The sequence below is a fragment of the Ammospiza caudacuta genome, chromosome 5, assembly GCF_027887145.1.
Source record: "Ammospiza caudacuta isolate bAmmCau1 chromosome 5, bAmmCau1.pri, whole genome shotgun sequence".
Taxonomy (NCBI): Eukaryota; Metazoa; Chordata; class Aves; order Passeriformes; family Passerellidae; genus Ammospiza; species Ammospiza caudacuta.
Genome location: NC_080597.1, coordinates 78,147,543 through 78,268,954, shown reverse-complemented (window position 1 = coordinate 78,268,954; position 121,412 = coordinate 78,147,543). Strand labels below are relative to the sequence as shown.

The 121,412-nt window shown below is 61.9% G+C and overlaps 9 protein-coding genes across 14 annotated transcripts; 3 read left to right on the top strand and 6 right to left on the bottom strand.

Annotated features, from left to right (window-relative positions):
* Positions 1-9,952: 9,952 nt before the first annotated feature.
* LOC131558013 (nucleoside diphosphate kinase 6-like) lies at positions 9,953-12,389 on the bottom strand. Of its 2 annotated transcripts, XM_058805560.1 has the most exons (6): positions 12,309-12,389; positions 12,126-12,228; positions 12,010-12,049; positions 11,580-11,740; positions 11,214-11,362; positions 9,953-10,161 (listed from the first exon to the last, which is right to left on the bottom strand). In XM_058805560.1, the coding sequence occupies exons 1-6, from the start codon at positions 12,387-12,389 to the stop codon at positions 10,036-10,038; spliced, it is 660 nt and encodes a 219-aa protein (XP_058661543.1). In that variant the 3' UTR covers positions 9,953-10,035. The 2 variants fall into 2 exon arrangements, with proteins under 2 accessions (XP_058661543.1, XP_058661542.1); XM_058805559.1 differs by having other exon boundaries at positions 9,983-11,362.
* Positions 12,390-12,539: 150 nt separating this feature from the next.
* LOC131558005 (rab-like protein 2A) lies at positions 12,540-16,707 on the top strand. Its single transcript, XM_058805549.1, has 8 exons — positions 12,540-12,697; positions 12,802-12,831; positions 12,919-12,998; positions 14,216-14,295; positions 14,963-15,074; positions 15,676-15,773; positions 16,024-16,107; positions 16,378-16,707. Exons 1-8 carry the CDS (start codon positions 12,540-12,542, stop codon positions 16,456-16,458), a joined length of 723 nt encoding a protein of 240 aa, XP_058661532.1. The 3' UTR covers positions 16,459-16,707.
* A 739-nt stretch (positions 16,708-17,446) lies between these two features.
* Positions 17,447-25,017, bottom strand: LOC131557885 (acrosin-like). The gene is made up of 5 exons (XM_058805362.1): positions 21,406-25,017; positions 20,203-20,442; positions 19,774-20,033; positions 18,352-18,497; positions 17,447-18,208 (listed from the first exon to the last, which is right to left on the bottom strand). The coding sequence occupies exons 1-5, from the start codon at positions 21,741-21,743 to the stop codon at positions 17,816-17,818; spliced, it is 1,377 nt and encodes a 458-aa protein (XP_058661345.1). The 5' UTR covers positions 21,744-25,017; the 3' UTR covers positions 17,447-17,815.
* A 277-nt stretch (positions 25,018-25,294) lies between these two features.
* ATP6V1F (ATPase H+ transporting V1 subunit F) lies at positions 25,295-27,058 on the bottom strand. Its single transcript, XM_058805436.1, has 2 exons — positions 26,732-27,058; positions 25,295-26,304 (listed from the first exon to the last, which is right to left on the bottom strand). The coding sequence occupies exons 1-2, from the start codon at positions 26,887-26,889 to the stop codon at positions 26,103-26,105; spliced, it is 360 nt and encodes a 119-aa protein (XP_058661419.1). The 5' UTR covers positions 26,890-27,058; the 3' UTR covers positions 25,295-26,102.
* A 939-nt stretch (positions 27,059-27,997) lies between these two features.
* Positions 27,998-57,166, bottom strand: FLNC (filamin C). Of its 2 annotated transcripts, XM_058805802.1 has the most exons (47): positions 56,166-57,166; positions 54,155-54,403; positions 53,391-53,488; positions 52,922-53,072; positions 52,292-52,410; positions 52,083-52,160; positions 51,837-51,999; positions 51,076-51,276; positions 50,540-50,677; positions 50,083-50,209; positions 49,583-49,719; positions 48,687-48,880; positions 48,425-48,538; positions 47,755-47,898; positions 47,242-47,365; positions 46,662-46,822; positions 46,441-46,531; positions 46,080-46,249; positions 45,412-45,529; positions 44,587-44,849; positions 43,486-44,083; positions 42,708-42,881; positions 42,057-42,219; positions 41,220-41,380; positions 40,617-40,784; positions 40,029-40,152; positions 39,781-39,937; positions 39,232-39,421; positions 38,661-38,684; positions 38,317-38,564; positions 37,521-37,608; positions 37,296-37,436; positions 36,974-37,102; positions 36,673-36,846; positions 35,922-36,083; positions 35,390-35,593; positions 34,560-34,712; positions 34,346-34,468; positions 33,301-33,561; positions 31,701-31,970; positions 31,175-31,312; positions 30,766-30,881; positions 30,208-30,337; positions 29,608-29,784; positions 29,193-29,411; positions 28,513-28,722; positions 27,998-28,232 (listed from the first exon to the last, which is right to left on the bottom strand). In XM_058805802.1, the coding sequence occupies exons 1-47, from the start codon at positions 56,500-56,502 to the stop codon at positions 28,045-28,047; spliced, it is 8,067 nt and encodes a 2,688-aa protein (XP_058661785.1). In that variant the 5' UTR covers positions 56,503-57,166; the 3' UTR covers positions 27,998-28,044. The 2 variants fall into 2 exon arrangements, with proteins under 2 accessions (XP_058661785.1, XP_058661786.1); XM_058805803.1 differs by lacking the exon at positions 38,661-38,684.
* A 4,139-nt stretch (positions 57,167-61,305) lies between these two features.
* Positions 61,306-63,895, top strand: OPN1SW (opsin 1, short wave sensitive). Its single transcript, XM_058806131.1, has 5 exons — positions 61,306-61,648; positions 62,211-62,379; positions 62,530-62,695; positions 63,061-63,300; positions 63,773-63,895. The coding sequence occupies exons 1-5, from the start codon at positions 61,306-61,308 to the stop codon at positions 63,893-63,895; spliced, it is 1,041 nt and encodes a 346-aa protein (XP_058662114.1).
* An 854-nt stretch (positions 63,896-64,749) lies between these two features.
* CALU (calumenin) lies at positions 64,750-79,998 on the bottom strand. Its single transcript, XM_058804754.1, has 7 exons — positions 79,930-79,998; positions 75,467-75,701; positions 70,543-70,736; positions 66,980-67,146; positions 66,833-66,893; positions 66,345-66,544; positions 64,750-66,085 (listed from the first exon to the last, which is right to left on the bottom strand). The coding sequence occupies exons 2-7, from the start codon at positions 75,685-75,687 to the stop codon at positions 65,981-65,983; spliced, it is 948 nt and encodes a 315-aa protein (XP_058660737.1). The 5' UTR covers positions 75,688-75,701; positions 79,930-79,998; the 3' UTR covers positions 64,750-65,980.
* Positions 79,999-91,111: 11,113 nt separating this feature from the next.
* On the top strand, positions 91,112-96,624 carry IRF5 (interferon regulatory factor 5). 4 transcript variants are annotated; one of them, XM_058806111.1, is made up of 10 exons: positions 91,112-91,258; positions 92,022-92,341; positions 93,145-93,331; positions 93,639-93,691; positions 93,795-93,825; positions 93,893-94,174; positions 94,612-95,001; positions 95,299-95,417; positions 95,641-95,908; positions 96,248-96,624. In XM_058806111.1, exons 2-9 carry the CDS (start codon positions 92,171-92,173, stop codon positions 95,872-95,874), a joined length of 1,467 nt encoding a protein of 488 aa, XP_058662094.1. In that variant the 5' UTR covers positions 91,112-91,258; positions 92,022-92,170; the 3' UTR covers positions 95,875-95,908; positions 96,248-96,624. The 4 variants fall into 4 exon arrangements, with proteins under 4 accessions (XP_058662094.1, XP_058662095.1, XP_058662093.1 ...); XM_058806112.1 differs by having other exon boundaries at positions 96,276-96,360; XM_058806110.1 differs by having other exon boundaries at positions 95,641-96,624.
* Positions 96,346-120,565, bottom strand: TNPO3 (transportin 3). Its single transcript, XM_058806109.1, has 23 exons — positions 120,400-120,565; positions 115,036-115,236; positions 114,365-114,438; positions 113,611-113,767; positions 111,836-111,979; positions 108,316-108,491; positions 107,498-107,636; positions 106,366-106,512; positions 105,338-105,445; positions 104,801-104,892; positions 102,762-102,901; positions 102,499-102,690; positions 101,319-101,410; positions 100,721-100,797; positions 100,455-100,515; positions 99,884-100,024; positions 99,260-99,376; positions 98,717-98,811; positions 98,430-98,586; positions 97,967-98,134; positions 97,685-97,797; positions 97,010-97,100; positions 96,346-96,935 (listed from the first exon to the last, which is right to left on the bottom strand). The coding sequence occupies exons 1-22, from the start codon at positions 120,523-120,525 to the stop codon at positions 97,040-97,042; spliced, it is 2,778 nt and encodes a 925-aa protein (XP_058662092.1). The 5' UTR covers positions 120,526-120,565; the 3' UTR covers positions 96,346-96,935; positions 97,010-97,039.
* Positions 120,566-121,412: the final 847 nt, after the last annotated feature.

The window sequence follows — 121,412 nt, the reverse complement described above, 5'->3', positions numbered from 1 at the left end:
GGAGGGGAGCGAGACTCGCGCCGAACTAACAACTGGAAAGGATCACCACACCCTAAAGGCTCTTGCGAGGACTGGGGTTCCCCCAGCCCTGCTCCTTGTGGTCAGAGCTGTGCACATTCTCGTCTGAGCCGCTCTGGCTGCCGACGGGACGCTGTGCACCCGTCGATCCGCCCAATCCTGAGCTGATCACTTTTAATAAAGGCATTAAAAAGGAGAAGTCTCCTGGCCTTGTTTATTTCAGCAGGGGTTGCACTTACGAAAGTACAGGTTCCAACAAAGAGCAACTCATCACATGGGGTTTGTTGAACCACAGGAAAATTGAAGCCAGCAGGGATCTCCTTGCCTGGAACTCCCCACCTTTTTTCCATCATCCTATTTCAATTTTCACCCTGGCACAAGGGGTTTGCCCACTGTCACATGGAGCTGTGATCACCATGTCCAAGAGATGGAGGAGGCCTGAGGAAGCATTTCTGGTTCAGAACTTCAGCCAGGGGCTGAAGGGGTGGTGTGCGCTGGGCACATCCAGCCAGGGCTGCTGCTGCCCACCCTGCCCCTGCCATGGACTCCATGGATGGGGCCAAGGTGCTTCTGGGGGCAAATGCAGTGAGCAAAGACCAAAAAAAGACAAGGCCAGAAAGGCTGGATGGGGAGCAGAGAGGGAACACGGGTGCCACCAGTACCAGGCAGGTTCCTGTCCTTCCCTCAGGAGATGGGAGAGACCTTTGTGACAGTGCCATGTGAGCCACCAGAGACCCAGCTCTGCTGGTGCAGCTCACCTGTGCTCCGTACCCACGCAGGGAAACTGCCCTGCAGGAGGATGTGGCCCTCCTCAGCAAGGCACTGCACCTGTCCTCACTCAGGTGAGCAGAGCAGGCAGCCTGGAGCACTCAGTCCTGGGAGGTGGGTCCTGAGCCTTGGGCACAGCCATGGCCCAGTGCAAGGGCACAGCTGAACTGAGGGAGCAGATAACGACACAGGGTTCATTTCTCTTGGAAAGGACTGGATGCCTCTGTTGGAGGCAGCAGCAGCAGGCACAGCCTGCCCAGACCACCCAGAGCCCTGGCGGCCAGCGCCAGGTGCCCCCCAGCAGTGCATGTCCTGGTGAAGCCCTGTCCTCTCACCCCTCCTCACCTCCCCAGCCAAGAGCAGAGCCTGGATGGCACCTAGTCCTTAGTAAGCTGTCCCCAGGTGCTGTCCTGTGCTCCATGTGGCAGCCATGGCCCGGGGGCTGGCTGGTTTGCCTTACCTGCGTGAGGAGAAGCCCGTGTGTGTGTCCTCAGGGCTGTAAGCGCAGCAGAAGCTTTTAACCCTGAGGGGGCCCTGGGGAGAGGCTTCCAGAGGTGGCTCCTGCTCAGGGACAGCAGGAGGAGCAGCACCCAGCAGCCTGCAGCAGTGGGACTGAGCCCATGGGACTCAGCACCCATGCTGACTCCAGCCCTGCCGGGCTGTGCCAGGTGCCGAGCAGTGCCGGACTCTGGCTCCAGCCTTGCAGCTCCTTGGCACCTGGGCATGGGAGGAGGCTGCTGGAGGAGCTGGGAGCTGCAGCTCCTGGGTGCCAAGTCCTTCCTACAGCCCCATCGTACCCGTGGCAGGGCTGTGAGGTGCCTGCACCTGCCCCTCTCAGCAGAGATGAGCAGTGATGGGGCTGCCCTTTGCCAGGCTGGCAGTACCACAGCTGTAGGGGCACAGCAGAGGTGACTGCAGGCACCCACGCTCCCTGTGCTCTCACTGCCTGTGCTAACCGTGCCCACCCAGCCCAAGGCAGAGCTCTCTGGGAGAGCTGATGTGGTCCAGAGGCCGGGAGAGGACTTGGACAGGAGGGACAGAGCCCTAGCAGTGGCACTGGCTGGGCACAGGAGGCACAAAGCAGTGCCCAGCATGTCTGAAGGGCTCAGCAGTGAGATGGCTCCAGCTCGGTGAGATGGCCGGTGAGCACTGCCAGCTCAGAGCCTGGAGCTGCTCCTGATAGAGGAGTGAGCTCAGCTGGAGCTCACCATGTAGTGCCAGGGAAATGCAAAGTGGGACCCCCAGGAAACGAGGGCTGCTGCAGGGAGTGAGGCTGGAGATGGAGAGAGGCCGAGATGTTTCTGCAGCAGGGAAGCACTGTGGTGTCCTTGCAGCTTCTGCTCCCGCTGGTGGGGCAGAGGAGATGGTCCAAGCATAAACTCTGGATCTGGAATGTCAGGAGATGAGAGGATGAGCAGTAACATCTTCTGGGAAATAGGCAAAGTGTAGGCTACAGCCCCAGATGGGGATGAACACCCTGTGTGGAAATCCAGCATAGATGCCAAGGGAGTGGCAGCCTCAGTGAGGGGAAATGCAGGTCAGAGAGTGTCTGGGGCTGGAAAAGATAAGCAGCAAGTGTAAGAAAAGAGCAGCTGTGGCTGTGGCCCTGTGTGTGTGTGTGGCTGTGAATCTGTGTCCTGTGTGCACATGGAACAGTGTGGGCTCTGCCTCTCTCGAGCAGCTCTCAGGCAGGGCAGCTGGGCTGCCAGGGCAGAGGGGCCACAGTAATGGGACTTTTTCACTCGTTTGCTTTACGTTTACAGAATTACGCCTTTTGCTTGTGGCAGTGACGAGCATTTCCTTGTTTCACACAGAAACTTGGTGCCATGGCATTCCAATACAGCCTGGTCACTTTCCCAAGGTTTTAGGGAAGGCACATGCTGGCAGCACTTGCAGAAACCCCCTCCCACTTTGAAAAGGGACTTTTCTGAGACCACCAATACTTGGCACAAATATTAAAATATACTGAAATCTCCCTGGATGCCAGAAACTTCAGTTCTGGTAGTCCACATCTTCAGAACAGCCTTTAGGATAATAAATGTCATGTTTGTGTCCCCTCTGGTCTCCTGATGGATAACAAACCTGGCCAGTGGTGTCCAGCAGTAAATCAAATCTCCATGAACTTGTGAAATGTTAAGGGAGATCTTTTTTTAAATCAAATACCTCAAATTGTGGGTGTAGCCTTCAGGATTGGGCCCAGAGCCTAAAAATACTTGTCACTTCTGAAAATCAGACTCTTACCTTACCTTACTTTCTCCAAGCATGTGTCGTATCTCCCAAAGCCAAGGGCACTGTTGTAGCCCCAGCAGCTTCTCCCAGTCCTGTTTCCTTGGCTGCTTTGAGGGATGCACCTTCCTGCTAGAGAATTCTTTCTCCAGCAGAAATCACCATCGCTTGTATCTCAGCTGGTTCTGGTCTCTACATGGGCACAAATGCTTCCTCTGACGATGGGGACAAGAAAGTGGTGGGTTTTGTCTGGATTTTGCCTGCTGCCCCTCCTCCTCCCTCCATGTCCCCCTGCAGTGAGCGTGGCACCAGTTTGGGGGCAACCTCCCAATAGGGACTGGCAGACAAATGGCTCCTTGGTGTCCCCAGAGCCATTCCTGCTGTGGGTAGAGTCCACTGTGACCTTGGAGATTCTCAGCACTCACCTGGCCAAGAAAGCACCAAGGAAACTCTCTTCTGTCATCTCTGATCAGCACTTTTGGTTGCTCGTGGTCCTTCCGGGCCGTGGTGGCACCTGCCGCATGTGCCCTTCTCCCCACTGCTCTGTCCCCGGCTGCCCCAGGCTCCTCATCCAGGTGTGGGCACCAGCTCTGAGGCCAATTAGTGCACTTCTACCAGGATAATGAAGTTGGAGAGAGAAGTTCCTGAGTTCCCAGTCTGCCTGCTTGGTCCCATTCCCCACAGCCTCCTGTGTGGGAGCGGGAGCTCCAGGGCCAATTACAAAAGCCCGGAGCACTGCACCTGCTCACCTGCATGTTTGTCAATGTGCAAACGAGGCCCACAGCGGGCTGTTAAAAGTTCTGGGCTGGTAAAGGTTCAAGGCAGCCACTTAATCCACAGCTGCTGGAATCAGTCACATCCCAGAGGCACTTGGAGCCAGAAGGCCCCAGGCAGCACAGACCTACCACCCTTGAAATGTCCAGGACACACATCTGGAACTGCTGAAGTAAAACAAAAAGGGAAAACAGTAAGTAATTGGCCAGTGCTTTGACAGGCTCTGGGAAATATTTGGGTGACAGGAAGCATTTTGAAAACATCTGTTTTTGCAACAAAAAATAAAATGTTAAGATTCCAGGGCTATTTGCAATCCTGATTGTACCTCCTGCCCAAATTCTTGCTCTGCTCCAGCCACAGCAGGTATATCCCACAGCAGGTAGGATCAGTTACTACAGCATTGCATACCTCATACATTACTTGCTCGAGTCATTCTGCTGCCTCTTGGTCCTATGCTGAGTCACCTCTGATTTTTAACTTCCAAAGGGTTTAATTTAACACAATTTATCTAATTTTTCTCTCCTTGCTGCCCCTTTCCCATCCCTAATCTGTGGGTACAGACCAAGCTGAAACCAGAGACCTGGGCCTTGCCTCAGGCTTGTAATTCTCTGTCACAAAGATTTTTGGTTGCTTTATCTGACCTCCAAACTTTGTGTCACAAAATAACAAAAACAATAACCTGAATTCTGGTTCAGTTTAGTTTTCTGATGGATGGTGCTGCCACAACGTCACATCTATAGTTTTTCTAGAGTTTTCCTTCTGTCCAATGTTTAAACTTCTCCTGCCTGTTGTCCCTGTGAAGGTACCCAGGGATGGGACTGGGAAATGCTGAACATGGCTGCACAGACATTCCAACAGTGCTGCCACCAAAACTCATCCCTCCCATTGCTTCCAGAACTCTCCTGTACTCAGGGCAGGGATGGATTTCTAAAGTGTTTCCATAAAACATCTGTTCTCCGGAAAGGATCAACACAGCCCCATGCTAAATTTAAATATTCAGCTCCAGCAGCAGCAGCAGCTGCTTTGCACAGCTGATGGCTTTTAACTTTCTCCGGGTGCTGTGGGAGATACAGAACTGTCTTTTGTTTATCAGGAATGTTTTGGAAGGCAGGGGAGCATTAATGAGGAAATCTGGCTAATACAAGTACTCAGTAGTAAGTGTGAATGGAGGGACCGATCAGGTCCTGGACACGTTGATAACTAGGATCAGGATCTGAAGAAGAGATGAAAACTGGTTCTTCCTGAAGCCTGCCAGGGCTTTGGGCAGGGTATCACAGAGATGTGGCTGTCTGCACGCAGGTGAGGAGGAGCCCAGGTGGATGGCTTGGCTGTGTACACAGGAGTCTGGTCTGTCCTGGGGTTTTCCTGCTCTGTGGCATCACATCAAGCTCAAAGTTAAATTTGGTCAGAGTCCAGATCCAGCCCATGCTTGGCCTGTCTGGGGCATGAGGTGGGAGAGTGTTGGGGAAGATGAAACAGGGAAGCCTTGTAAATATGATTGTCCAGCAAAAGATTTTGAGAATATGGAAACTATGAGTGAGATTGAAATGAAAGCAAGCTTTGTGATATCTCAGTTACTGAACAACTGAAAAACAATGGCATGGCTGGCTGAAGGTAATCCCCTTTTGATGGAACAACACCCTCTGCTTGCAGACAGGCCTAAGGGTCAGAACAGACCCTACAGCTTGGCAGAAGGGGCCCAAAGAGGAGATTTTAGGGTCTAAAATGTAACACAGTATGCTAATGTAATGATTCTTACAGGCTGTATGTAAATGCTGTAAGATTTTTATCTTCTACTAAACTAGTTAGTGAAAAATAGAATATTCAGCACAGAAGAAGATTCATTGTATTGTAACGGAAACTTCACTCTCTTCTGTCCTCTCTTTTCCTCTTGCTCTCTCTCTCTCTTTTGGGGCTCCTCTCTGGGGCCTGCTCCGAGCTGTGGCTGCAGCTCCAGCAGGGCCCTGCACCCAGGCCCTGTGCAATAAACCCCAAATCCCAGCAGGGCCCTGCACCCAGGCCCTGTGCAATAAACCCCAAATCCCAGCAGGGCCCTGCACCCAGGCCCTGTGCAATAAACCCCAAATCCCAGCAGGGTCCTGCACCCAGGCCCTGTGCAATAAACCCCAAATCCCAGCAGGGCCCTGCACCCAGGCCCTGTGCAATAAACCCCAAATCCCAGCAGGGCCCTGCACCCAGGCCCTCTGCAATAAACCCCAAATCCCAGCAGGGCCCTGCACCCAGGCCCTCTGCAATAAACCCCAAATCCCAGCAGGGCCCTGCACCCAGGCCCTCTGCAATAAACCCTAAGTTCCAAGCCTTGGCTTCAGAGATCTCTCGTCTCCGTCCGTCCTGACCGTCCTATCCCTGTCACTCCTACAAGAGAGTGTTTGTTTTCTGTGCTGGAAGAAAACAGCCCCAATCTATGAGGATTTTTTTCTGCAGTTTGGTGTTTCTCTCACTCCTTGTTCCTCCTGCTTTGTACAGCAGCTCTGTGGGAAAACTGTGGCCTACAGGGTTGTGCCCCCCAAATCTCAGATGACTGTTTGCTAATCCTCTGGAACTTTCAGTGTGGGGATGGATTGGACTGCTCTGGCTCAGCCTTTCCTGAACACCATTACTACTGTTTGCCTGGGATTTGATTCTGTGGCTGCTTTCCCAGGCTCCTTTTCTTTCGATGTGAGAACCCACAGCCTGATACAAGATCAAATCCACAAAATCTTTGGCCACCTACAGCACCCTTGTCTGCAGCTCTGCACAGTGAGATGCAGCTTTAGCAGAGACAAGTGCAGCCAGCACTGAAGCAGTAAATTTGTCTTTATTTCCATTGTATCCATTTTTCCTTGTCCCCGGACCTGGGAAAAGCAGGACACAGGCTGTTGTGAGAAGAGCAGATCTGCTGGTTCTTGGCTTCCTTTCTGCCTCTGTCAGGGTGGGGATTGAAGCACTCAAGACAGTGTTTTGTGTCTGGACTCAGGTGTTTATTATTTCTTATCTCTATTACAAGTGGTGAGTTCTACAGCATTCTACTAACAAGCTACAAAATGGCTAACAATCTTCTGTACATGGTCTTTTAAGGCTAAACTATCCAATTAAGAAATGGCACCTAAATTATTTTCATGTTTAACCCAATAACTAATCACTCAAAGTCTGCAATGCAGACTTTTCTGTCAAGTTACACAAAATCACCCAAACCCATTGGGATGACGAAGGAAGAAGGTGAAGAAGGACCACCTACCGTGCTAAACCCTCCATCTTGCTCTACATATATTACTATATTCTAAAACCTTAAACTCTAAGTTTTCCACCCTGTGCTATCACATACTTCTAACCAGCTACACACCCATAATCCCAGCGCTATCTGTCAATTTTTGAAGCCTTTTCCACAGCCTCAGGTCAAATGCTGTGTTCTCTTGGGGATCGGTGCATGTGAGACAGAGTAAAGATCCATTCTGAATTAGGTGAAGTGTCTAAGAAAGGTGAAAAGTCTGTGAGGCCAGAGCTGAAGGAAAAGCCGCATTCCAGAGACAACAAGGAGACAGAGAAAGAAAAACAGAAAAGACCACGAGGTCAATTTGCCCCCGACCTAGAAATTCCTTTGATAAAGAAGAACTGGTGCTAAATGTCACGCGGAATGAATATGTATGAACCTATTGTGAAACTGTATGCATATGCATTTGGAAGGGGGATAAAAGGAGACCTAAAGTCTTCAGGGGTAGGCATGCCTTGTTGGGGAGGCTTGCGTCCAGTCGCACGTCCTAATGGGCTTTACGACTTTTATAAAGTTGTGAGGTTTCTTCTTTTCTCCGCAAAACACATGTCAGCACAGAAAGTCTGGAATTCTCAGCATCCAGGGTTCCAACACAGATCAACTGCAGAGAGGGCAATACTGAACAGCAGCAGAGCCCGTGGTGGGGCTGGCAGGAATTATGGCCTTGCTGGGGGAAGGAGAGGCCTGACCTGCTGCCCAGGTGCCCAGCTGGCCCCGGGGCATCCCCTGCCACTGCAGCAACAGCCCGGGGCCCACACCTGCCAAGCAGCACAGAAAGAAACTCCAGAGGGTGTTGAGGCCAAAGCCCTGCCTTGGTATACGGGCTCCTGACCTTATTTTATCGCTCTTGGAGTATAAAAATAATAAAAGAGGGATTTTTATGTCTCAGCGAAATTGCCAGTTTTCAGGTCATTTCCATTGCCTTGTGTCCATTCCTGGGATACCTGAGGTTCCCTTCACTGCTCACACCTGGGATTTCTACCCATTGATAAACCCCACTGAGCTCCTGAGTCTGAGCAGCCCCAGCCCTCAGCCTCTCCTTACCCGTCAGATTCTCAGATGTCCTAATCAGTCCATGCTGGACCCCAGCTCTCAGCAGGCTGTCTGGCACTGGGGAGTCCAAAACTGGCACCAGTGCTCCAGATGTGGCCTTCCCTGTGCCCCAGGAGGGGATGGGGTAACCTGTGGGCGAGTGCCCTGGCTCCCACACCTGAGGATGCTGTCAGGCCACAGAGGTGCGTTGCTGACCCAGGGGTGGCTCACGGCCATCAGGACAGCCAGATGCTTCTCTGGTCCCTCACGTGAGTGTTGCAAATGGAAACATCCCTGCCCAGGTGCAGGACGCAGCGTTTTCCTCTAGAAACTTCATGACATTCCCACTGGCCCATTTCTCCCTGAAGAGACCAGCCCAGGGAGCAGGTGCACGCCTGAGGGACTGAAGGCTGTGGGTGTGCCAGGAGTGAGTAAACAAGAAGGAAAGAGGAAGAAACAAGTAGAAAAGCAAAGCCCAGCCCAACCCCAGCCCTCTGTGCTGTGTCACCTCCCCAGGGACTGGGAGAGAGGAGGCAGAACTTGCAGGAAAAGAGGGGAGAAAAGATGCTGGACTGAAGCTGAACCTGGGAAAGTACAGGAAAGGTGTTTCCCAGGGGTTTCTTTAGTCATTATCTTGGGTTTTCCTCGGTACCTGAATAGGTAACTAAAAGTTTGTGTTACAGCAATGAATCAAATTAAATTCCTCAAGCTGAGAGGGTTCTGCCCGTGGTGGCCGGGACTGAGGCCAGGCCTGGGCTGGGAGCAGCACTGATTTCCCTCTGAAGCCTCTCCTTCCCTTCTTCCCAGGCCAAACCGTGTTGTGCCCTCCAGTGCTGACACAAACCTGCTCAATTCTTGCAAGAGCAGATGGAGTTCAGGCCCAGACTCACAGGTATGTCCCTGTGAGATGCCCTGTCCCAGCTCCACACCCGAGGTGTCCCTGCAGGTGCCCGGGCTGGACCCTGTGCCCCAGGCTGTGCTTGGCAGCAGCCCCTGGGCAGAAGCTGCGACCAGCCCTGTGCACAGACCCCACAGCTGGGCCAGGGAAAACAGGGATCTCAAACCGCCCTTCAAACCTGTTCTGAGGTGCCACATTGTCTGGGTTTGAGACCAGCTGGGAGACTGATTTACTGCTGTAACACACACCCATCAGCACGGAATGCCTTGGGCTGGGAGGGACCACACAGCTCATGCAGCTCCGTGCCCCTGCCGTGAACAGGGATGTCACCCACTGCACCAGGCTGCTCCAGGCCCATCCAGCTCAGCCCAGGAAACTGCCAGCGATGGGGCAGGCACCACTGCAAAAGCCAAAAATCACTTACTGGGCATTTACAAGGAAAAGAAAAAGAAAATGGGAAAAAAAACCCCAAACAAACAAACCCACTTTGATTAAGAGCCCTCCAAGCAGAGTAACCTGTGACCTTTTGTAAGACTTCCTTGGAGAGAAAAAATCAGTTTTGACACTGTCTCCTGCATCAAATACCAAGTGCTTCAGCCTCAGGTCTCTGACAAAGTCTGCTGGACAGCTTTAGATTCACACAACAAACCCTCTGTCTGGGGCAATGGGCTGCCCAGGCTGAGCACCTGTGCTCAGGTACAGCCTCAGGGCCAGGCGCCACCAGCAGGTACCTGAATCTCGGTGGCTGCCAGGTGGTGTCACTGTGACAATCCTGCTGGCAGATCTGCACTGGCCATGTTCAAAAGGGCCCTTTTCCCAAGTGTAACCATTGCAAGTGAGTAGGAAAAAAGACCAAAACTTCAAAAGTGGCAAGTGTGAGCCAGGAATTATCAGTTAATGATATTACCAAGGAATATCCCAAAAGGAAAGCACAACATAAAAGAAGAAAGGTGAAAAATAGTAAAGTTTAATACTTAAAAGAAAAACATACAGATCTAAGCAAAACCTCTGGGAATCAATAAAAAACTGCCAAAATATCAATAAAGTATCAACAGCACTGGGGACAACAGCTCTCAGACCTGTGTGAAGACACACAGGATCCTGAGCAGATCCACTCTGGACACTGCTGAGGACAGGGGCAGCAGTGGTGTCCTGCAGATCCCTGGATCTGTACCTGGAACAGAACAACGACCATTTGATCCCAGACAGAAGGAGGAGGGAGCACAGACACGTGAGCTGGGCGAGTCTGGGCCGTGCTGTCCACCACACAGTCAGTCAGCCACTACCCAACAGCTTACGGGGTTCTGGAAGCACCTGGAGAGTCCCTGCCCTGGCTCTGTGATGTGCCAGGGCTCTGCTGGATCTCAGCGCAGCTCTCCTGCCCCAAGCACAGCACACCTTCCCCAGCCCGAGCATTTGGGACTGCCCAAAGGAAATTCCAACAGGGCACTGGAACTAAAATGGCAGCACTGCAAGGAGCCCATAGGGGGACAGCACAAATGGACGGAAACCCCATTGAGGAACACACCACACAGAGCATCACAGAGAGAAACACAAATCAGCCGCCAGGACCTGGCTCTGTGCCTGCCAGCTAAGCCCTCCTGCACCGCCCTGTCACAGTTCCACCACAATCTGGGTAACTCCATGGCCGTGTTCATCCCATCTCCCAAGGACGCGGAACTGCCCCGGCACCGTCGGGCCATGGACACTGAGGGCTCCAAGTGCTCTCGCATGCACAGCTATTGGCAAAGCTCCTCATTTCCCAGCCCAGTTGCGGGTGAGCAAGGACAGGACAGTTCATCTTGCCCTGCTGATGAACTTTCTTCATGTTCTTCTTCCTTCTTTTCTCCCTAAGGCGCTGTGGGAAGAGCCAGCTGGGAGAATCTGAGGCTTCCCATCAGCAAACCCAGGCCAATCCCATCTGGAACAAGTAACCTATCCTTCACCTGGCCCTTGACCAACTCACCTGTCCTGTTCATACCAAAAAAACTCAGGGAGCCAGTGAGCTGCATGGTCAGACTGTCAGCATGAGCATTGCTGGGGGAGCTCTTCCTACAGCCCCCAGCACCGGCCTGTTACAGCAATAATCTGCTCCCAGGCAGCACAAGGCTGCTTTCCCCCTCCACGCTCCCCGGCACGCAGCACAGCTCTGTGTCTGCTGCCCAGGAGAGTGCGCCCAGGGCTGCCAGGCCAGCACAGCCCCCCCTGCCCGCTCACTGGGGTCACCTGTGCGGGCTGAGCCCCGGGCAGGCGCTCCTGGGCGCCGTGGAACAGCTGCCCGCGCCGCAGCCGCGGCTCCTCCTGCTCGTACCAGCGCTGCTCGTCGAACTCGGGGAAGAAAAAGGCAATTTCTCTGCTGGCTGAGGCAGCTGAGTCTGTCAAAAAAAGAGCGAAAGGCAGTGAGATGCCAGTCTGCCACCACAAACACGTGCTGCACTCCAAAGGTGCCTGGCTAGGCTGCACCTGGCCAGGTGTGCGTGGGGTCTGCAGAAGGGAACACATGGCTCACTTGGAGCCCCAGAACTAAAGCAAAGGCAGACAAAGCACCATCCAAGATGCCTCCCCAAGAACCATCCAGGAATGCTAGCCTACCTGAGCCATGGGTCGTGTTCCTGGTGTCCGTAAGGCCGTAGGCACCTCGGATGGAGTCTGGGTCGCTGTGTCGGGCTCGGAACACTTTAGTGGGTCCCATCAGGGATCTCCAGAGAGGGATAGCGTTCTCATGGGCCAGGATGTAAGCCCACATGGGGCCACTGCAGCGAGGGCCCAGGAACAGCAGGAGAAAAGATCATGAAGAGCTCATTACAAACAGGTTATTCGTCCTTACAAACCTGCACAGTACAGCTGCCATGGGCTGCCACGCCGCGCCGTGGGGACGGGCACGGTCCCAGCGCGGCACCGCGGCCACGGCGCCGGCACTGCTGGCCTACTGCACATGATGACCTGCAGCACCTCCGGGGCGCCACCCGCCAGGTCCCGCTGCCAGAGCCTCCCAGCGCCGCACACGGGGCACGGCCCGTACCTGGCCATGAACTCCACCAGCCGCTGGTAGAAGAAACGCCCTGCGGACGGACACGGACCGGGTGGGCACCGGCCCGGGGCAGCACCCCGCTCCGGCCCCCCGAGCCCGGCTCGTACCTGCGTGCTCCCGGTAGAAGCGGCGGCTCTGCTCCGCGCCGCACCGCACCTCCCTGGCGCGGACGATGAGGAAGCGGTGACGGAGGATGGCGGCGTGCACGGCCTGCGGGAAGAGGCGGCGCTGGGGGGGGTCGTGGCGAGGCCTGCTGTGCTTTGCTGTGCCCGGCCCGGCCCGGCTCTCACCTCGCACACGAGCGGATGGGCCACGGCGTCCGGCTTGAGCAGCGCCAGCGTCAGCTGCAGCCGCCGCGCGGGGGCCGCCATGGCCGGGCCGGGCGGCATGGGGCGGGGCGGGGGCGTTGCCCGGGGCGGGGCGGGGCCCGGGGCGGGGCGCGGGGCGTTGCCCGGGGCGGGGCGGGATCGGGGGCGGGGCCTGGGCGCGTCGCGCGGCAGCGGGGACGCGCAGGCGCTGCCATGGCGACGGCGGCGGAGGAGCAGGGCCGGGCCGCGGCGCGGGAGGAGGCCCCGGACGGGAACGGGGCCCGGGACGGGGCCCGGGACGAGGTCGCGGCCGGCGCCGAGGAGACGGTGAAGATCATCTGCCTGGGCGACAGCGCCGTGGGCAAGTCCAAGTGTGTGGGGCGCGGGCGTGCCGCGGGTCGGGCGGGGGTCCCGCGGAGCCGGGCCGCAGCGCGGTGCCGCGGCTCACCGGGACACGCGCTCGCTCTCTCGGCAGGCTGCTGGAGCGGTTTCTGCTCGATGGCTTGTATCCTTGGCGGCGGGGAGCGGGGCGGGCACGGCGGGTCGCGGCGGAGGGCTCTGCCCCGCTCGGTGGGTCCTTAACGCGCCGCAGCCAGCCGCAGCAGCTCTCCACCTTCGCCCTGACGCTGTACCAGCACCGCGCCCGGGTCGGCGGGCAGGAGGTCCGCGTGGGTGAGTGGGGCCAGCCCGGGGACGTGGGGTGCCATGGCAGAGGGAACAGCTGGGAAGGCAGATCCCCTCGGTCTGGGTGTCGGTATCGTGTTTTGATAACCAACACCGCCGTGACAAAGCTGGTGCCCTTCTGGGACAGAGCTGCAGCATTGGTGGATGGGGCAAAGTGACTGCCATCATCCCCCTGGGCTTGGCAAAGTGTAGGGCACTGTCCCCACGATGTCCTGGACTCTGAGCTGGAGAGACAGGGGTTGGATGGATGGGTATGGATGGACTCCACGTGGAGCCACTGGTCATGGCTCAGTGGGGCTAGGGCTGACACTGCTCAACGTCTTCGTTGTGACACAGACAGTGAATGCAAATGTGGTCTGGTGGGGACCTGTCTGTATTTGGGCAGTTTAAGAAAGCCACTGTCCAGGAGGTCTGACACAGAGTCCAGTCACAGTATCAGTGCAAAGGAATCCCTAAGGAAACTGGCTCATTTGGCTTTGGGTACAGCACCATGCTTGGGTCCAGCTGACAAGAGGTGTGACTACACTGAGATTCTTAACTGAAGCTGTGCCAATTTATACAGCAAACCAGAGCCAGATGTGAACCTACAAACCCAGTGAGAGGTGGGGGATCTCCACCTGAGGTGCCCCAACAGCTAAAGGCACGGCCGTGTCCAGGTTTGCCCCATGATTTCTGGTGTACACAGAACTTCGTGGACTGGGACCTGTTTGCCTCTGGCTGACTTATCTTCAGCACCTCAGAATGATTCCTGCCCCTGGGAGAGCAGAGTCAGATGTCTGTGAGAGGTGCTGGAGCGTTTCCCATGGCACGGCCCCGACTGACCGACCCCGACTGCTGGGTCAGAATTCAGCAGTGCCCAGCAGTTCCTGGAGTTTTAGGTTGTTTCCCGTTGTCATCCCTAGTGACAGAGTGCCAGACATGGCTCTGTGCACTTCTGCCTGTCTTGGTCCTGCTGTCCCACACAACTGTGTCACTGGTGGCTTCTCCTTTGTTGTTGGCCAGTGCCAGCACTGCCCACAGCTGAGCCCAGTGAGGAAAGGTCCCAGTTTGGCACAACTTCTTAACCATGATGTGTTTCAGATTGGTGAGGTGAAGCTGAGTTTGTGTCTCTGAGCAGGTGGGCTGTGCTTTGCCTCCTGGGTGTAAGCTGTGAGAAGAGCAGAGCTCGGTGAGTTGTGTCATTGTGAGCTGGTTCTGTGTTACAGATTTCTGGGACACGGCGGGCCAGGAGCGGTTCCGGAGCATGCATGCCTCCTACTACCACCAGGCCCATGCCTGCATCATGGTGAGGGGGTCTCAGCTGCACCGTGGGAGCTGGGTGCACAATGGTCTCAGTGACACCTGGCCTTTGTGTTACTTTGATGGTTGCACTGCCATGTGTTCCTTGTCTCTTCCTGTGGTTTAAAAAACTTTCCTAGATCGTTCTTTCTTCTCTCACCAGATGACCCCCCTGTAGATGGACCTGGCTAGCTCTGGTCTGTCTCTCCCGGTAACCCTTTTCCTCTATCCCCTGGCCCTGCTGTCTTCTCAATGTCCTCATGTTTGCCCCTGTTGCCAGTTTTGTTGGCTCCTCTCCTGCTCAGATCTCCTGGTTTGTCCTGTCACTCTCACTTTCCACTGTTCCACCAGTGATTTTCATTGGTGGTTTAGTTGTCAGAACAGGAGGCCACATCTGATCCTGTTTGGCACAAGCTGTTCCCAGTGCCAGCTCCCTGTGTGGGTGGCAGGGACTTGCCCAGGACACAGGACAGTGTAAAGGACATCAAGGGGCTGTTTCCTGCTGGCTGGGCTTGGCAATACTGTCCCTTTCTCTCTCACCCTTTCTAATAACGCCCAGTTCCCTTGGTCTTGTGTTCCTGGGAACGTTCTGGATTGTGTCCTTGTGTTGGTTAGAGCTGTCCTGGGTCAGTCAGTGCTGGGCTGGCCTGGGATAGGTGGTTCTCTCTTGGAAGGTGTTTGATGTGCAGCGGAAGGTCACCTACAAGAACCTGAACAACTGGTACAAGGAGCTGAGGGAATTCCGCCCAGAAATTCCCTGCATTGTGGTGGCCAACAAGATTGATGGTGAGTGTGCCTTCTGCTCCCAGCTTGCCAGGGTCGTGCTGGGATTCGCTCCTGTCCTTACTGAGAATCAATGTCCCTTGTCTGTTGGGTCCAGAGGATTTCCTCAGTCCCCCAGGGGCTGGCTCCTGTGCTGACCTCAGCTGCTGTCTTACAGGTGCTTGTCCTGTGTCACCAGCAATTAAAAGTGCAAATTTCATCAATTTCAGTTTTATTGAAGCGTTTTTCTTCTAGTTATGTCCTTATCACACTGCCTATTCTATCCATCAAGAGCCCAAAAGTGATTGGAGTAGCACCTGGTCAAAAATGGCAGCAAAAGGAAGCCAAAGCTGTTCTGTGGCTTCCCTGGATCAGTCAGGGATGGCCTTGGTGCTCCTTCAGCCTGCACAGACTCCAGTGTGCTGAAGAGTCTCAATGTAGCTGCTGACAGAACTGTTCACCTGGCTCTGCAGGAGGCTGGAAGGTTCCTCCCATGGGGAATGCCAGGCAGCCCCTGATGATTGCTGTCACAGGGCTGTGGCTCGTCTGACGTGTCACACAGAAGACACCACCTTCTGCACCTCCTGCCATGTCTGACTGACCATGTCTTCTTTGTCTGCTTCAGCCGATATGAAGGTGACCCAGAAAAGCTTCAATTTTGCCCGGAAGTTCAGTTTGCCCTTTTACTTTGTGTCTGCTGCCGATGGCACCAACGTGGTGAAGGTGAGATGGGCGTTTGCCTGCTGGGTTTGGTGTCCACGAGGCCCCTTGGCAGCCCAGGGACATGGGGGCTGCTCTGGGCACAGAGAGCAGGAAATGGTCCATCATTTCAGCTCCATGTGAGTGGCTGGTGGCTATGGAGAGCTGCAGAGGGTTTTTTTCCCCTGGGATGTGGGAACAGTCTCCATGTGCTACAGAAACCCAATGCCCATGTGCCCCATCCTGTGAGTGACAGCCTTGTCCTTCCCACCAGCTCTTCAACGACGCCATCAGGCTGGCTGTGGCTTACAAACAGCAATCAGGAGACTTCATGGACGAGGTCCTGCGGGAGCTGGAGGTAGGGAAGGCTCTGTCCCTGCACTGTCCTGAGTCCTGTCGGATGAGCAGTTCTACTCTTTTTCCCCTATGGCAAAGGGGGGAAGCTGTGCAGCACGGGAAGCTTTGCCCTCTGCTGGGCTTTGTGTGCTGCTCAGTCTGGGCTGGGAGGGGGAAGTGGGAACCATCCCGAGAGGTCTCACTGCCCTAGACAGAGTCTAAAAGAGCCACAGCAGATACAGCTGTTGCAGTCTGTCTTTTCTCAGCAGTTCCTTGTCCTGCTCCTTTCCAGAGCTTTGACCTGCAGAACACGAGCAAGGATTTGCCAGACAAGGGGAAGAGCTGCACTGAAGAGGAGGCCTCATCTGCCTAGGCCTGGACCCTGAGCCTGTTTTCCCCTTGGCTCTGGACTTCGGGGGCCTGTGTGGAGGACAGTGATGCTTCTCATGCCCTAGAGCTGTGATGGTGGGCAGCCGGGCCTCTTCCCTTCTTGTGGGAGCTCACCTGGGCAGGATCTTCATTTGCTCGGCCCTCGCTGCTGTACATTTCGCTCAGGAGAGGGATGGGAGGACCCACATGATTCCACATGGATGGTGGCTCATTCCCACTGCTCTTTCAGGACAGAGCTGCCTAGCAGAAGTGAGCCATCCTGGACCTGCAGGAGGGACCCTGCCCAGGCACTGTAGTGGTACCTGCTGCAGAAAGCAAACACTAAAGGATATTTTTACAAAGCTATGATGGCATCCTTCCCGCGCTGCTGCTGTAAGGAGGCAGGTCCCAGGTTGTTTAAGGCCACAGACCAGCCCCAGCCTGCTTCCAGCTGAGCCAGTGCTGCCTCAGTCCACCCATGATCTCTGCTGCCATCCCTGGGCTGCTGTCCCCATTCTGCCCCAGAACAGGCAGATCCCAGGAGCTCTGAGCACAGGAGGCTTCTTCCCGTCCGTACAGCTGACACAGGTGGGCTCACACCTGGGGGCTGGTTCTGTCCCACCTTGTTGGATGTGGCCATGCTTCTTGTCTGTGTGTGCGTGTGTGCACAGGATGCTGCATTCCAGAGAGCTGGATACACACACACACTCTTAAAACAGTCATGGAATCTTGGAATGGTTTGGCTAGAAAGGGACCTTAAAGGTCACCTCATTAAGCCCCTGCCATGGACAGGGATGCCTTCCACTATTTCATGTTGCTCCAAGCCCTGTTCAACCTGGCCTTAGACACTTCCAGGGATCCAGGGGCAGCCACAGCTTCTCCAGGCACCCTGTGCCAGGGCCTCACCCCCCCCTGAGTAAAAACTCCTTCCCAGCACCTCATCCCAATCTCCCCTCCTCTAGATTTAATCCATTCCTCCTTGTCCTGTCATGGCCTGCCCATGCAAAAAGCCGCTCTCGCTCTCCCCCACTATTATAACCTGCTTCAATGCAAGGGGCACTGAGGTTTCCCTGGAGCCCTCTCCAGGCTGAAGAATGAATGTGAACAGCACAGCAGATGGACAGACAGAGCAGGGACTCTGCGAGCCTGCGGGTGCACTGAGCAGGGCTGAACACACGGGTAATGGTGAACACAGAAACTTTACTTCAACACCTCAGTCACGTCAGCATCGCTGTGGCTGCAGCGCAGCAGCGTGGGCAGGACAGAGAAGCCTCTGGCCCCGAGGCTGCCTTGGAGCTGCTGTGATCCACTGTAGCCCTGGATCCTGCTCATCCTGCTGCTGCTCAGGCTTTTTTGTCCTTCTAAAACTGCAGGAACTCCTGCACCAGATTCCAGAATTGCACCAGGATCTGGTGTGGGAATGCCATGGGCAGTGACGTGCCCGAGGATGTCACTGCTGGTTTCTCGTTGTACTCAGGGGTCAAGTTGATCTCTTCCTCTGGTTCCTCTGGTTCCTCTGGTTCCTCAGGCTCCTCCTCGGGGGCCGAGGTGACAGGTGGCTCCGGTGCTGGACCAGCTCTTTCTGCTGGGCTCAGGCCCGTCTGGAGCAGGATCCAGTTGTAGAAGTGCTGAGTGGAGGTGTAGATCCCGGGGTGCCTGGCTCTGTCACAGCCTCTTCCCCAGCTGTTCAATCCCACCAGCCAGTAGTAGTCAGCTGCATTGTCCTTGCAGACGAGGGGACCCCCGCTGTCCCCCTGTGCCGGGAGAGATGGTTCAGGGACTGTGGGGGGCTGCTGTGGGGAGGAGAGGGGCGGACAGGGGACAGGCTGGGCTGTGTGTGGGGGATGAGGGGGTCCCTGCGCTGCCGGGGCCTGAGGGACTCATCACACGCTCCTACCTGGCAGGTGTCGATGCCGCCCTGTGGGTACCCAGCACACAGGTTGTCAGCATGAACAGCCCCTGCATACCATGGGCTGCTGTTGCAGAGCTCAGTGTCCATGAGGTGAACCTTGGACTCCTGCAGCACCATGGCTGTTCCCTGAGCTGTGGGCACAGAGGGGAATGAGCCCCAGCAGCTCGGTACCCATCCCTTCCCCTGCCTGGGGTGAGCCCCCTTCCCAGGCCTGGCTCTGCCCCTTCCCCACGGGTGACATTGTCCAGCTGTGTCCCTGCCCCTTCCCCACGGGTGATGTTGTCCAGCTGTGTCCCTGCTGTTGGCCTGGGGAAGGGGCCAAACTCCCGAGGTTTCCCAGGGCCAGCAGGAATTGTTTGGGTGAGCAGGGACCTTACAGCTCATCCCGTTCCATGCTTGTCTTGGTGGAGGCTCCTTCCCCCAGCCCGGGCTGCTCCGAGCCCGGCCCCGCTGGCGCCGTGCGGCCGGACCCTGTGTGTGCCCTGTCTGTGTCCAGCCCGTGTCCCTGTGTGTGCCCAGTCCGTGTCTGTGCCCAGCCTGTCCCTGTGTGTGTCCAGCCCGTGTCCCTGTGTGTGCCCAGCCCGTGTCCCTGTGTGTGCCCAGCCCGTGTCTGTGCCCAGCCTGTGTCTGTGCCCAACCCGTGTCCCTGTGTGTGCCCAGGCCGTGTCTGTGCCCAGCCTGTCCCTGTGTGTGTCCAGCCCGTGTCCCGTGTCTGTGTCCAGTCCGTGTCTGTGTCCAGTCCGTGTCTGTGCCCAGCCTGTCCCTGTGTGTGCCCAGCCCGTGTCCCTGTCTGTGTCCAGCCCGTATCCCTGTGTGTGCCCAGCCCATGTCCCTGTGTGTGCCCAGCCCGTGTCCCTGTCTGTGTCCAGCCCGTGTCTGTGCCCAGCCCGTGTCCCTGTGTGTGCCCAGCCCGTGTCCCTGTCTGTGTCCAGCCCGTGTCCCTGTCTGTGCCCAGCCCGTGTCTGTGCCCAGCCTGTGTCTGTGCCAACCCGTGTCCCTGTGTGTGCCCAGCCCGTGTCTGTGCCCAGCCAGTGTCCCTGTGTGTGCCCAGCTCATGTCCCTGTCTGTGTTGAGCCCGTGTCTGTGCCCAGCCCGTGTCCCAGGTGCCCAGCTCATGTCCCTGTGTGTGCCCAGCCCGTGTCCCTGTCTGTGCCCAGGCCATGTCTGTGCCCAACCTGTGTTCCTGTCTGTGCCCAGTCCGTGTCCTTGTGTGTGCCCAGCCCGTGTCCCCGGGTGCCCAGCCCATGTTCCTGTCTGTGCCCAGCCCATGTCTGTGCCCAGCTCGTGTCCCTGTCTGTTCCCAGCCCGTGTCCCTGTCCATGCCCAGCCTGTATCCCTGTCTGTGCCCAGCCCGTGTCCCAGGGTGCCCAGCTCGCCCTGGGAGCACACATCCTGTTGGGAACTCACCTCTGGCAAAGTTCCAGCCGGCGATGTAGCAGGATTTCAGCTCCGAGACCCTGAGTGAGGGGTCGGGCACACAGCCCAGCTGGATGTAGTCGCTGCACTCCACAGGCTGGTCCAGCTCCACCAGGGCAATGTCGTTCCTGGCCGTGGCAGCCACGTAGTGCTGGTGCACCAGGAGCCTCTGGATGCGTCTCACCACAGCCCCAGGGCCCGGCTGAGTCAGATCTGTGGCCCCGATCACCACGTCCCACGTGGAGATGCCCCTGGGGAGCAGATGGACAGAGGGGTGACAGGGAGCAGAGCCACGGGCTGCAGCAGCCCAGCATTTCCCGGCCTTCTGCTTGCCCAGGTGGGCAGGGCAGCGGCCCGTGGTGCTGTGAGCTGGGCGCCTGCCCGTGCTCTGGGGACAGCTCTGTCCCTGCTGTCTCTTACCCGGCCCTGGCGAAGCAGTGTGCCACCGTGAGCACCCACTGGGAGCTGAGGAGGACACCCGTGCACATGTGCCACGTGCCGTTCTCCCAGGTGGCCTGGATGCTGACGATGCCGGGCCAGGCCCCAGGCTGGACACTGGTGCCACCCACATGGGACGTGCCAGCAGCAGAAACCACGGAGTTGTAGTCAAGAGCAGCAGAGCTGTGGTCAGAGGCCATGGGCCGGAGCCCGCACGTCCCTCTGGAAGCACAAAGCCATCAGTGCCCTGCTCGGTGGCTGCTGCTGCTCAGCCTGAAAGTCCCACCTGGTGCTGAGCGGCAGCAGGGCCAGACAACCCCGAGGGGCATCTTTCACCACTGTTCTGCCAGGGAAGTCCCCAAGTGTTCCTCCAGCTCCCTCCCAGAGCCCCCCGGGGCCACTGACCTGCAGGTGTCCCAGGTGCCCCCCACGGGCCCGGCCAGGGCCAGCAGCACGAGCAGCCCCAGCAAAGCCATCGGCGCCAGCGCAGGTGGCAGAGCCAGCGCAGAGCTGTCACCTCCAGTGCGGCCACTGCCACAGCACCCACAGCCTTCGTGGTGCTCACAGTGCCCGGGCCAGGGCCGCTGTCACAGAGGGGCTGGTTCTGAGTGCTGGCATGGCAGGGAGGGGCAGCACAGAGTCATAGAGACGTGGAATGCTCTGGGTAGAAGGGACTTTATGACCACCCAGTGCCACCCCTGCCGTGGGCAGGGCCACCTTCCACTATTCCAGGGTGCTCCAAGGCCTGAGGCCTGTCCAGCCTGGCCTTGGGCACTGCCAGGGATCCAGGGGCAGCCACAGCTGCTCTGTGCCAGGGCCTGCCCGCACCCACAGCCAGAAATTCCCTCCTAACACCTAATCTAAATCTACCCACCTTCAGCTTAAAGCCATTTTTCTTGTGTCCTATCACTACAGGCTCTTGTCCAAAGTACCCCTCCAGCCTTTTTCTAAGCCCCTTTTAAGTACTGGAAGAGGCACCAACGTCTCCCTGGAACCTTCTGTTCTCCAGGCTGACCAGCCATGACTCTCTCAGCCTGTCAACCCTTCTTCCCACCCTGAATGAATATTTTAAATGTGGTGATCCTTACTCTAAAACAGCACTGCTCTGCTAGTTTGCCTACATTCACCTTTTACAAATGTTTCTTTGCATCCATTTCAGAAAGGCATCTGACTTTGATTACATACCTTGAGAAATGAAGGTTTACATTTTTTCCTCCATAATTTCTTGGACACCTCCAGGGACTCGGACTCCACGGGGCAGCTCCTTCATATGCCTGACCACCTTTCCATGAAGAAATTTTTCTTGACGTCCACCCTGAACCTCTTCTGGCATAACTTGAGGCTGCTCCAGGGCTGAGCCTCCCCTGGCTCTGATCTCCTGTCAGGGAGTTCTGGAGAATGAGAAGGTTTCCCCTGAGCCTCCTTTTCTCCAGGCTGAGCCTCTCCAGCTCCTTCAGCTGCTCCTCAGAGGACTCACCCTCTAGGCCCTCCCTATTACGTTGCCTTCTCTGGACACACTCCATCCCCTCAATGTCCTTCTTGAACTGAGGGGCTGAGAACTGGACACAGGACTTGAGGTGTGGCCTCACCAATGCCAAGGTCAGGGGGACAATCCCTTCTTCCCCACCAGCTCATTTTTAGGCACACAGGGACAAGCTGCTCCATCACCTTAAAGCTTTCCTTCTCGATGTATGCCCAGCCTTCCTGGAACCCTTTGTTTTTAAGGGCTGCTTCCCAAGGGACTGTCCAAATCAGTGTCCCAAACTGGCTGACATTCACCCTCTGACAGTGTAGAGGTTTTGCTGACGCACCTTGTTCGCCAAGGACCGAAACTCCTTCATTTCAGGGTCACTGTGCCCAAGATGGCTCCAACCACCACATCTTCCAGCAGCCCCTCTCAGTCTGCAAACAGCAGGTCCAGCAGGGCCCCACCCTAGGTGGGCTGCTCAGCTACTGAGCCAGAAGTTCTCTTCCACACATTCCAGGAGCCTCTCAGACTGCCTTCTCTCCACTGGGTTTCTTCCAGCAGACATCCAGCAGGTTAAAGACCTCCACAAAAACAAGGACTGGCAACCACGAAACATCAGCCAGCACTTTATAAAATAATTCATCTGCCTCTTCATCCTGGTTGGGAGGTCTAGAACAGACCCCCACCAGGATATCTGCCTTGCCAGCCTTCCCCTTGATTTTCACCACAACCATTCATCCTTTTCATTACTAAGCTCCAGACAGCCAAAACCCTCCCTAAGGTACAGTCATCACACCACCTCTCCTGCCTCACCTGTCCCTTCTAATGAGCTTGGAGCCATCCATTGCAGCATTCCAGTCATGGAGTCATCACAGTTCCATGACAGCAACTAGATCAGAGCTTTGCTGCTGCACCACAGCCTCCAGCTCCTCCTGTGGTGCCCACACTGCTGCATTGGTGTAGATGCACTTTAGCTGTGCTATCAATTTCTGCCCTGCACTGGCCTGCTGCCCCCAGCTTCATCTCTAGTGACTGTGCTCTCATCCCCCTCTCCCCTCAGATCTAGTTTAAAGCCCTCTCAATCAGCCTGCCAATCCACAGGTTGGAACCCTTTTGCCTCTTCTCTTCTAGAGGTGAACCCATCTATCTCCAGCCTGGTGCTATACAAACTACCTCATGTTCAAAAAACCCAAAATTCCACCAATGGCACCAGTCTTTAAGCTACTTTTTGCTCCTGTTAGCTTTCTTGTTCATTTTGGCATTCATCCCGACTACCAAAGGAATCAAGACCACCATCTCTTGTACCTTGTGCCCCTGTCCCTTCAACCAGGCAACCCAGTGCACCAAAGTCCTTTTCTGTCACCCTGGTACTTCTCTCATCAGGACAATGAGCAGTGGGCAGCTGTCGCAGACATCTTTTCATTAAAATTCTATCTTAGGATTTTTCCTGTTAGAGCTGAGAAGTTTCAGCAACAAATGTAAACAATTGTTATCTGCTGCTGTGGAATGCAACAAGTCCACCTGTGACTGGCCCATCTTAGACGTTTACAATTAATGGTCAATCAAAAACTGAGCTATCTCGGACAGAGTCTGAGAGCTCCTTTGTTATCATTCTTATTCTTAGCTTAGCTAGCCTTCTGAGAACTTTTTCTTCTATTCCTTTTAGTATAGTCATAATGTTATATATATATCATAAAATAATAAATCAAGCCTTCTGATCACAGATTCAACATTTTCATCTCTCTCTCACCCTGAAAACCCCTGTGACCACAGTCACTGGTGGGCTGAATTAGTGCAGGGAGTCTCTCAGCAGTGTCCCCTGCCTGGGCCTCAGGGAGGCCTCGGACTTCCCTGTGGGATGGGTCTGATTGGAACACAGGCTCCTCAGCCCCCCTCAAAGTGAATCACACACTACAACTGCCCTTCCTTTTTTCCTGAATAACTGTAGCTGTGATCTGTCTGACTGACTGCACGGATCTGGGCCACCCACCAAGCAGACTTTCTGCTGCACTCTCAACTGTCTGACCCTCAAAATCCAGGACCTCATATGGGTTCTGTAAGGGCACCTGGGAAGGCGAGGGAAGCCGGGGGGGATTCTGCTGCCTCCCTAAGCAGGGACCTGTTTCCATTCCCCCCTTTTAGGTCTCCTCCTGCCTGAAGGCAAGAGGGTCAGGGCAACTCTGACTGTTGCTGAGCTTTCATGCATTGCATTTCTCTCCTGGTGGAAGGCGCAACTCCACCAGTCTGTTTCTCTTGACAATCCTTGAGGATCTTCAGCCTCCCCGCCTCCCCTGTGAGATGCCCCACCTGCTCACACCACACGCAGTGCTGTTTCACTGTGCTCCAGCAGTAACAGTAGGCTCAGACACCCCCTGCATCCCAGGCTTTCTTGGGGAGCTCTGTCTGCTTCTCCCCACTCCTGCCAGCAATGGCTTTTGTCAGTGTGTGAACTACTGCTGGGTCCAATCAAATTGGACAAGTGAAAAACATAATCCCCACCTGAGAGGAGCACACCTCAAGGGTCAGGAGGGTGGCTGTGCCCTCCTGCAAATCCTGCTGCTTGGGCCGCCACCACACCATGTCCTGCTGCTCCGCGTCCATTTGTGTGCCCCAGCCACCACGCTCTGGGGCACCTGCGCAGCTGGGAGCCATTTCCATCTCCCCCTGCTCCTGGCAATTCCCCCTCTGTGCCTGATGGGCTGCCAGGGCTCCCAAGTCCACGTGGAGCTTTGGACTGCTGCTCACATGTCCACACTAATCCCTCACGTGAGGGGATGGCACCAATCCATGCAAACATCTGAGGGGGGATCCCACCAAGCCCAGACCTCCCCAGGTGATGAGGATGGTGCCAGGCCCAGCCCCGTCCTGCCCAGCGAAGGATGAGGAGTCAGGCCCTGGGCTCCAACAGTCCCAGCTCAGCATGAGGCACAACCTCCCTCCATCATGGGAAGGCCAAGCCCTGGGACAGCCGCCCAGGAGGGTGAGGGGTGTCCCTCCACAGAGACATCCTAACCCACCTGGACAAGTGCCACCTGCTCCAGGTGACCCTGCCTGGGCAGGAGCTGAGCTGGGGCATCACCAGAGGGCCCTTCCCCCTCACACTGTCCTGGGATTCTGTGTGCCACAAACGTGTATTTGTGGTATGTGTGCGACACCTGTGTGTGGCACCTGTGTGTGTGTGGGACATCTGTGACAACTGTGTCCGTGCCCACCTGTGCCCAGCCCACTTCCCAGTGCGTGTCCCCAGCATGGCCACTGCCCAGGGCCCCAGAGATGTGGGTTCCCCTCAGTGCCCTGCAGGTGCCACCCCTGTCTGCAGGGCACAGCAGGGGCTGCTCGGGAGGTGGGAACACAAACACGGCAGCAGCCCTGGCTGGACGGGGCTCCCAGGCCCTCACACCAATGCCCTCAGGCCCTGTGGGGCGTGGGGGGCTCACCCCTGCCGTCCCCCCGAGGGTGGGGGTCATGGGGGGTCTCAGGGTGCTCCTGAGCCCTCCACGGCTCTGTCCCCGTGCCCCCCTGCATGTCCCTGTGCCATGCCCCCAGGTCCCCCCGTCCCCACCCCTCACAGCACCCCACAGAGCAGAGCAGACAGTGAGTGGTGTCAGCACATGTTGGGGACACTGTCAGGGAGACACACGGGGGACACAAATGACATTTGGGCACGGGGGAGGACAATAAATAACATTCCCCCCAGGTTCTGCTGAGGCTGAGGAGGCTGAGGAGGAGCTGGGGGAACAGTGACAAGGTCACAGTGACAACTCCCAGTGTCCTTGGGGTGTTCCTCTCCTCCCCCACGGCGTCCCTCCCTGCCTGCAGGCAGGACCTGGCAGGATTCAGCAGGATATGCTGGTGGCACTTCCCCATCACGGGACATGGCTGAGACACAGTCACGGGTCACCCTCAGGGCCCCTGTGGCAGCCCCAGGCGCCCTCAGGGACACGCCAGGCTCCCCGTGTCACCCTCAGACCCACGGGGTAACCACAGCCCCCAGCATCCAAAGGGCACCCTGGGAACCCCAGAGATCCCCCAGAATAACCCTGGGATGGGCTGGGAACCCCCCAGGCATGAGGCACAACTGCCTCAGATGGGCTGGGGGCCCCTGGGTGGGCTTCCCTGGGATGGAGACCCCCAGGCCTGGCTTGTGACCCCATAGGGCGCCAGGGGCTGTTTTGGGGTGCCAGAGGTTGTTGAGTGTAAGAAGCTGGGGGAGTGGTGGAGGACCTTTTGGGGCTGCTGGGAAGGTACCAGGGACTGTCTGGGGGTGTCAGTCACCCGTGACTGGGTGCAAAGAGGCCACGGGCGCAGGGGACAGACTGGGCGAGCTGCAGGGGCTGGCACACACGGGGGTACTGGGGGGAGCTTAGAGGGGGATTTGGGGGGTGTGGGGAGGGGCCGGGGGTCCTGGGGGGCTCTATCGCAGCTCATCGGGCGCGAAGAGCCCCCGGGCGCGGCGCAGCACCGAGTCCCGGGCCGGGTCGTAGGGGTGGTCCTTGGAGGGGATCTCGAGCACCGCGGGCAGCGCCCGGGCGTGGGCGGCGACCGCCGGCCGGATCTGCTCCGCCAGCGCCTGCGAGATCAGGATCATGCCCACGTCCTCCCGCGCCAGGAAACCCCTGCCGAGGGGAGAAAGGGAGAGTGAGGGGCACGGAGAGCCCGTGCGGGCGGGACGCGCTGCTGGGCCCCGATCCCCTGAGCGCTCCGGGCAGCCTGAGCCCAGATTCTGCCGGCCCTCTCCCTCCCCCGCCGCAACTCTGCGAGCCCCGGAGCCCAGAGCCGGGCTGGGTCCCCTCAGAGCCCCCGCTGTGCGCTCACACGGGCACCGCACGGAGCCCTCAGCACCCCGAACATTACCGACACCCCCGGCCCCCCGAACCTTACCGACACCCCGGAGCCCAGAGCCTGGCTGGATCCCCCTCAGAGTGCCCGCTGTGCGCTCACACGGGCACCTCAGGGAGCCCTCAGCACCCAGAACCTTACTGATGCCCCCGGCCCCCCTCAGGCCGCCCGAGCCCGCCCAGGCCGCCTTCCCCCCACACACACCGGAACGTCTCCTCGATCTCCGCCAGACTTGTTTCCTTCTCCACCACCAGGAAGTTGGGCCGCCGGTGCTTGTCCAGTTCCCCGATGCCGCCCAGCAGAAACCCGGTCACCGTGTCCTCGTCGCCCATCACCGCGATCAGCTTCCCGCGGCCCGCCATGCCCGGGGCCCACTGGGAACGGAATCCGTCGGGACACGGACCGTGGGACAGCGGCTGCCGGGAGCCGGCGGGTGGGGATGCGCCGCCGGGAGCGGCTGTGGTGATCGGGACCGGCCGCGACCGACCGGAACCCGCCGCCGCTTCCGGGTTCCGCCGCCGCTCCCGGAGCGCCCCGCCCACCGCTGCCCGGCAACGCGGCCCGGCCCCGCCTACCGCCGGGGAGGACCCGCGCCCCTGCTGGCCACGCCCCTCCATGTCATCGCCCCACCCCTATCGCCAGCCCCGCCCCTCATCGCGCGCATGCGCAGAGCGCCGTGTCCTTGAGGGGACGCGGGGCGCTCCCCTGCACAGCGCCCCCTACCGGGCGGCACGGGCCCCGCGGGCACCTCGCACCGCGCTGGCCGGGACCCCCGAACCCCCCGGGCCCCCCAGGCTGCCGCTGTTCCTCCATGAAATCCCCTTGGACCCCCGAACCCCCCTGGCCCCCCAGGCTGCCGCTGTTCTTCCATGGAATTCCCTTGGAGCCCCGAACCCCCCGGGCCCCCCAGGCTGCCGCTGTTCTGCCATGGAATCCCCTTGGAGCCCCGAACCCTCCGGGCCCCCCAGGCCGCCGCTGTTCTGCCATGGAATCCCCTTGGAGCCCCGAAACCCTCGGGCCTCCCACGGTGCCGCTGTTCCTCCATGAAATCCCCTTGGAGCCCCGAACCCCCCGGGCCCCACCATCCTGCCCCGGACCCCCAGGGCCACCCCTAAACCCTGCTGTGCTGTTCTGCACACCCCACAGTTGTGGTGTCTTGCTCAGGACACCCCTAGACCCGGCGTCCTTCTGCAGTGTGGCCCCGGCCAGGCCCGCTCCCAGCCCCATGCGTGCCATGTCCCCAGCCCCATGTGTGCCGTGTCCTCAGCCCCACATGTGCCGTGTCCCCAGTCTCACCCCAGCCCCACGTGTGCCGTGTCCCCAGTCTCCACACGTGCCGTGTCCCCATCCCCATGCGTGCCATGTCCCCATCCCCATGAGTGCCGTGTCCCCAGCCCCACGCAGGCCGTGTCCCCAGTCCCACCCCAGCCCCACCCATGCTGTGTCCCCCGTCACCACGCGGACCCCGTTCCTCTCCCAGTGCTTTATTGCCAGCCCGTGCCCCCTGCACGGGGCGCTCAGGCCGCCGTGACGCGGAAGGGGCTCCCCGGCACGTCGCGGTCGCCCCAGCGCAGCAGCAGCACGTACTCGCCGCGCTCCCGCACGCTGTAGGTCACCGTGTACACGCGGTTCCCCTCGTGCTTCACATGCACCTCCTCGCACGGCGCCTTGGGGCCGTGCACCCCCACCAGCAGCATGTTTGTGCCTGGGGGACACAGGCAGGGTGAACCCTGAGCTCGAGACCCCAGGGTGGCCCCGAGCTTCCCCCCTGCCTCCCAGACCCTCCACCAGACTCCCCCACTCACCCACCCCATGCCCTCCCAGGGCCCCCAGGCCCGCCTTTAACCCCCCCATCCTTTCTGCAGACTCCCCAGAATTCCCTCAACACCCCACAGACCCCCCCACCTCTCCTCCAAGCCCTCACAGGGCTCCCTAGGAGCGCCTGCTGAGCCCCATCTGCCCTCCCAGCCCCCCAGTGCCCTCACCGGCCTTGCTGCAGTCCACGGTGAAGTGGTTCTTGTGGCCGAGGCGGGCGGCTGCCAGCCCTGGCCCCCGGGCCACCACCTGCCCAGCGTCTGACGGGGCCTTGGTGACCCCCCCAAAGGCGGGGGGGCCCCGCGAGCCCGCCCTCACCACCGGCTCCACCAACACTGTCGAGGTCTCGTGCAGACTGTGCCCGCCCGACAGCCGTGGGCCTGCGGAGCACCAGGGGGACACGGTCAGCCCCCACCGTGGGACACCCCCATCACACCGAGCTGGGGGGACATCTTTCAGGGACAACCCCCCACCCCCTGGGATCCCCACTGTGTCATCCTGGGGCTCCTACACCACGTCACCCCCCGCACCCCCCCCACCGCTGTCACCCTGGGGTCCTGCAGGGTGGCCCTCCTGCAACTCTCCATCATGGCCATCACTGACCCTTGCCACCCCGCACGGGGGACTCCCGTGTTCTCCTCCCCCAGTCTCCCTTTTCCATGCCCCCCATCCCCGTGTCTGCCCCCAGCCCATCTGCACCACTGACCTTGGCCTTGAAGGGGCCCCAGTGTCCCCATGTCCCCCTCAGTTCCCGTGTCCCCACTAGTTCTGTGTTCCTCTCTGTCCCCATGTCCCTCCCAATACCCATGTACCCATGTCTCCTCCCAGCCCCATGTCCCCCTGTTCATACCAGTGACCTTGGCCTTGAAAGGGCTCCCTACGATGTGGTGGGGGCCTCCATACTTGATGGAGATGAGGTAGTTGCCAGGGGCCATCGGGGTGTAGGTGACGCGGTGGCCCTCGGGAACCTCGGTACAGTCCAGCTCCACTTTGGAGGGGCCATCAATGGTGACAGCCAGTGCTCCTGCCCCTGCGTTGGCTGTCTGCACCAGGAACTCTGAGGGCACCCCTGAGAGATGGACGTGGGGATGGCATCATGGGGGGGACACCAGGACACCGTTGTGGTCACCACCCACGGCCACGTTCCCACCATGGCAGCGCCATGGCCACATCTCCATCGTGGCTCCGTCCCCATCACCGTTTCACGGCCGTGTCTGTGCCCGCCCCCTCGCACAGCCCCATCCCTGTCTCCACAGCACTGTCACCTGTGCGGCCGCCCTCGAGGCCGGGCCCGAAGGCAGTGACGAGCCCAGGGTCCCCGGCCTGGCTCTGCTCGCCCACACGGATGTTGAAGGGGCTCCCGGGCACGTGGCGCCCATTGAAGCGCAGGTCGATGGAGTGCACTCCGTTCTCCCGCGGCAGGAACCCCAGCGCGTACCGGTCTGGGGGACACAGACATGTCACCGTGTCCCTGTGTCCCCACACCTCCATGTCCCCGTGTCCCCACACCCCCGTGTCCCTGTGTCCCCATGTCCCTACACCCCTGTTCTCGCACAGCAGGAACCCCAGTGCATATCAGGGGACACTGACACATCCCCACACCCCTGTGGCCCGTGTCCCCACATCCCTGTATCTCCACACCCCACGCAAGAACCCCAGTGTGTACTAGTCTGGGGGATGCCATCATGTCACCACATCCTGTGTCCTTGTGTCCCTGTGTCACTCTGTCCCCATATCCCATGTTCCCATGCTCTCAAGCCCCATGTCCCCACATCACATGATGTCCCCGTGTCTTGCACCCTGTGCCCACAACCCCACATCTGCAGACCCGGTGTCCCCACAGTGTCCCCAGGGTGTCCCCTCACCGCTGTCCAGCTCGGACACGTAGCACTCCTCCACCACCCCTGCAGGCGTGTGCACCTTGGCGTCGATGACGCCGCGCGCCCCGTTCAGCTGCACGGCGAAGGACGCTGGCTGGTTCACTGCCACTGTCTCCTGTGGGGACACCACAGTGGCATCAGGGACGGGGGGACAGGGGAACATCGTGAATGGTGCCAGCTGGGTCACCCCCGGGAATGAGGGGACAAGGCGGGGGGGCAGTGGGGCAGGGGGAACACCATGGGGCCCACGGGTGACACAGGGGTGCAGTGTGACACAAGGGACGCGAGACTGGCACCAGAGAGGGTCCCAAGGCTGGCACAGGGGGACATAAAGGTGGTCTAGGGGTGACATGAGGGAGGGAGAGGTGGCTCCAGAGGGCCCAAGGTGCCACAGGAGACCCAGTGGTGGCACACAGTGGGCATCCCAAGAGTGCAATAGGGGCTCAGAGCAGCCCAAGGGTGACCTGGGGACCCAGCGGGCATCCTGTGGCACGTGAGCCCAGGGGTGCCCCAGGGTTCCACAGGGGCTGTCCCCTGCTGTACCTGCAGGCTGGTGACAGTGAGGCGTCGGGCATCATCAGAGTGGGAGGCGACGGGGACAATGAAGGGGCTGTCAGGGATGTGCTCCTCATTGAACTTGATGGACACCTCGTAGTCACCTGGGGGACAGGGGACAGTCAGGCAGGAGCCCCCACACAGGGACACCTTCCCTTGGGAACACTGTTATGTGGGGACACCCATGCACAGAGACACCCTCCCATGGGGACACCTGAGCAGAGACACCTTTATTTAGGGACATCCTCCTGGGGGGATACCCTTAATTGGGGATACATTTGCATGTGGGTTCCTCCTCATATGAGGGTCCTGTGGCCCCAGCCCCAGGCTGAGCACCCTGGGGGATGTTAGGGGTGGTTAGGATGGTTGGGGGTGTTGGGGTACAGCCCCCCCTCACCTGGCTCCTGCACCAGGTAGGAGACGCCACAGGAGCCGTCCTTGCGGTCCTCAAAGGAGATCTCGGCCTTGCTGGGCCCCTCGACAGCGATGGAGAGGCCCCCCGCGCCCGCCTCACGCGTCCAGATGCTGAACTCAGCTGGGGGGGCCACCGGGGTCACCCTGGCCCTCGATGGCACCCCAGGATGGTGACACCCAGCACAGACCTGCACCCACCTCCCCATGCCCCCCCAAAGAACCCACAGCCGACCCATGGAACACAGAGCACCTATGACGCCCCCCCATTGCCCCCACACCCAGCTGTACCCAAATCCCCCATCACAGCACCCAGAGCCCCCAGATTTCACCAGCACCCCACACACACACAGCACCCATAGCACCTACCCCCCCCCCAGCCACCCACATCCCCAGCAGCACCCAGGCCCCACACACATCCCCCAAGAGCACCGGTCCCATTGCCCGCACATCCCCACCACACCCACACACCCATTGCCCCCAGAGCCCCCCGGCCCCCATCGTCCCCGTACCTGGCGTGCCGGCCACGGCGCGCTGCAGCCCGGTGCCCCCCGCGCGCACCTTGTGGGCGCCGCCCTCGCCCAGCGGCCCCACGGTGAACTGGAAGGGGCTCCCAGGCACGTGCTGCCCGCGGAACTTGACGCTGACAGTGTGGGCGCCCGTCTCCTGGGGCACGAAGCGCACGCTGTACACCCCCGCGGCCCCCGGCACCACCTCGGCCTCGCGCCGCTGCCCCGACGGGCTCAGCACCTGCGCCGACAGCTCCTGCGCCGACGCCTCGCCTGCGGGCACGCGCCGCATGACCGTGGGCACCCCAAAACAGCAGCACCCCAGGGCCACACCAGCACCCCACCACTATGGCACCCCAGCTCCTGCGCCGATGCCTCGCCTGCAGTCACACACCATGTCACCCCGCGGGCACCTGGGCACCCCAACATCACCCCATTGTTGTCACACCACCACTGTGCCACTTTGGCACCCCAGCACCCCATCACTACATGGCACACTCATCCTGCCATCAGAGCACCTCGTCACCACATCACTCCATCATCCTGTAAGCCAGGTACCCCTGCACCCCAGCCCCTCTGCACCCCATTTCCATATCACCATGTCACTATGGCATTCCAGCACCTCTCACCATGGCACCCTGTCACCCATCAAGCCATCACCCTGGCACCACAGCACCCCTGCACCCTGTCACTAGGGCACTGTGTCATCCTGTCACCCCAACATCCTGTCACTCTGCTATCAGGGCACTGGGGCACCCCATTGCCCCATCACCTTCTCACCATCATCCCAAGGGCTCCCTGGCACACTCACGCCCTGCTACCCCACCACCAGGGCACCTTGTCACTGCCATCCCACCACCCTGCCACCAGTGTGCCCTGACATCACAACACCCACCAGAGCCCATGTACACGACCAGTGGGTGCACCCCACCCTGCAAGTGCACCCCCTCATGCACAGGACACGTGCACTTGCCAGCGTGCACACACACACAGTCACACACACGTGTGCACACACATGCACACGCCCTTGAGGGACTGCACACCCGTGCCGAGGGGACCCACAGCCCTCTGGGCTGAGCACACACACCCTGTAACCAGGTGTGCACCTGCGTGTGCAAAGAGCCAGAGCTGCCCACACCTCTGCGCACATCCCATGTGAAGGGCACCCCCCATCAGCACAGCAGCCCCCACGCGTGTGCCAGGGACTCTGTCCCAGGTGTGTCCCGGGCACACACAGGTGGACCCTTGTGTGAGCACACAGCCCTTGTGCAAGGGCACTCCTGTGGCAAGTGTGCCCAGCGCTCACGCAAGCCCCGTTCCCTGCACACCCAGCCCTTGTGCAGGCACACACCTCGGGCCTCACATGCAAGCAGCTTGTGCAAGCACAGCTCTGTGCAAACACACACTGATGCTCCAATGCACCCAGCCCTTGTGCAAACACACTTCCCTGCACTCACACTCCCCTCATGCCCACCCACCCCTTGTGCAAGCACAGCACAGTGCCCTGCACGCCCAGCCCAGGTGTGCCCGTGCCCCTCGTGCCCACGCGGCCCCTGTGCACTCCCACTTTGCTGCACCCCGAGCACCCCGGGGCAGGACGCACCCTCGTGTGCGCGCGCGGGGGCTGCGAAGGCGCCGATGCCCTCGCGGGTCCCGAAGGCCCCGAAGGCCCCGAAGGGCTCCGGGGGTGCGCGGGGGAAGGCGCCGCCCACGCGGGTTGATTCCTCCACGTGCACCTCGCGCGTGGTCTCGCCGCCGCGCGTCTTGCTGATCTCGGTGCGCTCCGTGCGTGTGTACGTGTGGCTGCTGCGCGTGAACGTGCGCGTCAGCCGCTCCTGCGCCGACACCATCTGGAACCAGTTCCCTGGGGGACGCCCCGCGGGACACACAGGGACAGTGCGGACACGTGGGGACACGTGGGGACCACAGGGTGTGAGCACAGACGGGGAACGGAAGGGTGCACAGAGCAGTGACGGGGACACAGGAGGATATGGACAGACATGGGGATGAATGGACAGAGGGATGGATGTAGTGGTGGGAGGAGACGTGGATGAGTGGAGACACGGGGGGATGGAGACAAGGATGGACACAGGGAGGATGGAATCATGATGGGTGGAGACATGGGTGGTCACAGGGTTGGAAGTAGAGAATGGTGCGGGGACAGGTGGAGCCAAGGGTGGATGAAGGCAGAGATGGACACGTGGATAGGTGTGAATGGACACACAGACATGTGGGCAGAGGTATCAGTGCGGGGTGGCACGCACAGTGGGATGCAAGGACGCAGGCACAGGCACACAGAGGGACACAGACATGGACACAGACGCACGGAGGGGAGAGAAAGAGGAAGCAAGGAGAAATCAGAGCTGGAGTGGCTGAGATGTGTCTCCATCCCCATGGCCCACAGAGCAGGAGGAGGAAGAAGATTAGGATGGAGAAGGGAGAAGAAGAGGAGGAAGAGAGGAGGATGATGGAACATGAAGAGGAGGATAATGGGGGATGGAAGATGAGAAGAGGAGAAGGAAGAGGAAGAGGAGGACAAGAGGAGAAGAAGGAGGAGGAGAAGGAGGGAGGGTGGGAGGAGGAGGGGGTAGGAGGAGGAGAAGAAGGAGGAGAAGAAGGAGGAGAAGAAGGAGGAAGGCCAACCATACCTGGGATCTTGAGGTTGAGGTCGCAGGTGCTGCCAACAGTGGCGATGGAGGGCGCCTGCCGCCGGCGCGTGATGCTCTCCTTCATGCGCCCCTCACCCGTCACCTTCACCGTGAAGGGGCTCCCTGTGGGACACAGTTACCTCCGTCACCCCCCGGGCTCCTAGCACCCCTCCCCACCACCACCCTCTGTCCCCCATGTGTCTCCCAGCCCCACCTGGGACATGTTTGTCAGCAAACTTGATGTTGATGATGTAGTTGCCGGGCTCGGTGGGGCAGTAGGTGACTTTGCAGGTGCCATCCTCCATGTCCTCGCAGTTAATGTCCACCTTGCTGGGGCCTTCAATGGACAGGCCCAGCCCGCCGTAACCTGGGTGGATATGGGGACGTGATCAGCAGTGTCCCATGGAGGCTGTCCTTGTCCTGGTCATGGTCACACCACAGCCACAAACCCAAATTGTCCATGGTCACCACCCAATCCCAGTCATCACCCCTGTCCTGGCCACAGCCATGCCATGGTCACCACAGCATCACCCTCTTGGCTGCACCATGGACATGGCCACCACTCCATCCTGGCCACGGTCAAACCATGCCCATAATCATGGCCACCAGCCCATCCTGTTGTCCACAGCCATGGCATGGCCTTAGCCACATTTCACCTGGGCATTGGCCATGCCACCACCATGGTCACCGTCCCATTTAGATGAAGGTCACAGTATAGCCACCACCTGATCCTGTGCTGGCCACAGCTGTAGCATGGCCATGGTCCTCAAATCATCCTGGCTATGGCCACATGGCCACCACAGCCACCATCCAGCCCCAGCCACAGGGACCATCCGGCCTCGGCCATGACCATCGCCACCATCCCTTCCTGGCCACATATAGCTTTGGCCACCATCACATGTGGCCTTAGTACACCACAGCAATAACCATGGCCACCACCTCATCCTTGGATGGCCACAGCCTACCCATGGTCATGGCCATCACCCCATCCTGCCCTTGGCCATGGCTACCCCTGCCCCATGGCCATGCCCCACATGTCCTCACCAGCGCTGCGTGTGTCCACGATGAACTCAGCCACCTCAAAGGTGTGGCCCTCCAGAAGGCCCTGGCCCCACACCTTGACCCGTCCAGCATCACCAATCTCTGACTGTCCCACCAGGATCTTGAAGGGGCTGTTGGTGACGTGCTGCCCGCTCTTCCGCACGCTCACCACATGCTCGCCCACCTCCTTGGGCGTGAATGAGATGCCTGGGGAGGACACAGCAGTCACACACCACCACCAGACATGGCCACTACACATGTACCATCCCCAAGCCACTGCCACTAGCCCCTGGCCACCTCCACCAGCCCCGGGCCACCATCCAAGTCCCCTGACTATGGCCACCAACTCCCTGCTGACCCAATGCCACAAGGCCACCCATCCCTGTGACCCCCTAGCCCCACTGGTCCCTGTCCCGACAAGTCCCCAGGTCCCACATCCTCCTCTCATGTGCCCATGTGCCAGTTCTCCTGTGCCACATCTGCATGTCCCTGTGTCCCCGTGGTGTCCCCGTGGTATCCCCGTGTCCCTGCACACCGATGTGGCGGTTGGGCAGCCTCTTGAGCAGGCATGGCTCCTCGTTGCCCGAGGGTGCGCGGATGGTGGCCGCCAGCAGGCTCAGGTCTGTCTCTGCGATCTTCAGGGACACATCCGTTGAGGTGCCCACATTGAGCTGGGACGTGCGCATGGAGTCATCCCCTGCAGAGACGCCATCAGCAGGGACATCAGCCCAAGGTGGACGACAAGATGAATATGATCCCAGGGGTAGTGGGATGATGTTCCCAAAGCCCCCACAAGGTCCCAGTGGACATATGGAGAGGGTCCTCAGAGTCAGGGGTCGCCCAAAGCCGTGTGAATAGCATCCTCAAGGCCATGGATAGAGTCCCCACAAGGTCTACATGGCCTTGTGATGGGGTCCTCAAAGCTCTGTGACACCCCCATGGCCATGGTTTGGGGACTCCAAGGTTTCACAGTGTTCCCAAGGCCATGGGAGGGGGGATCCTGGTGGCCAGGGATGGACAAGAGATACCGCAGCTGTCCCAATGGCCATGGGGCAAGTGTGCCCATTACCCCACAGGTGTCCCCATGACCATGTCATGGTCTTTGTGACCCACAGGTGCCCCCATGGCCATACAAGTGCCCCCACAGCCTCGCAGGTGCCCTCATGGCCATTACTCCATAGATGTCTCCATGGCCAACCAGGTGCCCCCATGGCCATATGGAGCTGCCAAGAGCCCCCACAACTGCCCCAGCCCGCAGTGTGCACGGTGCCCCCAGCCTGTCTCACCAGTGATCTTGGCAGTGAAGGGGCTGCCCGGGATGTGTTTGTCATCAAAGCGCACAATGATGCTGTAGTCGCCAGGGGCTGTGGGCAGGTAGGACACGGTGCATGTCCCGTCCTTGTTGTCCTGGCAGGTGATCTCCGCCTTGGAGGGACCTTCCACCGCGAGCGACAGCCCACCTGGAGGCACAGGTGTTGTCAGAAGGCACTGGACAAGGGGTGTCAGGAGGCAGCAGGGCTCTCCAGTCCCTCCTGATGGCACTGGGGGGTCCCCATGACCTCCCAGCCCCCCTTGGCCATCACTCACCCTCGCCAGCATCCTTGGTGACAATGGTGAATGTGCACGGCTTGTTGACCATCCCATGGCTCAGCCCAGGCCCATAGGCACTGACGTGGCGTGGGTTGATGGCATCCACGTAGAACTGGAGGGGACTCCCTGGGGACACAAGGGACAATGGTCAGGGACACCCCAACACAAGGGTGACCAACCATGGACCCCACAGAGACATTCCACAGGGACATTCCACACCGTGGTGCGTGCCTGCCCCACAGGAGCCCAGCCAGGGCATAGTTGCATCCAGTTTCCTCAGACACCTCCCAGTGCCCCCCAGTGCCCCCCAGCAGCTCACCAGGGATGTGGTTGCCATCGTAGCGAATGTCCATCTCGTGCAGCCCCTTCTCAGAGGGGGCATAGTGCACTGTCACCGTCCCGTCCTTGTTGTCAGTGATGCTGGGCCGCGCTGTCTTCCCCGAGGGCATCCGCACCTCACCTGGGGGTATTCCATCAGTAGGGGCACCAAGAGGGGGCTGGTGCCTGAAGGAGTGCTCCCCATCCCCACAGCCCAGCGCTGTACCTGTGATCTCACCCTTCTGCACCGTGAAGGGGATGACGAGGTTGAAGGGCCGGAGGTTCTCGGTGGTGGCCGGGGGCTCCTCCGTGGCCTGATCATGGGGCAGAGAGGGAAGGTGAGAACCTCATGGTGGGCTCCCAGCCCCAGGGTGGCCATAGAGGGGACATGATAATGCCCAAGGTGGGCTCCCAGCCCTGTGATGACCCTCATGACCTCCAAACCCCATGGTGTCCACCATGATCCTAACAACGCCCAACACCACAGCCCTGGCCCCACAGTGCCCACCATGGTCTCCCAACTCTCATCTCCATGATGGTCACCACTGTCCCAGCACTGCCCCTCTATGGTCCCCCAGTTCCATAACTCCCATCATGGTCACCCAACCCTACAGTGCCCATTGTGCTCTTGCAGCTCCACGCTGACTGACTCAACTCTCTGTCCCTTGGTGTTGACCATGGCCCCAGTCCTCTGTCTTTTGATGCCTACCACGAGGTTCCAACCCCACCATGGTGTTACTCTGGTGTTCAAAATCTGTCCCTTGCTGTCCGTTGTGCCCTCAACTCTTTGCCCCTTGGATCCACCATTTCCCAACCCCACCAAGATTTCACCCTGGTGTTCAAAATGCAGTGCCCCACTCACCATGACATGGAAGGGGCTGTTGAGGACGTGCCCCACTCACCACGACATGGAAGGGGCTGTTGGGGACGTGCCCCACTCACCACGACATGGAAGGGGCTGTTGAGGACATGCCCCACTCACCACGACATGGAAGGGGCTGTTGGGGACGTGCCCCACTCACCATGACATGGAAGGGGCTGTTAGGGACGTGCTCCCCGCCAAAGCGGATGGTGATGACGTATTTGCCGGGCTCAGGAGCGGTGTAGAAGATGTCAAAAGTGCCGTCGTGGTTTTCCACCACATCCACATCCAGCTCGGCACCGTCAGGCGTTGACACCTTGCAGGTGACCTTGCCCTGCCCCGCCGCCTTTGCGTCCACCGTGATCACCGTCTCCTCCCCGATCTGGATCGTGGGGCCCAGGCAGGCACCTGCAGGGAGGGTGGGGTCAGGGCCACGGGGGGGCTCCAAACCTATTCCCCAACTGCCTCCTCCCAGCCCCCCAACTGCCCCCTGGCACCACTTACCCAGTCCATGGCCCCCAATGGATACTGCAAGAAAGACCAGGGAGAGCGGTGAGAAGGGGTTGGGGGGCTGGTTGGGGGGCCAGGGGGGCCGAGGGGGCCGGGGAGCTCCGGGGGGGCTGGCACATCCTGTCCTGGGGGCACCCATTCATCCCCACTGTGCCGCGGGGCAGGTCTGGGGCGGTGGCAGGGGTGCTGGGGGGCAGGAGTGGGGCAAGGGGTGTGCTGGGGGGCAGCAGTGGGGCAGGGCGTGTGCTGGGGGGCAGCCACGGGGTGGTGGGGGTAAGGCAGGGGTGTCTGGGCTGGGTGCTGTGGGGCAGCAGGGGGGCACTGTGGGTCAGTATATGGGTGTTGTGGGACAGCAGGGGGACACTGTGGGTCAGCATACGGATGTTGTGGGGCAGGAGGGGATGCTGTGGGGCAAGAGGGACGCTGTGGGGCAGGGAGGGGTGCGCTGGGGCAGCGAGGGGACATCGTGGGGCAGTGAGGGGATGCTGTGCGTCAGCAAGGGGATGCCAGAGGCCAGCAAGGGGATGACACAGGTCAGCATAGGGACACTGGGGGGCAGCCCCACCTGTGACGAGGCACTTGCTGGCATCGCCAGAGGGCACGGCCAGGACGCGGAAGGGCGATGCGGGGATCTCGTCGCCCCCGTACTTGACAGTGCTGGTGTAGCGCCCCGGCACGTCGGGCACGTAGGACACCGTGTAGGTGCCGTCCCCGTTGTCCCGGATTGAGGCCTTCTTGGGCTGTCCCTCGGGGTCCTGCAGGCAGCCCCATCAGTGCCCGTGCTGGGGGCACCCTGTGGGGCTCAGCACCCCGGGGTGTGGGGAAAGGGCACCCTGTGGGGCTTAGCACCCCGGGGTGTGGGGAAAGGGCACCCTGTGGGGCTCAGCACCCCGGGGTGTGGGGAAAGGGCACCCTGTGGGGCTCAGCACCCTGGGGTGTGGGGAAAGGGCACCCTGTGGGGCTCAGCACCCCGGGGTGTGGGGAAAGGGCACCATGGGGTGCTCAGCACCCATGACCCCCCTGCACTGACCAGTATCTGCACGGTGAGCAGCCCATCCCCAGCATGCCCCCCACAACCCTCACAGTCCCCCACATCTCCCCCTCACACACTGACCAGGATCTGGACGGTGAGCAGCCCCTCGCCAGCGTCGCGGGCGTCAATGGTGAATTCCACGGGCAGGCTGGCAGGGATGCCCCCCGCGCTCAGCCCGGGGCCGCTCGCCCGCACCTTGCTGGCATCGTGGGTGGGCAGCGCCGTCACCTTGAAGGGGCTGGGGGAGGCAGGGAGTCAGGGGGGCGCCGGGATCTCCAGGCTGTGTGGGGATCCTGTCCCTTGTGCCCACCCGAGGCAGGGTCTCTCACCTGCGCGGCACCTCCTGCCCCCCGTACTTGATGGACACGGTGTAGGGCCCATCGGTGGCCGGCGTGTAGGTGACCTTGTGGGTGCCATCGCCGTTGTCTCGGATCTCCACTGGCTCCGGCAGCCCTGTGGGACAGTGGGACGTGTGGGGTGGGGACACGTGAGGCAGGGAGACGTGTGGGACAGGAGGACATAGAGCAGCATGTAGGGCACAACCTCCCTGGGTGGATCTGAGCATCCATGAGGAGGACACCCCATGGAGTTGGATGCCCTATGAAGAAGGACATCCATGGGGCTAGATGTCCTATGGGGTAGGACACTCTATGGAGCAGGACGTCCACAGGTAGGACACCCTATATAACAGGGGACACCGTGAGGCTGGGCACCCTTTGGAACAGGGCATCCATGGTGCCAGACAACCCAGGAGTCAGGGCACCCCAGGGGCAGGACTCTCCATAGACCATGGGATCCAAGGGCCAGGACATCCTATGGAGCAGGACAAGACGCAGAACACCCCCAAGGTCAGGACACCCCCAAGGCCAGGACACCCCACGAGACACAGGCCCCCTGCCCCCCATGTCCCCACGTACCAGTGGGCCCCAGCAGCGTCACCTCGAGGGCGGCACGTCCCGCGGCACTGACGTCCACGGTGAAGCTCTGGGGCAGCCGGGCACGGACACTGGGGCCCAGCCCCGGCCCCGAGCACGTCACCTTGGAGGCGTCCACAGCATCCCGCACTCGCACCCGGAACGGGCTCCCTGTGTGCAGAGAGGGGTCAGGCCATGAGGGAGGCGCCATGGGGCAGCTGGGGATGGGGGCAGAGTGGCAATGCCAATGGGAGTGTGGGGTCAGTGTGGGGATGGGGTCAGTGTGGGGACAAGGTCAACATGGCCACGAGCTCAACAGGGGCACAGGGACAGCGTGGCCGTACAGTTGGCGCGTCCATCATGTCATGGACACTTTGAGGGGTCAGTGTGTCATAAGGTCAGTGTGGCCATGGGGTCAATGGGAGCCATGAGGACAACACGGCCATCGGTCAGTGTGGCCTCGGGGGTACCAAAGCCGTGGGGACAGCACAGGCAGGGGACAGCTTGGCTGCGGGGCCACCGTGGGTGGGTGACCACGGTGAAGCCCTGTGCCTGAGAGATGACAGTGAGGACGTGTCCCGCAGCCCCGTCCCCGCGTGTGCCCACCTGGGATGGGGTGGCCGCCGAAGGTGATGTTGACGTCGTAGTCACCAGGCGTGAAGGGGATGTACTCCACGGCGCAGCTCCCGTCCTTGTTGTCCTTGCAGGACATCTTCGCCTCTGAGGGACCCTCGATGGCCAGGCCCAGCCCCCCGGTGCCCGCGCCCCTGGGGACATGCCACCGCTCAGAGAGGTGACACGGGCACGCCAGGGGGAGCAACTGCCATGGTGGGGAGATGGAGGTGCGACCTCCATGGCAGGGGGAGGGACGTGCCACCTCCCTGGCAGAGGTGGCACCTCCATGGCAAGGGGACAGAGATGATATCCTGGTGACATGGGATGGAGGTGGCACTTTCATAGCAGGGGGGGAGATGCCTGTTTGGTGACATGGGATGGAGGTGGCACATCCATGGAAAAGGACACAGGTGGTAGAGGATGCAAGAGGTGGTGTGAGACCTCCGTGGCAGAACATGAAGATGCCAGAGTGGTGGCATGGGATGGAGGTGGCAGGCTGGGGGTGTGGGATAGAGGTGGGACATGCACATAAAGGGCACAGGTGCAAGAGGATAGTGGTGGCACTTCCATGACAGGCAATGGAGATGGTGGCCTGGCATGGACGTGACATCTCTGGGGGAGGAGTCCATGGGTGTGGGAACCGAGGGACTCAGGGCTGGTGCCCACCTGGTCTCCACAGTGAAGCAGGGAGCCCTGCCCACCCCAAACCCCCCAAGAGGGACAGCATGAGGGGTCCATGGGGTGGAACATGGCTCGGGCAGGGCATTTGTAGGGCAGGGGTTGGGCCTTTGGGAGCAGGGCTGGGTTGAGGCTGGGGTCGGTGCCCACCTGGTCTCCACGGTGAAGTGGTTGGCCGTGCCCACCACGCCGCCCTCCAGGCCGGGGCCGTGTGCCCGAACGCGGGTGGGGTCGCAGCCCTCGGCCACCCCCACACGGAACGGGCTCTTGGGGACCGCCACGTCGTCGTATGTCACCTCCACCAGGTGCAGCCCTGCGACAGGGACACATCACACACTGCCATGGAGGGGCACGAGGGGCCTCTGCAGTGGGGATTCTCAGGGGGTCAGGAGCTGCGGGGGTCCCTCAGTGGGGTTTGAAAGGCCTTGGGGGTTTTGGGGATCCCTGGATGAGGTTTTCTGGGGAGGCTGGGAGTCCCCGGTTGGGATTTGGCGGTGTCTCAGGGGTCTTGGGGGTTCCTGGTTGTGGGGATCCAGCGGGAATGGAAGGGGGTCCCCACTTGGACATGGTATGGGAAGGTCCCTCCCTCTCTGAAGGTGCCTCATGAGGAATGGAGGATGCCTGGCCAGGACTTGGGGTCCTGGGGGGAAGCTGGAGTCGGGTGTAGGAGCAGAGACCCTGGGGGAGCTCATGGTCCCTGAGGTTCCCAGGGGTCCCCTGGGGATGTCTGTGCTCTCCAGTAGGGTCTGGGGGTCTCTGGGGGTGTTGGGGGTCCCAGGGGGGGCTGTGGGGGTCCCTCACCCTCCTCGAAGGGTGTGTACTCCACACGGTAGGTGCCATCGCCGAGGTCGGTGACGAAGGTGTCGATGGGGGTCCCTGAGGGGTTCAGCACCCGCGCCCGGACGTGGGGTCCCCCGGTGGGGGCCAGAGCCCGTGCATCCACCGTGAACTCAGTGCCCACCTCCCGCAGCACTCCTGAGGGGCACAGGGGGTCAGGGGGCCCAGAGCTCACCTGAGGGTCCCTTACAGCAGCCTCTGAGAGCCCCCTCAGCACACAGGGGCCTCAGGGGGCAACTGGCACACCCTTTGGGGTCCCACTCCACACCTCCTGCATCCCCAGAACTTCCCCCCAGGAATGAGGGGAAAACCACAGGGACCCTGAGTCGTGGTGGTGGCAAGGGGGACAGGGGGAGGAGAGACGCCTGTGGGGTGCCCAGGAGAGCCCCCATTAGAGCGGATGCCCATGGGGAGGAGATGTTGGTGTCCATGGGAGTGTCCACAGTGACGGGGTTGTCCATGCAAGGGGCAGGTGCCCATGGAGGGATGTCTAGAGGGTGCCCAGAAACCCACGTGAGAAGAGCTGTCCATGGGGTGCCCATGGGGCTGGAATGCCTGTGAGCGGGGATGTCCACAGAGAGGGAATACCCACGGGGATGGGGTGCCCATGGGGATGCTCATAGAGGGGAGATGCCTGTGGTGGTGTCCACAGGGGTACCCAGGAGGAGGAGATGCCCACAGGGACGAGAGGAGACCCCCGCCCAAGGGAAGGAGGCGTCACGGTGCGCGGCCCCTGGCTCACCTCGTGGCTCCACGCCTTTGCCGTAGACCTTGATGCTGCTGGTGTCCACGGCGGGGTCCACGGTGACGCGCACGGGGCAGTTGGGCACCGGGAGGCCGCCGTAGTTGATGGTGATGGTGTAGGCGCCGGCGCAGGCCGGGGTGTAGGTGATGGCATAGGTGCCGTCGCGGTTGTTCTGCACCAGCACCTCGGCCTTGACGCCGGCCTCGGAGCGGATCTCGATGGTGAGCTCGGCCTCGCCGGCCTGGGAGCAGTCCACGGAAAACACGGCGGCCTCGCCGGCGCGGCCGCGCTCCAGCCCCGGCCCCGAGGCCGTCACCTTGGCCGGGTCGAAGGGCGCCGTGACCGCGGCCGTGAAGGGGCTGCCCGGGATGTGGCGCCCGGCGAACAGGATGTTGATGTGGTACTCCCCGGGCGCCGTGGGCAGGTAGGACACGGCGCACGAGCCGTCCCCGTTGTCCTGGCACTCGATCTTGGCCTCGCAGGGCCCCTCCACTGTCAGCCCCAGCCCCCCACTGCCCGCGCCCTGCGTGGCAATGGAGAACGGCGCTGGCACCCCAACACGGCCGCCCTTCAGCCCCGGCCCCGAGGCCACCACCTGTGGGCACAGGGACACACGGGGTCAGGGGGACACAGGGGCAGGGGGAGGGCAAAGGGGACACAGGGACACATAGGGGTCAGGGGAACACAGGGACAGGGGGAGATCAAGGGGGACACAGGGACACATGGGGTCAGGGGGACACAGGGACGGGGAAGGGCAAGGGGCACTCAGGGACAGGAGGAGGTCAAGGGGACAGAGGGACACGTAGGGGTCAGGGGGACACAGGGACAGGTAGGGGTCAGTGGACCCCCGTGTGACTGCCCTGCAGCCCCAGCCCCGAGGCCACCACCTGCTCGCACAGGAACATGTGGGGTCAAGAGGGACATGCAGGGGTTAAGGGGGTATAGGCACATTTGGGGCTTGTGAGCAGCACACGGGGGTCAGGAGGGCAGAGGGACAAACAGGGGCTGGGACACAGAGGGGCTGGGACACACACACCCCTGTGACACACACACACCTGTGACACACACCCCTGTGGCACACGCGTGTGCCAGGCTCACCTTGGAGGGGTCAGGGGGCAGCAGAGCCTCCACAGGGAAGGGGCTGCCTGGCACCGGGTGCCCGTCGTAGGTGACCTCGACGCGGTGGGGCCCCTCCTCGGAGGGCGTGAAGGTGACGGGGTGGGGGCCCCCGGGGGGGGCAGGCCCCACTGTGCAGGGCACGGGGCGCCGCGAGGGGCCCGTCACCTTCACCTCCAGCTGGCCCTGGCCTCCTGCGCCCTGCGCCTCCACCTGGAACTCCTGCACCTGCCCCACCTCTGCCTCTGCGGAAGAGTGGGGGGTCAGAGCGGCACCCACACCCTGGGGTGCCCCCAGACCTACGGAGAACCCCATGCCCAGATGTGTCCCCCAGATCCAGGGCAGAGAGTGCGTGTCTGTCCCAGGGTGTGTCCCCTCCACCCAAGGGTGTCCCCCATATCCAGGGAATTGCTTCCCCACAGGGTGTGTCCCCCCCATGCCCCCACCCATATCTGTCCCCCATATCCTGGTTGCTCCCATGCACAGGCTGTCCCAAACCTCTCCTGCTAGGGTGCCCCCCAACCCACCCTTGGGGCCCTCAAGCTACACCCCATAACCAGGGTGTGTCCCCCACCCAGGTACCCCCATATGCAGTGTCTGTGCCCCATGTGCCCTCACCCCATGCTGACCCCACACTCAGAGTGCCCCCAGGCTGATCCTGCCCCCAGGTGTCCCCCCAAGGTCTCTTCTTCCCCCAGGGTGCCCCCAGTGCTCAGGGGTCCCTTCCAGGGCCCGCCCCCACCTCCCCCAGCACATTCAGGGTCCCCTCCCTGGGGTCCCCCCACCATTCCCCAGCGCTGCACTCACTGCTGTTGAGGCCCTGCACCTTGACCTTGCCCAGCTGCAGGGGGGGAGCCACAGTGACGGGGAAGGGGCTCTTGGGGATGGGGTCCCCCCCATAGGTGACCACCACGGACAGGGGGCCCTGCAGGAACAACTCTGCTTCAGGGTGTGCCAGGGGACCCCCACACAGCGCCCAGCCATGGGGCAGAGGGCAGGCACCCAGTGCTGGGGGGTTCCAAGGGGGTGCCAGGGGACACACAGCCATGAGGCTGAGCGGGGCTGAGGGTCACCCACGGCTGCTGGGGAGGGCAAATTCCAGGGATGGGGAATCCATGGACCTGGGGGTGCTGTGGGTTGACAGGCACACATGTGGCGCTGCAGCTGCCCCAGGAGGTGCCACAGAGGGGGGTGTCCATGGCAATGGAGGGGTTCATAGGGGTGGGTTTCCCAGGAGCTGGGGGTGCCTGTGGGGAGGGGGGGGCTCATGGGGTGCCCCTACGCACTGGGCTCTATGGGGGGGTGTCTTTGGGGGAGCCCAGGGGATGGGGTGTGGGTGAGGGGGCCCCTCTTGGGTACCCCTGTGGTTGGGCATTGCCCCAGGGAGCCCCTGTGTGTTGGCCATACACTCCCCCAGGGGTGACCCTGTGGTTTGGGGTGCCTCCGTGGGATGTCCCAGCGCCCCCAGCACGCACCTGCTGCAGCGGGGTGTACTTGACCGTGTAGGAATAGTCGTGGTTGTCGATGACCTCGAAGTCAGCAACCGCCGGGCCCGGCCCCGAGCCCACGAACCGCACGTCCAGGGGGGCCTTGCCCGCGCCCCGCGTCTGCACGCGGAAATGGGTGGGGGTCCCCACCTCCACCCCTGCAGCGCAGCATTGGGTCAGGTCACTGCGGGACCCATGGGACCCACAGTCCCTGCCCCACAGCACCCAAAGGTGGGTGGGGGTCCCCACCTCCACCCCTGCCCCCCGTCTCAGCCCCATGGGACCCACAGCACTCACAGTCTCTGCCCCACAGCACCCATCGCCCTCACCCCATGTCCCCCACCCTCACCTGTCCGGCTGAGCCCGGGTCCCTCAGCTTTGACCTTGCTGGCATCGTGGGATGGATCCACCTTGATGCGGAAAGGGCTGGAGGGAATCTCCTGGGGACCAAGACCAGGGCACAGTGACACGGGGGCACCACAGAGTGCGGGCATCACAGCCCTGGTGCCTGGGGGCACCCACAGAGTGCGGGACGGACCCAGGGGCCGTGGGGCAGTGCCAGGCCCTGACCTGGTTGGCAAAGAGCACCATGATGGTGTAGAGCCCCGCGCCCGGCGCCGTGTACTTGACTGTGAAGGTGTCGTTGTCGTTCTTGATGATGTCAAAGTCGATGTCGGCCTCCAGCGGCCCCACCACGCCTGGGGCACACTTGATGCCAATGCTGACGTCACCTGTGGGGTGCCCGGGTCAGTGGCCCCCGCTCCCAGGGGGACACCAAGGAGTGGGACCGGGCAGATGGGGCAGGGGGCAGGATCAGGGCTGGAGGTGATGGACAGGGCCAGGACTGACGGACCAGTATCAGAGATAACGGACCAGGGATGCAGGTGCAGGGTCAAGGATGCAGGCCCAGGAATCCTGGACCAGGAGCAGGGACAATGGACCAGGATCACGGATGTAGGACCAGGACCACGGATGTAGGACCAGGACCAGAACTGATGGGCCCAGAATGAAGGACCCTTGATCCAGGAATGATGGAGCAGGACTGGCAGAAATGGTGCTGGGCCAGGGGTGCTGGGCCAGGGGTGCTGGGCCAGGGACACAAGGCTCATGCCCAGAGGAGTTCCCAGGGTGCCCCCGCCGTTGCACCCACCCTGTCCAGCCTCACTGCAGTCCACGGTGAAGTAGGTGGGTTCGTTGGCCTTCAGCCCCGTCTTCTCCACACCCGGCCCGTGCACCTTCACCCTGCTGGGGTGGCTGCCCTCACCCACGCTCACCTGCGGGCCCACAGTGTCTCATGGGGGGGGGCACAGACCCCTCTTCCCCTGACACCCCATGGGACTGGGACCTCCAACCCCACCATGGCACCCTGCCTCCATCCAACCCCTCCAGACTCCCTTCCCCAGCACTCCATGGGACCCCCAGCCCGACCCCAGCACTCTATAGGTCTGGGACCTCCATCCCCACGCCCAGCACCCCATGGGACCCCCATTTCCCTCCACATCACCACCGCATGGGCCTCCAGTCCCACCCAGGCCCCCAGCCCCACGGGACTCCCATGCCCCACAGCTGACACCGTAACACCCTCCATGACTGACACCCCCTCTCGACACCTCAAGGGACCCCCACGGCCATCCCTGCACCCACGGGCCCCCATGACACCCACACGGAAGGGGCTGTTGGGGGTGTTGACGCCCCCCCAGGCGACGATGACTGTGTGCTTCATGGCCTTGGTGGGCACGTAGACACAGTGGAAGGTGCCATCACCGTTGTCCTTCACCTTGATGTCAATGGGGAAGCCTTCGGCGTCCTGTGAGCAGCATGGGGGAGGTGAGGGAGCCCAATGGCACTCAGTGTGGCACCCAATGGCACCCAATGGTGCCCAACGGCACTCAGCGTTGGCCAATGGCACCCAAGGGTGCCCAACGGCACTCAGTGTGGCACCCAAGGGTGCCCAATGGCACTCAGCATTGGCCAAGGGCACCCAAGGGTGCCCAATGGCACTAAGCACTGCCCAATGGCTCCCAAGGGTGCCCAATGGCACTCAGTGTTGGCCAATGGCACCCAATGGTGCCCAACAGCACTCAGCGTTGGCCAATGGCTCCCAAGGGTGCCCAATGCCACTAAGCACTGGCCAATGGCTCCCAAGGGTGCCCAATGGCTCTCAGCATTGGCCAATGACACCCAAGGGTGCCCAAGAGCACCCAATAGTGCTCTAGGTGCCCAACAACACTAAATGGAACCCAGCGTTGTTCAACAGTACCCAAAGGTGTTCAACACCACCCAATGCCACCCAACACCACCCAATGCCACCCAGCAGCCCCTGGAGCTCCCACCTGTGCATAGAGCTTGAGGGGCCCCTTGCCAGCACCACGGGCGTCGATGGTGAACTCGGCCGGGCGATCCACGATGCAGCCAGTGGGCTCCAGCCCCGGCCCGAAGGCCTTCACCTATGGAGAGGGGGTTGGAAGGATGCAGTGGGGTGCTGGCACCCCCAGCACCCACAGGTGAGGCGCAGTGGGGCGCAGTGGGGCACAGCAGGGCACTGTGGAGCACAAGGGCACCCTAGGATCCGTGGGTTGCCGTGGGTCGCAGCACCTTGTCGGGCCAGGAGTCAGGGGGAGCGGGACGGATGTCAGCCATGAAGGGGCTGTCCCGGATGTCCTCGTCGTCGCACACCACGTGCACAGCGTACAGCCCTGGCTCTGTGGGCCAGTAGCGCACGTCGCACGAGCCATCGCCCTTGTCATCGCACTCGATGCGCGCCTGGGACGGGCCCTCGATGGAGAACCCTGGGGACACCGCAGACACTGTCACCTGCGCCTGTGCCACCACCCCTGGAGCTCGTCCTCACCCCCTGCGCCTGTGCCACCACCCCAGAGCTCATCCTCACCCCCTGTGCCCATGCCCCCAGCAGGGTGACACCTAACATGTCTTTATGTCCCCCCGCAGTGGGGACCCCCAGACCATTGTCCCCTCTCTGTGACCATGTCCCCCCAGTGTGGCACCACCCGTGTCCCCCTGACACCTCTGGGGCCACCCCCAACCTGCCCCATGTCACCACCTCTGCACGCCTCTGTCCCCACAGCACTGGGGGCCCCCACTATGGTGCCCATCCTCCAGCCTGTCCCCGTGTCCCCAATGGGTTTTCACACACTCCATGCCCTGGACCCCACCATAGTGACACCCCCACAGTGCCACGCTGCCCATGGTGCCCCCCATTCTGTCCCCAACAGGGTGTCACCCCACCACATAGCCCCCACCCTGTTCCCACCACAGAACCTCCAGCCCTGTCCCCATGTCCCCACCACGGTGCTCCAACCCTGTCCCCATGTCCCCCCCTTCAGGGCTCACCGAGGGTCCCCACCACAGTGCCCCCCACCTGTACACTTGCTCACCGAGGGTCCCCACCGCAGTGCCCCCCACCTGTACACCCCCCTGCTCACCGAGGGTCCCCACCGCAGTGCCCCCCACCTGTACACCCCCCTGCTCACCGAGGGTCCCCACTTCAGTGCCGACGGCCTCGACCACGAAGTCTGCAGGGCGCCCCACGACGCCGCCCTCGAGCCCCGGCCCCCAGGCCCGGACCTTCTGCGTGCCCGGCTGGGGGGACACCTGCACCTCGAATGGGCTGGGGGCACAGGGACAGGCAGGTGTGAGGGGGCTGTGACACACCTGTACATCCCCTCACACACCTGCACGTCGGGCTGGGGGCCATGGGAGAGAGGGGATCACACTACACCTGCACCCCCCAGTCCCCCCAGATACGTCCCACCCCTGCGGGGACACCTGCACCGCAAATTGGCGTGGGCAGATGAGGGAGGGCTTGTACCCCCCACCCAGCCCACATTCCCCAGACCCCCACCCCAGGGGCACACCCGCATCTCAGATGGGCTGGGAGGGTGGCGGGGCAGTGAGGGGCGGGTTTGTCCATGCCCCCGCCCCCCATTCCGCACAAGCCCACCCCCTCCCTGCCCCCGAGCCAGGCACTGACCTGCGGGGGATGGCGTAGCCACCCCAGGTGATGGACACCTGGTACGTGCCGGGCACCCGCGGCACGTACTCGCACTCGTAGACGCCGTCACCGACGTCCCGCACCGTCACCGGCTCCTCCGTGCCCCCTGTGGGACGGGTCAGATGGGCACCCGCCCCAGGGCACCCCAGGCATGCACCTCCCACGGCACCCCAACCACCCCACCTCCATGGCAGCCTCACGGGACCCCTGCCCATGCACCCGCCCCAGGGCACCCCAACCCATGGTCAACCCCAGGATGGCCTCCAACCATCCAGCCTCCATGGACCACCTCACGGGACCCCCACCCACGCACCCCCCTCCCCATGGCCACCCCCACGGTGTACCTGGTCCCCGCAGTGTCACCCGCAGGTCCCCAGTGCCCACACACACAGTGCCCCCAGCATGCCAGCCCCATGCTCCCACACGTGGCACGTACCTGGTCCCCGCAGTGTCACCCGCAGGTCCCCGCTGCCCGCGCCCCGTGTCAGCACCTTGAAGTCAGCCACGTCCTGCACTCGGACCCCCCGTGGCTGCAGCCCCCTGCCCGTGGCCCGGACCGCCGAGGGGGTGCAGGCTGCAAACTGCCGTTAGCACCTCCAGGAGCCAGGGGGACCCTGGGGAGCCCCCAGGGACAGGGACGGGGGTGTCCCAGGGTGGGGAGCGGCACATGGGGACAGGGGAGTGCCACGGTGTCCTCAGGGACACAAGGAACCAACCCCTGGGGACAGGGGTGCCAGAGGGACACCCTGGGGAGTGTGAGGGGACCATGGTGCACCCGTGGTCACTTATTGGTGTCATGGACCACCACGGTCACCACTGCGTGCCCTGGGGCCACTACGGTCACCACCGAGTGCCCTGGGGCCACCGTGGTCACAGCTGGGTGAAGTGGAGCCGCTGATAGTTATCATTGTCATAGCTACAGTGGCCACAGATGTTTCTGGAGCCACGTGGGGACCCAGGAGGGAGCCTCACCTTCAGCCACGTTGACAGTGAAGGGGCTCCTGGGGACCTGGGCACCGGCGTAGGTGACACAGATGGTGTGTGGCCCTTCGAGGACGGGCCGGTAGGTGCAGCGGAACACGTTGTCCCCCTTGTCCTCCAGCATCACCTCCACGGTGTCCCGTCGGCCCTGGGGGTCCGTGATCACCACCCCCACATCGCCCGAGCCAGCCCCTGCCGTCGCCAGGACACGCGCTCAGTGCCATAGCCAGGCCACCGTGGGGATGTGTCCCCAGAGTCACCAGCCGTCCCATGGCCCTGTCACCCTGACATGGCCCCACGGCCACCAGACCACCCATGGCCACGGCACAAGGAGGACACAGTCTTGGTGCCACTTGCCATGCCATGGCCCTGCCACCCACCATTAGACCACCGCATGGCCATGTCACCATGAAGGTGTGGCCCCAGAGCCACCAGGTCATGCTACATCGAGGCCACCTTGAGGACACTTCCCCAGAGCCACCTGGCCATGCTGGAATGAGAAGGAGGTGTCCCCAAGCCACCATGAGATCATGCCACGGCCCTACCACTCCAGGGACACACGCCCAGAGCCACCAGGCACCCCGTGTCACCATGAGGACATGGACAGTGCCAGCGTGCCATGTCACAGCCACAGCACCACAAGGACACGTCCTCAAAGTCTCTGGGTCACACCATGGCCGTGCCACCATGAAGGCACGTCCCCATTCTCCTGGCCATGCCAGGGACACGTCCCCAGAGCCCCAGTGCCCCACCTGCAGTGTAGATGTCGAAGTAGGTGGCCTTGTTGGCCACGTTGCCCACGGGCTCCAGGCCGGGGCCCCGCGCCGTGACCTTGCTGGCGTCGCCCAGGGCCATGCCCACATTCACCCCAAAGGGGCTCCCGTCAATGTTCTGCCCCGCGAACAGCACTGTCACCTGCAGGGTGACACCAAGGGCGTCAGGGGACACCCAGGGGGTCAGGGGACACCCAGAGGGTCAGGGGACACCCAGGGGCTCACCTTGTGCAGCCCCCCAACCTTGGGGACGTAGGTGACGCTGTACGTTCGCTTCTTGTCATTGTTGGGGACCACCTTGGCCTGCAGTGGGAGAGACCCCAAAATGGGGGGAAGGGGGGTGACACAGAGCTGGGGCACTGGGGGGTGTCACGGGGGGCTCTCCCAGAGAAGGAGGCTGGGGGAGCCCCCAGAGGGGGGCCAGGCCCCTGTACCTCCTCAGTGTGTCCCTCGGGGTCCTCAACATAGACCAGGACCTCGCCCACGCCCGCCTCCAGGGTCTCCACGGTGAACTGGGCAGGGCGCAGCACCACGTTCCCCTGGGGCTCGATGCCTGCGGGTGGGGGGAGTCAGGGGGGGACCCCAGACCCCAAAACCCCCCAGGACTTTGGGCCCCCAGGTTGTCCTTGGTGGCAGCAGGGGGTCCATGGTGGTCTCCTGAGTATGGGCAGGTGAGCCTGGCAGGACTTTGAGGGTCCCTGCTCATAGGGGGACTCTTGGGGAGCCCTGGGTGGGGAGTGGAGACCCTGGGGCTTCCCTCAGGTGTCCCTGGGCACAGTGACACCCCAGGACTGGAGAGGAGTCCCTGGGCTTGGGGGTGTCCATGGTTCACTGTCATGGCCCAGGTACTCTCTTGTGCTGGGCTGCACAGCCCCCCACCCAGTACCCTCCCCGTGTGCCCCCTGTGCCAGTCCCGGTACCCTCCCCGTGTGCCCCCTGTGCCCCTGAGCTCCCCCTGCATGGGCTCCGTGCCCCTTCTGTGTGCCATGTCCCACCTGTGCCAGGTCCCCAGCCCCTGGTGCCCCCAGTCCCCCCAGCCCCCCCAGGTGCCCCCAGCCCCGTACCGGGCCCGTAGGCGCGCGCTCGGCCGGGCTCGGGGAGCCGGGGCCGCACGGGGGCCCCCGGCCGCAGCTTGGCCTTGGGGAACTGCGACAGGTACGTCATCACCGAGTGCTCGTCCACGTTGGGGTCCACGATCTCCTCGGGGGCGATCACCTGGGGGAACCCAGCACTGTCAGACCCTCCTGGCACCCCCACCCTGGGGACCCTGCTGGGGAGCCCCCGCCACGCACCCCACTGCCAGGAGAGACCCCGACACCTGCCTGACCCTCTGAGACCCCAACACCAACACCCTCCTGAGACCCTCCCTGCCGTGGTGGGGAACGCCCCCACTCACAGGTGCCACGGGGCACCCCGATGCCCCGGGACCCCTGTGGATCCCCAAGGACACCCCCAGGATACCTGGATGAGTGCCAGTGCCCCCCCACGCCCCTGGGAGACCCCCGCAGTGCCCCCCACGCCCCCATGCCGTACCTGGGGCACTCCCAGCCAGTCGTCTGCCTGCTGCATGGCCTCCCGAGCGTTCTGCACCGGCTTGTTGGGGTCCCACTTCTCCCAGTCTGGGCACAGACCTGCAGGGGGGCAGGAGGGTCAGGGGCGCACCCTGTCCTGACCCCATCCTGCCCCCCGTCCTGCCCCCTGTCCTGATCCCCCCTTCTGCACCTGCTGCCCCCAGTATCTCCATCAGTGCCCCCCAAGCCAGCCTGCACCCCATACCCTCCATACCCCTGTCAGCAGCCCCCTGTCCCACCCCTTGCCCCCCATCCCCTATTCCCCCCTCACCCGGGGCTCAGTTTCCCCCCATTTCTCCACCCCATTTGTCCCCCCATCCCCGCTGCTGCTCCTCACCCGGGGTGCAGTTGTCCCCCCCATTTGTCCCCCATTTGTCTCCTCATTTGTTCCCCATTTGCCCCCACTCCTCACCGGGGCACAGTTTTCCCCCATTTGTCCCCCATTTATCCCCCATTTGCTCTATCCCCTCCTCACTCGGGGCGCAGTTGTCCCTCATTTGCCCCCCATTTATCCCCCATTTGCCCCCATTTTCCCCCCATCCCCTCCTCACCCGGGGCGCAGTTGCCCCTCATTTGCCTCCATTTTCCCCCCATTTTCCCCCCATTTATCCCCCATTTTCCCCCCATCCCCTCCTCACCCGGGGCGCAGTTGCCCCTCATTTGCCTCCATTTTCCCCCCATTTGTCCCCCCATTTTCCCCCCATTTGCCCCCCATCCCCTCCTCACCCGGGGCGCAGTTGTCCACCAGCGCTCCCAGCGCTTTCCCGTCGCGCCAGTCGCGGTTGAAGTTGGTGATGGGCAGCTGCGGCACCTTGTGCTGGATCCAGCCCAGCAGCCGCTGCTTGGGGGTCTGGTGGCGCCCTTCGTCGTCCTCCTCCTCCTCCCACATGGGCATCGAGATGGAGTAGTGCAGGATGAGGGTCCAGATCAGCCCCAGGATCAGCTTCAGGTTCCCGTCCACGATGGCTTTGCTGTCTGCGGGGGAGAAACGGGGCGGCTGAACCCCGAGATCGCTCGGGACTCCCCCGGGCACCCCGATATCCTGTGGGACCCGCGGGGGGACCCCGGAACCGGAGAGTCGCGGGATCAGCCTCAGGGATCACCCCCAAACCCCACAGCACCAGCACGGGCACCCCTGACACCCCGACATCCCGCGGCACAGGGGGCGCACCCCAGACCCGTCCCGGGGCGCCCCGACACCCCACGGGACCCCGCATCCCAAGGCCTGCCTGGGGACGTGCCAGAAGCGAGGGAGGAGCCCAGGACAGCGCCCCCCGAGCCCCCCGAGCCCCCGCATCGCCCTGGGGAGGGGGCGCAGCCCCCAACGAGCGCACGGGAGCGCCGCACCCCGCCCGCCCCGGGGATTCCTGGAGCGCCACCGAGGGGAAACTGAGGCACGGGAGGGCCGGGGGGAGGGGGCCCGAGGCATCCCGGCCCTCCCCCACCGCCCCGCGGGGCGGACCCTCCCCCGCCGCTTCCCCCACGAGAGATCGCGTTCCAGGGAGGAAATGGGGGTGTGGGAGGGGGCGGACAAACCCCCCCCGCCGGGAGCTGGGGAGCAGCACCTGGGGGGGGTGCTCAGAACTCGGGGTCACACCTGGGGGGGTCCCCAAAGCTCGGGGTCACACCTGGCGGGGGGGAAAGCAGAACTCGGGGTCACACCTGGGGGGGCCCAAAGCTCGGGGTCACACCTGGGGGTCCCGGGGGCACAAGGACGCGCGTGGGAGGGGCGGTGACGGCGCGGGGGGGCTCCGGCAGCCCCGGTGCGGCCGCGCGGGGGGGCCCGGCCCTGCCCGTGCCGGGGGGGTCACGGCGCAGCTGTCGGCTGGGGGTGGGCGCTGGGGCCCGGCAGGGGTGGGTGCGGGCCGGGCCGGGCCCCCCCGCGCGTGAGATCAGCGCCCCGGCCCCGCGCCAAGCGTGAGCTCAGCCCCCCCGCGCGGCACGGCCCGGCCCGGCTCGGCTCGGCACAGCCCGGCTCGGCACGGGCCAGCCCAGCTCGGCACGGGCCGGACCCCCCTGCTCGGCTCGGCACAGCCCGGCTCGGCACGGACCGGACCCCCCCGCTCCGCACAGCCCGGCTCCGCACAGCCCGGCTCGGCACGGGCCGGCCCGCACACCTCACCGCCCTCCACACGCACCCCTGCACACCCGCCCGGTGCCTCCAGCCTTGCACGCCCACCCCCATTGCCATTGCCATCCCTCCGCCGCTCTTGCACACTCGCCCCGCTCCTGCTCCCGTCACCCTCCCCTTGCACACTGATCCCCATTCTCATCTGCCCTTCGGCCTCACTCTTGCACACACCCTCCGTTCCCATTCATCCATCGCCCTGCTTTTGCACACTCACCCGCGGGCCCATCCTCATTTGTCCATCGTGCCCCTTGCACACTCATCCTCCACTCCCACTCCTCCATTCCCCACCGGTGCGCTCTCACCCTATTCACACCCATCCATCCATCCATCCATGCATCCATCCCTCCCTTTACACACTCATCCATGTCCTCACTTGTCCACCCCTGCCCTCGTACACCCACCCTCCATTTCCCATTCCCCCATCACTCCCACCCTTGCACACCCATTCCTCATCCTCATTTGTCCATTGGCCTTGCACGCTCACCGTGCCCCATCCTCACTGCACCCACAGCCACGCTCTGCCCAGGGCAACACCCCTGCCCGGCCTTGCACACTCACCGTGCCCATTCCCCCTCCACCCTCACACCGTTCCCCTTGCACACCCACCAATGGACACGAGCTTGATGTGCTCCCGCTCCAGGAACTCGAGGGCCACCGAGACGTTCTCCAGCTTCATCTGGCGGAAGTTGGGGCGCGGGTGGTGCTTGCGCCCCATCTTCTTCTGGCTGAGCACCTCGAGCAGCGCGATGAGGCGCAGCCCGTCGCTCAGGTCGCGCTGCAGGTCCACGATGCGCTTCTGCACACACTTGAGGTGCTCGTTGCACCAGCGCGTGAACGTGTTCTGCTGGATCTTCTTCCAGGGCGCGTCCTCCGCGAGGTCCTTCTCGGTGGCCGGCAGCTCCTCGGGGTCCTCGCCCGGCGCCGCCTCGTACGTGGAGTTCATCCTGCAGGGCTGGGGGCTCCTCGGTGGGCACGGGGGTCCCGAGTGGACGGGGGGGAGTCCTGGGTCACTTGTGGCGCTGGGCGGGGGTCGCGGGTCAGTCCCGGTGTCCCGGAGGGATCCTGGCACCGTGGGGCGGGTCCCGAATCGGGGCCGGGGTCCTGTGGGGGTCCTGTGGGTGCCCGGGGTGGGGCTCCTGGGTGCCGGTGGCGAGGCTGGCGCTGGGGCCGCTGTCCCGGATCGGGGCCGGTGTCCCGGGTCGGGCCCTGGCTGGGTGCTGTGCCCGCTGTGGGTCCCGGGGCTGGGCGATGGCGTCCCGGGTCAGTCCCGGTTCCGGGGCAGGGGTCCGGGTGGGTCTCTGTGTCCTGGATGGGGTCCCGGTTCCCGCAATGGGGCACGGTGTCCTCGGTCAGTGCCGGTGCCCGGGGACGGTCCCGGTGCCCGGGGTCAGTACGGGTGCCTGAGGACGGGCTCCCGTCCCAGTCCCGCTGTCCCGAGAGGGGCTCGCTGCCCGGTACCGGTGTCCTGGCTAGGGGTCCCTATAGCCGGGGTCGGGGCCGGTGTCCTGGCTCTGTCCCGGTGCAAGTTCCCGGTGCCGGGGTCGGTTCCCGGCGGGTTCCCGGAGGGCTGGGGGTTCCGGAGGGGTCCCGGCTCGGTTCCCGAGTAGTTCCCGGAGCGGCGGGGTCCGGTGTGTTCGCGGTGTGTCCCAGGAGCGCTCCTGGGCCAGGGGCGACGGCGGCAAGTGGCGGGGCCGGGGGGCGGCGGCGGCTTTAAGCGCTGCCCCGGCCCGGCCCGCCCCGTCCCGGGGAGGGACCGAGCCGGAGGGACGGAAAGACCGCCCGGCCGCCGGGGTGGGGGGCCCGGCCCTCGCTATTTACGGCCCGGGCCTCACAGCCAGACCCCCGGACACCGCACCCCAAAACCGCCGGGCTCCGGCACCCCCAAACCCCGGACCCCCGGACACCGGCACCCCAAAACCGCCGGGCTCCGGCACCCCCCAAACCCCGGACCCCCGGACACCGGCACCCCAAAACCGCCGGGCTCCGGCACCCCCCAAACCTCGGACCCCCGGACACCGGCACCCCAAAACCGCCGGGCTCCGGCACTCCCCAAACCTCGGACCCCCGGGCTCGGCACCCCCCAAACCTCGCACTGCGGCACCCCAGAACCCCGGATCCGGCACCTCCCGAAACACGAGATCCCCGCACCCCCGACTGTGGCACTCCCGGACCAAGGCTCCCCTGAGCCCCGGCACCCCCGAACCCCCAAACCCCGGCAGTTCCAAAACCGCACAGACATCAGCTCCCCTAAAGCTCTGACACCCCTAAAACCTCTGTAACCTCAAACACCAGCACGCCCAAACACCCACAAAAACACCCCAAAAGGCCGGCATCCACAGACTCCCAAACACTGCACCCCAACACCCCAAAACTCCCCAAATTCCCTGAAGTCCAGTGTCACAACTCCTAAACTCTGGCACCTCGGAACCCCCTGCCCCAGACTTTGGCACCCCCAAGCTTTGCAGGCTGAATCACTGGCACGCCTAAACTTCAGCACCCCCAAACCTCAGCACCCCAAACCTCGGCCCTCAGGTACCCCAGCCTCCCTACATGAAACACTGGTACCCCAAATCCCGGTATCCAAACACCCCCGAAACTGTGTCACCCCAAAATCTGGGCACCGCCAAACTCCAGGATCTACCCCCAATAACCCCAAATATGTGCAACCTCGACACCCCAAAACCTCAGCACCCTATAGCCCAGGCACCCCAACACTCTGTTATCCTGATACAGCTGTGCTTGATACCCCAACACCGCAGACACCCCAATGCTGCAGCCCCCACAGCACAACGCACCCCAAACCTCCCCAAACTTCCTCGGAACCCCCTCACTCATCCCTTCCCCCTCGGGAACCCCTGAAAAACTCACATGGACACTCTCCCCCAGCCCCAGGGGCACAGCCGAGACCCCACAGACCCTCCCAGGACCCCCTCTGGGGCAGCCCCCGGGACCCCTCCCCAGAGCCACCCCCTCCGTGGAACCCCCCAACCCCCCTGGCCGTGCCTCAGTTTCCCCATGGCAGTGGCCCATGCCTGGGGAGGGGGCTCGCTCATATTTGGGGTGCACCCTGAACCCCGCTGCCCCCACTCTCTCTTGTGTCCCTCCCCATTCCAGGCACCCTCGGGAGGCGGGGGGGACACTTGTGTGACCCACATGTGTGTGCTTTGGGGGACACTTGTGTGACCCACACCTGGCCCTTGGGGGGCCGATTTGGGGCGTATCGTGTTCCCCCTGTTCCGGTGCCTGCCCTGGAAGCTTCCAAGGGAAGGGGGGGGGCCGGGTGCACCCCGAGGTGACAACGGGTGACAAGGGGTGACGTGGGGGGGTGACGTGGGGGGGGTGACGCGGCGGCGCCTGCGCCAACACCTAAAAATAACCTGCCGAGTCAGAGCCACGCAGCGGCACCCGAAATACCCGGGGGGGCGCGGGGGGGGCAGCCCCACACATCATCACCCGAAATACCCGGGGGGGGGGGCACACAATGGGGGGGGCACCCCAACACATCATCACCCGAAATACCCGGTGCGTGCTCCCAGTACCAGTGGGTGCTCCCAGTATCGGTGGGTGCTGCCGGTACCAGTGGGCACTGGTGGGTTGGCACTGGGCCCTGGTGGGTGCCGGGGGTCCCGGCAGGGCTGGCAGTGCCGGCGCTGCAGCCCCAGAGCTCCACACCCAGCACCTCCTCCTGCTCGGCAGCACCCCCGAGCCCCTTCCCCACTCCGGGGCCCCCACCCCAGACCCACAGACCCACAGAGCCCCAGGATCCCTGGGGCTGGAAAAGCCCTCCCAGCCCATGGAGCCCCAGCTGTGCCCAATGCCCACCCTGTCCCAGAGCCCTGAGTGCCACCTCCAGGAGTGCCTGGGACACCTCCAGGGCTGGGCACCCCAAAGCTCCCAGGGCAGCCCCTGCCAAGCCTGGCTGTTGCCATCGTGCCCTCCCTCTGCCGTGGCCCCCCAGGCCCTGTGCTGTGTCACCCCCAGCCCCAGTGACCGCAGCCCCACAGGGGACATGGGGAGGGACGGGGAGGGACAGGGGGGCCCTCTGTGGGGTGTCTGTCCCCTGCGTCCCCACCCTGTGGCACCCTTTTGGGGGTGCCCCTCCATGGGGATGCCCAGTACACACCCGCAGAGCTGACCCTACCCAGTACAGCCCAGTACAGCCCAGTACAGCCCAGTACAGCACCAGCAGAGCTGACCTGTCCCTGTACAGCCCAGTACGGCCCAGTACAGCCCAGTATGGCCCAGTACAGCCCAGTATGGCCCAGTACAGCACCCGCAGAGCTCACCTGACCCAGTACAGCCCAGTACGGCCCAGTACAGCCCAGTACGGCCCAGTACACACCCGCAGAGCTGACCTGACCCAGTACAGCCCAGTACGGCCCAGTACGGTCCAGTACAGCTCAGTATGGCCCTGTTGAGCCCAGCACAGCCTAGTACAGCATAACCAGACCCAGTACCAACCCCATAGGACACAGTACAATCCCGTGGCACAATACAGTGCAGTACAGCCCAGTACAAAGCTGTAGAGCCCAGTACAAACCAGTACAGTACAGGCCAACATGATCCAGTACAGCCCAGCAGAACATGGGCTGGGGGTTCAGCCCACGCCATCCCCATGTTCCTCCCCTGGACCCCTCCCTGGCCCGTCCCTGAGCCCCCCAGCCCCATCTCTGCCCCAGAGCTGGACAGACCCCCAGGGCACCCCCAGGGTGGGCACAGCACCCCCTGGACGTGTCCCCCTGCCCTGACCGAGCTCCCCCGTCCCTGAGGGTCCCCGGTGCCACAGTGAGGTCCCTGCTCCGGCCTTTATAGGCGCCCCAGCCCGGGGGGGCCCCGTAATCCCCCCCTAAGCAGCTTCTGCTCATCCTTCCTGTTCCCCGGGGGTGCCACGGCCTGGGGACGGACACAGGGGGAGGGAGGGCAGGAAACGCTGGGAGTCTTTGGGACTGAGTCCCAGCAGCGCACCCCCAAAGTGACCCCTCCCCTCCCCATCAGTGACCCCCGGCACTGCACCCCAAAATGAACACCCCCCCTCAGACACCCCCCCCCCCACCTCCAGCAGTGCCCCCCAGGCTTCCCCCCACCCCTTGATACCCCCAGACTGCCCCCACCTCACCTGGGGTCCCCCCAGCACAGGGATCCCCCAAGCCCAGAACTGGGGACAATTGCTTTGGGGGGGGGGGGCAGACACTTGGGGGGCACCCTGGGGTGTGGGGTGGGGGGCAGCGGGTGGGGGGCTCACGAGGGAAACCCTGAGCTCTCCCCAAGGCAACCAGGGCTGGGCCATCCTGAGGGAGTGGGATCAAGGCTGGGGACCCCTGGGGACACCTGGGGACCCCTGGGACACCTGGCCATGCTGGGGGTGACCAGGACAGAGCCTGGGGACCCCTGAGGCACACTGAGGAGGACCCTGATGGCATCAGGACTAAGGCCGGGGACCTCTGGCCGTTGTGGTGGGACCAAGACTCGGGCTTGGGAACACCTGAACACCCCAGGAGGAGCAGGACCAAGCTTGGAGACCCCTCCCCATACCCAGCTGTTGGGGAGAGCCCTCGTGCCCCCCAAATCCCCCAGAGCACCGGCAATCGGCTCGAGCCGGCTCAGGGCGCCGATTAGGGGCTGAGCCCGGTTTAGCCCACCCTAATCCCCAAGTTTGGCCGGGCTGAGCCCTGATCCCCCCTAAGCGGCTTTGGGGGCGCAGGGTATATCAGGGGGGTGGGCGCCCCCCCCCCCCGGCACCGCCGCCATGGACGAGGAAGAGTTCTACCTGTTCAAGAACCAGTCGTCGGTGGGGCCCTGGGATGGCCCCCAGTACCACATCGCGCCCATGTGGGCTTTCTACCTGCAGACCATCTTCATGGGGCTGGTGTTCGTGGCGGGCACGCCCCTGAACGCCATCGTCCTCATCGTCACCATCAAGTACAAGAAGTTGCGGCAGCCGCTCAACTACATCCTGGTGAACATCTCCGTCAGCGGCCTCATGTGCTGCGTCTTCTGCATCTTCACCGTCTTCGTGGCCAGCTCCCAGGGATACTTTGTCTTCGGGAAGCACATGTGTGCCTTTGAGGGCTTTGCAGGAGCCACCGGAGGTACGAGGGGACCCTGGGGCACTCAGGCTGCTGCGGCCGGAGATGATGGAGTGACCACTGGGGCTACTGCAGCCAGAGGGGCCACAGTGATCTCCAGCAGGGGCTGAGGGACTTGGGGTGACCACCATGGTCTGGTAGGGCTCAGGGTATCTTTGACCACCACATTCTGCTAAGGCTTTAGGAGTTGCGGTGACCACCACAAGCTGCAGGGGTGCAGGCATTGGGGGGACCTTCTGGACCTTTAGGAGCTGACCACTGTAGGCTGGTGGGACCATAGGAGTCGGGGTGACCACTGCGGTCTGGTGGAGCTGGAGGTGCCCATCATGTTCCTCTGGGGCTGGGGAGTTGGGGTGATCGTTGTGATCTGAAGGTGGCAGAATGGGTAAGGGCCATGGGTAGGGTTGAGCCCTGTGATCTGCTGTGGCCGGAGGAGCTGGGGTCACCACTGAGGCCTGAAGGGAGGGGTGATCACCACATTCTGCTGGGGCTGTAGGACTTGGGGTGACCTGGGGGGCTATGGGAATTGCGGTGACCCCTTGCCCTGGTGGCCCTGCTCCCCCAGGGCTGGTGACAGGGTGGTCCTTGGCCTTCCTGGCCTTCGAGCGCTACATCGTCATCTGCAAACCCTTCGGCAACTTCCGCTTCAACTCGCGCCACGCGCTGCTGGTGGTGGCGGCCACCTGGATCATCGGTGTCGGCGTCGCCATCCCGCCCTTCTTCGGCTGGAGCAGGTGGGACACGGGGCAGGGGGGCAGGTGGGGGGTGGTGGGGAGCCGTGGGGGTGCCAGGTGAGTGCCTGAGGTGCCTGAAGTGCCATGGGGCGCTGTGGGGCACGGGGTGTGCCCCACGGTGCAGAGCCGGGGCTGAGCACAGGTCTGCAGGTACATCCCCGAGGGGCTGCAGTGCTCCTGCGGCCCTGACTGGTACACCGTGGGCACCAAGTACAAGAGCGAGTACTACACCTGGTTCCTCTTCATCTTCTGCTTCATCGTCCCCCTCTCCCTCATCATCTTCTCCTACTCCCAGCTGCTCAGCGCCCTGCGGGCCGTGAGTCCTGGGGGCACAGGGGACATGGGGGGCACTGGGGACACGGAGGGCGCTGGGGTCAGGCACACCTGGGGCTGAGAGCGAGGGATGGAGAGGGGAGAGGGGCTGGAGGACACGAGGGAGGGAGGGAGGGAGAGAACAGGGATGGAGAGATGGAGAATTGACTGTGAGCAGGGAGGGAGGGCAGGATGGGGAGCAAGAGGGAGGGAGAGGTGACTGGAGGGATGAAGGCAGGGGAGGTTCCTTGGACAGAAGGCTGGGCAGGAGCACAGGCAGGAGGATGGGCAGGGGCCAGGGGGCTGCACAGGGGCCGGGCGGGGGTCTGGCAGCCCGGGCAGGCCCGAGGCGTCCCTGTCCCCGGGCAGGTGGCGGCACAGCAGCAGGAGTCGGCCACGACACAGAAGGCGGAGCGGGAGGTGTCGCGCATGGTCGTGGTCATGGTGGGCTCCTTCTGCATGTGCTACGTGCCCTACGCGGCGCTGGCCATGTACATGGTGAACAACCGCGAGCACGGCATCGACCTGCGCCTCGTCACCATCCCTGCCTTCTTCTCCAAGAGCTCCTGCGTCTACAACCCCATCATCTACTGCTTCATGAACAAACAGGTGACTCCAGCCACACCGCGACAGAGACACGGGGAGGGGACACCCAGGGACACCTGGTGATGGGGGCATCCAGGGCTGCCCAAGGATATCTGAGGACCTGGGACACTCAGGGAGACCCCAGCACGGGGAACACCCAGGGATGAATACCCGTGTGAGGGGACGCCTCAGGACACTCGGATAAGGGGACGACATTGGCAAGGGGGACACAGAGAAGATGGGGACACCCCAGGACATTGGGGCAGCGGGGACATGCAGGGGTGCCCGAGGACATTGGGGGACCAGGGACACCTGGGGATGGCGCATCCAGGAACACTTGCACGGCTGGGGGTACCGTGACGCCAGGGACAGGAGATGGGGCCAGTGTGGCACCTGAGGGTGTGAGGACAGTGCCAGGGCCGGACACAGGAGCGGTGGGACCCCCAGGCTGAGCTGTCCCCCGTCCTGTGACCGCGTGTCACCCGTGTGCCCGCAGTTCCGCGCCTGCATCATGGAGACGGTGTGCGGGCGGCCCATGTCAGACGACTCCGACGTGTCCAGCTCGGCCCAGCGCACCGAGGTCTCCTCCGTGTCCTCCAGCCAGGTCGGCCCCAGCTGAGGGGCTCCGGCACCGCCCCAGCCCCCGGGACCCCCAGCTGCCCCCAGCTGCCCCCCAGGGGGCTGACTCTGCCCTGGGGGCCGGGGGCCCCGGCCAGCCTAGGATGTAGCGCGGGTGGGACAATAAACCATGGCCGCGGTCTGAGCGCAACGGGGACCCCTGAGCACCTGGGACTGTGGGACGGGGCACCCACGGCACGGGCACCCAGAGACCCCCTGAGCACCTGGGACTGTGGGACAGGGCACCCAGGGGCACCGTGCCCCACAGCAGGGTGGCAATGGGGTGGCTGGGGCTGGCCGTGCCGCATGGTGGGATGGGATGGAGGCCTTGGTGGAGCTGTGCCCCATGGCTGGGTGGGATGGGGGTCTCGGGGGTGGCTGTGCCCCATGGCTGGGTGGGACAGGTCCTGGGAGTGGCTGTGCCCCATGGCAGGGACAGAGGGTGGGTCCCAGGGGAAACTGTGCCCCGCGGTGGGGCAGGATGGGTCCCGAAGGTGGCTGTGCTCCACGGTGGTGCCATGGTGGGACCCTGCTCCCCTGTCCCACTCACACACAGGGAGGGCAGGGAGGTGGGATGGTGCCACCCATCTCCATCTGTGGGGCTGGGGTGGGACCCAAGGGCCCCCATCAATGGGGCTGGGCCCCCCCTGTGTGGGGTGAGGGTGGGACTGAGCCCCCCCATCCAAGGGGCTGGATTCCCTCTGTGGGGCTGAGCCCCCCAGGCGCCAGGGGCAGAACTCCCACAGGCCTCGTGCGTCCCCACAACCCCAGCAGTTCCCCCCTCCCCGAACCCTCCGGGCTCAGCCCAAGGGGGCTTCCCCAGACCCCGGTTCAGGGGGACACAGGGAACTGGGGTCCGTCCCCCTCGGCCCATCGGGGGGTGAACACCTTTATTGAGTTCCAACCAATCCGGATCCCTTCAATCAGCCCGAGGAGAAAACCCGGAGGAGGCGGAAAATCCGTGTTTGGAGTTGTCCCAAATCCTCGCGGCTGGGAGCCGGGGGACGTCAGGAGAGGGGCTGCTGCAGGGCTGGGTGGCTGCACCAGAGGCTTTCCAAAAATCTCTTCTGCTGTCCCAAATCATCCCTGGTGTCCCAAACGAACCCTGACATTCCCAGATCCCCCCCAGCATCCCCAGATTCCCAAGCCCTGCATGGGGCCTTATTCCCGACCCACTTGCACTGGATTTAGGGAGGGGAGGAAAAGGAGGAGTAGAAAGAGGAGGAGGAGATGGGAGGATCCAGTCAGCCCTTGGAAACCTTTGGGAAAGGATTTAAGGGAAAACCTGGGGATTTGGAGATGGCCGGGCCCGATTCCACGCAGCTCTGGTGGCTGCAGGGGGACAAACAACAAAGAGAGAAAACCTGGGGCATTGTCCCAGAGCGGGGTGGGATGAGGCCCTCCCCCAGGGGTCTGGGGGATTCAAGGCACTTGGAGCGGGGCTGGGGGAGGGGTCTCGCCCAGATCCCAGGGGGCAGCGACAGGGGAGGAGGGTCCAACCTCCCTGGGGTCACCTCCAGGTCACCCCCTGGGCCCTGCGGCTGCTCTGACGGCTTTGGGGTTTTCAATGTTCACTTTTCATTCCAATTTCACATCACTGTTTCCACTTAATCCGATTTCACTTATTTGGTTCCAATTCCATTTCAATTTCCATTTTTAACTTTGATTTCAATGTTTAATTCCAATTCCATTTTTAATTCAAATTTCAGCCCAATTCAAATTCCAATTTTAATTCCAATTTCAACTTTAATTCCAATTCCAATTCTAACTTTTATTCCAACTGCAATTCCAATCGCAATCCCTCTGTGAATTCCCCAGTCCCCCCAGGCCCCCCGGGCCCCACAGCCCCGGGCAGCCCTGTCGCTGCCCCCGCGCCAGGGGAGCTCTTCCCACACGTGGTAAAACCAAAACATACAAAAATAACCCAAAAGTCGTTAAAATCCGGGGAAAACCCACACCGAGACGAGCCCCAGGTGCCGGGGGAGTGTGGCTTTCCCGACCCCGTCCCCGGGAGCCGGGATGGGGTTTCTCCGTGGAGCAGCGGCCTCGGCCAGGGACGGAGCCCACGAGCGCTGCCGGCTCGAGCCTAAAACTCGTCGTGCCGCACCAGCGCCTCCCCGAAGTCCGTGGCCTGGCTGCCCACGAACAGGTCTGACTTGTCCACGATCTCCTCCCGCGTCAGCTTCCCGTCCTGCAGGGAACGCCACGTCCCGCTATGTCCCCATGCCGTTATGCCCCATCTCCCCATCCCGCTAGTTCCCCGTCCCGCTGTCTTCCCACTCCTCTCATCCCGCTATCTCCCCGTCCCACCACTTCCCCGTCCCACCGTCTCCCCATCCCGCTATCTCCCCACTCTTCCCATCCCGCTGTGTCCCCATCCCGCTATTTCCCTGTCCCGCTGTCTCCCCACTCCTCCTGCTCCCCAAATCCCCCCAGAGCTGCTGGCCCACCTTGTCCTGGTCGGACTCGTAGACGAGGTGCCGGGCCTCAGCCTCGGCGTGGTCGTAGTCCGAGGGCAGGATCCAATCCTTAGTCTCCTCCTTGTCCATCTTCCCGTCCCGGTTCTTGTCCCGGAACTCCACGAACTGCTCCCGCTCCGTCTTCACCCACTCAGGCTCATCAGCATCACCGTCCTGGCTGTACATGTCACCTGGGGGACATCAGGATCAGCATCAGCCCCACGGCCCCGTCCCCACCCCAAGGACTGACCCAAAGCCTTGAGTTCCCTAAATCCATCCCCAAAACCCCAAAGCACCACCTGGGTGATGATTTCACCCGAAAATCCTCGGTGGAGGCCTAGGGGCGGGTGGAAGTTGAGAGAGAGAAGAACATTCTGTGAGGGGGAGGACTGGGAAGGACACGGTGGCAGTGGCTCCCAGGGGACAGGGACACTGAGGGGACATGGACAGGACATGGAGCAGCAGCACCAGTGTCTCACCAATGTACTCCTCCAGGTCAATGAAACCATCGCCGTTCTTGTCAATGTCCTCCATGGTCTCCTGCAAGAAGGCGCCAGCGTGAGCCGGGCCCAAGGCAATTCCTGCCCCTCAGTGCCAACCCCAAAGCGCCTCTGCGCTGGCCCCACCTGCACGACAATGTCCTTCATGTAGTCGTACTCCTCAGGGTGCAGGAAGGCCGTGAACTCCTCCTTGGTGGCAGCCAGGTCCCCGTCCTTGTCGGCCATCTTGAAGCGCCGCTCGTCCCGCACCATCATCTGCTTGTAGTTGAAGCCATCGTCAGGGTCCGGATCGTCTGAGGGGAGCAGAGAGCACCCGGGTCAGTTTGGGCAGGGCGAGCACCCGTAACCACCAACACAGCCTCAACCCGCTCAACAGTCTCAGTTCAACCTCAGTTCAACCTCAACCTCCCCTACCGAACCTCAGCTTCCTCTCAACTTCAACCTCAAGACAACTTAGATCTCCTCAGCCCAACCTCAACCCAACCTCAAGCTCCCCCATTCAACCTCCTGAACATAACCTTCTCATCCTCAGCTTCCTCAATGCAACCTCAACATCCTCCACCCAGCCTCAAACTCAACCCAACTTCCTCCCTCTCAGCTTAACCTCCTGACGCTTTGCCAGCAAAGCTCAATCGCAGCCAGCCCTTCTCTGCCGTGCCCACTGTGGAACCCTGGGCCCATGACATTCCCAGGGAGAGGCCCCAAAAGACAGGCCCTGGGGGCTTTGGCCGGCTCGGCCAGAGGCTCAACGGGAGCTATTTTGGGAGGAGAATGTGTAAGGGGATCTCGCTGGCTGCTGGCAGTGGCAGGGCCAGCAGGCAGCGGCCGGGTGGGACCGTGGGGCACGCGTGGCCACTTGGCACAGCCCTGCCAGCAGCAGGACAGGACTTATGGACACAGCAGTGTCCAGCAGCCCTGGAGAACGTGGACCCTGGGGGACACTGCCACACTCTGCTGAACTTCAACCAGAGCCAGACCCCATCTAACAAGGTCCCAAAGCCCCTGTGCCCCTGCTCTGTTACCTGGGACAAAAGGCACGCTTTGGGGAGCCCTGGATTAAGGGGCTCAGGATTCAAGGAACTCTGGAGCATCCATTAAATAGCCAAAGATTTTGACTTTAAGGCAGCTCTGGGTGCAGAATGAACCCCAAATTCCCCATTCTGTTCCCAATGTTTTGCCTTGAGAAGCAGCATAGCCCCAAACAAGGAAACTTTCAGGACCAGCGCCATTAACAGACAATTCCTTAATTGCTGTTGGGGTAATTAATGGGTTTGATGGGGGAGTGGTGGGGGGGCAGATGGGTTTAAAAGGGTTAAACCCCCCCAAAGCCCCCGAAGTTACTGCCTGCCTTGGTCCCCGGACTGGGAGAGGTTTGGGGAAGCAGAGGGAGCGGAAGCAGACAGAGCCAGAGGGTTTTGCTCAGAGTATGGCAGCAAAGCCACAAACTCAACCCAACATCTTGTGTCCTGGTTTTGGATCCCACCATGGGATTGAGGAATTAACAAAAACAGGAGTGGTGATAATGATGATATTCTGATTTTGAAGGGAGTTTCAAAGGAATTTCCAGTCTCAGATGCTAAGCTGTTGGACATTTATCACTTGATATTCCCTGCTTCCCAGGACTCCCCCCAGCAGAACCCCACACTGCTCCGTGACACTTCTGGGGGCCACCCAGTGACTCATCCTGGTGTGCAATTAATTAATTAATAAAACCACTCCCGGCACCTCGTTTTGCTGACAAAACACCACATTCTGGACCCTCCAGAGCAGCCGAGGGCAATGCCTGGCCCCACGCATCCCTTGGCAGGGGTCAACACTGAGGAGGCACTTCCAGAGGCATTCCAGCCCCACTCTGGCCAGGGAGGGGAACATTTGAGCAGCAAGGAGCTGTGGAAAATCATTGCTGCCGAGAGGAGCCGGAGCCAGAGCGTGAGCAGGATCCTCCCGGCGCTCCGTAAGGACACAAGTATGTGGGAGCAGCAGGCGCGGAGGCTGCACGGGGCTCCAGGGCTGCTCCAGCCCTGGAACTGGCCGTGCTGGGGGCTGGGCACCCCCACACCCTGCCAGACTGCGGGGATCTGCTCCTCCAGCTCATCACGGGGCTCTGTCCATGCAGGGCTCTCTCGTCACGGCTTCTCCTCATGAATGCTCACGCTTCTCCCTGTCCAACACCTGCAGGTCCGAAAGGCCACCCCAGACCCCTCAAACAGTGCTCAGCCCTTCCCAGGACCTCTCTGCCCCTTCCAGGCTGGATCCACACAGGCAGATTAGCCCAGAAACCCACGGCAAAGGGAGCTCTGGGAGGTGCTGCCCCAGCCCAGGGGTGTCACAGGGCCCTCCCTGGCCACCAGCACAGCAAATCCAGATCCTCCCCGATCCCAAGGGAGATGGATGAGCCTCCCGTGCAGCGGCTCCCCCTCTGCACATCCCGCTGAGCAGTTTGACTATTTTTGGCAATATTTAGGAAATTAGAGTGGATTCAACACTCTAGAGCTGCAGCTTCTCCACCCGGGCCAGCCTACAGTGCTGGAGGCCAGAGCTGGCACAGGGCTTGACGGTTTTAGGTTTTAACCCCAAAAGAGCTGCTGCTTCCCTCACTCCCAGGGATGTCTGAGGCCATGCCTCTCTGCTGGCCCACCACCTGTCCCAAAATCCCTGACTTCTGGCGTCTAACACTGCTCCCAGGACAAGGGAAAGCAACTGAAATCTCTGCTATTGGTTTATGGGGTGTAGGGACACAACGGACACACCAAGGTGGCTCCACAGCTGCAGATCAGTGGGTTCCACCTGCTGGTCCCAAATTCCCCCACAAGCCAGGAATTCCAAAGGGCTGGAAACCTCCATTCCCCACATGCCATTCATCCCAAAATCACCTGGATTCAGCCCAGAGCTGCATTTGTCACCAGGGACATTAATAATGCCCAAGTGTGGCTGCAGAGGGGAAAAGGAGGGTGTGGGGTGTGTAAACTTTCAGTTGGGAAGATTTCCATGTATTTTGGGTTCTTTTCCTTGGATTTCTCTTTGCTAATGCCACCAGGGGGTCAATTTGTAGAGTTTTAGAGGTTTTAAGTGTAACATAGTGGGGACATCTGCTCCAGCTGGCCCCATGTCCACCAAGGCCACATCCTACATCATATTCCTGTGCTTACCCAGGGGACAAATCCATCTCAGGTCAGCCAAACGCCAGCCCAGCACCACGGCACACTCTCAACCACAACTTTCTCTGGGCCTCCCTAATCCAGGCCCCAAACTCTCCCTCCACCACAACCCCATCTGGATCTGCATCCATCCCACTGACCATCACTCCATGAGCCCATCCTGATCCCTGACCACCCGCTGACCATCACTCCATAACCACCCACTGACCATCACTCCATGAGTCCATCCTGACCCATGACCACCCGCTGACCATCACTCCATGAGCCCCACTGACCATCACTCCATGAGTCCATCCTGACCCATGACCACCCACTGACCATCACTCCATAACCACCCACTGACCATCACTCCATAAGCCCATCCTGATCCATAACCACCCACTGACCATCACTCCACGAGCCCATCCCAATCCCTGACACCATCACTCCATGAGCCCCACTGACCACTATGCCACAAGCCCACCCCAAAGCAGAGCAGGACATCCCAGCTGCTGGCTCCAGGACAGGGCCATGCCAAGGGCCAGGACCTACCCAGGATATACCCATAGGTGGCATTTTTGTACTCCTCCCAGGACACAAGCCCGTCCTCGTTGAGGTCGTGGCCCTTCCACTGGCGCTCCACATCCTCGTAAATCCAGCGCTTTTGGGCAAACTTGATCCAGGCCTTCAGCTCCTCCACTGTCACAAACCCATCTCCATCCTCGTCTATCTTCCCTACAATCTTCCTGTGGGAAACACAGAGAAATGCAGCAAAAGTTTTAAAAAAATGAGAGGTTAGCAGGGAGGGAATGGGAAGGGGCAGAGGGGGCAAGTTGAGGTCATTACAGAATTTGGGAATTCAACCATTTGGAGAGTTTATCTTTAAAACCAACATATGGTTCAGCTGCCAAAACTTCAGCTCAGACATGGAAATCCCTGGCTTGGCCACTTTTGGACCATTCAGGTTTTGGTTTCTTCAGAAATTCTGAATTTTGGGGAAAAGCTTCCTTTTAAGCCCCTGGGAAAGACCCATCCATGCATCCTTCGACCAAGACGGTGCAGGTGATGAGTACGGACCATATTTACATTAAAAATGGGAATATCAGCTCTGCCTCTCCTGGTGATGCCAGGAGAAAGCTTAAGGTGGTTATGGAATTTGCAAATTCAACCATTTGAAAAGTTTATCGTTAAAACCAACATTTGTGTTAGCTGCTGAAAAGCAAGGTCAGCTGCCAAAACTCTGTTGTGGACACAGAAAACACTGGCTCAGACATGGAAATCACCGGCATGACCACTCTCGAACCACTCAGGTTGTGGTTCCTTCAGGAATTATGAGTTTCAGGGGAAACCTTCCCTGTTAAACCTTAGGAAAGCTCCATCTGTATGTCCTCCCGCCTTGCTGGTGCCAGGCAAAGAGCAGGGATGCACATTTCTGCTAAACCCGGGAAGTCTGGGGAGCTTTGGGGAGGTCTGGGGAGGTTCGGGGAGGTCTGGGGAGGTTTGGGGAGGTTTGGGGAGGCCTGGGGAGGTTTGGGGAGGCCTGGGGAGGTTTGGGGAGGTCTGAGGAGGTTCGGGGAGGTTTGGGGAGGCCTGGGGAGGCCTGGGGAAGTTTGGGGAGGCCTGGGGAGGTTTGGGGAAGTTTGGGGAAGTTTGGGGAGGTTCGGGGAGGTCTGGCTGTGCCGGAGGAGCGGGAGCAGCCCCGGTGCCGGGCGGGCAGACACCGGAGCCGCAGCCCCGGAGCCTCCGGAGCCCCCGGAGCCGCGTGCCTCCGTTATTTTTAGCAGCAGCTGTAGGAAAGGCCGGCAGGAATGCGGGATCCGGGGGCAGATGGAGCCGGGGGGTGGGGGCTGCTGGATCCGCAGCAGCGTGCGCTCCCTGAGCGCTCCCGCTCTGTGCTGGGCAGGTTTGGGGCTCCTCCGATGAAAATCACCGATAACACTCCCAAAATCCTTTGTCTGGTGAAGCAGGATCCTGGTTTTTAACTCTAACATGAAGGTTTAACGGAAAGCAGGTCAGGAATCCTGAGCTCCAACCCAGGTATTTGAGGAATTTTAGACAGGTGGAAAACACGGAATTTAAAATTCTAGATCACTGCTAGGAGTATTAATTCCAAAAATATTGATGCAAAGGGAAAACCGGGCACTGGAGCCACCCGTGCTCACACCCAGGTTTCCGTGTTTCAGAATTGCCTTGGTCTAGGAAAACCAGGAACTCCTCTGTGGCACAAAGGATGTTCCTGGCAATGAGAAGCTGGAGAGAGACTGGATGAACAAAGGGAAAATGTGGAATTTAGTTCTGACAGTGAGAGGCCAGAGTGGGGGCAGTGGGCAGGGCTTGGAGACCTGAGTGATTTTAAAGAGAAACGTATAAAATAAATATGTAAATATAAAAAATAGCTCAGCAATAGTGCCAAAATTTATGCACACATATGTAAAATATTATAGAAATATTTCAGAATTTTATATATCAATGTGCAAAGCGTCCCTTCCAATATTTCTGATCAAACACAGACATACAAAATGTCACATAAATATTCAAAATTTTCTGTGTAAATATATAACAAGTCAGTCAATATTATAAAATTCTGCATAGAATTATGTAAAGTATCACATGGATATTAAACATTTGTCCATGTAAATATATAAACCACAAATAAATCTGTTAAATCCTTCCTATTTCAGGGAAAAAAATTCTGTGTTTCCCTCTCCCAAGAAGGTACACCACCGGCAATCCATGGGATTTATTGAGGAAAATCCCTGGAATGGAGGACGAGAGCCGGCAGGGGTTGATGGCCAGGCAGTTTGTCCAGGGCAGTTTCTAAGGGGTTAATCAGGGAACAGCTTCCCAGGGAAGCCAAACCCTCTCCAGTGCTCAGGAAGCTCCCAAACCTCCTCCCCACCCCGGCTGGCACCAGCTGCTCACGGCTGCTTTCCCAGGGCAGCGGCCACCAAACCCTTGCACCGTGCCAAGGGCCCGTCCTGTCCCGGCAAGGGCAGGCAGCAGATGTTGGGGAGGGCGGCAGCTGCTCCCCGTTCCCACTGCCCGCTCCTGGTCCCGTTCCCGTTCCCACTGCCCGCTCCAAGGGACCAGCACTGCTCCAGGACACACAGACCGGGGCAGGCACCAGGCGGCAGCTGCTCCCCGTCCCCACTGCCTGCTCCAAGGGACCCACACTGCCAGGGACGGGCACTGCTCCAGGACACACCGGGGCAGGCACCAGGCAGCAGCTGCTTGCCGTTCCCACTGCCTGCCCCGGTGCCCAAGGGATGGGCACTGCCCCGGACACACCGACCGGCCGGGGCAGGCACCGGGCAGCAGCTGCTTGCCGTCCCCACTGCCCGCTCCACTGTCCCCACTGCCCGCTCCAAGGAACGGGCACTGCCCCGGACACACCGACCGGCCGGGGCAGGCACCGGGCAGCGCTCCCAAGCCGCGGCCCCAGGGCAGGAGGGGAGGGAGCCGAGGCGGAGCTCCCGCAGGAAAAGCGGCCCCTGCTGCAGCACAGAGCTCACGGAACCCCCCGAGATAAGGGATTATCGGAGCCCCCGGGCTCGGGACGGCCCTGGGCTGTTTGTGTGCGGGGCAGTAAATCCCCCGTGGAAAGGCGTTCTGGGTAACTCGGCAGAACAATGGGATTGAGCGTGACGGCTCTGGGATCGCAGCCCTGGCATCGGCAGAGGCCGGGGGAGGCCCAGCTTCCCTCCCTTCTGACGCTGCTCCAGGGGCATCGAGGCACTCCCTCTGACTCTGCCAGGAGGCAAAAAAGGAGGCAAAACGCCTCCTGGATCCTGTATTTTGGAACTCATGGAGCGACCAGGGCCTGGCTACAAGGGATCAAGGGGTTTTCCAGTTTAAATTGTCCCTGGAGGGAGGAAATTCACGGAGTGCTGGGAGAGGCCAGCAAAATCCATAGGGATGGATGGAACCTGGCAGCCCCTGCCCTGCACATCCCGCTGTGGGAACTGGCTCATTTTGGAGGTGTCCCCAGCACCCACACGTGGCTGAGTTTTCTTTTCCATCAGGGAGCACCATTTCCAAAAAACATCCCAAAATCCACTATGGGCTGTGGTAGGTGCTGCTCCAGCAGCAGAGCAACGTTGGGATGCTTGGCTGAAAAAATCAAGTCTGACTGAAAAAGGAGAGATTCAGGTGGAATCTTGGGAAGGAACTCCTGCCTGGGAGGGCGGGCAGGCCCTGGCACAGGGTGCCCAGAGCAGCTGGGGCTGCCCCTGATCCCTGGCAGTGCCCGAGGCCAGGCTGGGCACTGGGGCTGGAGCAGCCTGGCACAGTGGGAGGTGTCCCTGCCATGGTGGCACTGGAGGGGCTCTGGGGTCCCTTCCCACCCAGCCATTCCATGAAAACCCAGCCAAAGGCTCCCAGTTCCAAGGTGACTGGAGCCCAGCACCCTGACAATGTCCCGAGCTCCCCCGGGAGCCTCTGTGCCCCCCACCCTGCTGGAGGCTGCAGGCCCCAGGTTTGAGCCAGCCCGAGCCCCAGAACAACTGCGGCAGCAGCTGCTGCGGGGGCACCCAGCCCGGGCGGATCCCAGAACCATCCCGGGCCGGATCCCAGGGGAGGAACAGCCGGATCCCAGAACCATCCCGGGCCGGATCCCTGGGGAGGAACAGCCGGATCCCAGAACCATCCCGGGCCGGATCCCAGGGGAGGAACAGCCGGATCCCAGAACCATCCCGGGCCGGATCCCTGGGGAGGAACAGCCGGATCCCAGAACCATCCCGGGCCGGATCCCAGGGGAGGAACAGCCGGATCCCAGAACCATCCCGGGCCGGATCCCTGGGGAGGAACAGCCGGATCCCAGAACCATCCCGGGCCGGATCCCAGGGGAGGAACAGCCGGATCCCAGAACCATCCCGGGCCGGATCCCTGGGGAGGAACAGCCGGATCCCAGGGCAGGCATGGCCAGATCCCACAGCAGGCACAGCCGGATCCCAAGGGAGGAACAGCCGGATCCCAGGGCAGGCACAGCCGGATCCCAGGGGAGGAACAGCCGGATCCCAGGGGAGGAACAGCCAGGTCCCAGAACCATCCCGGGCCGGATCCCTGGGGAGGAATGGCAGGATCCCAGGGGAAGCTCGGCCGGATCCCAGGGGAAGCTCGGCCGGATCCCAGAACCATCCCGGGCCGGATCCCTGGGGAGGAACAGCCGGATCCCAGGGCAGGCACGGCCATCCTGGAGTCCCAGTGGAGACACTGGATGGGGAATCTCCATACAGGCTCAGTTTTCCCAACTGCCAACCAACCTCCAGCTGAGAAACACCAGTGATCCCAGGGGCTGCAGAGGCACCCAGAGAACAGGGAGCGAGCACAGCACAGCGCATAGCCCCCTGTCTGCTCTGGAGTTTGGGGAATGCCGGGCACAGAAATGGCTCCGGGTGGCTTTTTGGGGAGTTCCCGCAGGGGGAGCGTGCCCGTGCGTGCCCTCCCGCTCCGGGCAGGGCCGCGACGCTGTCCTTACCCCAGGCGCTCCTTGCTCTCCTCCGGGGTGAGCTGGTCGAAGCTCTTGGCCTCGTCGGCGCCCAGGAAGGCGTCGTGGTCGTAATCGAAGCTCTGGGCGTCGTCGTGCTCGCGGGCGCTGAGCGGCGCCTCGCGCACCACGCGCTCCTTGCGCTCCGTGGGCTTGGCCGAGCCACACAGCGCCCACACGGCCACGCACAGCAGGAGCCGCGGGAACCGCATCGTGCCGGGGCTGCCTGCGGGGACACGGACACCAGCGTGGGACAGGGACTGGGACAATAACGTGGGACAGGGACACCAACGTGGGACAGGGACTGGGACAGTAATGTGGGACAGGGACGCTAATGTGGAACAGGGACACCAGCGTGCGACAGGGACTGGGGTACAGGGACACCAGCGTGCGACAGGGACTGGGACAATAATGTGGGACAGGGACACCAACATGGGACAGGGACAATAATGTGGGACAGGGACACTATTGTGGAACAGGGACACTATTGTGGAACAGGGACACTAATGTGGAACAGGGACTGGGGTACAGGGACACCAGCGTGCGACAGGGACACCAGCGTGGGACAGGGACACCAACGTGGGACAGGGACTGGGGTACAGGGACACCAGCGTGCGACAGGGACACCAACGTGGGACAGGGACCACAGGGACAGGGACACTGCCGTGGGACAGGGATCAGGACAGGGACGCCATGATGGGACCGGAACACCACCATGGGACAGGGACGTGGGGACAGGGACACCATGGTGGCACAGGGACACTGCTATGGGATGGGGACACCGGGACAGGGACACCATGATGGGACAAGGACACTGCCACGGGACAGGGACCGCAGGACAGGGACATCGCTGTGGGACAGGGACACCACCATGGGACACTGCTGTGGGACAAGGACACCATGATGGGACAGAGACACCGCCATGGGACAGGGACACCAGGACAGGGACACTGGGACAGGGACACTGCCATGGGAAGGGTTGTTTAGGAAGAACAGGGTTTAGGGACGGTTATCTTGGAAAAATTGGGGATTAGGGCAAATTATCTGGGGAGAAATGGGGATTAGGGTGTGTTATTGGGGAAAAAACAGATTAATAATAATACAGATTATGGGAGCAAAAATGACTAATTAATCCAGATGATCTGGGTGAAATGATAAATGTGGACTGTCTGGGCAAAGATGATGATTTAATGCAGATTGTCTGGGAAAAAAATGGGGAATTACTGCACGTTATTTGGGAAAATGGAGAATTAGTGCAGATTTGTGTGGGCACAAATGACTAATAAATGCAAATTATGGGGGAAAATGATGAATATTCTCAGGTCAAACTGATTAACTGATCCTAATTATCAAGGCACCGTAATGAACTGATACGGGTTATCTGGGCAAAAGTGATTCACTGACACGGATTATCAGGGCACAGGCATTCATTAACACAGCTTATCGGGGCACAGGGATTAATTAACCCAGATTACGGGCACAGGGCATTTCCAGCCCCGTGCACGTGGGCCATGTCCCATTTCCCAGACCCCATCCCAGAGCCCTCAGAGCGGCAGCTGGGCTGGGAAGGGATCCAGGCTGGGGAAAGGGGGGAAGGAGGGAAGCAAGTGGAGGCAGATGGAGAATGAAGGACGCGCACACACCCCCAGCTCTCCCCTCCCCACAGACCCGATCCCCACACTGGGACCTGCCTGGCCAAACCACCCAAACGGGCCTGGCCTCCATGGAGGGCACAGGGATCCAGGGGCTCACCCCTCCAGATCCCAGCAGGAACTCAGGGGCTCCCCATGCTCGTCACTGAGATCCCAGCTCAGATCCCATCTTAGGTCCAGGTGTTCCCCATCCTGATCTCTTTAAATTTCAGTCCAGGTATTCATCATCCAGGTGTATTCAGCCTTTAATTTTAATCAAGATATCTCTGGGTTTTAACTCTTTCATTCTAAATTTAATCAGATAGTCATCATCCAGAGCTCTGAAATGCAAATTTAATTCAATATATTCCCCATCCTTACCCCTTTAAATTTCTAAATTTAAACCCAAGATATTCCCCATCCTTACCCCTTTAAATTTATATCCAGGTCTTCCCCATCCAGAGCTCTTAAATGCAAATTTAATTCAATATATTCCCCATCCTCACCCCTTTAAATTTCAGTCCAGGTATCCATCATCCTGGTGTATTTAGCCTTAAATTTTAATCAAGATATCTCTGGGTTTTAACTCTTTCATTCTAAATTTAATCCAGATAGTCATTATCCAGAGCTCTGAAATGCAAATTTAATTCAATATATTCCTCATCCCAAGTACTTTAGCCTGAATTTAAACTCAAGATATTCCCCATCTTACCCCTTTAAATTTACATCCAGGTCTTCCCCATCCAGAGCTCTTAAATGCAAATTGAATTCAATATATTCCTACCCCTATTGTTTTAACCTAAAAATTTAAACGCAAGATATTCCCTGTCTTAGCCCTTTAAATTTACATCCAGGTCTCCCCCATCCAGAGCTCTTGAACATAAATGTAAACCCAGGTATTGCCATTCCCTATCTCCTAAAGTCTGTGGTTTAAAATCCCCTTTAACCTGAACTCACACCAAGGAGTTCTGCCCTGGGAGTGACCCAGCAATGACCAGGAGCAACCTGGGACTGGTCTCACATCAAACCAAGGCAGTGGTGGCAGGACATGGGGGGAAGGACATGGAAAAGCCCTTTCCTTCCTGTTTTTGAATGAGGATTTATCAGACCATTCAGAAAATCCACAAGCTTCGATTCCTTGGGAGTAGGGGAGGAGGGGGCATGGTGAGGGGAATTGGGTTACAAGGAGTAAAAGTCACTTTTTTAGTGTTTCTGGGGAGGAGACAGCTTCCAGGAGGGAAAACCAGTGCCAGGTGTATGTGGAGCTCCCTCTGGGTATTTCCATGCCCAGGAGCTGACTCCTGCTCCCCTGGGCACATCCCAGCAGCCAGGGCCTGCGCAGCCCCGTGCAGACGCAGCCTGGAGCACAGCGTGACCTGCAGCGGGTCAAAGAGCCCGCTGTTATCTGCCAGTGTCCACAGAGAGCCTGCAGGCACTTGGAAGTGATCAGAGAGGGACAATCCCAGCTCCGGGCAGTGCCAGGAAAGGTGCGCAGAGACACCCAAACCCACAAACCACAGTTATCCACAAAGAATTCTCCAGGAAAACCTGGCGGCACCAGCAGCTCCTGCTGACCAAGGGATGGGCCTGCACTCCCTGTGGGGATCCCAGCCTGAGGGAAAGCAGAGCCCCCTCCTCACAAGGGGCCTTGGCCCTTTCCTGATGGATAAAGGGTCTCTGGGTGGGCTGCAGGGAGTGGGGAGCAGGAACCAGTGGGGGGAACATGTGGGGGTCAGAATGGGGGCCCAGACCCTCAGCTGGGGAGGAACTCGGGATTCCAGCAGGGCTGGATACGGATGGAGGACCTCGAGACTGCAAGGATATTGATGGAGAAACTCGGGGTTTCAGGTGGGTTTGCTGAAATATTGATGGAAAAACCCAGAATTCCCATTATCCAGTTTGCTAGGATACTGACAGAGGAATTCAGGATCCCGCACTGGGCTTGGGACTGTGGTGCCATTTAGAGGAAGCTGATGGGAAGAAGCCCCTCTGGACACGCATTTCCCATGTGGGAGGCCAGCAGGATCCTATAAAACCTCCCCACAGGCAACACAGTTTGTTAGGGTTTGGGAATCAGCATGCTGTGGCTTTTCAGGGGCTGGATCCCGTTGGAGCAGGCAGGAACAGTTAACTGGGACCGCAGGGTGCCACCCCAGGCACGGCGAGGGCGAGGGGAACTCCAGCCTCGGGACGGATGTGGGGGAGACACCGGGAGCCACAACGGGCTGGTCCTGCCCCAAACCAGGCCCGGAGTTCTGGGGGCACCGAGAGCTGCGGGAGAGGAGCAGGGGCGGGGGTGGCACCTCCTGGGCCCAGAGCCCCGCGCGGGGCGGCACCGGGGGTGCCACAGCCCAGTGTCCCGGTGTCCCGGGGGTCCCACGGCCCGTTATCCCGGTGTCCCGGGGGTCTCGCATCCCCTTTCCTGGGGGTCCCGCAGCCCGCTATCCTGGTGTCCCGGGGGTCCCACAGCCCGTTATCCCCACGGATAACGCCCGGGGCAGGCGATAGATTCCCGCGGGCCGGTCCCGCCCTGGCCGCGAGATGCGGACGGGGCTCCGTCCCCGGGACCGGCGGTCCCGATCGGCCCAGCCCACCCGCCCTGGGTCTGGTCACGGCACCGCGCAGCGGGACGGGCCGCAGGAGACGCGGACGCGGCGGCGCCGCCGCTCCCGCCCGTTCCCATGGAGACCGGGCCCGGCGCTGCCGCCGCCGCCGCGTTACCGCCACACCGCAGCGGCCCCGCAGAGCTGCTCCCGCCGCTTCCCCGGCCCCAGGCCCCGGCCCCGGCCCCGGCGCCCATCCCGGTCCCTTCCCGGCCCTCACCGTCCCCTCCGCCGCCGCCGCTGCCGCCGCCGCTCCGCGCACCGGAAGTCGGCGCCGCGCCACGCCGCACGGCCCCCCGCGCGCTCTCCCCGCCCACCAATCACGGACGGGCCACGCCTCCTCCTCCGCTCCGATGCGCGTTCCGATTGGTCTCTTCTGCCGCCACTCCGCCCCTCTGCCCGCCCCCACTCCGCACCCCGCCTCTCGCGCCCTCCTCCGGCCTCGCTCCCTCCGGCCCCGCCCACCCCGCCGGGGACGGGGGCGCTGATTGGCTGGAAAGCGCCACGTCCTCAGGCGCGCGCCGGCCGCCGGCCCCGCCCACCGGGGCTCCCCGCGCCGCACTGCGCACGCGCGCGCGGGAACGGCAGAGTCACGTGTGCGGGAAAGGCGGGAAAGCCGAGGCGGGACTGCGGCGGCGGGGGCGAGTGTGCGCCCCTGGTCATGTCTGATCAGTGCCTGCTCACTGTCGGATCACTCCTGGTCAGTGCCTGGTCAGTGCCTGCTCACTGTCTGATCACTCCTGGTCAGTGCCTGGTCAGTGCCTGCTCACTGTCTGATCACTCCTGGTCATGTCTGATCAGTGCCTGCTCACTGTCGGATCACTCCTGGTCAGTGCCTGGTCAGTGCCTGCTCACTGTCGGATCACTCCTGGTCAGTGCCTGGTCAGTGCCTGCTCACTGTCGGATCACTCCTGGTCAGTGCCTGGTCAGTGCCTGCTCACTGTCGGATCACTCCTGGTCAGTGCCTGGTCAGTGCCTGCTCACTGTCTGATCACTCCTGGTCATGTCTGGTCAGTGCCTGCTCACTGTCTGATCACTCCTGGTCATGTCTGGTCAGTGCCTGCTCACTGTCTGATCACTCCTGGTCATGTCTGGTCAGTGCCTGCTCACTGTCTGATCACTCCTGGTCATGTCTGATCAGTGCCTGCTCACTGTCTGATCACCCCTGGTCAGTGCCCTGCTCACTGTCTGATCACCCCTGGTCATGTCTGGTCAGTGCCTGCTCACTGTCGGATCACCCCTGGTCAGTGCCTGGTCACTGTCTGATCACCCCTGGTCATGTCTGATCACTGTCTGATCACCCCTGGTCAGTGCCCTGCTCACTGTCGGATCACCCCTGGTCATGTCTGATCAGTGCCCTGCTCACTGTCTGATCACTCCTGGTCATGTCTGATCAGTGCCTGCTCACTGTCTGATCACCCCTGGTCAGTGCCTGCTCACTGTCTGGTCACCCCTGGTCAGTGCCTGGTCAGTGCCTGCTCACTGTCTGATCACTCCTGGTCAGTGCCTGGTCACTGTCTGGTTACTGTCTGATCACTCCTGGTCAGTGCCTGGTCATTGCCTGGTCACTCTTGATCACCCCCTGGTCACTGCCTGATCACCCCGGTCACCCCCTGGCCAGCCCTGGTCACCCCTGGTCACTGCCTGGTCACCCTGGCCAGCCCTGGTCACCCCTGGTCACTGCCTGGTCACCCCTGGTCAGTGCCTGATCACCCTCGTCGCCCCCTGGTCACTCCTGGTCACTCCCAGCCTTTCCCAGCTGGTCAGTGTGGCCCAGCGGAAGGGCCGGGCTGCCATGGAGCCGCAGGCTCAGTTACAGGTGCCCACTCAGAGACCCCATGAGCTGGACCCGCTGGGGTCACCGAGGCAGATCCCGGCCCTACACTGACCCCACAGTGCAGGGAAATCCCGCTGTGCAAAGCACAGAGCATCACAGAGGGGACACAGAGGGGACACAGAGCATCACAGAGGGGACACAGCGGGCACAGAGGGGACACAGAGCAGGCACAGAGGACACAGAGCAGTCCTGCAGCTTCGCTCGAGTGAAGGCAGAGTGTCCAGTGGGGCACAGCCCGCAGCGTTTCTCTCTCGGGGTCTCAGGGGGCTGCTTTTTCCCAAAGCTCCCGGCTGCACATTCCCTCTTCCCGTCCCCATGGCTGAGGTACCGGGGAGGGGGAGCCTACCACGTGTCCCCCTTGGCCCTGGCACCTTCCCCCAGAGTCCATCAGCTCAGCCCCATGTTGTTTCAGGGCTCAGGCTGGCTGAGCTCTGTGACAAACCCGCTGCAGGCACTCAGCCCCACCTCAAAGACATCAGCACCGCACATGTCCCTTCCTGTGCAGAGCCACAAGGGCCCCCTGAGCCTCCTCTGCTCCAGGCTCAGCCCCTGCCCAGCTCCGTTCCCTGATTCCCTGCCCTGCACAGGCTCGGGCCCCTCTCTCCACGCTCTCAGGCACGCTCCAGCCGTGCCCCAAGCCATGACCGCATCATCCCAAAATAACCCCGGGCTCGGCGTCCGCAGTGACGGCGCGGCTATAAATACAATACAGGGCTGCGGTGCCCAGGCTGCCTGCACAGGAGTGACCCCATCGGCAGGGAATGTCCCCAGGCCCGGATCCGCCTTACGGCTCCCAGCAGCGTCAGGCTCTATTCCCCGCGCTGCTCCGTGACACACCGGGCTGGGCTCAGCGCGGACAGCCCCGCGGCATCCCTGCGGGGAAACCAGCCGCGCCGCAGCCACGGCTTCCAGCGCCGTGATTCATCCTCCCGCAGAAATGCCTAAATTAGGGCAGCGGGAGCATCCCGGGGCCGCGCTCCGCTCTCCCGGGGAGCCGGGCACAGCCTGCCTGCCGCAGATATTTACGGGCAGTGAGATAATTCCATCATTCCAGCCTCGCCGGGAGCGCTGCCAGCGGACACGGCCCCGCAGTGAAGTCACGGGCTGAAAAAGCGCAGCCCAGAATGCCTTGGAAAACCGCCCGCCGTGTTTTTCCCCTCGTTAAATCTCCCTCGGCGCTGGGAGCGCGCAGTCTGGAGAGCAAAATGGGCCCAGATATGGGGAACACGCACTGAAAGCATGAGATTTTTATCTCATTAATAAAATATCTCTCGGGGGTTGAGAGGGTTTTATGAACAAAGGGCGGCTCAGAAAGTTTGAAATGTTTAAATTTTTATTAAAATGTAAGCTAAGGGGGTTTAGATGGGCTTAAAAAAAAAAAAAAGTTTGAGGGTCATTTTGTTGGAGTTTTTTTTGAACAAAACTGCCTTAGGAGGTTGAAGTGTGAGGGTTTTTTTTGAGTGAAATACAGTTTGGAGTTGGGCACCGGGGGGCTCTGGGGTGGGCACTTGGGGAGGCTGAAATGTGAGGGGTTTTTGAATAAAATACAGTTTGGAGTTGGGCATCAGAAAGCTCTGGGGTGGGCACTTGTGGAGGCTGAAATGTGAGGGGTTTTTGAGTGAAATACAGTTTGGAGTTGGGCACTGGGGGGCTCTGGGGTGGGCACTTGTGGAGGCTGAAATGTGAGGGGTTTTTTTGAGTGAAATACAGTTTGGAGTTGGGCACCGGGGGGCTCTGGGGTGGGCACTTGTGCCCAGTCCCAGAACACGGAGCAGCTCCCGCTGTCCTGGCCGTGGCCCAGCAATGCCCCCCAGAACCCAGAGGACTGAGGGGAGCCTGAGGCTCTTTCTGTGCCGTCCATCAGCTTTCCCCATGGCAGGGACGATTCTCCTCTTCCCCCACAGCCCCGTCTGACCATTCCTGGGGAAGCAAATCCCACTTGACCCAGCCACCTTTTGAGTGCACAGCTGCCTTTTCTCATGTTAGCTGAGCCCCGAGCTCTCACTGCTCTGGGAGTGATTTATTGCATTTCCTTACAGAAGTGCTCATGGAAATCCCTTTTCCTCCCCTTCCAGAGGAGCTGAATGACCTCCGAGATCCAATTCCCTCACGAATCCCTTTTTTTCACATCTCACACCATTCCCATTGTTTCTTTTTTCAGTTCTTCCAGGTTTTCAGTCTTTTAAAGCCATTGACAAGTTGCAGCTGAATCCTCTTCTCTGCCTGTATTTAGCATAAGGCAAAGCCCCCTCCCAATTCCTGTTTTCCTGTCTCAACCTCCCCAGTCCCTCAATCCCGCTGATTTTGCCCAAACTGTGGACATTTAGGGGTTTCTCTGCTCGAACAGCACTGACAGACAACATCTCCATTCCCCAATGCTCTTGTCCCACTCCCAGCTGTCGGTGACAGCAGATCCCAAATTGGGTAAAAATTCTGATTTTAACACACTTCCCAGCTGGATATTTATTAGCAGGACCTTCAGACACTTCCAAATCCCAGAATTTAGGAACGCATGTTATTTATTAGCCAGCTTTTTGGCTGCAGCCATGTTTGCCTCATTGTCACACACGCCGGCCAGCAAAGCTCCAGGGAGGATTGCCTCGGGATTTGGGCAAAGGAGAGGGAATTTTATTGGTGTGCCTATTATCGATCCCCTCCGCCCTCCACAGCCACCACGGGGCCCTGGACACAGACTCCACACCGGCTTCACCACCGTGAATTCCCTGAGAAACCCCTGGGGGGAGAGCTGGGATGGTCTGGGAAGAGACAAAACACGGGGGATATGAGAACAGCCCCTGGAGGTCCCGGAGCCTCTGTGAGGATGGGAAACCTGTGCTTGAAATGTGGGGAAAAGAGGATATATGGAAATGGTTTAGCAGTCTGGGAGGGTTTGGATGAGGGTGTGCACAGTCAGGTCCTGTAGTAGGTGAATTTGTACAGAAGGGACAGAGAACAGGGATGGAGAAGCTGGGATGCAGAACCTCCATCAAGGAGAGTGCCTGGGAGGCGTATCCCAATGGGAAAGGCTGACTCGTGCTCTGCTTCAGCTTCCCTCAGCCCATGGGAAGGAAGGTGGTGTCAGGAAACCAAACCACAGAGCCGTTCCCAGCTTCTTCCAAAGGCTCATTCTCCATCCATCCATCCATCCATCCATCCATCCATCCATCCATCCATCCATCCATCCCACTGCTCCAGTGCCTTGGTGTGACCCTCAGTGGGACCCGCTGCGGGCACAGGGCATTCCCTCACAGCGTCATCTCACACTCCAGAGCTGAGCTCCACAGTTGGGCTCGGCCCAACGCCACAGAACCCAGAGCCGGGCCTGGGCCCAATCCCACAGAACCCAGCCCAGGCCTGGTCCCAATCCCAATCCCACAAAAGCCAGAGCCAGGCCTGGGCCCAATCCCACAGAACCCAGCCCAGGCCTGGTCCCAATGCCAATCCCAATGCCAATCCCAATGCCAATCCCAATGCCAATCCCAATGCCAATCCCAATCCCACAGAACCCAGCCCAGGCCTGGGCCCAATCCCAATGCCAATCCCAATCCCAATCCTACAGAACCCAGAGCCGGGCCTGGGCCCAATCCCACAGAACCCAGCCCAGGCCTGGGCCCAATGCCAATGCCAATGCCAATGCCAATGCCAATGCCAATGCCAATGCCAATGCCAATCCCAATCCCAATCCCAATCCCACAGAACCCAGCCCAGGCCTGGGCCCAATCCCAATGCCAATCCCAATCCCACAAAAACCAGAGCCAGGCCTGGGCCCAATCCCACAGAACCCAGAGCCAGGCCTGGCCCCACACAGGGCTGCCTGGGCATTGTCCCCAGGCCCTGTCCCTTGGCCCTGTCCCTGGGCAGCGTCCCCAGGAACCATCCCTGGGCACTGTTCCTGGGCTCTGTCCCTGGGCTCTGTCCCCAGGCACTGTCCCCAGACCCTGTCCCTGGGCTCTGTCCCTGGACCCTGTCCCTGGGCACAGTCCCCAGGCTCTGTCCCCTGTTCCTGGACCCTGTCCTTGAACCCTGTCTCCGGGCTGGCACCGCCATGACCCCTGGGGACGGGCAGTGGCTCTGAAGGGCCCCGGGCTCTGTCCCTGGGCACTGTCCCCAGACCCTGTCCCCGAGCTCTGTCCCCAGGCTCTGTCCCCAGGCTCTGTCCCCTAGTCCTGTCCCCGTACCCTGTCCTTGGGCTCTGTCCCCGGGCTGGCACCGCTGTGACCCCGGGGACGGACAGAGGCTCCACCGGCGGGGCCGGGCGTGCCCGGGGAAGCCCAAAGGCCGCTGCCAAACGGGAGGAAGGCGGCCGGGCCCGGGTGGCTGTGGGCGCCCCGCGGAGCAGGGGACGGGCGGCGTGAGGGAGGAGCAGGAATCCCGCGGCCGGGGGAGCTCGGGAGCTCGGCGGCGGTGGGAGGACGGTGGCCGAGGAATGCCCCGGCTAATCCTCCTGCCCGCCGCCGGCTATTTAGGGAAGAACGGAGGAGGCCGCGCTCGGCCCTGGCTCCGCTCCCGCTGCAGCCGGCTGGATCCGGGCCCGCGCCCCCTCCTGCGGCCGCTCCGGGCCGGGCCGGGCCGGGCTCGGCCGGGCTGCCCCGGGCCGCGCCGGGCTCCGCGGAGCCCCGGCCGCAGGCACCGCGCTGCCGGCGCTGGAGCGGCTCCGAGCCCGGGGAGGCACTGCTGGGGCCGGCCGCGTGTGCCCGGCCGGGCGCTGGAGCCGTGATCTCAGGGAGCAGCAATGCGGGGGCGCTGCCCCGACATGTCCTTGTCGGGGCACGGCGCTGTCCCCTGCGGGTCACCGGACATTGTCCTGCCAGCCCGGGGCAGCGCCGCTGGCCCCCGGCGGTAACCGGGCGGCTCCGCGGACCTCGGGCGTGTTTTGAGCAAGAAAAGAGGTGTTGTTCCTGGTGAGGCCATGGCCAGACCTCCCGCTGCCCCTTTGCACCCTGAAATGCCGTGGGTGTCTCTGAGCCCCACGCTCCCGCTGGACGCACAGCCCGAACTCCGAGCGGCCGGAACTGGGAGCTGCCGGGATCCCGGCGGGACGGGCTGCGGGGGGCGGCCGCTCCCACCCCGCGGCTTTCCCCGCCCTCCGCTCCCGCCGCAGCATGACGGACGGAGGTCAAAGATGACACCACCAGCGTTGAACTTTCCCAGCTCTCTTCACTTACTGGGCCTTTCATTGGGAGAGCTTCAGACAAAAAGGAGAAACTGTACCGGGGAATTCCTGGTTCCAGAGCAGCCAAATTTAACTAAAACCACTTCAAACAATAAAGTGATTCACCAGCTAAATCAAAGCAATGAGAAACCCCCCATCAATTCTGCCCTTCCCTCCTGGGGTTTGTTTCCCCAGGGAGAGGTCACGGGAGCAGTGGTCAGGCCAGGCCTGCGCCCCAGCAAGGGAGGAAGTGCCCAGGGAGAATCGTGTGTCCCCAGTGTCCTGGGGAGCTCCAGTCCCTGCGTGTGGCTGTCGTGGCACGGTGCCTGTGCTGCAGGACGTCCTGGATCCGGTCCCTGTGCCCGCTCCTGTTTGTGCCCACGTGCGGCCCTGCCTGGCCCGGCTGCTTCCCGCTGCCCAGCAGCTCCCAGTGCCCATTCCCGCTCTGCCCTTGGTCACCCGAGCCCGAGAGCTCCCCGGGGCTGGCTCCTAGCGCCCGGCCCCTCACGGCACCCAGGGAACATCCAGTCACGGCTCCGTGAACTCAGCACCCCCCAAATAGCCCGGCCAGCCTGGCCCCCAGCGGGAGCGCTCCGGCCCCGGCGCTGGCCCGCGGATGATCTTACAGCCGGGGAAGCTCCAAACATGCTGCTCCTGCCCATAAAAAGCAAAGGGCTTTGGGCATGGAATCATCGGGAACACGGGGATTGCGCCAGCGGGGGAGATGCTCCCGGGAGGCAGCGTTGTTGGAACGGCGAAAGGGCAGAGGGAGCTGAGGCTGGGGCGGGGGAGCCCCAAACAGAGCTCAGTCCCTCCAAGGTCTGTAAAACACACCCAGAGCTCTGCTGCCGCCGTTTGGCTCCTCGGCCGCCTCGTCCCAATAGGAATACGTGACCCAAATCATACAGCAGAACCAGGTGCTAGGAACACAGAGGTGGTTATTATATTGTGATACCTGTTTTTCAATATCCCCAAATCCCAGTGTGTCCCTTACCATGGCTCTGGAGACCATTCCAGAGAGCTGGAAGCTGGCAGAAGCTGTCACCTCCCACAGTGCCCGAGGCACAGGCCCTGGACACCACCCCAGCCGTGGAGCCCATCCGATGGCAAGACACTGCACAGGGAGGTCCTACTCAGTGAGAAGCCGAGTTTTCCAGGCAGGGAGAGGAAAAACACCTCACTGCCGCAATGCTCCAATGGATAAAACTGGAATTTAATTAAATTAAGGAGATATCTGCAGAACTAGAAGATCCAAAGCGCCTCCCAGCACGCCATGTGCTGCCCCCTGCCCGGACACACATGGAGACAACGGCCCCTCCGGGCTGCAGCTGCTCCCGCTCTTCCGCGATTCCCAGGAATTCCTCTTCCTTATCTTATCTTATCCGGGCACCCGGGCCGCCCTCAGTCGGCAGGCCCGGCGCGCAGGTCGGGGCGCAGGCGGATCTCCACGAGGCGCACGGCGCGGAGCAGCACGGCCAGCTGCGAGCACAGCCGCGCCAGCACGTCCAGCAGCGGCTCCGCCAGGTCCCGCACGCTGCCCAGCACCTTCTGCACGAACAGCAGCAGCGGCTGCAGCAGGCTGTGCAACAACGCCGCCAGCAGCGGCTTCAGCACGTGCTCACCGACGGCCGTCAGCACACCGACCACCAGCGCCTGCATTGGGGTGAAAGAAACCCTGTGTTTGAGGGGTACTCGCCAGCAGGAGTCACCAAACACGGGCCGAGGCACAAAAATCCCACTGCGGGAGGGAAACGTGCAGCAGTGGAGTTCCTGCTACCGGTATGAGGGACTCTGCCATCCCCAGAGCTGCTCCGGCCGCGGCTCCGCGGGAACAGGGCGGCTCACCCGCACCCCGGCTCCGCGGGAACAGAGCGGCTCACCCGCACCGCGGCTGTGCGGGAACAGAGCGGCTCACCCGCACCGCGGCTCTGCGGGAACAGGGCGGCTCACCCGCACCCCGGCTGTGCGGGAACAGAGCGGCTCACCCGCACCCCGGCTCCGCGGGAACAGGGCGGCTCACCCGCACCGCGGCTGTGCGGGAACAGAGCGGCTCACCCGCACCGCGGCTGTGCGGGAACAGAGCGGCTCACCCGCACCCCGGCTGTGCGGGAACAGAGCGGCTCACCCGCACCCCGGCTCTGCGGGAACAGAGCGGCTCACCCGCACCCCGGCTCTGCGGGAACAGAGCGGCTCACCCGCACCGCGGCTCCGCGGGAACAGGGCGGCTCACCCGCACCCCGGCTCTGCGGGAACAGGGCGGCTCACCCGCACCCCGGCTCTGCGGGAACAAGGCGGCTTACCCGCACCGCGGCTGTGCGGGAACAGAGAGGCTCACCTGCACCGCGGCTGTGCGGGAACAGAGAGGCTCATCCGCACCGCGGCTGTGCGGGAACAGAGAGGCTCACCTGCACCACGGCCTCGCCGAGGAAGCGGATCAGCTCCACCAGGAACAGGCTGAACACGCTGACCACGCACCGCGGGACGGCAAAGAGTTCCCGCAGCTTCCGCTGCACCGGCCACTCGGAGCTGCCGGGGAGAGCAGGGAGCGTCAGAGCCGGAGAGCCGGCCCGCCGAGGGGATGCACCTCCATCCCGGAGCCCGCCGAGGGGATGGATGGATGCACCTCCATCCCGGGGCACAGCCGGCACCCCAGGCAGCTCCTCGGCAGCACATCCCAGCTCCCAGCCACCAAATCAGCGAGGAGAAAGCGCTAGAACCACAGGCTCTCCCTGCATGGCCCAAACCCGCCTGAAGCCACCCCAAAAGCCAGTCCCTGGGGATGGCACACCCCCAGAGCAGCGGCTGGCCCGGGGTGCAGCAGCCCAGCTCCTGGGAATCCCATCCATCCAACATCACCGGAGCAGCTCCGGCGTGGGCAGTTCTGAGGCTCCCTCTCATGGCCACTGCCACGAGGTGATCCGGAGATTTATTCCGGTTTCTCTTTCCGCAAAAATACCAAGTGAGGAGGGTGAATTGTGCCGGGCTGGGAGGAAACCTCAACCCAGCGGAATGCAACGGCAGCAGCACCGGTTTGGGGTGGAAGGAGCGACTGCAGGATGACCCAAACCCCGAGGTTTTCCCCCATTTTGTCCCCGTGACCCAAACCCCGTTTCCCAGAATCCCGGCGAGATGCTCCATCCATGGTGCCGCTCTCCCGCCCAGGATCCCAGTGTGGAGACACTCCCAGCGAGGCCGGGGCAGATCCTCCTGGGGTCCTGGGGGACACATCCCTTCAGCACCCCATAACCGGTGCCTTGGGAGCCTTTCCCCATGCGGGATCAGCCGCTGGCCTGCGGCCAGACTCACACAGGCTGCAGCTGTCCCTGGGGATCAGCTGGGATCCCGGGAAAGCACGGACATGGCGAGAACCGGCAGAGCGGTGGGATAAGCTGCAGAGCAGTCCGTGATCCAGCCGGGAATCCGCCTGCTCCGCTCCTACCCCCTGCTCACCGGGGTCTGAGCCTCTTCCCTGGGAACCCACCGGGATCTGAGCTTCTCTTCTCCGGGAATGCACGGGGCTCTACCCCCCCACCACCCCCTGAGTCCCGTGGGATCCGCTCCCTTCTCCGAGCACTCCCGGGATCTGCGCTCCCCTCCAGAAAGCCCCGCTCCCGTTCCCAGCGGTCTCACCGGGATCGGGGCGAAAAACAGCGTCAAACCCCTGAGATCTACGAGTTAACGGGGCGGGACTGGCCCAAGCGCGCCCTCCGTCCCCCCGGGGAGATCCCGGCAGCGGCACCGCCGGGACACATCCGCACCCCGCCCCCGCGTGGCAGCCTGTGGGGCTCCCGTTCACCGGCGGGCCCAGGGCAGGGGGAGCCCGGTACCTCCTTCGGTTCTTCCTCCCGGGGCGGGGCGGCGGCACCGGGGGGGCGCGGGGGGCACCGGGGGGGCCCGGCGTGCGACGGGGCGCGCCCGGCGCCATGCGAGCAGCCCCGCCCCCGGGCCCGGCCCCGCCCCACAGGGGACAGGCCCCGCCCCCGCTCGGGAACAGGCCCCGCCCATTTCCCCGCTACATTGTTGCCGCCCTTGGTCGCGCCCACATAAGCCACGCCCCCTCATTGACAGACAGCTGTCTCGGGGCGGGAGGGCGGGCGCGCCCGCAGATGAATGACAGAGACTGTGACCAATCACAGCCCCCTAAACGCGCCCCGGTGTTCCCGCCCACCGCGGAGATCCCCGCGCGTCACGTGGAGGGGGAAATGGTACTGTGTATGCAAATATATGCAAATCGTATGCTAATGAGGGTGTGCCAGCAGTGCGGGCTGACAGCCGGGGAGACGGGGCGGGGTCCGGGTGGGGACACGAGGGTGGGGACACGGGGGGACACAGGGGCACAAGGCGGGGGGACACGGGAGTGAAGGCGTGGGGGCCACACTGGGGGCTCGGAGGGGACACGAGAGGGGTGACACGAGGGGGGGGTGACCCCGTGGGGACACCGGGAGCCCCGCTCCACGCCCCGCGTCCCGGCGCGGGCCCGGCCGGTCTCGCCCCACGCCCACGCCCGGCCCCGCGTGCGGAAGCGCCGGGCGGCGGCGCCGGGAGCGGCCCCGAGCGCAGGTGAGACCCGGGACCGCTCCCGACGGGCGCGGGGAGTCCGCGGGGGGACCCCATGGGCTGGGACCCCGCGGGTGGTTCCCGTGGGGAGGGACCCCGTGGGGAGGGGGCCATGGGGGGGGGCCGCGGCCGTGGCGGGGCGAGGCTGAGATGCCGGGGACAGCCGCGGGGACAGGTCCCGGTCCGTGAGCGGGGCGGCAGCCCCGGACACGCCGTGCCCAGCGCGGAGCCGCGGCCGGGCCCGTCCGTGCGACACGCGTGGGCACTGCCCCGCTAAGGGGGACCGGGGGGAAGCGGGGGGCGCTCCCCTCGCGGGGCTCCTGTGACTGAGCAGGGACCGCGGCCGGGACATTCCGTGTCCCCCATGTGCTCTCCGTGTCCCCCCGTCCCTCGTGTGCCACCCCTGACCCTGTGTCCTCTGTCCCCGCTCACCCTCTGACCGTGTCCCCTCTCTCCTCACGTCACCCGTGACCCTCCTCCCTTCTCCATGTCCCGTCTCCCGGACGTTTCCCGTCTCTTCACATCCCAGTGTCGCTACAGGTGTCCCCATCCCGCGTGTGTCCCCTGTGTACTCCCCTTGTCCGCTGTGTCCCCGTGTCTCCCATCCCGTGCTCTCCCCTTGTCCCTCGTGTCCCCTGTCCCCTGTCCCCTCCGTCCCCGTCGCCTCCCACGTTCCCTGTGTCCCGCTCTCCCCTCTGTGTGTCCCCTGTCCCCCCTGTCCCTCGTGTCCCCTCCCGTTCTCAGCTCCTCTTTTCTTTCCCCGAAGCCACCGCAGCTTCTGCTTTCGGCCGCGGGTGCCGCCCCCGACTCCCCGGGCGGGCAGAGCTCGGGGGGGCTCCCGCGCCCTCCGAAAGCGGAACCGGGGCCGCCCCGCGGGCCGAGCGGGGCCGGTTCCTCTTTCGGGTGCCCCGGGCCATGGAGCCCCCGCGGCGGGTGCGCCTCAAGCCCTGGCTGGTGGCCCAGGTCAGCAGCCGCCGCTTCCCGGGCCTGCGCTGGCTCGACCCCGAGCGCCGCCGCTTCGTCATCCCCTGGGGACACGCCACCAGGAACCCCCCGGGGCCCCAGGACCACGACACCATCTTTAAGGTGACACCGGGACACGGGGCGGGAGCGACAGTGGGCTCGTGGGACGGGGACAATGGGGACATGGGGACTGGGGGACATGGGAGGGGGGCAATGGAGTAACAGTGGGGAGGGACATGGGATGGGGAGATGGGCGATGGGGTGACAGTGGGGACATGGGGTGGGTGACAATGGGCACGTGGGACAGGGACATGGGGACCCGGGGACATGGGATGGGGGCGATGGGTGATGGGGTGACAGTGGGGACATGGGGTGGGTGACAGTGGGGATATGGGGCACAAGGGACAGGAGTGACAGGGTGATGGGTGACGAGGGACACGGGATGGGGCTGGCGGGACAAGGATGATGGGGGCACACGGGATGGGGGTGACAATGGTGATGGGGCACACGGGATGGGGGTGACAATGGTGATGGGGTCACACGGGCTGGGGGTGACAATGGTGGGGGGGCACACGGGATGGGGTGACAGTGGTGAGGGGGCACACGGGATGGGGGTGACAATGGTGATGGGGTCACACGGGCTGGGGGTGACAATGGTGAGGGGGCACACGGGATGGGGTGACAAGGATGATGTGACACACGGGCTGGGGGTGACAGTGGTGATGTGGCACACGGGATGGGGGTGACAAGGATGATGGGGCACACAGGATGGGGTGACAGGATGATGTGGCACACGGGATGGGGTGACGAGGATGATGTGGCACACGGGCTGGGGGTGACAGCGGTGACGGGGCGCACGGGCCGGGGCTGGCGGGACAATGACCATGGGGCACACGGGCCGCGGTGCCGCGCTGGGCCCCCCGCAGGCGTGGGCGCAGGAGACGGGCCGGTTCCGCGCCGGGGACCCGCCGGACCCCCCCCGCTGGAAGGCCACGCTGCGCTGCGCCCTCAACAAGAGCCGCGAGTTCCGGCTGCTGCTGGACGGGCCCCGCGGCTCCCCGGCGCAGCCCTTCCGCATCTACGAGCTCTGCGAGGAGCCCCCCGGCGGCGCAGGTACGGCGGCTCTGGGGAGCCCTCGGAGCGGCCCCCAACATCCCAGCGCCCACAGAGACCTGGCATCCCACACACCCACAAACCCCAGCACCCGTGAGCCCCCCGGCAGCCCCCACACCCCGCAAGGACCCAGCGCCCCCAGAGACCTGCACCCCCCAAGGGACCCACCCAGCCCCTGTGAAGCCTCAGTGCCCCATGGGTCCCCAGGACCCCTCAATATCCCCCCATGAGTCCCCAGGACCCCTCAATGTCCCCCCCCAGCACCCCCAGGTCCCTCTGCATTTCCCAGCCCCTCTCTCCCTTGCAGACGGTGGGGATGAGGATGACTATGGCTGCAGCGGGGAGGAAGATGTCAGCCAGGTATCTTGGGGGGCTCGGGGTGGGGGGATCCCCAAACTGGGGACACCCCAGAGGGCCTGGGGGGTATTGGGGGGGGTCTCGTAACGCCCCCTCTGCCCTGCAGCTGCACAAGATGACATCGCTGAGCATCGATGGTGAGTGGGGGGCTCAGGGTGGGTTGGGGGGTTGGGGTGCAGCCTCTGACCCCCCTCTCTGCTCCAGACTCGCAGCACGGGGGGGACCTGCTGCCCCCCTACCCCTGGCCCAAGGAGGAGGCTCCCCTCTTTGCCGGCCATTGCCCCCCGGGGGGGCCCTTTGGGGGTCCCCCCCCGGCGCTGCTGCAGGGGGAGGCGGGGGGCACCCATGGACCCCCTGAGCTGCTCCCGGGTGCCCTCGCTGAGATGGGGCCCCCCCTGGGCCCCCCGGGACCCTCGTCCAGCTGCCCAGTGGCACCCACAGAGCACCTGATCCCCGACCTGCTCGTGAGCCCCCACATGCTGCCACGTGAGCAGGGCTGGGGGGCCATGGGTGGGGGGGCTGGAAGGACTGGGGTGGCCATGGGGGTGGGACAGAGTGGCCATGGCTGCGGGGTGGCCATGGGATGGATGGGACAGAGTGGCCATGGCTGCGGGGTGGCCATGGGATGGATGGGACAGAGTGGCCATGGCTGCGGGGTGGCCATGGGATGGATGGAAGTGGCCACAGGGTCACTGGGTGAGGGTGGCCATGGGGTGGCTGTGGGATGATGAGGGTGGCCAGGGGATGGCCATGGGGTGGCTGGATTAGGTGACTGTGGGCACAGAGTGGCTGTGGGATGGTGAGGGTGGCAGGGGGTGCACGGGGTGTCCCTGGGGTGGCTGTGGGATGGTGAGGGTGGCAGGGGGTGCACGGGGTGTCCCTGGGGTGCTCCCAGCCCCGCTGACCCCGTGTCCCCCCGGCAGTGACTGACCTGGAGCTGAAGTTCCAGTACCGGGGCCGCCAGGTGTGCGCCCTGACCGTGAGCAACCCGCACGGCTGCCGGCTGTTCCACAGCAGCCTGGAGCCCACGCGGGAGCAGGAGGAGCTCTTCGGGCCGCTGACGCTGGAGCAGGTGCCCTTCCCTGCTCCCGACACCATTCCCAACGAGAAGCAGCGCTTCTACACCCACCAGCTGCTGGACGTGCTGGACCGAGGGCTCATCCTGGAGCTGCAGGGCCAGGACCTCTTCGCCCTCCGCCTGTGCCAGTGCAAGGTCTTCTGGACTGGGCCCTGTGCCGCGCCCCAGCCCGGCCCCAACCCCATCCAGAGGGAGACAAGGACCAAGCTCTTCAGCCTCGAGGGCTTCCTCAACGGTCAGAGGGGAGGGGGAGGTGGCCCTGTGACCCTTGAGGGCAATGGGTTGGGATGGAGAGGCCAGCTGGGGTGGGGGCACACCAGGCACCTGGTGGCATCAGGGGACAAACGTGCAGTGGGGACACCAGCTGGAATGGTGGGGACACCAGGTGGCACATGGGAACCTGGTGGGATGGGGGGACAGAGCTGGGATGGGGGTCACCAGCTGGCTCTCGGGGTTGCCCTCAGTGGGGTGCCGGTGGCCCAGGCAGGCATGAGGTCTCATCCTGTCCCTCACCTCGGTGTGGGCCCCGCAGGCCTCATCCAGTTCCAGAAGGGGCGGACCCCCACGCCGCCCCCCTTCGAGATCTTCCTCTGCTTCGGCGAGGAGTGGCCAGACCAGAAGCCCAAGGAGAAGAAGCTGATCACGGTGCAGGTGGGGGCCGGCCCGCGGCTGTCCCGGTGACGCCCTGGGGGTCCCGGTGTGACACCCTGGGGGTCCCTGTCCCGGTGACACCCTGGGGGTCCCTGCCCCGGTGACGCCCTGGGGGTCCCTGCCCCAGTGACACCCTGGGGGTCCCGGTGTGACGCCCTGGGGGTCCCTGTCCCGGTGACACCCTGGGGGTCCCTGTCCCGGTGACGCCCCGCGGCTCCCGCAGGTGGTGCCGGTGGCGGCGCGGCTGCTGCTCGAGATGTTCTCCGGGGAGCTGTCGTGGTCGGCCGACAGCATCCCGCTGCAGATCTCGCACCCCGACCTCAAGGACAGGATGGTGGAGCAGTTCAAGGAGCTGCACCAGCTGTGGCAGAGCCAGCAGCGGCTGCCGCCGGCGCAGCCCCCGCCCGGCCCTGCCGCGGGGCCCTGGGCGCTGCCCCCCGGGCCCCTGCCCCGCTGATGGGGACACGGGCACAGTGGCACCGCCAGCCGGGGTGAGTCGCTGCGGGGCCCGCTCGGCTGGCGGGGCCGGGGCCACCCAGCACCGTCCCCACGCCTGTCCCCCCAGAGCTGGCAGGGACCAGCACCAGGGTGCTCTGCAGGGGAAGGGGACCGAGACCCCATCCCTGGGGCAGCCCTGCGCTCCTCCCTGCACTGCCCAGGATAATCCCCCTGGGATTTTGGGGGCAAACAGCAAGAAAACAGGGCTGGGGCCACCTTGGACTTGGAGCCCCCAGGGATGGGGGATACCCAGCGCTGGGGGAGCACAAAGCAGCCCCAGCCCTGGGAAGAGAACCAGAGGGACCTTAGGAAGTTTTAATTTATTTTTTCAGTTTTTTGTTGTTTTTTATTGTTCTCGAGATGGCTACACACCCCCGGAGGGAACCGCATGCGCCCGCCCGCCCTGCCCGCACTCGAGCCACCGCCTCCTACCCCAAAATCAAACCAAAGAAAACCCCGAAAAAGGGAAAAAAAAAAAAAAAGAAAAAACCAAACAAGAAAACAAACAAAAAAAGCAGAACAAAATAAAATATAAATCTCTATTTGCAGAGTCCGTCCCGCCTGTGTCGTCTCAGGGAGTCGGCACCAGGCAGGCCACGGTGGGCTCAGGGGGGCAGCGCCCCGGGACCCCCAGACTGACCCCCCCATCTTCCTAAACAATTTGTACTGTTTGTTTTTTGTTTGTTTCTTTTCCTTCTTTTTGTCTCCATTTCACAGAAAGTTTTTCTGCTTCTTTTGCTGCCGGGCGGAGCCGAGTGGCTCGGCGTGGCTCCGGTGCCTGGTGGGTTGCAGTCGGGTCGGAGGCGCTGCCCCGGGGCTGCTGCTCGGGCGGTGCCCAGCCCCGGGCGGGCGGTGCCAGGCGGTGCCCAGCCCCGGGCGGGCGGGGCCGCCGGGACCCCCGAGCCCTCCTCCCTCCCGTGGCTCCGGACTCCGGGACGCGCTGCAGCGGGCGAGAGCCCTCGGCTGATTGTGGGACACATTCTTGGGTTGCTGTTGCCTGTCTGCTCCTTAAAGACATTCCTGGCAGGAGGAAGGGAGCTTCACCCTTTGTCCCCGATGTCCTGTGGGGCGGGGGACCCGGAGCCAGCCCTTACCTGGGAGACAGGTGCCACGTGGAGCCGGAGCTATCGGAACAGGCGGGTGAAGTCCCTCAGAGCCCAGCAGACTTGTTTACATTCCTCAGCACTGCAAGACAAGGGGGGACATCAGGGGTGACCCCAAGGGGACATGTGGGACCCAGGGAAGGTGTCCTGCCGAGGGATGGGAGCTGGGAGCTGGGAGCCTGGCAGCTCGGCTCCAAGGTGTTGGAGAGATGAAGGGACAATCGTCAGGGCACAACGAGGTCGGCAGCCCCTGGGACTGTCCCTGGAGCAGACTCATAGGCTATCACGGTGGTGGCTGGGTGGAAGGAACCAGCTGCCCCCAGGCACTCAGCCTCTGGGATTTGTCCAGGGACCAGATGGAGCCAGGCAGAGGGAGGTGATGTTCCCAAAGCAGATGGCCCTGGGAAGGGACAGGCCTGGGCAGGGCCTGGCAGCTGCAACCAGTGACTCACGGGGATGAGGAGGTGGCTCAGAAGGGCCCGTGGCTCGACAGGGATGGGGCTGGGCAGAAAAACCCGTTGGGTGATGGCAGAGGCGCCACACAGCCCCAGGGCCCCGTGCAGGCAGGTGGCACATCCCAGCAGCACCAACAGCACAGGGCTGGGGCTGCTGGAGGCCAGCCTGGGGGAGGGAGATGGTGCCAGCTGGAGAGCCCGTGGCACTCACCTGGTGACCTGCTTGTGGAAGTCGGTGAGCTGTTTGTGTGTCACCTGGATGGCTCCGCCCGTGGTTTCCTTTGGCAACCCCTTCAGCGAGTTCTCCAGCCAGCGGCAGAACGTCTGTGCCAGGGAAAGGGAGCGACTCGGAATGGGGAGCCCAGCCTGGCTCCCGGGCCCTGCCTCGGCAGAGCTTGGGGTGCCAGCCCTGCCCCTGGGGCCATCCTGCCCCTCTGGGGTCCCAGCCCTGCCCCTCTGGGGTCCCATCCTGTCCCTGTGCGTGCCCCCTCACCGGGCGGTCGATCTGCATGATCTCCCAGAGCACCTCGGCGACGTCGGGCAGGGTGTAGGGCGGGAGGCAGAAGCAGCACGTCTGCAGGAGCTGGTTCACAAGCTGCTGCCCCAGCTGGGTCATCACCTGGTTGATGAGCTCCTTCCGCACCTCAAAGTCCTCCTCATGCTGCGGGAGGAAGGAGAAGGGGGTGGGCAGGGCCTGGGGACAGGGACACACACTGGTCCTGGGGGCAGGCAACTCCCAGAGCTTCTCTGCCAGCAGCGATGGAGAGACCAGCGTGGGTGGCTTGTGGGGACACCAGGACAGGGCAGCTGAGGATGGTGGGGCTGACGGGGCTGGAGCAGCCTGGGACAGTGGGAGGTGTCCCTGCCATGGCAGCGGTGGCACTGCAGGGGCTCTGGGGTCCCTTCCCACCCAGCCATGCCAGGATTCCATGGTGACACCCCCGAGTGTCACTCACGTCGTTGGCCACCCCGGTGTGGATGAGGTCCCGCAGGAATTTCATGACGCTGCAGTTGGCGTCCCGGTGGTCCAGGGTGGTGGCAGCGATGGCCCACTGCAGGATGGGGATCATCACCTGGCTGCGCAGGAGGGTGATGGGGCTGCGCTGGATGAACCTGCCCAGGACACAGACAGATGGACATCAGGGCAGGGCCTGCCTCTCCCCGCCCCACTGCTCCCGTGGGAGCTCCCAGGGGACCCTCCACGACGGGAGAGAGGCTGGGTGGCCTGTGAAGGAGGTGGCACCTGGCTGCCAGGCGGAAGAGGTCATCCACGGTGTCAGGGTGGTTCTGGAGGCCGTTGGGCTGCTCGAGGAGCTGGAAGGTGGGGATGCAGAGAGCCTGGGGAGAACAGGGATCCATCAGCAACTACCTGGGATCACTCCTCAAGCTGCCCTTCCCCACATGGAACAGGCTAGGGCTGCCCCATCCCTGGAAGTGCCCAAGGACAGGCTGCAGGGGGCTGGGGACAACCTGGGATAGTGGAAGATGGCCCTGCCCACAGATGGGCTTCAAGGTCCCTTCTCACCCAAACCAGTTTGAGATTCTATATAGATGGGATATTAGGGAAAATTCCTCCTGGAAAGGCTGTCCAGCCTTGGCACAGCTCACAGCTGCCCAGGACAGGGGTGGAGTGCCCACTCCCAGAGGGATTTCAAAGCTGTGTGGATGTGGCACTTGGGGACAGGGCCAGTGGTGGCCTCAGCAGTGCTGGGGGACGGTTGGACTTGAGGGGCTCAGAGGGATTTCCACCCTGAGTGACGCTGTGATTTGGGCAGGTGAGCCCCACCTGCAGCATGTCGAGCAGGCCCTGCCGGCAGCCCTCCTCCATGCCGTACTCATCCACCAGGATGCTGCCCAGGTAGAGGAAACAGGAGTGCTGGTGTTCACGGTACACATTCACCATCTGGGGAGACAGGAACGCTGCCACATCTGCCCTGACCCCACATCCCTCCATCCCCAGCCTGGCCCCTGTGGGCAGGGACATCCCAAGGGACTTGCTCAGGTCCTGAGAGACTCTCTGTGCTCAGGGCACCTGAGCCAGCAGGACTTCCCTATGGAACCTTCCCCTTGGAGCCTGGCAGGAGCCAAGTGGAGCAGGGAACACCCACCTCTGGGACTCAGGGATCCTTCCCTGAGGCTGGGTTACCTCCCCAAGGAGCTGTACCATGCAGGGTTTCACACACTCCTCCCAAATCACACACACACACACACACACACACACACGGGGATCCACAACCTCCCTGCACTCCCCACCTCTTCCAAAGCCTCTCTCCTCCCCAAGGGCTTATGCTGAATTCCCAAGACTGCCAGGACTCACTGCAGCACTTCCCCGTGCCCACAGCCACCCCTGCAACGCTCGTGGCAGCCACAGCGACCCCTGAGCGAGCCCCCAGGCTAGCTGTGTGCCCACCTGTGTGACGAGGGGCTGCAGCAGCGCGGCCGAGCCCTTGCCCACGCAGCGCACGGCGAAGCGCAGGCAGCGGCAGCAGCGCTCCACGATGCGGTTGTCGGCACTGTGCTTGTTCAGGGTCTCCGACAGCACCGGCCAGATCTGGGCACGCACACGAGGAGGGGTCACACCTGACCAGGGACACTCTGCCCGCTCCCCCCGGCCCCCCGAGCACCCGGACCCCAGGGAGGGATGGCACATGGGGGAGGAAAGGTTTCTGGGGAGCCTGGGGGGGTTTATCCCCTCCGGTGCAGCGTGGCAAACGGGACACGGGCAGGGAAATCAAACACCGGGGCCATTCTCAGAGCCAGGGCCCCTTCCAGAGGGTTGAAGCCTCAGATTTCCCCCTCCACACCCCAATCCCTGCTTCCAGGATGGACAGGAAGGTGCCCCACGGCTCCCCTCACATGCAGCCTTGTTCCCAACTCTGTACAACACCCCAGGTACCCCCATAAACTTTAACACCCAGGAAACCCCCACCCCAAAACCCCCCACAGAACCCTGTCCCCAGATCCCAGCCCTCTCCACGCACCTCCTGAATGACTTTTTGGCACGGGTGGACCTGGCCGTTCTCAACAATGGGGTTGGTGTGTCTGTGGGAACAGCCAAGGGTTAAGGGGGTTTGGGATTACAGCCAAGGAAAAGGTTGGAGCTGTGGGAAGTGGAAGAGGAACTGGCTTGGGGGTCACCTCAGGAGCTGGAACCTGGGGAAGCAGAGACTTCCACCAGGGCTGGGGAGAAGGGGGCAGTGCAGAGTCATGCTCTGGGGGAGCAGCAGTGCCCCAGCTCCTTCCTCACCTGAAGATGACGGCGAGTCGATCCAGGGGCACTGTAGGGTCTGAGGAGAGGCCATTGCTTGGCTCCTGGGAGAGCAGCTGGAAACAAGGGAACAGGATAGGATTCCAGGAGCACAGGTAGCCCTGGGCAGACACTGCCTGGACACTGACCCCACCAGCAGCAGCTCCTCAGGTGGGATCAGAGAAGGGCTCAGTCCTGGCCATGTCCTGTGTGGGCGCTGGGCCCTGCCCCATGGAACAAGTGACAGGATGAGAGGGAATGGCCTCAAGCTGTGCCAGGGGAGGGTCAGGTTGGACACTGGGGAAATTATTCCTGGCACTGGCACATCTGCCCAGGGCAGGGGTGGAGTCCCCATTCCCAAAGGGATTAGAAGCTGTGTGGATGTGGCACCTGGGGACATCAGTGGTGGCTTTGGCAGTGCTGGAGAACAGTTGGACTCAAGGGGCTCCAGGGGCTTCTCCAACCCAAACAACTCCGTTACTCTAGGATACAGCTCTGGCTCTGAGGACACAGCTGCTGTAGCAGGGCTGGGGCCTGGCCACTGTCCTCACTGTCCCCAGCATCCCCTCCCAGGTGCTGTCCCCCCATCCCAACGCACCTTCTTGAGCGCCAGCACCTGCACGGCGCAGAGCTCGCTCAGGCACTCCGAGATCTTCTCCAGGGGCAGCCGGGCCAGCACCAGCGCCGTGCCTGCAAGGACACACATGGCTCAGGAGCAGGGAGGGCACAGGGGCGATCACATTCCCAGATGGAAGGGCTGTGGGACAGGGGCAGGGCCTGGGAGTTTCCCCGCAGCTGAACCTGGCTCTGGCTGAACCAGACACCGAAACGCTTCAGTCCCAGCAGGGAGCGACGCTGGTGTGAGGGACAGGGACAGGACAACAGATCCACAAGCACATCTGGGCTCACCACGTGTCCCCAGTGTCCCCATGCCAGTCCAGCAGCACTATGAGATCCTGGGAATCTCCAGGGAAGGCGCTTTGGGGCTCCCAGCCATGGAACATGAGGAGCACTGAGCTGCTCCCACTCCCAATGGGCAGCAGCTCACTCCCAGCTTTGGCACAGCCAGGATCTGGCTGTGGTGCCAACCACCCCAGGGGGAACCTCCCTGGCTCGGGAATTCCTGGCTTGTTCTAAGGGAGGGGGAGAAAACCCTCTGGCAGGGAAAGGAGCAGCACAGCTGGTGCTGGGGCATCCAGGGGAACAAGGGGATTTAGTCTCCCATGGCAGCACACGACTGCAGTGAAGGCTCCCTGGCTCTGGGGATAAAGGCTCCAGCAGCACTGGAATTCACTGAAAATCTTTAAGGCATATCCCCAAAACCATCTGTGGTTGAGGAGGCTTATGGTGCCCAAGAGTCCAGTGAGACACCAACACTGTGAGTTAAAAATCTCTGTTCTTGAGCCCAAACTCTCTAAAAGAATGACCAATACTCCCAAACCTCCACCCTCTGTGTCCAGCAGGTGATTCCCAGAGTTTGGATGGAGCAGTGACCCACTGCCAGCCTGGCTCTCAGCATTTCCCACACACTCTCCCCACGTATCCAGCCCAGGACAGTCCCTGAGCTCTGTCTCAGGCATGGGGACAGTTACCAATACAGGATTTATTTCTACCTCCAGCCCCAGGGGAACTCCTGAGGATGCTCTGCATGTGGAATGGGACTTGGGGTCCATCAGGACAAACCCCATGAGGATGGGGCTCAGCACCCTGGGGAGCAACGCCCATGGACACCCCTGGCAGCTCCCAGGATAACCCCCAGGGCCCGGGATGATACCCACCCTTGAGCAGCCCCACGGCGGCCTCGGGCGACAGCGCGAAGGAGTCGAGGGCGCGGGCGATCTCCAGCAGCCCCGAGAAGTGCTGGGCCATGTGGTCCCGGCACACGGAGCAGATGTTGTGGATGGCCTTGGCCGCGGCCGACGCCAGGCGCCGGTCACAGAGCCCCTTCATCAGGTAGCCCAGCACGGGATCTGCGGAGACAGGGGCTCAGTGCAGCGGGGCTGCCAGGGGCACGGGGGCACGGCGGGGGCGCGGGACTCACCCAGGAACTGCGGGTTCCTGTCCACCACCTCGCTCATCTCGCCCACCAGCTCGATGCTGGTGTAGCGCACGGCCGTGTGCACCGACTCGGGCAGCCGCACCACGCCCTCCAGCACCTCCACCAGCGTCGGGTTGTTCTCCCTGCGGGACAGCCTCGGCTCAGGGGCTGCTGGACCCTCTGCCTCGCCTCACAGGGACTGTGAGCGTGCCACGGGACTGGGAGCACACTGGGACAACCCCTGTGAGGGGGGCTCTGCCCCACGGACACCAGTGCCACAGTGGGGAACGGACAGGGAACACAGAATGCCTCCAGGGAGAGCCCCACCACTGCTGGGGGACAGGAGAAGCAGGGGGTTTATTACCTGGGAGCTCAGCCCCACAACTACCGGGGGACACGAGAACCACGGGGTTCATTACCTGGGAACTGAGCCCCACCACTGCTGGGGGACACAAGAATCAGGGGGTTCATTATCTGGGAACTGAGCCCCACCACTACTGGAGGACACAAGAATCAGGGGGGTTCATTACCTGGGAACTGAGCCCCACCACTGGGGAGGGGCATGAGAACCAGGGGCATTCATAATCTGGGAGCTCAGCCCCACAAGAACCAGGGGGGTTCATTACCTGGGAAATGAGCCCCACCACTGCTGGGGGACACAAGAATCAGGGGGTTCATTACCTGGGAACTGAGCCCCACAAGAACCAGGGTCTTCATTACCTGGGAATGAGCCCCACCACTGCTGGGGGACACAACAGCCAGGGGGTTCATTACCTGGGAGCTGAGCCCCACCACTGCTGGGGGACACAACAGCCAGGGGGTTCATTACCTGGGAGCTGAGCCCCACCACTGCTGGGGGACAGGAGAACCAGCGGGGTCATTATCTGGGAGCTGAGCCTCACCATTACGGAGGGACAGGAGAACCAGGCGGGTACAATATCTGGGAACTGAGCCCCACCACTACTGGGGAAGCATGAGAACCAGGGGGTTCATTATCTGGGAACTGAGCCCCACCACTACGGAGGGACAGGAGAACCAGGGGCATTCATAATCTGGGAGCTCAGCCCCACAAGAACCAGGGGGGTTCATTACCTGGGAGCTGAGCCTCACCACTACTGGGGGACACGAGAACCAGGAGGTTCATTATCTGGGAACTGAGCCCCACGAGAACCAGGGAGTTCATTACCTGGGAATGAGCCTTACCACTGCTGGGGGAGATGAGAACCAGGGGGTTCATTATCTGGGAGCTGAGCCCCACCACTACTGGGGGACACGAAAACCAGGGGGTTCATTATCTGGGGGTTCATTATCTGAGCCCACCACTGTAGGAGGGTGTGATGGGTGATCCCAGGCTGGTGGGGGCAGAGCCCCAGTGCTTCCAGCCAGCACTCCTGGGAACAAGGCATTGGAAAAGCAAGCAGGAGCAGCCTCAACACAGATAACAGGAGCTGGTGATGTGAAGGGACTGAGGTGCTGAGGTGACTCCTCCAGGTACCTGGGGAGCAGGGGGATAGGATTGCCAGCCTCACAAGGAAAGGAGGGATGGTGTCACCAGCCTCCTTGGGAAAAGGAGTGACGGCAATCACAGCCTCCCAGGAAGAGAGGGATGGGGATCCCAGTGTCCCAGGGGTGGGAGGGACAGCATTCCAAGCCCAGGGAAAGTCAGCTGGGTTGTCCCACTGCCGACAGTGCACAGGACTCGCTGCGGGCTCACCGCCCTGGGTGTCACCTGTCCACACTTCCACTGTCACTAACATAGGAGGAAACACTCTCAGTGACTTAACCTTCCCTTAGGATACCTAGGAAAACTCCACCTGGATGTGGAAGGATCTCCAATGAATGGTTTGGGTGTGAACAGACTTCAGAGCCCCTCCAGTGGCACCCCTGCCATGGCAGGGACACCTCCCACAGTCCCAGCTTGTTCCAAGCCCGGTCCAACCCGGCCTTGGGCACTGCCAGGGATGGGAATGTCCTTGGGGTATCTGTGGCGTCTGTGTCACAGGGAGGCAGCCCTAGCCCCCCCAGACACAGACAGGACTCACTGGTCGACGCTCTTGGCGATGGAGGCCATGATGAAGAGCACGGCCTCTGTCACCTCCCAGGGCGGGTTCCCGTCCTTGAGTGTCGCGTAGAGCTGTGGGAGGGATGGTCACTGAGGGGCCAGGAGCCCCATCACCAACCCCTGCCCCACGGCCTGCTCCTGACCCCTCCCAGCCCCACAGCCTGCTCCTGACCCATCCCAGCCCAAAACTCCCACCCTCACCCATCCCAGCCCCACAGCCTGCTCCTGACCCCTCCCAGCCCAAAACTCCCACCCTCACCCATCCCATACCCAAACTCCCACCCCAGCTGTGGGCCCACAGAAACCCCCCGTTCCACACCGTGGGACCACAGTGGCTTTCCCCAACATGTCAGGAACCTCCTGGTGCTCCCACACCTCCTGCTCTCCCAGAACAGCTCCCACCACACAATTCCCTGTGCACAAGGTGTGTGTGACCTCCTGCAGTCCCAAAGGCCACCAGGGCTTGGTGACCTCCCCTGGCATTTGCCTGCACCTCACTGCACTCCCACAAACCCACCTGAGCAAAACACTCCACTGAGCCCACGAGGAAGATGAGGTCCTTCACCAGGTCCGAGACACGCATGCGGAACTCGCCGAAGTCATCGGTCTCCTCCGGGACTCCCTCCTGAGGGACAGCAGGGACAGCACAAGGGCAGCTCACGGGAGCTCAGGCTCCCCCTCAGCCACAGCCAGGGCAACACCACTGATTCTGTTTCAAGGAGACCCAGCATTCCTGCCCTCCTGCCACAGACCTGGCTGCTGGAGGGTCTGCAGAGCTGTGCCCAAGGGAAACATGACCAGCCTGAGCACACACCGTGTATTCCTGCTCCAACTAGTGAGGAAGGGACGGGAAGCAAGGGGATGAGGAGGGGAGGAGAGGACAAACCATCCCAGAGTGCATGGAAGAAGACACCAGCTGGAACTAGCGAGCCATGCCATCCTGAACCCAATAAAACTGCCTCAAGCAGGGACAACACAGCTTCCAAGGGGACACACACATCCCACTGCCCTGCCAGTTCCACAGGGACACACACACACATCCTAGTGCTTGCACAGGGATTCACACATCCCACTGCCCTGCCAGTTCCACAGGAACACACACACACATCCTAGTGCTTGCACAGGGACACACACACACACATCCCAGTGCTTGCACAGGGATTCACACATCCCAGTGCCTCCACAGGGACACACACACACACACATCCCAGTGCTTGCACAGGGATTCACACATCCCAGTGCCTCCACAGGGACACACACACACACACACACATACCAGTGCTTGCACAGGGATTCACACATCCCAGTGCCTCCACAGGGACACACACATACACACACACATACCAGTGCTTGCACAGGGATTCACACATCCCAGTGCCTCCACAGGGACACACACACATCCCAGCTGTGCCACAGCGACACACACACACATCCCACTGCCCCGGCAGTTCCACAGGGACACACACACACAGACACACACATCCCAGCTGTTCCATAGGGACACACACACACACACACACCCCTGGCCATTGCACAGGCCCTTACGTGGTCGGAGTCGAGCTGGCAGTGCCGGGCCAGCGCGTGCAGCAGGCGCTGGATGTAGGCTTTGAAGATGCTGTGGATCACAGCATCGTCCGTCTTGTACAGGTGCTCCCCCAGTCTATACCAGAAGTTAAAGGAAATTTCTACCACCTGTTTGGAAAGAAAAATACAGCATTTTGTTACAGAATATCAGAACATAGCTATTCCCTCACTGTGTCAGTAGTCCCGATGGAGAAACAGAAACCCTGGCCCCGGGTGGCAGCACCACAGATGTGTGTCAGAGCTGCTGTGCCACACAGTGGTGACACAGGGACCAGCTGCCCCAGATCCACTGATTTCTCTGCCTGTCACTTATAAAGGGCTTGGGATCCCCCAGTGACACTGAAGAGCTGCCCCAACCCCTGGCAGCCAAAGCCTCTCCAGCCCAGAACCACCCCAGAGCGGAGCCTGGGGCTCTGGGAGCAGCTTGGGCTGCAAGTGGATGCAACCTCTTTGTGGTGGGATCTTTAATTTATTGTGTGGTTATTGCACAAAAAACATGAGTGCAGATTTAGTCAGGACCAGCTGCAGAGCTCCATGTCCCCCTCAGCACTGATGGCACAGGATGAGCTTGTGGCCAAGGAACACTGAGCTTAACAGACCTGGGAAGGGAGGAAAAGGGTCCCAGGGACCCCAGGGAGTGCATAGGGCCTGCTGGAGGACAACCACCCTGCCTCTCCCATGGCAAACCAGCCAGGCAGCAGCTTCCATCCACTGCACACAGGCAGGGATCAGCTACTGGCACTTAAAGGTTTGGGAAGAATAAAAGGATAAAGAATTAAATAAAAGATAAAAAGAGACCAAAACAACGACAAGTTTTGCTCCTAAGGTAGGTGGGTGGGCACTTTGATATGAACTATCATTTCAGTCACTGACAGGGCAAAGTTCCCAGGAACCACAAATCCCCACTGAGCTGCACCTGAACACGCGGGAAAGCACTAACAGGGTTTTCAGAGCTGAGCTGGCAATCCCAGGACACCCAGAGGGAAACGCGAAGCCCACGAGTGCAGAGCAGGGATTCCAGAGCTCCCAGGGCCATGACTGGACAGCAGCAGCAGCAGCAGGAAGGTTTGCCCCGTGCCTGGCTGCAGCTCACCTCGTACTGCGGGTGCCCTGCACAGATGAGCAGCAGCTCCAGCGTGCGCAGGTCGCCCAGGCCCTGGCCCGGCGTGCACACGATCTTGTCCAGGAACGTCTCGCACAGCTCGGTGAACACACGGCAGTAGTTGAGCACCCTGCGGAGGGACAGGCGCTGGATCAGCCTCATGGGCTTTATCCCAGTGCAGAGGGACAAGGGGACAGGGGCTGGATCAGCCTCACGGGCTCCACCCCAGTGCAGAGGGACAAGGGGACAGGGGCTGGATCAGCCTCACGGGCTCCACCCCAGTGCAGAGGGACAAGGGGACAGGGGTTGGATCGGCCTCAAGGGCTTTATCCCAGTAGCGTGGGACAGGGGCTGGATCGGCCTCAAGGGCTCTACCCCAGTGCGGGGCACGGCTGGGCAAAATGTGCCCAGGGCCTTGGGCAGAGTGAGAAACCCCAAATTCTGCTTTGCCAGCAGCTGGGAGAGACTCCAGCAGGGGAAGTGGGTGCAAACACTGCACTCCAATAAGCAAATCTGCTGAAATAGCGATCTCAAACTTCTCCAAAAGGCCAGTGAGAGCACGGCTCCGGTCCAGCCCAGCCCCTGGCCCCTCCAGGTCTCTCTTGCAGTGAGGGGCCCAGACCTGCCCCCAGGACTTGGGTGTGACCCCACGAGTGCCCAGCACAGGGACAGGCACTGCCCAGCCCCAGTGCCCCCAGCAGTGCTGATGCCCTGGCACCGGTATCTCCCTTTGGAGGCTGACGTGGCCCTAGCAGGTCAGCGCTGTCCTGCCCGTCCCTCCCGGCCACAGCAAGGTCCCTGTCCCTCACTTGTCCAGGTCCTCCCGTGCCACAGCCATGTGATAGGCACTCTCGAGGGTGAGCACGCCCTGGAAGAGCTGCAGGGCCAGGGGCAGGTTGGTCTCCACGTTCTCGATGGCGTAGAGGGCTGAGCACACGCAGTCCGACGCGGCCTCGTGCAGGTTGGACGAGGTCTTGTCCTGTTGCTGCAAGGCACAAAAGCCCAGCAATTATCAAAGGGTCATGGAACATCCTGAGCTGGACGGGAGCACAGGGATCCCAGATCCAGCTCCTGGCCCTGCACAGACACCCCAACGATCCCTGGGAGGGGAGCTCTGGCAGCCTCGGGGCCGTGCCCATTCCCCAGGCAGCCTGGGCAGTGCCCAGCACCCTCTGGGGCAGAACCTTTCCTGGTTTCCAGCCTGACCCTCCCTGGCACAGCTCCAGCCATTCCCTGGGTGCTGTAACTGGTCACCAGAGCAGAAATGGGAGCTGCCCCTCTGCTGCCCCAATTACACCATGCTATCAGGCAGTAATGAAACCACCAGGTTTTTGTTCTGGTTCCCACAATGGCTGGATTTGATCTTGGAGATCTATTCCAACCCAAAGAATTCTGTGGAAACACTCCTGCACAGCCACAGCCCCCACTGGCCTCGTAACCTGCTTCCCTGGACACTCCAGGCCAGACTGACCCTTCCCCAAGGGACCCTGGCAAATTCCCTGGCAAGCATAGGAGGGGAAACACCACAGAATCACAGAATCACAGAAATTCAAGGCTGGAAGAGACCTGTAAGATCATCAAGTCCAACCCATGTTCTAACAATTCAACTAGATCATGGCAGCAAGTGCCACATCCAGTCTTTTTTTGAACTCTTCGAGGGATGATGACTCCACCACCTCACTGGGTAGGTGATTCCAGTATCTGACCACTCTTTCTGTAAAATACTTCCTTCTTAATTCTAGCTTGCATGTGCCTTGGCGCAGCTTGAGACTGTGTCCTCTTGTTCTGTCTGCTGTCGCCCAGAGAAAGAGGCTGACCCCCAGCTCATCACAGCCACCCTTCAGGAAGTTGAAGGGAGTGATAAGGTCACCCCTGAGTCTCCTTTTCTCCAGGCTGAACAACCCCAACTCCCTCAGTCGTTCTTCATACTGCTTGTGCTCCAAGCCCCTCACCAGCCTCGTTGCCCTCCTCTGGACACGCTCAAGCATCTCAACGTCCCTCCTAAAGTGAGGGGCCCAGAACTGGACGCAATACTCTAGGTGAGGCCTCACCAGTGCTGAGTACAGGGGAAGAATGACCTCCCTGCTCCTGCTGGCCACACCGTTCCTGATACCAGCCAGGATGCCATTGGCCTTATGGCCACCTGGGCACACTGCTGGCTCATGTTCAGCCGACTGTCAGCCAGCACCCCCAGGTCCCTTTCCACCTGGGCACTGTCCAGCCACACCGTCCCCAGCTTATATCGGTGCAGGGGGTTATTGTGGCCAAAGTGCAGAACTCGGCACTTGGACTTACTGAACTTCATACCATTAGATTCTGCCCATCCATCCAACCGTTCCAAATCTCTCTGCAGAGCCCTACGTCCCTCTAGCAGATCTACACACATTCCCAATTTAGTGTCATCTGCAAATTTGCTAATAAAAGACTCTAAGCCCTCATCCATGTCATCAATAAAAATATTGAACAGAACTGGCCCCAGCACAGACCCCTGAGGGACACCACTGGTGACTGGTCCCCAGCTGGATGTGACACCATTCACCAGCACTCTCTGGGCCCAGCCATGCAGCCAGTTCTGAACCCAGCAAAGGGTATTCCTGTCCAAGCCACGGCCTGCAAGTTTGTCTAGGAGTATGCTGTGGGAGACAGTGTCAAAGGCCTTGCTGAAATCCAAGTAAACAACATCTACAGCCTTCCCTGCATCCACTAGGCGGGTTACCTGGTCATAAAAGGTGACCAGGTTAGTCAGACATGATCTACCCCTCCTAAATCCATGCTGGCTGGGTCTGACACCCTGGCCATCCTGCAAATTTTGCGTGATGGCGCTTAATATAAACTGTTCCATTATTTTGCCAGGTACTGAGGTCAGGCTGACTGGTCTATAATTACCAGGATCCTCCTTTGCACCTTTTTTGTGAATGGGTATCACATTGGCCAGCTTCCAGTCATCCAGAACCTCACCAGTAAGCCATGACTGTTGGTAAATGATGGAGAGTGGCTTTGCAAACTCGTTTGCCAGCTCTCTCATTACCCTGGGGTGGATCCCATCTGGTCCCATAGATTTATGAACATCCAAGCATTTCAGTAGTTCTATGACAGCCTCTTCTTGGATAATGGGGGGACCATTCTGCTCCCTGTCACCATCAACCAGCCCAGGCGGGCAGGTGTCTTGAGGGCAAGTCATCTTCCCACTAAAAACTGAGGCAAAATAGGCATTAAGCACTTCTGCCTTCTCCTCATCTGCAGATACTAAGTTCCCACCTTTGTCCAATAAAGAACAAAGGCTGGTCTTACCTTTCTTCTTACCATTAATATATTTATAAAAACATTTTTTATTATCCTTAACAGTAGTCGCCATTCTGAGTTCAAATTGAGCTTTGGCCTCCCTATTTTTTTTTCTGCATGTTCTAGCAGCCTTCTTGAATACTTCCTTAGAGACCTGACCCTTCTTCCAACGTTGATACATCCTCTTTTTATTCTTAAGTTCCAACAGAGGCTTCCAATGCCCAGACACGAGGATGGCAAACCTCATCTGGGACCCTGGGTGTGACAAACCTCACCTGGCACCCTCTGGGTGGGACAAACCTCACCTGGCACCCCTGGGTGTGACAAACCTCACCTGGCACCCTCTGGGTGGGACAAACCTTACCTCGGACCCTGGGTGTGACAAACCTCACCTGGCACCCCCTGGGTGTGACAAACCTCACCTGGGACCCTGGGTGTGACAAACCTCACCTGGCACCCTCGGGGTGGGACAAACCTCACCCGGCACCCCTGGGTGTGACAAACCTCACCTGGCACCCCTGGGTGTGACAAACCTCACCTGGCACCCCTGGGTGTGACAAACCTCACCTGGCACGCTCGGGGTGTGACAATCTCACCCAGCACCTCATGGGTGTGACAAACCTCACCTGGCACCCTCTGGGTGGGACAAACCTCACCTTGAACCCCCTGGGTGTGACAATCTCACCTGGCACCCCTGGGTGTGACAAACCTCACCTGGCACCCTCGGGGTGGGACAAACCTCACCCGGCACCCCTGGGTGTGACAAACCTCACCTGGAACCCCATGGGTGTGACAAACCTCACCTGGCACCCCCTGGGTGTGACAAATCTCACCTGGCACCCCTGGGTGTGACAAACCTCACCTGGCACCTCATGGGCAGTGGCACCTCCCTGCCTGCACTGCCCACCCTGTGGAGCTGATCTGGCCAGAGGGAACCAGAGAGTCCCTGCGTGACAGGAGGGATGAACCCCCTGCTCCTCATCTCAGTCCTGCTGGGATTGCCCAGTGTCCCCCCTGGAGCCCCCCTAGCTCCTGGGAAGCACTCACCAGCACCTCGAAGAGCAGGGACAGCAGCTTGCTGTTGGCCATGAAGGTGCTGTCCAGGACGCCCAGGTTGAACCAGCTGCCCAGGCAGCGGAAGATCTTGATGAGCATTTTCTCCTCGTTGCCTGCCTTCTCCACACATGTCACCTGCAGGGACACGGCACAGCCAGTCAGGATGTGACTCCAGCGGGTGGTCCATGAGAAATAACCATCCTCTGGAGGCCCCATGAGAACATTCCAGAGGCAGGCTGCTCCCAGCATCCCTGTCACCAACAGCCCTGGACTCAGTGAGAGGGAGGGACAGAGCCCACAGGAGCAGCAGAGCAGCTGGAGCAGCTCCCTCATCCCCAATCCTGCAGGATCCCGTGTTGGGCCAGCAGAGCACAGCCATCAGGGATGTTCACACCTGACAATCCCAGTTTAACCCTTCTCCCAGAAAACCACCTCTGCAGAGAGAGGCTGCTGCTGAGAGCCAGACCTGTCCCAAGGGACGTTCCAAACACGCCACCCCGGTGTCCAAGGCAGGATGTGCTGAGCTGTGGGATGGCAGCAGCTCATTCCCAGTGCTGGCCAATGCTCCAGCTGCAGCCCAGTGCCCAGCAGAGCCCTGCCAAAAGCCCCAGCCTCGACTGGGAAAGGGGGAAGGGGTGGACAGGCAGGATGTGGAGAAAGATCCTAGACCCCCTAGACTGGCCCAGGAATCCTTGCACAAGAGCTTCCAGAGATCATCTCACTTGACATTTCAGTCCTAAAGGCACCCCGCCTCATCACAGTCCCTGGAATGCTGCATTTTGTAACTGAAGACGGGAATTTGGCATTTAAATCCCACATAGAAAATATAAATACTCTTCAGGTAGGTGGTGGAAATGCCCATGCTGGCACCAACAAGGAAAGCTCAGGAAAGCTTCAGGCAGGTGCAGAGGGATCAGGAATGTGCAGGGACAGGGCCAGGCCTTGGTGATCCTGTGTCAGCTCTGAGCAGCTGTGAGCACCAGAGCGAGGTGACACTGCCTGTGTCCCCAGTATGCCAACCAGGATCTCCCAGGGATGCTGGGAAAAGCTGGGGCTGGACATGGCTGGAGGGGACAGCCCAGTGTGGGGGCCCCCTGGTGTGCCAGCTGGGATATCCCAGGAAAACATGGGGCTGGAGAGGACAGCACAGTGTGGGGACTCCTGATCCTCCAGCCAGGATCTCCCAGGTGTCCCTGGAAAAGCTGGGGCTGGCAGGGCAGGGTGGCCCTGGAAGGGGACTCGAGGAAGGTGAAGGAATTTCAGACTGAGCAAGGACTTGCTCAGACAACTTCTCCCAGAACAGGTGGAGCTGGGCTGCCCTGACAGCTGCAGAGGGACTGGCAGGGAACTCTGCTGGGATAAACATGGAATGGGGGAAGAGGCTTCTCCAGCAACACCTGGGCTGCTGGGCAGAGGGCACAGCTCAGCCCCATCTCCTGACACAGGATAAGGGGAAGCAGCCTTGAGCTGTGCCAGGGCAGGCTCAGGTTGGATACTGGAAAAATTCCTTCCTGGAAAGGGCTCTGCAGCCCTGGCACAGCTGCCCAGGGAGGTCTGGAGTCTCCATCCCTGTTGGGATTTCAGAGCCGGTGGAAGTGGCACTCGGGGACGCAGTCGCTGGTGGCCCTGGCAGTGCTGGGGGATGGTTGGGCACGCGGGCTCTGAGGGCTTTTCCAGCCCAAGCAAAGCTCCAGTGCCCTGGGGCGGGCTGGGCGCCCTGGGGCGGGCTGAGTGCCCTGGGGCAGAGGCAGCTGGAGGCTGCTCACCAGCAGGGACACCACGGTGCTGGAGTAGTAGGCCAGGTCCTCGATGATCTCGGTGCGGCGGTTGGCGCCGATGCGCAGCGAGCGGCTGTGCACCTCCTCGGGCAGCACCGTCAGGATCTCCAGCAGGAAGGGCAGCGACGTCACGTCGGTGCTGTACCTGCCACGGGCACAGGGGACACCTCAGCGCTGGCAACAGCACGGCCAGGGCTGCAGGGCACCCCGCACCACGGCAGGGCTCTAAGGCCCCTTCCCAATCCCATGGATTCAGCAACAGTCCTGCCTCAAGGACAGGCAGTGTCCAGCCACAGCCCTATCAAGAGGAGCCTCCAGCATGGCTCAGCCCAGATTTACAACAGAGCAGTGACAGAAGCTTTCCCAGCCCATGAGCTCTGTGAGTCCAGGTGCCACTGCCCGGAGCAATCCCACCCCCTCCTGTTGCCAATGGACTCGGTGGTGGCAGCCCCAGGGGCTGCTGCTGTCACTGTGCAGCAGCGTGTGGGGACATCTGGGGATAATCCAGCCCCACTGCTCCATCCCCCAGCACGGACACAGCTGAGGGAAGAGGGATTGTCCCTAACAAAACAGGGATGAGGAAAAGCGCTGAGTGTTGGGCTGTGAGCAGGGAAGCGTGCACGGCAGCCAGCCCCTCCTGCCACCACCCAGGGCAGCTGAAATCAACCATCACGGGAGAAAAACTTCCCTTTCCTGCACCACGCCTGCCTGACACAGCCCCCAGACAGGAACAGTCACTCACTTCTCCACCAGTGTCTGCACACAGCCCTTCCACGAAGCCATCTGCAGGGCAAGGTCAGCTATTGCCAGAGCGAGCTGGAAGGAAATGGAAACACATGGATCAGTGTGGGGAGTGCTGGGACGTGCCCAAAGACAGGGCTGGTAGGCAGCTCTGGAAGCCACCCCAACATCCCCGCCAGCAGGTAACTCAGGAGATCATTCCCAACACGGCTCATGGGCTGGGAACTCCGGGATCCATCTCCCCCATCCCTGCCCGTGCACAATCCCTGCAGCCAACACCGGCTGCCCCGAGGGCTGACATTCCCTGCCACAGCACTCAGGGGCTGCACGAGCACCCTGCCTCAGCCTGGGGGTGTCAGGCCCCCCAGTGCCACAGGAATGTATGGATAGTGGGAACGAAGGGTGCAGGGAAATCCCCCTGGGCACCCAGGGCACTGCCAGGTTTGTGTCCATGGCAGAGCACAGGAAAACCCCTGCTCCTCCTCTCCAAACAGCAAACAAGGGTGAAGTAACGGATGTAACTAAAGGAACCAAGTGATGAAGGAGGGAAATCAATCTTGTGCAGGCCAGGAGCAGGGACCAGCCTTCCCTGTTTTCCAGCCCAGGGAGAGTGACTGCCTGCCAGGAGCAGGACATGGAGAGAGCAGCTCCATCCCCCCTGCCATCACCCACCTGTGTGACAATGACCGGGGACAGGTCCTTCAAGTTCTGGATGTGGGACAGCAAAGAGTCCCGGAGTGAGGCGTGGGAATCCGTGGGGAGTTCATAGAACGAAGTTTGGATCTTCATCTTCATGGTCTGTGCTGCGAAGTAGCAGGACTCCACATCCTGGTGGATCTGCAGCAGCTGGTCCGAGATCTCCCAGGCATGGACCTGTGGGAGAGCCACGCTGTGCTCAGTGGGCAGGGCTGATGGGGGGTCAGGCTGCTGCAGACAGCCCAAATTCCCAATGGACACACAGCCCTGTCCTGCCAGGGCGAGCCCAGAGAGGCCCCGGAGCTGCTGCAGGGCTGGAGCCCCTCAGCTCCCAGGGAGCCAGGCTGGGAGAGCTGGGAATGCCCAGCCTGGAGAGGAGAAGGCTCCAGGGAGAGCTGAGAGCCCCTGGCAGGGCCTGCAGGGGCTCCAGCAGAGCTGCAGAGGGACTGGGGACAAGGCCTGCAGGGACAGCACACAGGGAATGGCTCCCACTGCCAGAGGGCAGCCATGGGTGGCATCTTGGCAGTGAGGAATTCCTGCCTGGGCTGGGCACACCAGGCCCACCTGAGGGCCCACAGCAGGACTCCAGAGCTGAACACGGATGTGTCTGAGAGCTGGAGGAGAGCCAGGCAGGAGCTCACGGCCTGCCCAGCCCCAGGGCAGCTCCAGCCAGTGCCAGGCTGGTCTGAACCCAAAGGCTCAGTCCTGAGTGTGAGACTGGGGCACTGGTGAGCCAGGCAAACACCAGGCAGACTCCAGAGCCCCCTGGAGAGCTGAGAAATGGGAACAGACCCATGGCATCCCTGAGTCACTGAGAGGGGAAAAGACCTTCAAGACCATCGAGTCCAAGCAAGCTGTGCCCCATCCCCACCCTGTCCCCAGAGCCCACCGAGTCCAACAGGTCCCCAGCAGTGCCGAGGCCACCACTGCCCTGTGTCCCTGTGTCCCCAGGTGCCACATCCCCATGGCTCCTCACCTCAACCCCTCCAGGTTCAACCCCAGAGCCAGTGGATCCATCCCTGCCACATCCAGGCAGCAGCTCCCCACAGCTTCCCATGGGACACTGCACATTTTCCCCATGGAGTGCTGCTCCATCAGCACCCCTGGGCACAGTGTGGTCAATGAGAGCCCTTGTGCTGCTCCATCAGCACCCCTGGGCACAGTGTGGCCAAGGAGAGCCCTTGTGCTGCTCCATCAGCACCCCTGGGCACAGTGTGGTTAAAAGGAGAGCCCTTGTGCTGCTCCATCAGCACCCCTGGGCACAGTGTGGTTAAAAGGAGAGCCCTGGTGCTGCTCCATCAGCACCCCTGAGCACAGTGTGGTTAAAAGGAGAGCCCTTGTGCTGCTCCATCAGCACCCCTGAGCACAGCAAGGCTGAGGAGAGCCCTTGTGCTGCTCCATCAGCACCCCTGAGCACAGCAAGGCTGAGGAGAGCCCTTGTGCTGCTCCATCAGCACCCCTGAGCACAGCAAGGCTGAGGAGAGCCCTTGTGCTGCTCCATCAGCACCCCTGAGCACAGTGTGGTTGAGCAGAGCCCTTGTGCTGCTCCATCAGCACCCCTGAGCACAGCGTGGTTGAGCAGAGCCCTTGCAGAGCCTGCAGACAACTCCTCTGCTGTTCCCAGGCTCTGCTCCTCCTTCCCCAGCTGCCTCCATGACAGGGCTGTAACTCCAGCTACCCCTGGTGTAAAACTGGCCTGGGATGACTCTAACAGGAGTGAGAAAAGCCTGGAGTCACTGCTGGCATAATCGTCCCCCCTGGATTTATTTGTCCCCACAGCGAATCTCCACGCTGGGAATAAGCAAGAAGTTAAACTCCGCACCTCCAACAGCCAGAATCCCACCAAATTTCCTCAGAAAACTCCTTCTCCCCTCAGTTAACAGCCTGGTAACTCCAGTTTGGATGGACAGGATGGCAGACACAGGAGATCCTCCCAAACCCACCACCCCAGGGCACATGGATAATCTGTCTGGGAGCCCAGCTCAGCAAAGAGCACAATTATTAATGGGCTGTGAGCACCAATGACTGCAAGAAGCTGCTTCTATGCCTGAAACTCCTCATGGCACTTTCAGGAACTCTACAAAGCCAGAGCATTTCCCTCCCAGAAAGCACTTCCTGAATCCCAAACCAACCTCCACTCGATCCACACCAGAGCCCCAACACTCAGCTCACAGCCACGGACCCACATGAAATGTTCTCCCAGGGCTCTGCTCCAGACACAGGATGCAAACTCCAGCCAGTCCCACCCAGGGTACAGCTCCTGCGCCTGAGGAAACCCCAGCCAGTCTGCAATCAGCCTTCACACAGCTCTGAGCACACGGCCGGCTGAAGGAGCCTCAGATTCTGGCATTTAGGTCAGCTTGCACCGAGCTCCCCAGAGCTGGGCAGGCTCGGAGCTGCTCTGCCACGGCCGGCCCCGTTTCCCAGAACGGCCAGCAGGAAAGGGAGAGCGAGGCTGCTGGGGGAGCTGAGGGACAAACCTGAACCCCACGTCCTGCCAGAGATCCCAGGGATGGGAACTGTGGGGATCTCACTCAGGTTTGGGGGTCCCCAGTGCCAAACCTGAACCCTCAGAGTGACCCAGGCACCCAGACTCAGCTTCAGGCTTTGCCTTCTCATCCCCACGATGGGAGTCATCCCACAGATGCAATTTCAGAAGGCTCCACCCCACACAGGGTAACACCACACCCCTTCAGACGGCTGCAGGCATCTGCCCTTGCTGGTCTTTGCCCACCCTTTTATGCCCTCACGTTCGTGCCCTCTGCTCCCTGGGCACACCTGGGCACCACATGGCTGTCAGTGCTGCACACCTGGGCACTCCATGGCTCAGTGCTGTCAGTGCTGCACACCTGGGCACCCCATGGCTGTCAGTGCTGCTCACCTGGGCACTCCATGGCTGTCAGTGCTGCACACCTGGCACCCCATGGCTGTCAGTGCTGTCAGTGCTGCACACCTGGGCACTCCATGGCTCAGTGCTGTCAGTGCTGCACACCTGGGCACCCCATGGCTGTCAGTGCTGCTCACCTGGGCACTCCATGGCTGTCAGTGCTGCTCACCTGGGCACCACATGGCTCAGTGCTGCTCACCTGGGCACCCCATGGCTGTCAGTGCTGTCAGTGCTGCACACCTGGGCACCCCATGGCTGTCAGTGCTGCTCACCTGGGCACCCCATGGCTGTCAGTGCTGCTCACCTGGGCACTCCATGGCTGTCAGTGCTGCTCACCTGGGCACCACATGGCTGTCAGTGCTGCTCACCTGGCACCCCATGGCTGTCAGTGCTGCTCACCTGGGCACCACATGGCTGTCAGTGCTGCTCACCTGGCACTCCATGGCTGTCAGTGCTGCTCACCTGGGCACTCCATGGCTGTCAGTGCTGCTCACCTGGCACCCCATGGCTGTCAGTGCTGCTCACCTGGGCACCACATGGCTGTCAGTGCTGTCAGTGCTGCTCACCTGGCACTCCATGGCTGTCAGTGCTGCTCACCTGGGCACTCCATGGCTGTCAGTGCTGCTCACCTGGGCACCCCATGGCTCAGTGCTGCTCACCTGGGCACTCCATGGCTGTCAGTGCTGCTCACCTGGGCACCCCATGGCTGTCAGTGCTGCTCACCTGGGCACCCCATGGCTGTCAGGGCTGCTCACCTGGGCACCCCATGGCTGTCAGTGCTGTCAGTGCTGCTCACCTGGGCACTCCATGGCTGTCAGTGCTGCTCACCTGGGCACCCCATGGCTGTCAGTGCTGCTCACCTGGGCACTCCATGGCTGTCAGTGCTGTCAGTGCTGCACACCTGGGCACCCCATGGCTGTCAGTGCTGCTCACCTGGGCACCTCATGGCTGTCAGTGCTGCTCACCTGGGCACTCCATGGCTGTCAGTGCTGCTCACCTGGCACTGGAGGGGCTCTGAGGTCCCATCCCACCCAACCATTCCAGTATCCCCTGATTACAAGCCCAGAAAGGCAGAAACCAGCAGGAACCCCACCCTGAGAGCTCGTCCCAGCAGAGGCAAAGATGACAGAAGTGAGCAGGGCTGGGCGCTCTGAAGGGGCACAGCCTGCCCGGGGGTGCCAGCAAACAGCCCCTGGCAGGTGGCACTGCAGGGACACGGCTTGGCACGGAGGGGGATCCCAGCAAACATCCCTTGGGGGGTTAATCCCAGTGCCCCCATCCAGACCAGGGCACGGGGACACCTGAGGGACACACAGCGAGCGCCCAGCCAGGGCCACCAATGCCACCAAGCTGGGAAAGGTGCCTGGAGCATCCCAGGAGCCTGGCACAGTAGCCATCCCTGAACTGGGACCCTCCCTCCTCCAGCTGCCCCTGCCAGGGGGAAATGGGGGCAGCAGCAGCAGCAGCAGAGCCCCCAGACCCAGCTATGGACATTCCCTTGGAACTCCAGCGGGAGCTGCAATGTGGCTGCAGCACTGCAGGGAATTCAGGGGGAAATGGGGCAAACAGGAGTTTGTGCGAAGGAGAAGGGGCAGGAGCTGCTGCTCCGGAGGGAGCTGGGACACCCAGGGCAGGGAGGGGCGGGACACGGCCCCGGCCCGGCCCCAGGGCAGGGAATCGGTCCCGGTGCTGGGAGAGCTTGGGGAGAGCGGGGAGCGCACAGGGGACCCTGCCCAGCTCCGGGAGGGGAAACATCCACCCCTGAGGGAGGGGGGACAAAGGGGCTCCAGCAGGACCAAGTGGGGTCACAAAACACCGACAAACGCCCCAAACCCGGGGGAGCTGTGTCCTGAGGGCTCTGGGGACTGAAGGAGCCCTTGGCTCCATCATCTCACGCTCTCTCCCCCCGGCCGGCAGGAGAAGCCCAAATTTCCCTCCGGGAGCCAATTCCTCCTTCCCAACTCCCTCAGGACTGTGCCAAACCTGCCCAGCCCCTTTTCCTTGTGTTAATCACGGAATCAGGGAATGGTTTGGGTGGGAAAGGACCGCAAACCACCCCCAGTGCCACCCCTGCCATGCAGGGACACCTCCCACTGTGCCAGGCTGCTCCAGCCCCAGTGTCCAGCCTGGCCTTGGGCACTGCAGGGATCAGGGGCAGCCCCAGCTGCTCTGGCAATGCCAGCCCAGGCAGGAATTCCTCACTGCCAAGATGCCACCCATGGCTGCCCTCTGGCAGTGGGAGCCATTCCCCGTGTGCTGTCCCTGCAGGCCTTGTCCCCAGTCCCTCCCAGGGCATTCACAGGGACGGGGCAGCCACAGAGCAGCGGCACCGACGGGGTAGAGGCTCCCCGAGATCGCCGAGGGGCCGCAGTTCCCTGCCCCGCCCCACCCCGGATGCGGCCCGAGGCCTCCCCGCGAGCCCGGGCCCGGTACCCGCCGCCCGCGGCTCTCACCGAGCGCTGCAGTTCGCCCAGCCAGCAGCTGGCCCGCTCCTTGCCGCTGGGGTCGGGGTCGTGGTAGAGCGCCTGCACGGCCTGCTGGACGAGCTGCAGGCTGGGCCGGCCCGGCCCGCGCTCCATGGCCGGTCCCTCAGCGCCGCCCGCCCGCCGCCATCGCCGCTCCGCCGCACCGGGCCGGCCCCCGGAAACGCGCCCGTGCGCCTTCCGTTCCGCGTCCTTCCGTTCCGCCGGCCTCCCTCGCCGCTGCCCGCTCCGCCCCGTTCCGCCTCTCCCATCTCATCGCATCCCATCCCATCTCGCCCCGTCCCGTCCATCCTATCCCTTTCCGTTCCATCGCATCCCGTCCCGTCCTCTCCCATCCCGCCACGGTTTGTCACACCGCTCCCCCCCCTACACGCCCTGCCCGGAACGGGTTTCCGGCGGTGCGGCGGCCAAATATGTCCGGGCGCACGCGGCGCGGCGGGAAGGGTCTGGGACGCCCCCTGAGGCCTGAGCGTGAGGTCCCGGTACCCCCGGAGACTCCAGGGACCCCCTCAGAGCGGAGTGTGGGGTCCCGGTACCCCCGGAGACTCCAGGGACCCCCTCAGAGCGGAGTGTGGGTCCCGGTACCCCCGGAGACTCCAGGGACCCCCTCAGAGCGGAGTGTGGGGTTCCGGTACCCCCGGAGACTCCAGGGACCCCCTCAGAGCGGAGTGTGGGTCCCGATACCCCCGGGGGCTCCACAGGCCCCCCGTCAGAGCGGAGTGTGGGTCCCGATACCCCCGGGGCTCCACAGGCCCCCCCTCAGAGCGGAGTGTGGGTCCCGGTACCCCCGGAGACTCCAGGGACCCCCTCAGAGCGGAGTGTGGGTCCCGGTACCCCCGGGGGCTCCAGGGACACCTTCAGGCCGGAGCGCGGGGTCCCGGTGTGAAAAACGCCAATCACTTGTTTTTAAAATTTTAAAAGTTTAATAGCAATTAAATGGTTATAAAAATAGTAATGCAATTAGAGTAATAATAATCTGGACA

Excerpts from the sequence above, each read along its gene's own strand:
- LOC131558005 (XM_058805549.1), top strand. The coding sequence starts at position 12,540 with ATGGCGACGGCGGCGGAGGAGCAGGGCCGGGCCGCGGCGCGGGAGGAG. Across the intron at positions 12,698-12,801 it reads AGCGCCGTGGGCAAGTCCAA|GCTGCTGGAGCGGTTTCTGC; the intron begins GTGTGTGGGGCG and ends CTCTCTCGGCAG. Across the intron at positions 14,296-14,962 it reads AGGCCCATGCCTGCATCATG|GTGTTTGATGTGCAGCGGAA; the intron begins GTGAGGGGGTCT and ends CTCTCTTGGAAG.
- TNPO3 (XM_058806109.1), bottom strand. The coding sequence starts at position 120,525 with ATGGAGCGCGGGCCGGGCCGGCCCAGCCTGCAGCTCGTCCAGCAGGCC. Across the intron at positions 104,893-105,337 it reads CAGTGGAGTGTTTTGCTCAG|CTCTACGCGACACTCAAGGA; the intron begins GTGGGTTTGTGG and ends TCCCTCCCACAG. Across the intron at positions 102,902-104,800 it reads ATCGCCAAGAGCGTCGACCA|GGAGAACAACCCGACGCTGG; the intron begins GTGAGTCCTGTC and ends GCTGTCCCGCAG.
- CALU (XM_058804754.1), bottom strand. The coding sequence starts at position 75,687 with ATGCGGTTCCCGCGGCTCCTGCTGTGCGTGGCCGTGTGGGCGCTGTGT. Across the intron at positions 70,737-75,466 it reads GAGAGCAAGGAGCGCCTGGG|GAAGATTGTAGGGAAGATAG; the intron begins GTAAGGACAGCG and ends TGTTTCCCACAG. Across the intron at positions 66,545-66,832 it reads TGACCTGGAGGAGTACATTG|GTGACATGTACAGCCAGGAC; the intron begins GTGAGACACTGG and ends GATGTCCCCCAG.
- FLNC (XM_058805802.1), bottom strand. The coding sequence starts at position 56,502 with ATGAACTCCACGTACGAGGCGGCGCCGGGCGAGGACCCCGAGGAGCTG. Across the intron at positions 47,899-48,424 it reads CCCTCAAGCTCTATGCACAG|GACGCCGAAGGCTTCCCCAT; the intron begins GTGGGAGCTCCA and ends TGCTGCTCACAG. Across the intron at positions 31,971-33,300 it reads CCCCGCGCGCGCACACGAGG|GCGAGGCGTCGGCGCAGGAG; the intron begins GTGCGTCCTGCC and ends GCGTGCCCGCAG.
- IRF5 (XM_058806111.1), top strand. The coding sequence starts at position 92,171 with ATGGAGCCCCCGCGGCGGGTGCGCCTCAAGCCCTGGCTGGTGGCCCAG. Across the intron at positions 93,692-93,794 it reads GGGAGGAAGATGTCAGCCAG|CTGCACAAGATGACATCGCT; the intron begins GTATCTTGGGGG and ends TCTGCCCTGCAG. Across the intron at positions 95,418-95,640 it reads AGAAGCTGATCACGGTGCAG|GTGGTGCCGGTGGCGGCGCG; the intron begins GTGGGGGCCGGC and ends CGGCTCCCGCAG.
- LOC131558013 (XM_058805559.1), bottom strand. The coding sequence starts at position 12,389 with ATGGCGGCCCCCGCGCGGCGGCTGCAGCTGACGCTGGCGCTGCTCAAG. Across the intron at positions 12,229-12,308 it reads CCCATCCGCTCGTGTGCGAG|GCCGTGCACGCCGCCATCCT; the intron begins GTGAGAGCCGGG and ends CTCTTCCCGCAG. Across the intron at positions 11,741-12,009 it reads CTGGTGGAGTTCATGGCCAG|TGGCCCCATGTGGGCTTACA; the intron begins GTACGGGCCGTG and ends CCCTCGCTGCAG.
- OPN1SW (XM_058806131.1), top strand. The coding sequence starts at position 61,306 with ATGGACGAGGAAGAGTTCTACCTGTTCAAGAACCAGTCGTCGGTGGGG. Across the intron at positions 62,380-62,529 it reads CCCTTCTTCGGCTGGAGCAG|GTACATCCCCGAGGGGCTGC; the intron begins GTGGGACACGGG and ends ACAGGTCTGCAG. Across the intron at positions 63,301-63,772 it reads ACTGCTTCATGAACAAACAG|TTCCGCGCCTGCATCATGGA; the intron begins GTGACTCCAGCC and ends GTGTGCCCGCAG.
- ATP6V1F (XM_058805436.1), bottom strand. The coding sequence starts at position 26,889 with ATGGCGGGCCGCGGGAAGCTGATCGCGGTGATGGGCGACGAGGACACG. Across the intron at positions 26,305-26,731 it reads GAGATCGAGGAGACGTTCCG|GGGTTTCCTGGCGCGGGAGG; the intron begins GTGTGTGTGGGG and ends TCCCCTCGGCAG.
- LOC131557885 (XM_058805362.1), bottom strand. The coding sequence starts at position 21,743 with ATGGAGTGTGTCCAGAGAAGGCAACGTAATAGGGAGGGCCTAGAGGGT. Across the intron at positions 20,443-21,405 it reads GTAAACCTTCATTTCTCAAG|AGGGACGTGCGGGCTCCGGC; the intron begins GTATGTAATCAA and ends TTGTGCTTCCAG. Across the intron at positions 18,209-18,351 it reads GCGGCATCGACACCTGCCAG|GGGGACAGCGGGGGTCCCCT; the intron begins GTAGGAGCGTGT and ends CTCCCGGCACAG.